Source organism: Neovison vison, chromosome 8 (genome assembly GCF_020171115.1).
Source record: "Neovison vison isolate M4711 chromosome 8, ASM_NN_V1, whole genome shotgun sequence".
Lineage (NCBI taxonomy): Eukaryota > Metazoa > Chordata > Mammalia > Carnivora > Mustelidae > Neogale > Neogale vison.
In genome coordinates, this window is record NC_058098.1 from 119,784,221 (window position 1) to 119,924,221 (window position 140,001).

The following is a 140,001-nucleotide window of genomic DNA, read 5'->3' on the forward strand; positions in this document are numbered from 1 at the left end:
CCATTCGTCCATTGAAGGGCATCTTGGCTCTTTCCATATTTTGGCTATTGTGGACATCGCTGCTATGAACATTAAAAGTGAGATATTGAGGGACCAACTATTATTGTTATCTATTTTTCCCTTCAATTTGTCTGTATTTGCTTCAGGTATTTGGGGAGTGAGTCTGTTGTTAGGTGCATATGTGTTTATATTTGTCTTAGTAAGCTATCCTTATCTGTAATAACAACTTTTGTTCTGAAGTCTCTTTTCTGATATTAATATAGCCATAATAGCTATTTCAGTTACTCTTTGCATAAGATACTTTTCCATCCTTATACTTTCAACTTATTTATATCTTTGAATCTAAACTGTGTCCCTTGGGGTGCCTGGCTCACTCACTCAGAAGAGCATGTGACTCTTGATCTCAAGGTTGTGAGTTCAAGCCTCACGTGGGGTGTAGAGATTACTTAAATTAAGAAACTTAAAAAAAGCAAAGTGTGTCTCTTGTAGGCAACATACAGTGGGTTTTTAAAAATCTTTTCTGCATTTATGTCTGCCACTGTGCTATTTTTTTGTACACATCTAAGCCCTTTGGTTAGCCTGTTCCTTCATTTCTACGTCCTTTTGTATTAAACAGATATCTTTTGGTATACCTTAATTTCTTTGTCACATATTTTACTATATATTTTGTAGTTATTTCCAAAGCCATGACCCTGGTGGCTGCCAGGCTGCTGGTTTCCACTGTGATAGTGAGCTGCTGGTTTTCATGAATATTGCATGGGGAGAGGGAGATGAGAATAGGACAAGTTAAAATGTTCGCTGTTCTTACTAAATGTTAGCAATTTTTCTAATATAATTTGCCCATTGAATTTCTGCAAGTCTTTGGTTAATTTTCAGAGCTCTGAAAAAGTTGATTCTGAACATTTGCTAGTGCTATTATTGCCTTTATGGGAGGAGAGAGTTTTAGAGGTCTTTACCATTTTCACTGATACCTCTGTTATATCCTTGTTTTCATGTAAAGTTAATTTTAATTTGTATTTTCATATAAAAGCTTACTTTAATTTGCACATAATCAAATATGTCTATGCCGTATTTTGTTAATTCTGGGTGTCCACTTTCATTAGTGGAGTCTCTTCGATCTTACAATGCAGTCTCCTAGGTTAATATTTATAGATATAGTTAAATACCAGGTATATTAATACCAGATATACTATATATGTATATGTGTATAAATATATATGATACTTATAAACAATATGCATCATATTTGTACAGATACACATACATATATATTAAATTTATAGATATAATAATATATAATGATATAATGGGTTGTTTTGATAGGTTCTTTCATATTAAACCACCCTTACTATTAAATCTGCTTTATTATAATATATCCTTCTTTAGGTCCTTGACAAATCCCATTTGCTAATATTTCACTTAGACTCTGTACTTATTTAAGTTATTAAGAATTTTGCTCCTAATTAAAGCGTAAGAATTAAGTGATATTAGAATATGGTGTTCCTTCTTTGTTGTCAAAATTCTTTCTAGTGTCTGAAATAGTTAAATAGGAATTACCTATCCTTAAGTTATATAAAATCCCCATTTCTAGGCCAGGTGACCTTTCTAATGGAAACTCACTCATCAGTTTATTTCTTCTCTCGTAATTGAGAGAAGTCAAGATTTCCATTTTCTTTTAAATCAATTTTAATATGTTTTACCTGGAATTAATGCATTGACTCAAATTTTCAATTTTGTTAGTATACAATTCAAGCACGTGATCAAGGCATGTGTCTCGTTTTCATTTTTAATCTTGTCTATTTTTATACTCTCTTTTCTCCCTTAATAAGCTTGAAAGAGGTGTATTTATTTTATTGGTTTTCTTAAAAAAACAGATTTTAGATTTATTTATTCTTTCTATTTTTAAAATTTCCATTTCATCAATTTCACAGAGGAAATTAAAAAAGAAATGACTTACTACCAACATACCAATGAGAAATGTAACACTCCATACAAAAACAATACAAGACACTACACAAGCAGCACTTAATTATTCACTAAAAAATAAAATGAAACCAAGCACTCATCTTAAACTTGAAGAACCATGAAATAAATCAATCAGGAAAAAAGAACCAATAAACCAAAAAGTTAAAAATCAAAGAGATTTTTCAAAACCCCAAGTCTTCCTTGATTATTTATTTTATCTTTATCTACAAGGTGAAGACCAACTTCTTAGCTTAAAGCATGGCACCTGAAGCCATTTACGATTTGCTCCCTGTTTGCCTTTTAGCCCCATCCTTTGGCACTCCCCAACATACTTCGTGCTCCAACAATACCACATTGCTTGTAGTTCCTAAAATACATGACATTCTCTTTCTTGCCTTCATTTTATTGCACGTACCAGTCAGTCCCTGGAATGAATGTCCCATCTTCGTCCACCTGGCAAAATCCTTTCTGTCTTTCAAAACTCAGCTTTATGGCACCTCTGCAGGAAGTTTCTTTGACTTCTTCACCAGAAGGACTAAATTTTTCTTTCTTCAATTACATCTCCTTTCTATACCCCCCACATATATAAAGAGATATAGATATCTATATAGATATATAGATATATGCATGTGTGTATATTTGAGTGTGTGTATATATTTTTTCATGTAAATATTTCATATATATGTTTCTTTCTTTGATTCTAGGACATTATTCTCCCTGAATGCTCGTGCTGAATTTCTTCACTCATCTTCTGCATGAATTTCATCAAGGTGGCTTAGTCTTCTTCATTCTTTTCTAGTGGACCCATGCATTCTCATGACCTTAGTTTATACCCCTGGATTGATAATTCTTCAATCACTAGCCCTAGCCTGGATCATCTGAGACCAAAGCTAACACTGTTAATTAGGAACTTACTAGCTGTCCCATAGGCATCTCCACTCCAACTGCATGATTTTCCTTCTGTATTCTCTTTGAGAATGGTATAAAGAGTTCCCAAGTCACTCAGTCTGTAAACGGTACCATCTCTGTCTTGTTCTCATTCACTGCTCATGTCACCAGAGCTTGTTCGTGCCTCTGAAATGCCTTTCAAATCTGTCTCCTTGTCTTCATTACTACAGCTATGGCCCTACGTCCATTCTCATCATCTTTTTCTTAGACTACAGTAATAACATTCTAATTGCTTTCTCAGCAGCCAGCCTCGTTCACGCTAATGTATTCTTCGCTTGGTTTTAGTTCTTATTTTAGTTCTAAAACATAAATCTGGTTATGTTTCTCTACTAAAAAAAAAAAATCTTGGTTAATTCCCTACTACCTAAAGGACGAATGACAAGCTCCTAGGCACTGCACATTAGACCCTCCACAGTCTAAGTTTGTATCTTATCAAGTTCATGTCCAGTTTTTCCTCACTATGCACCCCACACTTCATGCACATGGGATTGTCCACTTCTTAAGACAACCTTATTCACTGATATATTTTACTATTTAATACCTGTCCCTACCCACTTTTTTGTAAACTCCATGAAATCAGAGGCCATCTTATTTACTATTGATCCTCTCAGCTCCCCAAACCATTTCTGGTATGTTGGAGGTGAATGAACACACCCGCACTTCTCTACCTTTGCTGTTCCCTTTACATTCCCTCCCCTCATTTTCTCAGTGGTGAATGTCTCTTCACCTACCTTCAAGGCCTAGTTCAAATACCAATGTCTCCATCAAGCCTAGCCTGCATGCATCTGTGCCCAACTCAAAATGAATGACTTTCCTTCTCTATGCTCACTCCTAAATTACTTTCTCCAAAATGCCAGTTTAGCATTATTTAAGTCGGTGTCTCCTGTTTCACTAGATTTGAACTCTGAGTGGGGAGGGGAATGAATCTCACTCATGTGCAGTTTGGAACATTGACCTGCACATTGAATAGATAAGTAATTCAATAAACGAGCTGAAAGAAGATGGATTCAGACTTCTGCCTTTGGATGATGTGGTCTTGTCCCCAATTCACACAGGGATCCTCCTCCATAGAGCATCTCTTCTGACTGTCTCTCTTGTTTACGTACTGTTCTCTTTCACTGAAGCATCAAATCACAGTGTCAGAACTGGAAGGGGAACCTGAAGCCCCAGCATTGAAGTGACCTGTCCAAGGTCACACAATAAAGGTGAGAGCCAAGGCCAGGATCAGATCATCTCTCTTTTAAGCTAGTATCTTTCCCACTTTCCATCATTTCCAACCAGTTGCCTCCCTAATGGGAGACAAGGCAAAGTGTCAGGGAATGACAGGCAATACTCAAGCCAAGGGTAAGTAATGGCATGAAGTGTGTATGTGTGTGTATGTGTTTCTTACCACCTTTTTAATCTACCCTCAGCCCACTGTGTAGTGGCACTGAGCTCAGAGAAGTGAGCAGAGAAGTCCCTGATATTGACAGGAGCTGTGAGGAAAGAAGTCATCACTCCTGACTCTTCCCAAATCACTCACCTTCTAGAAGATGCCCCAAACTCACCCAACATCCACTCTGACATGCTGTATCACGCCAAGGTCAAAAGTAAGCCCTGAACAAGAAACCAAAAGCTTTGTAATGTCACTGTCACAAGGAACTTAGATCCCCAAACAGCATGGAAGACAACGAACCTGTGTCCATCTACTCCATCAGTCTGGCAGACAGTAAAATGGCAGGCTCTGACCTCTGCCCTTCCATCTAGGACCTAGACAGACAGCGAAGAATAGCTCAAAGGGGTGTCAAGTACAGCCTCCTCCAATATCAAATTAAGAAAAAAAAAAAAGAAAACCTACATTACCCTCAATAGACATGGTTTTATTGTAATTGCTTGAAATTTGAATAGCGTGCCATAACCATCCCCATAAATTGGACTTCTTTAGATTTATTAAGCTATTTATTGAATGGTGGGTAATAAACATTCAGGATTAACAGCTCTGCAACTGCTCTGAGCCCGTTACATACAGAGTTGCTAAACTCCCATAAAATAATTATGAATCAGTTACCATGCTGACAAACCATAATTGTCAAAAGTTCAATGCAGACTCAGGGCCTTATTTAAAAGTTTGTTCTTGTTTGCAGTTTTGAATCTCATCTTCCTGGCTCCTAACCTTCTCTTTCTCTCCATTTTCCCCACTCCCTCTGTCTTTTTCCCATTCCCTCTTCTACCATCCCTCCTCCTTCCTTTCATGTATACTAGCTGAAGGTAGTGTGGCATGAAGGAAAGAGCAGAGAGGTGGGCTCAGAAACATCTGGACTCAAGATAGGGTGCTGCTACCTGCAGCCTGGGACCCTGGACAAGTCACTTCTCTTGGCTTTTATCTCTTCGCATGTCATTTAGATAATGGAGGCTTACCTCGAGCATCCAGGATGTGAGGCTTTGGTAACTGTTGGCTTCCTTTGCTTCTCCTTCTACCCTAACCCGGTTCATCCCAGGCATGACTGCCAGGCTGGTTCCCTGGTAGCGCCACCCTCCCCTCTCCCTGCCCCCCCATGGTTCCTCCTACAATACAGCTCAGCGGGGCTGCCAAGACCTTCCATAATTTGATCCCCTTCCTTCTGACGTAATCACCAACTCCATCACTTTACTGGGACCCTAGTATTATCAGGATTTTAATTCAAATCCAATAAAAGTAATTTTTAAAATTGTGACACAGACATATATAACAAAATATGCCATTTTAATAATTTCTTAGGTGTACAATTCAGTGACATTAAGTACATTCATATGATTGTACAATGTTTACTACCCTCCTTTCCAGAACTCTGTTCATCTTGCAAACCTGAAACTCTCCATCCCCAAACATTGACTGCCCCCCTCCTCCAAGCCCCAGTAACCTCCATTCTTCTTTCTGTCTCTATGAATTTGACTACCCCAGGTGTCTCCTATCAGTGGAAGAATATAGTATTTGCCCTTTTGTGACTGGAACATTTCAGTTAGCATAATGTCTAAGGCTCATTCATGTAATATGAGTCAGAACTTCCTTCCTTTGAAAGGCTGAAGAATATTTCATTTTACATATAGAACACATTTTGTATTTTTACTTATACACTGATAGACAGTTGGGTTGCTTCCATTTTTTGACTATTGTGCCTGATGCTGCTATAAACATGGGTATACGAATACCTGTTTGAGGGATGCCTGGGTGGCTCAGTCGGTTAAGCATCTGCCTTTGGCGTGGGTTGTGATCCTGGGGTCCTAAGATCAAGCCCTGCTTTGGACTCCCTGCTCAGTAGGGAGCCTGCTTCTCCCTTTTTCTCTGCCCTTCCCCTGCTTATACTTTCTCTGTTGCTCTGCTCTCTTTCTCTCAAATAAATAAATAAATAAAATCTTAAAAACAAAACAAAACAAATAGCTGTTTGAGACCCTGCTTTTAATTCTTTCAGATATATGCCTGGAATGGGATTACTGGATCATATGGTAATTTTATATTTAATTTTTTGAGGAAATGCCATACTGCTTTTCCATAGTGGCCAAAAATATTTTTTAAATATCTTTTCATCAGTTTTAAGGATAACATACATTTTTGATAATATACATTTTTATGAACAATTTACAAAATACAGAAATTACTATAAAAGAAAATAGAAGTTACTCATAAATCACCATTCAGAGATAAGCAATACATACATTTTGAAATAATTCTGTCTAATCTTTGTTCCCTGTAACTTTACCCTCAGGGGCTTACTGATTTGATTTGTGTTTCTCAAACAGAATTACTTAGCACTATCTATGCAATGATAACTTTTTCTTTTACTCCACACTATGTTTTGAGCATTTACCAGTGTTGTTAGTTGTTGTTGTGCATGTGTGCATGTGTGTGTGTGTCTCTGTGTGTGTGAATGTGTGAATATTCCATCATATTAATATTCCATTATTTATAGGGCATAGCTAAATTAGATCAATAAAAGCATCTACTAAAATTTATTCTTGTATAAAATTTTTAGCTTTATTAAGTTATAATTGACATATAAGATTGTGAAAGTTTAAGATTTACATAGTGTTGAAATGATACACTTATCTATTGTGAAATAATTACCACTGTAGCATTAGTTAACACTTTAATCAACTCCCATAATTATCATTTCATTTTTGTGGTGAGTATTTAAGATCTACCCTCCTAGGAACTTTCAAGCGTATAATACAGAATTGTTAACTATAATCACCATGTTGTATATTAGATCCCCAAAACTTATTTGGCTTATAACTTTATAACTGACACTTTGTACCCTTTGACCAATATTTCTCCATTTCTTCCAGCCCCCAGCCCTTGCTAGCAACCATTATAGTCTCTTTTTCAATGAGTTCAGCTTTTTTAGAGTCCACATTTGTACTTCACTGACTTATTTCATTTTCCTTAATGGCCTCAAGTTCCATCCATTTTGTCACAAATGGTGGAATTTTCTTCTTTCCCATGGTAAAGTAATATTCTATTTTATATGTGTGTGTGTGTATGTATGTATATACATATTTTTTTACAAAATACAGAAATTATTTGTAAATATAATTAATATATTAAAAATAATTATAATAATTATATATATAAATAATTATAATTATTTACAAAATACAGAAATTATACATACACACAAAAGATATATGCATATATTTAACATCATCTTTATCCTTTTATCCATTAATAGGAATTTGGGATGTTTCAATATCTTGGCTACTGTGAATAATGGGGCAGTGAACATGGGAAAGCAGATAACTCTTCAAGATCTTGATTTCATTTCTTTTAGATCGATATCCAGAAATGGGACCTCTGGATCATATGGTAATTCTCTTTATAACTTTTCAAGGAACCTCCATACTCTTTTCCATAGTGGCTGAACCAATTTCCATTCTCATGAATGGTACACATTTCCCACATCCTCACCAACACTTATCTCTTGTGTTTTTTATGATTTTAATGATAGTCATTATGTGTTTTTAATGATAGTCATTCTAACACGTGTGACAGGATATCTCATTGTGGTTTGGATTTTCTTTCCCTGATGATTAGTGATATAGTACATCTTTTCATGTACCTGTAAGATGTTTTCTTTGGAAAAATGTCTGCTCAGTACATCTGTCCCTTTTTAAATTGGATTGTTTAGTTTTTTTTACTATTAAGTTGTATAAGTTCTTTATATATTTTGGATATTAACCCTTATCGGATATGTGATTTGCAAGTATTTTTTTCCTATTTGGAAGGCTGCCTTTTTATTTTATTGTTTCTTTTGTTGCATAGGAGTTTTTAGTTTGATATAGTTCCATTTATTAATTTTTTTCTTTTGTTGTTTGCATTTTAGGTGTCATAGTCACAACCAAAAAAAATCGTTGTTAAGTCCAATGTCAAGGATCTTTCCCCCTATATTTTCTGCTAGGAGTTTTATGGTATCAATTCTCATGTTTAAATCTTTAATTCTATTTCTAGTTTTTGTGAATGGGGTTACCAATTTCATTCTGCATGTAGTTATTCAATTTTCCCAACACCATTTATTGAAGAGACTATCCTTTCCCCATTAAACATTCTTGGTTCCCTTGTCAAATATTAGTTGATGATATTTGCATGGTTTTATTTCTGGGCTCTGGGTTCCATTGGTCTCTGTGTCTAATTTTATACCAGGACCATACTGTTTTGATTTCTATAGCTCTGTAATATGGTTTGAAATCAGGAAGTGTGATGTCTCCATCTTTGGTCTTCTTTCTTAGGATTTCTTTGGTAATTAGGTGTCTTGTTTTTCCCTACAAATTTCAGGATTATTTTTTCTATTTCTATGAAAAATGTCAGTGGAATTTTGGCAGGAACTGCATTGAATGTATAGATGGTTTTGGATAGTATGAACATTTTAACAATATTAACTCTTCTAAGCCATAAATGCAGGATATCTTTCCATTTATTTTCTTCTTCCCCAATTTCTTTCATCAAAGTCCTAACAGTTTTCAGTATACATATCTTACCTCCTTGTTTAAATTTATTCTTAAGTATTTTGTTGTTTTCTTGATGCTATTGTGTGAGAATGACATTGGAATTTTTTATTTCTTTTTTAGATATTTTGTTGTTAGTATAAAAATTCAACTGATTTCTATATGTTGATTTTGTATCCTGCAATTTTAGTGAATTCATTTATTCTAATACTTTTTGGGTTCAGTCTTTAGAATTTTTTACATAAGGTCCTATCCCCTGCAAAGATAATTTTATATATTTTCCGGTTGGATGTATTTTATTTCTTTTTCTTGTCTGATTGCTCTGCCTGGGATTTCAGTGCTATGTTGATTAGGAGTGGTGAGTGTGCACCCTTGTCTTGCTCATCACCTTAGATGAAAATCTCTCAACATTTTACCATTGAGTATGATGTTAGCTGTGGGGTTATCATATACAGCCTTTATTATTTTGAGATATGTTCCTTCTACACTCAGTTTGTGAGGGAAGAGTTTTTAACATGAAATGATGTTGTAGTTGTCAAATGCTTTTTCTGCATCTATGGAGATTATCATGTGATTTTTATCACTTATTCTCTTAATGTGGTGTATCATATTTATTGATTTACATATGTTGAAACATCCTTGTATCCCAGGGATAAATTCTACTTTATCATGATATCTGATCCTCTTAATGTGCTGTTAAATTCAGTTAGCTAATATTTTGTTGAGAATTTTCACATTTATATTCATGGGGGATATTTTCCTGTAGTTCTTTTCTTTTTCTGTTCTTTTTTTTTCCTTTCCTTTTCTTTTCTTTTCTCCCCCCCCCACCCCACCCCGCCTTTTGTATGTCCTAATGTGTCTGGCTTTGATATCAAGCTGATGCTGGCCTTGTGAAATTAGTTTGAAGTTTCTCTTCCTCTTCAGTCTTAAAGAACTGGAGAATCAACAACAAATCAAACCAACTCCACACATAAGAAGGGAAATAATCAAGATTAGAGCTGAGGTCAATGAGGTAGAAACCAGAGATACAGTAGAACATATCAATGAAATTAGAAGCTGATTTTTTGAAAGAATCAATAAGATCAATAAACCATTGGCCACACTAATCCAAAAGAAAAGAGAGAAAGCCCAAATTCATAAAATTATTAATGAAAAGGGAGAGATCACAACTAACACTAAGGAAGTAGAAACAATCATCAGAAGTTATTATCAACATGGGCGCCTGGGTGGCTCAGTGGGTTAAGCCGCTGCCTTCGGCTCAGGTCATGATCTCAGAGTCCTGGGATCGAGTCCCACATGGGGCTCTCTGCTCAGCAGGGAGCCTGCTTCCTTCTCTCTCTGCCTGCCTCTCCGTCTACTTGTGATTTCTCTCTGTCAAATAAATAAACAAAATCTTTAAAAAAAAATAAAAAAAAAAGTTATTATCAACAGTTATATGCCAATAAGCTAAGCAACCTAGATGAAATGGATGCATTCCTGGAAAACTATAAACTCCCAAAATTGAACCAGGAAGAAATTGACAACTTTAATAGACCAATATCTAGTAACAAGATTGAAGCGGTGATCAAAAGCATCCCCCAAAACAAGAGCCCAGGACCTGATGGATTCCCTGGGAATTCTACCAAACTTTCAAAGAAGAAATAGCCCCTATACTCCTGAAGCTGTTTCAAAAAATTGAAGCAGAAGGAAAACTTCCAGACTCTTTCTATGAAGCCAGCATTACCCTGATGCCCAGACCAGGCAAAGACCCTACCAAAAAGGAGAATTTCAGACCAATATCACTGATGAATATGGATGCTAAGATTCTCAACAAGATCCTAGCCAACAGGATCCAACAGCACATTAAAAAGATTATCCACCATGACCAGGTGGGATTCATCCCTGAGGTACAAGGATGGTTCAACATTCGCAAATCAATCAATGTGATACAACAAATTAATATGAGAAGAGAGAAGAACCACATGGTCCTCTCAATCGATGCAGAAAAAGCATTTGACAAAATCCAGCATCCGTTCCTGATTAAAATGCTTCAAAGTATAGGGATAGAGGGAACATTCCTGAACTTCATCAAATCTATCTATGAAAGACCCACAGCAAATATCATCCTCAATGGGAAAAAGCTTGCAGCCTTCCCATTGAGATCAGGAACACCACAAGGATGCCCACTCTCACCACTCTTGTTCAACATAGTATTAGAAGTCCTAGCAACAGCAATCAGGCAACAAAGAGAAATAAAAGGTATCCAAATTGGCAAGGAAGAAGTCACACTCTCTCTCTTTGCAGATGACATGATTCTTTACATGGAAAACCCAAAAGACTCCACCCCCAAACTACTAGAACTCATACAGCAATTCAGCAACGTGGCAGGATACAAAGTTTTTTGAAAGTTAGAGGAGGACTGGCAATATTTCTTCTCAATGTTTGTTAGAATACACCAGTGAAATAATCTAGTCCTGAGCTTTTCCCTGTTGAGAGGTTTTTAAATTACTGCTTACATCTCCTTAGTCGTTATTGGTCTGTACAGATTTTCTACTTCTTCATGGTTCCCTCTTGGTAGATTGTATGCTTCTGGGAGTGTACCCATTTCTTTTAGGTTATCCAATATATGGGTATATAATTGGTCATAATAATCTCTTATGATTCTTTGTATTTTTGTGGTATCAGTTATAATGTCTCTTCTTTCATTTTTTATTCTATTTATGTGAGCTTCCTCTTTTTTTTGTAGTCTAGCTAAACCTGTGTCAATTTTGCTTTTTTTTTTTTTTTAAACTAACTTTTAGTTTAGTTGGTCTTTTTTTTTTCCTGGTTTCTATTTCTTTTCTTTTCTTTCTTTCTTTTTTTCTTTTTTTTTTTTTTCCTGCTCTAATCTTTGTTATTTTCTTCCTTCTGCTAACTTTGGGCTTAGTTTGTTCTTGTTATAATTCTTTGAGGTGTAAAGTTAGGTTGTTTATTTTATGTAATATTGTTTTGATGAATTGACCCCTCCATCATTACATAATGACTTTCTTTATCTTCTGTTATCATTTTTGGCTTAATGTCTATTTTGTCTGATAAAAATATAGCTAGCTACACCTACTCTCTTCTAATTTCCATCTGAATGGAATGTTTATTTCCATCCTCCCACTTTGAGCCTATGTGTGTCCTTAAAGCTAAAGTGAGTCCCTTGTGGACAGCATATATTTAATCTATTTGTTTTTTAATCCATTCAACCACTCTGCCTTTTTATTGGAGAATTTAACCCATTTACATTTAGATTAATTATTGATTGATAATGATTTAATAATGCTATCTTATTAATTGTTTTCTCATTTTTTATAGTTCCCTTGTTCCTTTCTTCCTCTGTTGCTGCTTTCTTTTATGAGTTGATGATTTTCCATAGTAGTATGCTTTGATTCCCTTCTTTTTAATCTTTGGTGAATATTGTGTTTTTTGTTTTGCGGTTACCATGAGCTTACATAAAACACCTTATAGACACAACAGTCTGGTTACATTGATAATGACTTTACCTCAACCCCATTAAAAACACTACATTTTTGATGTCATAATTTACCTCTTTTTATGCTGTGTATCCATTAACAAATTGTTGTAGATATAGATATTTTTAGTACTCCTATCCTTTAACCTTTATGCCAGAGTTAAGCAGTAAATACAGCACTGTTGTTACAGTATTAGGGTATTCTGAATTTGACTATGTACTCACCTTTATTAGTGTGTTTTATATTTTCATAAGTTTTCATGTGACTGATTAGTGTTCTTTTCATTTTGGCTTGAAGAACGCTTTTCAGCATTTCTTGTAGTGGTGATGAATTCCATCCTTTTGTTGTTGTTGTTGTTGTCATTGCTGTCTTGGCAAGCCTTAATTCTCCTTCATTCCTAAGGATAACTTTGCCAGATAGAATTTTTTGGTTGGCAGGTGTTGTTTTTTTTTTTTTTTTTCTCTCAGAACTTTGAATATATTATCCCACTCTTTCCTAGTCTGTATGACTCCTAGTGAGAAATCCACTGATAGCCTAATGGGACTTCCTTTGGAAGTTGCAAGCTTTTTTTTTTTTTTTTCCTCTCTCTCTCTCTCTTCTTGCTCTAAGATTCTCTCTTTGTCCTTGATTTTTGGTGGTTTTATTATAAAGTGGCTTGGAGAGGACCTCTTTAAGTTGATTTTGTTTGGTGACTTCGTAAATTTGGATATCTCTCCCCAGATTTGGAAAGTTTTCAGCCATCATTTCTATAAATAAGCTTTCTGTCTATTCCTCCCTCTCTTCTTTTTATAGAACTCCAACAATTTGCAAATTGGTTCATCTGAAGGTGTCCTACATATCATAGAGACCTGTATTACTCTTTTTCATTCTTTTTCCTTGGTCCCCCTTGGACTGGATAATTGCAAAGTCCTTGTCTTCTAGCTCACAGATTCTTTATTGGGCTTGATCCATTCTTCTGTTGGTGCTTTCTATCGTACTTTCACAACATCCATTATATTCTTTTGCTCCAGAATTTCTGTTTGGTCCTCTTCTGTGATTTCCATCTTTTTGCTAAACTTCTCATTTTGTTTGTTTATTATTTTCCTGATATTGTTGAATTGTCTTTCTTTGTTTCTTATAGATCATTGACTTTCTTTCTTTTTTTTTTTTTTTAGATCATTGACTTTCTTAGTATTAGCTCTTTTGAATTCTTTATCAGTTAAATCACAAATCTCTATGTCTTAAGCTAGGTTACTGAAATATTATTTTGATCTTTTGGTAGAATCACATATCCTTGAGTTTTCATGTTCCTTGAAATTTTGCATTGCTGCTTTCACATTTGAAGTAGTTTTCACTTCCTCCAGTCTTCACTAACTGTGCTTTCCAGTATATCTAAACATTTCCTTTCTCTCTTTCTTTCTTTCTTTCTTTCTTCCCTCCCTTCTTCCCTCCCTCTCTTCCTCTCTCCCTTCTTTCTCTCTTTCTTTCTTCCTCTCCTCTCCTCTCCACTCCTCTCTTCGCTTTTATTTTCTCCAGTAGAGTGTCCTGGAGCTTCTCTTCTGGAAACTTGGACTCCCACAAAGACTGTCTTGTCAGTGGATGATTATCTGAGAGAGTGTTTACCAGGTTTCCAGGAGTTCCCAAACAGCAACTGAGAGGGACTGGAGCCAGTTCATGGTCCACTGAATGTATCACAGCCAGGACCAATATCTGCATGCATATTACCTAATGTATAATGCACCTGTGGGCAAGACTCTTCCTAGATTTCTTTGTGTATGTGCTGGGTCCCATAGTTCCACAAAGCTATCTTTGTCCCTGGATGGATGCTGAATTATTTTTGTCTGGAGGGGGAACAAAAATGAGAGACGTCTATTCTACCATGATGCAAAACAATGTTCTCTTTCACAGACTTTCCACTTAAGGGATTATACACATATGAACAACCCAAACACCTGGGATCATCACAAAGAAGATAATCTGACAGTTGGAAAGGGATTAACTACAAGTTAACCAGTGCTATATCTTAAGTATCTATATATTCCTGTTCCAAGGTCCCAACTAGATTAAAAAACACATTTTTTAGACAATGTACAGAAATTAAACATTGCACATCGGGAAATCTGCAAGCTTCCAACCAGCACCCAAATTCAGTCTTGCAATGTTTTACCATATCTTATAAAATGAGATAAAACCAAATATTATAAAATAAAAAAGAAATGATTGAAAATGTAAAAGTATAGTTTCTCTCCAAAAAGTTTAAATCAATAGATCACAGCTTTTTGAGCTGTCATGCTTACACTCAGTTCCTCACTCTTTTTTTTAACAGAAAAAATTCTTGATATGAAAACTTCAAGAAGCTTCATTCTCACATAAAATTTTGAATCCAAGAGAAATTCCTTTCATCTTATAGTCCATAGCAAATTTTATCCCAGTATCAACTAGGAAAAACCACACCTGTAAATTACACAGGTCTCTGAGGGGTCAAGATCAAACTGTTTGAAGGTCATGCTGTGATCAATCTGATTAATTGAGGTGGGATTTTTTTTTTTTTACCTAAATGGTAGATCAGCCTCAAAAAGAAATACATCTTTACTGTTTACATAAGTATTTCTCATAAATAAGGTGCATCTGTTTTCATGATCTTGTTTGCATATTAAGATTAATCTCTTGACACATTTCACTTTTGATAGTGAATTTCTTAAGAAAGGGTGTTTTATTTACTTATAATTCTTTGTCTGGACTTGTAGCTTGGAAAACATAAGCTCTGTATCTATTAACAAGAAATGAGGAAGTGGTGAACAGGGTAGAGAAGGGAAGGTCCAGATTATAGTATTTGATGACATATCCCAGAGGCAAAAATGCTCCTGTAGGGGAAAGGTTGGCAGAGGTCATGAAATCCTGTGAGGTCAGAACTGGAAAGTGCTTCTGGATCCTGGGGGCCAGGGTTTCTCAGATATATTCCCTTCAGGCCCTTCTGAGGTGCTTCAGGGGCCTCGCACAAGGGGTGAAACTTGTTTGGAAGCCCAAATACATAAATTCTACAGTTCCATGAGAAGAGCCTGTGTGTGTGTGTGTGTGTGTGTGTTAAAACTGACTACTCTGCATACCTAATACAAGTGAAATCGTATTGTATTTGTTTGTTTGGTTTTAAACATTTTATTTATTTATTTGACAGAGAGAGACACAGCAAGAGAGGGAGCACAAGCAGGGGGAGTGAGAGAGGGGAAACAGGCTTTCCTCAGAGCAGGGAGCCCAATGCAGGCTTCAATCCCAGGACCCCAGGACCCCAAGACCCGGGATCATGACCTGAGCCAAAGGCAGATACCTAATGACTGAGCTACCCAGGTGCCCCTGTATTTGTTGTTTTATGACTGGCTTATTTCATTTAGCATAATGTCTCTAAAAGGTTCATCTATGTTGTAGCCTATATCAGAATTTACTTCATTTTGAAGACTAAAGAATACTCTGTTGTGTGTATATACCACATTTTTAAGATCCATTCATTCATTATTGGACATTTGTGTTATTTCCTTCTTTGGCTCTAGTGGATAAGATGCTGTGAACAGATATCTATCTGAGTCCTTGGTTTCATTTCTTTTGGATCTCCACCCAGAGGTAGAATCCCTAGATCATGTGATAATTCTGTATTTAATTTTTTTTTTTTTAGTGTGAATACTTTTATTTTTTTTATTTTTTTTACAATATTTTTTCCAATTTATTTATTTTCAGAAAAACATTATTCATTATTTTTTCACCATACCCAGTGCTCCATGCAAGCTGTGCCCTCTATAATACCCACCACCTGGTACCCCAACATCCCACCCCCCTGCCACTTCAAACCCCTCAGATTGTTTTTCAGAGTCCATAGTCTCTCATGGTTCACCTCCCCTTCCAATTTACCCAAAAGCACATACCCTCCCCAATGTCCATAACCCTACCCCCCTTCTCCCAACCCCCCTCCCCCCAGCAACCCACAGTTTGTTTCGTGAGATTAAGAGTCACTTATGGTTTGTCTCCCTCCCTATCCCATCTTGTTTCATGGATTCTTCTCCTACCCACTTAAGCCCCCATGTTGCATCACCACTTCCTCATATCAGAGAGATCATATGATAGTTGTCTTTCTCTGCTTGACTTATTTTGAAAAGCATGATACGCTCTAGTTCCATCCATGTTGTTGCAAATGGCAAGATTTCGTTTCTTTTGATGGCTGCATAGTATTCCATTGTGTATATATACCACATCTTCTTGATCCATTCATCTGTTGATGGACATCTAGGTTCTTTCCATAGTTTGGCTATTGTGGACATTGCTGCTATAAACATTCGGGTGCACGTGCCCCTTTGGATCACTATGTTTGTATCTTTAGGGTAAATTCCCAGTAGTGTAATTGCTGGGTCATAGGGCAGTTCTATTTTCAACATTTTGAGGAACCTCCATGCTGTTTTCAGAGTGGTTGCACCAGCTTGCATTCCCACCAACAGTGTAGGAGGGTTCCCCTTTCTCCGCATCCTCGCCAGCATCTGTCATTTCCTGACTTGTTGATTTTAGCCATTCTGACTGGTGTGAGGTGATATCTCATTGTGGATTTGATTTGTATTTCCCTGATGCCGAGTGATATGGAGCACTTTTTCATGTGTCTGTTGGCCATCTGGATGTCTTCTTTGCAGAAATGTCTGTTCATGTCCTCTGCCCATTTCTTGATTGGATTATTTGTTCTTTGGGTGTTGAGTTTGTTAAGTTCTTTATAGATTTTGGACACTAGTCCTTTATCTGATATGTCGTTTGCAAATATCTTCTCCCATGGTGTTGGGAAAATTGGACAGCCACGTGCAGAAAAATGAAATTGGACCATTTCCTTACACCACACACAAAAATAGACTCAAAATGGATTAAGGACCTCAATGTGAGAAAGGAATCCATCAAAATCCTTGAGGAGAACACAGGCAGCAACCTCTTTGACCTCAGCCACAACAACATCTTCCTAGGAACATCGCCAAAGGCAAGGGAAGCAAGGGCAAAAATGAACTTTTGGGATTTCATCAAGATCAAAAGCTTTTGCACAGCAAAGGAAACAGTTAACAAAATCAAAAGACGGGCACCTGGGTGGCTCAGTGGGTTAGGCCGCTGCCTTCGGCTCAGGTCATGATCTCAGGGTCCTGGAATTGAGGCCCGCATCGGGCTCTCTGCTCAGCAGGGAGCCTGCTTCCTCCTCTCTCTCTGCCTGCCTCTCTGCCTGCTTGTGATCTCGCTCTGTCAAATAAATAAATAAAATCTTTAAAAAAAAAAATCAAAAGACAACTGTATTTAATTTTTTGAGGAACGGCTTTCTACAGTGTCTTCTGTACTGTTTTCCATGGTGGCTGCACCATTTTCCATTCCCACCAGCAGTGTATAAGGCTTCTGATTTTTCCAAACCATTGCCAATGCATGTTGTGTTCCTTTTTTATATATAATAGTAATTGGAATGCGTATGAAGTGGTATCTCATTGTGGTTTTGATTTCCATTTCCCTGAAAACTAATGATGTTGAGTATCTTTTCTTATGCTTATTAGCCATTAATATATCTTCTTTGGAGAAATAGCTATTCAAGTCTTTTGCCCACTTTTTAAACAGAGCAATTCATTTTTTAAAAAATTATTGACTTTTATTTATTTGGGCTTCCAATTAAAATTTGAAAAAACAATTACAATTTTTTTGAAGAAAAAGTATATTCAGAATGACTAATCTATTCCATCTTCCCTTGCACAGGCCAGGGGTCTTCAGGTGGGTTCATATGTCAACTTTCAGAGTTGTGCTTTGCCTTACACACTTCTGTAAAGACCATCTCTCCAAAGAAGGTCACATTCTGAGGTACTGGGGGTAACGACTCCAACATATGTTATCCTGGGACAGATAATTCAACTCACAGCACATTCCAAAAGCTATAGCAGAATGTTGGTCTTCGTTCAGACGGAGGTCACTCCAGGCTCATTATTAACCTCTCTGGGGCTCAAATTCTCCTCTGCAATGGGCAAGACAAGATGATCTTCAGATCATCTTCTGGGTCTAAAATCTCTCTTCCCGTTCATCAATACCTACCTATTTATTTGGTGTCCATTCCCCAGATGCCTTGCTCTCTACTAAGGATTCTCTCAATAATGGGTTAAACATTTGAAAAACACCTGAAACCAGTGAAATGACACCTCCCCCAAAGGTCCCAGGCTTACAGTGTTGCCAAGTGAACTGGGAGACCTCAGGCCCTGAAGCCTCAATCCAGTCTGTCTCAAGGATGTCATCAAAGGCTCTTAGTTTCATTTTGAGAAAGAATTCAAAAACAGACATAGCATAGTGAGTGAGAAGTAGAAGCCAGAAAGTTTATTTCAGTGAAAGCACGCTCTTGAGATGTGAGAGTGGGTGAGGGGAGTGGGGAGAGAGAGAGAAAGGGGGCGGGGCGGGGTGCTATGTGCACCAGGGTTCAGGGTTCTATCTAGTCTCTATAAAGTATTGACATCTGTTCACAGAGGGTGGAATATTCATTGCTTGCTGCAGGGATTTCTTAGAAGCAGGATTTCATGCCTTTTCTTCCTTATTTGGTCAAGGGTTTCCTGTCATGGCACCCACCATCTTGGGCCTGTCTGGTTTGATCTGGCATCCTGTGTCTTTGTTTTTGTGGGCTTCCAGAACAGGTTTCTAACTTCCCCAATAGCCAGCCATGAATTCCTCTTTGCTGGCCTCCAGGTATCCTGGCAGTGGGCCATCAGAAGGCGGGTATATTCTGAGGACAGATGGGACATACCAGGACCCATCCAAGCCCCATTTCCATCATCTTGGGACTCCACATACCCCTCAGGGCTACTCAAGCTTCCCATCTCCTCACACAACTGTAATACCTGCCTTTCACCTCAGCCCTGGTACCCAAGTCACAGCAGCCCCTTCAGTCTCACCAGGAGAGCTGCTCATGCAGAACTACAAATACTCTCTTTGGTGACAGAATTATCCAGTGACAGCAGGGAAACACACCCACACAGCAGGCAGCCTGCAGCTGACAAGTCTCCCCCAAAACACCCAAGAGCCAAGCTCGCAAGTGCTTATTAGCACCAGTGTCTGCTTTGCTAACTCTCCTCACACAGACAACTTGAGCCCTGGGGAAGTGAGATGGACAGGACCATGGCAGCCTGTGGGAAAAGCTGGTGGGAAACACTGGCATGTGCCTTCCCCGCCGTGGGAGCACATGATCCATTTTCTTTTTCCTTTTCTTTCTCCACCCACAGCTCCTCATGGGGGAAAAAAAAAATGTAAACTTTAGAAACATGTAAAGAAGGCATGAATATAATCTGCCACAGTCTTACCATACAGAGATATTGTGATATCTTGGCGTTTTTGCTTCCATTTTTGAACCATTGTAAAACATAGTTGAAATCATATAGAGCATACGAAGTCCCAGTTTTTATTCATTTGATAGTCCCATAGCATTTTGCTAACATTGGTTATTAGTCAGCTTTATAATGAATATCACTTGGGAGATCGGCAGCCCCACTGATGAAGCAGAAATTCAGTGCGTGTGAGTTCTTCGGCCCCATTGGTGGTGTCTTTCACGTTGACTTTAGGATTTCTTCCTGGGTGGGGGAGGGGGCTCTTGTTTACCATTACAACCCTCCCTGCAGATGTCAAGCCCTCCTGCCAGGCCACCGATTAAAGAAAAACTGGGCAAGGCATTTGTTGGTACTTCAGTGAGAAAGGGGGGGGGGCAGTTGGAGAATTGAGCAAGTCTGGGTCCAAGTATGGGGCAACCGCCCCCACTCCCCACCTGCCTCCCCAGGAACAGCACCAGAGTTTTCTCAGTATCTCAGCTACCACCACGAGCGGCATGAATTGGGGACAAGCCTTGTCCTAAGAGTCCTGTGGGGTCATGGATGCGAGAGACAGCTCAGGTGGGCAAAGACCAGCTCACACAAACTTCATTGCCCCGGCTGCTGCCCATCCATTGCATTTAGTGCTTAGTGACTCTACAAGGTCCTTCTTGATCCGCTCCATTGCAAGGACCATTTAATGGAGGCCTAGATATGTTAATGACTTGCCTAAATTAAGTAAGGAGTCAAACTGGGATTCTAATCCCAATCTGGAGGGTTTTACACCACAACCATTGTTGCCTCTTGAGGCCACTGAGAAGGCTCCCTTCCTCATGCACACTAATAAGATATTCATTTCTACTGAAAATCTTCTCTCAGAAAATAGACCCCAAGTATGGCTGGTATAGTGGGTGAAGTGGTGTGACAGGTAGATCCTGGCTTGGGACTGGGACAGGCCGTCTCCCGACTCCACTGACAGCTGCCTGCTGGCACGTTGAGAGCCGGTGGTTCTGCCAAGTAGGGAGACTCCAGGCATTGTTCTGAACTGTCCTTGACTGAAGAAGAGTCACCCCATTCAAGGGCATGCCGCCTCCCCCAAGACAGCCTGCATCCAGTTACTAGTCCATGTGGGTGATATAAAAGGCTTGCCTTCATCCCTTAAAATGGAACAATTCTGAAGGTCCACCCAGAGTCTAGACCAGCCAGGGGGGGTCCGCTGAGACCTTTGTTGCAACAGCCAATATCCAGGTCCTTTTGCCTAGCACCTCCCTCTTCCTTCGTTGCCCTACAGGCACTGATCCAGCAACACTCCCCAGTAAAGCTTCTGCACATGAATCTTCTTCTCAGAGTCTGTTTCACAAGGAACTTGCCCTAAGACTTTAGAGAACTAATCGTTTGCATGCTATGAATGAAGGGGATACAGAAATACAGTTTCCTTCCACAGCTCCTGAAAACTAACTTACTCCCCTAATACACTGAGGGAAGAGGGTCTTCTCTGCAAGAGAGGGCTGGGGTAGGGGATGAAGCCCTCTGAGATACAGCAGGCTGGGTGGGATGGCCTAGCTGGGGCCTTTCGGCAGATGGAGGGTGGGGTGCGAGCACTGAGCAATTAGAAATGACCCCACCCATGAAGGAGGCAGGAGAGAGGGACCCAGCAGGTGGGAAAGAGATTAAACCCATGGTTCTCCATTAGGCTACACATCCCAACTGCTCAAGGATCTTTTTAGATATATTCCCTACCAGGAGCGACCTCACTCCGCCCCAAGTGTCCGACTTGGCTGATCTGGAGGAGGGTATTGTTTTAAAAATCTCCCCAGGTGATTCTCATGCACAGTCAGGATTGAGACTCATCTGGCGAACAGAGGTGGGCAGTGGTGGCCTCTGAAATCTACAAGTTGACTCTGACCACTGGTAGAAGCGCCCTGACTTACCAGTAGGTTCCCCTCCAGGGCTCCTGGCATGCTCACAGAAGGCAGCCCTACCTCCTGACCCTGTGAAGGCTCGACGACCCTCTGACAGCACCAGCGTCCACGCGGGGTGGGGGCTGCCTTTTCTAAGCAGTGGGCCAGCGGCAACCAGGGCTACGGCAGAGATCTGTCCTCAGAGCAGTTTCCTGGGATGCCTGTTAATCCGCGGATTCTCACATCCCACCCCAAACCTCGCAGTGGAAATCTCTCCATTCTGGAACAACCTCCTCCCCCAGTGAATCTTCTGTATCTAAGTTTGAGAACCGCTGCTGAGAGCTCCCTGCCCAAGAGAGCCTTCTCTCAAATTTCATATCCCAGTTCAAGGTGTGAAATTTTGTTTTCGGTGCAGATAAGGAAGCCTCCCAACTCCTTCCCAGCGTGCGCTTGGGTGGGAGTCAGCTCAGGTTCCCCCGGTGAGCCGAGCCGATCAAGGAGCAGAATGGGAGAATCCTCTTTCCCAGATTCTTTCTGGTTAGTTTTTTTTTTTTCCTTTTAGCATCAATGGTAAACATCGCTACATCACTTGTGAGTCGTCCCAAATATTTTTTTTTTACATTGTGCAATTGAATTGACAGTTTTGCATAATAAAAGGTTAACATGATGAGCAAACAAGAAATGAATGAAGCTTGATTGTTCAGATGCAGAATTTGCAACAATAAGAATTTGTACTTATCTTCATGCTCCGTCCATTGTCCAATGATTGTCCTCTCTAGATGGAAGTATGGCTCTAGGAGGGATAAAAATAGATATTAATAGGCTTGTACACAACCTCCTTATCGCCTTATCAAGGCAGCATCGCCTTATCAAGGAGGCATGACTATTTCTCTGACCTCCTGTCTCGGCATTCTGTGATCATAACTGGCATGTCTTGATTCCTCATCTGCGGGAGTGCTTGGCGGTTTTAACTTCCTCATTTCATTACTTTGCAATGGTGCCAGCATCCATATTAATGAAATTATTTTGATTATCTTTCATAGATAGTGTGTCAGTGGGCAGTTAGCAGCCCCGTCAAGGACTCCACGAGGATCCTGGGCGGCTTCAGGCCCCAGGATCTCCCCCTTCCTCCTTTCTCTAAGGCCCCTGCCTAATTTCCTCTTTCCTTCTGGGGATTCATTTATCTGCCCTGTTGTAGTATTTTTTGTCACACCCAAGACTGGCCTAGATGGAGACAGTCTCTTTGAGACATCCCCTTCTTTTGGTCTCCCCAACTGAGCTTAATTAGTTTTCTTGTTCACTATCTTGGGGGACAGGTGGAGAAGCCCAGAAGTCCACAGGAAGAAGCTCTACTGGTTTAACTGGTTCTCCAAGAACATTTTCTTGAGGATCCCAGGGTCTCTCCCATCGAGAGGGACAGGAGACCCCTTTTCAAGGCAACTGACTCAAAACAAAGAGCCCGATGGGAAGTTGGTGATTTAGATCCGGTTGAGTCTTGGTCCCTGCAAGAACTTACTGGTAGGTCCTTTGTTCTGGGCACACCTACTCTTCTCAAGGTCTGTCACCCCAGAGAGCAGTCACAGACTTTCCTGGGCAAGGGGAAGATTTCTCCACCCATTTACTAAATGCCCTTCCCCTGTCTTCAAGCCATTCAGCATTAACTTTGCACGCATTATTTGCGCTTGTCCCCACTCCATCTCATTTTAATTTCCTTTCGGGAAGAAGGATGGGTTTTCTACAGGACCTCAGCTTAGCTAAAGAATGAAAGTAAGCAATACGGCTTATTCCAGCCCTCCCTTGCTCCCCCACATGCACTGGCTTGCCTAAGCCTTCTTGCCTCAAATTCCTGAGAACTTGTTTACTGGAGGTGCAATCAAAGAAGGAAGCAGCCATGACCTATGTCCTGTCCCCTCGCTATGTGTTGTCCCAGGACTGTCCTGCTCTGTGCCTCCTCCTTGGGCTGCAGTGACAGTGACCACCCTCGGACTGTGCTTTCCCAGCCCTGGGTGTCCACCCCAGGAACACACCCCGAGGGATGCTAGAGCATTGAAAGGGGCAGAGCAAGCGCCCAGCAATGACGCAGAGGCCCATCTCCCAGGGTGCTGCCGTCCCGCTCCTTCAGCACAAGCGCAGGCCCTCTGCAGCACGGCAGAAGGCAGGAGAGGGGGTGGTTTTTTCCAGCGTGCCCATGAGTAAGGATTCTCCATCGGCAGCAGAGCTCGGCTCTCCTTGGCCAGATGCATCTGTCTCTTTCTGTTCGGCAACATGCGGCCACACACACGTATCCTACCGGTCTCTATTGTTCTCTTCAGGCACTACTTAGAGTACGCAGGCAGGCTGACTTGCTATTAAGACAGAACTTGACCAAACACATGGGAATGACTTCCTTTCCCCTCTCTGGACCTTCTCTTTGTCCAAGCTGGCTTTCCCTTTCTGGCCTGGGTTAACACCTTTGTCCTGCCCACACGTGTCTGTGGTTTCCAGCCAAGAAGCCCCAGCTCTCTTCTCGCCTGGCTTTCCTCAACGTCTGCCAACCACATACTATGTCTGGTTTTACTTACTGGTAGCTGCCACTTACTGAGTTGTTCCTGGGTACCAAGCTTCGCATGAAGCAACTGAATTTTTGCTTTGCATGAAGCAAAAGCCTTTGCTTTTTTCCATGCTCATGATGGTTGCCGAGTTAGAGTCTATTGCTGTCACCATTTGGGGGTTGCGGAAACAGACTTGGGGTTAAGTAGCTTGTCCAAAATTCCACCATAAGTAAGTGGTTGGGCCCAGACAGTACGATTTGGAAGCTTGAGTGTGTATGATGCTTCTCTTGAAGATGAGTGTGTATGATGATTCTCTCGAAGGGAATGCTGGATCTGTCACCTACTGCTCAGAGCCTGAGAAACTGACTAGGGCAGGTCATAATCCACCCAGAATACAGTCCATAGTCCAGCAAACTCGAGCTAGGTGAGCCTCTGGCCCCTTCATACTTTTTTGGCACTAACAAAAACCAACTCTCGGGGTGGCTGGGTGGCTCAGTTGGTAAGCGACTGCCTTCGTCTCGGGTCATGATCCCAGAGTCCCAGGATCGAGTCCCTAGGCAGGCTCCCTGTTTGGTGGGGAGTCTGCTTCTCCCTCTGACACTACCCCCTCTCATGTTCTAACTCTCTCTTTTTCTCAAAGAAAATAAATAAATAAATAAACCTTAAAAAAAAACACTCAACTCACTTTCTTGACTTGGTTTTTTCCATACACAGAGGAATGTAAAAATAATGAAATCAGTCAGATGATCCTTTAACTACATGGCAAGCATTCTGAGTACCTGTCTGCCTTGACACAACAGTCCCCTGTCCTATTTTGCAGAGACATTTGATTTAATCCCCTGAATCAACACTGGGGACAGTTTATCTTAGGGACATCCTGGAGGATGGTTATGGGAAAGGGGTGCAAAGGGGGCTGTGGGGTACTGGTAGTGACCCATCTCTTCATCCAGGTCCTGGGAACCTGGATTTCATGGAGTGAAACAGTCATCAAGCCGTCCCCTGGAGTTTGCACTTTCTCACCACCCTGACCCCTGCCCGGACCACCTCCACCACTCTCCTCTCTTGGTAAGGTTCTCGTCCATCTGTCCCTCCTTAGGGGCCTCCCGTGACTCCTCAGTCAAGATTAGGTGTCCCTGCTTTAGGTGCTCATAGACGTGCACCCCCCCCCGCACCTCCCCCCACAAGCTCTGATCACAAGAAAAATCCTCCACTGCTTCTGTCACAGCTGGCTTCTTGTGTGTCTCTCTTGCTAGACTCCAGGCAGCCGGGCTTTGCTGTGTCTCCCGGCCCTGGCACAGGTGGTTGTCATGAAGGAATCTGTAAAGGAATGATGGCGGGGGAGGGAGGGAAGCAGGCAGAGAGCGAGACTAGAGGGGCAGAGGGAAGAAAGTGAGACAAAGGAGAAGCAGCAGCAGGGAGGGAAAGAGCGGGTGTCTTGGGGTGTGGCTAGAGGTGGGCAAGGGGGAGCCCTCGGGAGCGTGTACTTGAACGGATGAACGGATAAAGACCCTCCTGCAGAAGAAGGCACCCTGAAGGCAGACTCAGCGGGGCCGAGACCGGCTCCGGGACTGCAGCCTGGGTTCACAAAGGGAGGGTGGAGACCCGAAGTCCAGCCTGGCTCGGGGCTTCTCTGGGCTCAGAGGAAGTGACACACTAGAGTAATCCGCCAGGTCTGCAGGACACTGAGAGCTGGGGCTGTCAGCTACTGGGGGTGCAGACGGCAGCCTCAGAGATGGCCGTGACGCTGGCCGAGGAGGGGTAGGTGACCGCAGGCGGGGTATGAGCGGCCACAGCGGGGTCTGAGCTTTGGACGTGATAGCAGAGGCCTGGTTGGGCCATCACACACCCCGAAGGCAGGCCTGACTTGGTGGAAGAGGAGGACCAGAGGCCTGCATCTCGGGGCAGATGCAAACTGCCCAGGCTCGGGGCACGCCACACTGCCCCTTCTGACCTGGAGGAAGACCAGCCAGAAAATTAGGAGAGAGGTCCCCCAGTTTACAGCCCCAGGCTGGATTTCTCTGGAACACACACACCCCTGAGAGTTGGCTTCTATAGAGCATATATGAATGAGGAGAGAGAACACCAAAGACCCAGTGAACCCCCAAAAGAAAACAGACCCTTGGATTGGAAACGAGTCCTTCCAGAGGCCCCCACTTCATCCACAGTGACTTGTGTGACTCCTGGCACCAAGAACACACCTTTGGGAGACAGTCCCTCCGACTTTTTAAAAAGATTTTTATTTATTTGTCAGAAAGAGCATAAGCAGGGGGAGGAGAAGGAGGCTCCTGGATGAGCAGGGTGCCGGATGTGGGGCTCCATCCCAGGACCCTCAGATCATGCCCTGAGCCGAAGGCAGACACTTAACCAACCCAGGCATCCTGAGACAGTTCCCCCTTTTACCTCAGTAATAAAATTTCCCCCTTTTAACTCAGTACCACCAAATCTTGCTCTGGAGCAACAGTTCCTGTTCTAAGGAGAAAAAAAAAAAAATGATGACATAGGAGAAGACAAAATCATCATCAGTAAACAGAAAAACTCTCCGTGAGTTTTCTTTAGGGACTCTCAAGACACACAGACGTCTCAAGACACAAGGACATAGGACCTTCTAAAACATTTTCACACCATGATTTTCTGAAACTCTGGCTTTCGAATGTTTTGGATTGCCTGCCTTATTAGTAGAATCACACACCACCAAGAGAGGTCTATTTATTCATTAATTATATCCACACAACAGTGTGTTTATTGCTGACTGTATTTACAGTGAAAGTTCCAGCAGCATGTGTCCCCTGGTGTGCAGGAGTTCCAGTAAATAAATAGGAGGGCAGACCAGGCAAGCCTCATAACCCTCCTACCACACAGTCAACCACGACTCGAAGGCGAAGGGACTGGCCCAAGTCAGACAGCGAGGAACTGGGGAAGAGGAGTAAGAGCCCCCTTCCAATGGCTGAGGGACCCCTCCTCTCCACCTGGCGGCCTCCCTGGGGCCCCGTCTCAGCCACACTTGGCACGCGCTGCAATTCTTCCTTCCGCGTTCCAGATCCATGTTTTCCCCATATCTCAGCGAGGATGGATCCAGTTACATCAGTTCCTGGTGATTTCCACATTTTTCTTCTTGCTTTCCCTATTTTATCATTCTCACCTGGAACACAGGGTGAGCCCTGCTGTTGGAGGGGGGGAGGGCAGGGCAGGGGTGCGGTGTTCTCCTCTCTTTCTCCCAGATCCATTAAGTGGGGCGAGGATGTGGACCTTGCCCCCCACCAGGGGGGCTCCCCAAGCCCAGGGGTTAATGTGTTCCTCGACCTGTTTGCTGAAAGTAGATGTTCTCTCCAGCAGAAGGCCCCTGTGATGTGATTTACTTGGAGGGGCTCCTCTTGATACGCAGCACCTGGCCACTGCCCTTCCCTGACTGAGAAGGCTCTGAGAAGGCGTCTGTAGAAGCACACATTCCCCGTTCCTGATTCCCAGTGTAAACACTTGGAAACAATGAAAAAAAACCACAGCGCAGGCAACCAAGACATCAGCCACTCCGCTAGGGGCTCCCGGAAGTGAGCCGAGACTAGGAGGGGACTGGAAGACGGTTGCAATGGCACACAGTACCCTCCCTCTGGAGGCCCCGAGCTCTAGTCCAAGAGTCATTGTTTAACCAAGGTGGGACACTCTCCGATGAGCACATATAAGGAGGAGCCTACTGCGGGAAGAAACCCGGACTCCGGACTCTACCAACATTGCCGGTCTGCATGTTCCCTGGAGACGCGACCCTCGTCTACCACGGCCACTTTCCCTCCTACAAAGCTGCTGCTGCTGAGTGTGGGGGTACCTGGCCAGCCATCCCCTGGCTCCCGCGGGAATACCGCTGACATCAGATACACCCGTTAGGAAGCAGGTAGGATGTGCGCGGTGACCTCTCTGGGCTTTGGACCAAAGTAGTGGTCCAAACTTCAGTGAGCAAATGAATTCCCCCAAAGAGCGTCTTAATTATGTAGATTCTACGTCTCCCCACCAGAGAGGTGTCTGCGGAAGCTCCAAAAACCCAGGACTTCTGGCCCAGAGGGTCCAAGGTTAGGCTTGAAGGAAAGCTAAAGCATAGGATGAGTTGCCTCTATAAGAGAAGATCATTCACGCTTGGCCTATGTCCCCTCACAGAGAGTCATCTTAGCTTTTGTGCTCTAAGTCCCAACCTCAAGGGCTACGCTGACCATAAGGGACACCCCGATGGAAGGAATCCTGTCTCCTTGTTCACCCATGTTCAATTTCTGACACGTAGTACATGTTTCATATTTGCTGAAGGAAGGAAAGGGGCTCAGGGCTTGCCTTTTGTTTTCAAATGACCTAGCTTCAAAATTACGGGAACAAAGTTGAGAAATCTGGGTTAACCACAACACTGATCACCACGTCAGAGATCAAGGCGGCTCCACTGACCCTAGAGCTGTGGACGGTCGATGCCTGTGCCTCTTGGGCTGCTCAGGCCAGGTCCTCCTGGAGAAGCGATTCTGTGCTGAGGGAGATAGCTCTCGCTGTTTGGCTTGAACCCAAGCTAACCAGACTAGAGTAAGTGCAGACATTTTCCCTCTGTGGTTACAGTGGGGCTATGACCTGTCCTGGGATAGAAATCAAACTTCGCTGACCCCCAGGTGGCATAAACAGAGTGATTCAGCCGATCTTCTTGAATGGTTCCAACTGTCCCACTCACCTGTCCCAGCTAGAACGAAACCCTTTCTTTCTTTTCTTCCTTCTCTCCATTTTCTTTCTTTTCTATTTTTGCTGGGTGATAGCTTCAGGAGGACTCCATATTCACCAGATGAGAGTCGAACCCCCCCACAGGTGTTTGTGCCTCCTACAGTCTCCTCCCTCTGATGCAGATTCTCCTAGGAAGGTTCTGAAAAGGGCCAAAACAGAGAAACTGGCCAAACTGAGCAGGCCTGTGCTTCCCATCCCCGAAGCCAGGCTTCAGGCCCTGACCATCCTGGGTTCCAGCTGGCTTCTGTCTTGGTCCTCGAGTTCTCAGGGGACTCTTCTCTACCATGCACTGCTTTTTGCTTTGCACAAACCATTTTGAAGAAAGAATTCTGTGATCTAATGGAAAGACTGCGCGTGCCCACCAGTCTGCAAAGCTGGTTCCCCCAATAAGCAACCAGGAGAACATGGCTAGACCTGATTTCGTCATTTTAATAATTAAGTTAGTTGAACAAGGTGATCCTAAAGGGGGTCTTCCAGCTCCTTGGGAGCGGAGCCCTTCCTGCTGAAAGGCAGCTGCGGGTCATCTGGTCCTGCTCAGAGGCCATCTAATTAGCTGATAAACAAATGCCAGTTTTTAAGAGTTGGTATAGGGGTGTGGCAATGAACGTTGGTTCCACGGCGGTCGCCTCTGCTGGAGTCGTAGGGAGGATGCTCCGTGTCCTATACCGAGTGTGGAGTGACGCGGGAGGGGCTGCCTCTCGGCCCCTGCGCTCTGGGATTCACATTCTCACTCTGCTCAACAGCCACAAGGGACCTTTAAAACTGAGAGTGGCCAGGACCTTTGGTTCATTTCTCTCTGAAACGATGGTCCCTTGGGCGATACTCTGCCTTCCGATCCCCGGTTGGGTCAGCCCTGCTGGCCAGCCTCCCATGGCTGTCGATCAGGCCTGACCAGGATCTTCTGCAGCTCCAAGATTGGAGCCGAACCCCCCAAGGTCCGTCTCCATCGGGAGTAACCACACACCTGCTTCAGGAGACGCAGCCAGTGACCCCCATCTGGATCACTGCTGGGCACAGGGGAGGTCCTAGGACCATTTCCTTGGTTCTCCTCACCAAACATCACGTCTTGTCCCCAGTCTAATTCTTACCCAGAAGTGGCTTCCAACCAGTAACCCACATTGTTATGTTCCATCTCCCAAATGCCCAGCATCCTCTTAAGTTCTAAAGAAACTTTTAGATGGCCTTTCCTTGCGGAGAAACTCTGGGCAGAGGCCTTCAGGACTGGGCTGGCTCCCAGGACTCTGGACTACCGGCCACCACGGGTACATCCCTTCAACTCCGAGGCCATTCTGAGCCCTGCTGTCTGCCTGATACTGTCTACAAACACTGTGTTCTTCTTGGAACCAAGTCACTTTCTCCAGATGGGTACAGACCTTCCCCCCACCCCCCCCACCCCACCCCAACTCCCTTGGGGCCTCGTCTGTTCTGACACCTAGCCCAGGGGCAGGCGGAGGCTTCCTGGGACAGCATCTCCTCCTGGCTCAAACCGAGGGTCTGCAGGCACCGTCCCTCACCCTCCTGGCCTGCCCTTCCCCTTCCCACCAGGGCCTTTTCATACCCCTAGCAGGCAGGCTCCTAGACCCTTTGCTCCCCTTTCTCCAGTCTGCTCTGCCTATTGAAGCCCTCTTCACATGCTCTGGCCTTCTTGGCTTTTTTTTAAGGGTGGAATGAGAAAGAATGAAGGAAGGGGCATGGGAAATCTCAGAGGCCTGAACCCCCCTCCGCCTGCTTCTCTCTGCCTCACTCACCTTCTCACACACACATGCATTTTCTTTCGTGGTGCTCTTCGACATACTTAATCCAGAAGATACTCTCAAAAGATTTTCGTTTCCCACTGAGCCCATGCCTTGTCCCTGTCCCCATAAGCATGACCCCATCTAACTGGGTCTGAAATCCACTTGATTTCAGAAAAGGCTCTGAGCAAGCAACTTGGCCTGGGCCTTGGGAGACACCATTGTCCTAAGTCCTGGAGCTGGCTTGGCCAAAGGAGTCTCTCCCTTAGAATGCTTGGCTGCTGGTGCTACTGACCCTCTCTCCTCCCCTGCCATCCCCACACCACGGTGGGGAGTAGCCACGGGCAGAGCCAGCACCAGGCTCCCAGTCCCACACTCTGCCCTATCGCCTCTGTGGCCTCCCCAGGCCTGAGATGCCCAGAAATGCCAGGTGCACACGGGGATGCCCAAGCTCCAACTGCTGGCACCCCTGGGCTGTGGCCGGAGCCGTGCCCTGGATCTCACCCTATGGACCAGTTGTCATAGGAGGGGATTTCAGAGCAGTCCTGGGACAGGAAGGTTGTCTCTGCCATTGGACACCTGAATGCTCACATCTGAGAGGTAAGAGAGCCAGAGATGTTCGGGCTCTGATTCTATACCACAAGATGCTGGGCTTGCATGAGAACGACCTTCCCTAGCAGGTTTTGGCCTTCCTGCTCTCCTGTTCTTCCTCAGGATCTCCATCTCCACCGACCCACTGGCTGTCTGTCTCCATCTCCACCGACTCACCGGCTGTCTGTATTTCTGTCTCCCTGCCCCTCTCCATCAGGGTGCTCTGTCCCTTCCCTGTCTCTGTCTCCTCTGTTTTCGAAGGAATTGATTATCTAAATGTGGTAACAACTTCCAAAGAATCTTAAAAAAGAGAAAAGGCCCTAAACCCGCAGGGCCTGCCTGGTTACTGCTCTGGTTCCTGCCTTTGGGAGGTGAGCCGTCTGGAGCCTGGGCTACCCAGGGAGAATGGGTCAGAAATAGCAGCTCGTAAGACCTGGATTAAAGATAACAGGCTCCAGTGTCCTAAAGCCCCCTAATTTGCTTAAGAAGGAGCTGGAATTAGCTAAGTAGAAAGTATATTTTCTCTTGATGGGTGGGGGAAAAAGAAAAAAAAAAAAAAAACCCGTGCCTTAAAATCCAAGATCATACCAAATGATCTAGAACCCAGAAAGAACGTTCCATCTTGTCCTCAGAATACATCACCAGTCTACTCAGGAACTTTCTAGGCTTCCTCTGTGATTAAATGACACCTACTGGAGAACTTTGGGGATGGGAAGTATATACTTTCCATGCAAAGGCAAAGTCCATTTTTTTTTTTAATGTTTGCACACGATGAACCCAATTTAACTGAAAGGAATAATATATTCAGTGGGCTGCTATTTCATTTTCTGCCCAGCAATATCCATTAGGGTACATAACCCACATTCTCTGTTCCAGAAACAGAACATTACATAACATTACAGCTCCTAGAAAGTCCAGCCTTCTCGGAGTTCCAAAGGGTAAGGGGAGGGGGGTGGCGTGCCTGCAGCTCACAACCTCAGTGGAGTGGCACTGACTCCCCCTGCCTGGCGAGGATTGTTTGTTACTCCCCGGGGGCTTCTGCGAGGGACCCATTAGCTGAGGTCTCCGAGCTCCCTGAGACCGTAGGCCCCAGGAGAAGCTGCGTCCACTTGGTGCAAGCACCAGGGAGTGAGGGGATGGGGCTGCACTGTCTCTGGGCCACAGAGGGTGGTTTTGGCTTCCTGCCTCTCCCACACCAGGCCCCGCATCTCCCAGGCTGTAAGCCCTGGGGCCGAACCCAGAGTCCCTGGAAGGCAAGGCGTGGTTCTGTTCTTCATACTTACTTCTTTGCTGGTTCCAGGTCTGGGTGCTTTCCAAATCTGAAGCCATGCTAGAACCTTCTTCCATTTCTCTGGCTCCTATGGCCCTTGTGGGTGAGAGGTGACCTCCGACCCCTCTCAGCCCTAATGACACAGAAAAGAAGACACCCCTTAGCAGGGACAGTGACCTGCTTGGCCTATAGCCAGACCATCTGCCACGAAGCTGGGAGTTGGACAGGAGTCTCCTCCAAGTGCTGGCCAGACTTCTCTGACCATAAGCCTCAGTTTCTCCTTCTGCATAGTGAGCCCACAGAGTCTTCCGCTGAGGCCTGCCTTTCTCGGGCCCATACACCACCACACTCATGGCTTTCAGGCCTCAATGGCCGGAAACTCACTGAGCTGATTCTGAAGTGGGGGGGGTGGTGGGGAGGCACGGGCCTAGATGTTAGGTTCTTCTCTAAACCCTAACATTCATGTCCATGTTGACCTTTATGCCACTCATACGAGGTCTCCTTTAGAAATAATCCTATGCCTTCCCAACTCATAGTCAAATTGTGTACGTTCAAAATTCGCTTTTCCTCTTTTTCCATTTACCTCTCCCCTTTCCCTCCTTCTCTTCCCCTCTCTGTTTTCCACTGCCTTCATCTCTCCCTTTCCGCCTCCTCCTCCTCTCTCCTTCCTCCCCCTCTGCCTCTCCATACTCCGTCTACCTCCCCCTCCTTTCCCCCTTCTCCCTCTCCAAAGCCCTGCGGTGTGCCTGGGTGTCAGGTAGCTGAAAGTGGTCTGCACGGGGCTTTTTTCCGCTAGAGAGCCGTTAAGTGGCTTATTTTCTCCACTCGGGTGGCTAAATTATTCTCAATGTGTTAAACAGTGTAATTAAACACATACACACGCGAGTGCGCCGGGCCCCTTCCCCCACCCCCCTTCCTTGCTCCTTGTCAGCACAGAGAGTGTCAGCCCCCGCCTTCAAGCTCTGTTAGTTTTAATTTGAGTTGTGGAATTAGTAATGGGTTTTGCTGGAACACTGTTGTGGGAAATAGATCGCTCCTCGTGCAGGGTTTGGGCACCATTTCAAATGAGTATTTGTTAAGAGGAAAACCATCCCTTGTCATGTTCTGCTACATTACATCAGATTTATTTCCATTGTTCTGAAAAACACCAGCCAGGAGAGAGCTGCGTGCATCACTCCCAGGCAGGGAACAATTGAACTCGGGCTTCCTGTTTCGTAGCTGATTGAAAACAAAATGCAAACAGCATCGGCCTTTGTTGTTGGGACTTGCTAAGCTCCTGCTGGAGGCACAGACCGCCAGCGCAGGCTCTGCACCTGTCACTGTGAAGCCCATGAGCTGCTGGCCGGTGACAGCGTGGTTTAGTGGCAAAGCTTGGATGTGGAGGAAAAGCGGTGGAGAGAAGCCCAGCAGGTCAAAGTTAAAAGGATCCATCCAATGCAAGGAGTCTTCTGCACCCCACCCCCTTTAAGAGCATTCAACCTCAACTTGACCATCGCCACTGAAGAGTGCCCATGGCCATTCAAGCCACCGTCAGATCTTTTCTTTGGCACTATCCAGTGAGGCAACCACTGGCATGTGTAGATACCCATGCTTAAATGCAAATTAATTAAAATAAAATGAAATTCAAAATTCAGTTCCTTAGTTGCACTCGCTGTATTTCCAGTGCTCAATAGCCATGTGTGCTAGGCTCTTGGGAACAACTCTGCAGATCAGGAGAAGTGCAGGAAGCAACTGACCAGTGGCTGGCATGCCCGTCCCTGGTTACAGGGCACTGGCCCCCGGGGCACAGGTTCAGGACTAGGGCAGTGGGAGATCCTGACAGGCTGATCATCAGGAGACCTACCACATAGCTTCGCTTATGTCCCATTCAAGCCCTTTATAAGAATCATGCTTGATACCTACCTCGTGCTCTGAGGCTGGTTCATTACTACCTCCAGCCCGTTTTATTTGTAGGGAAAGGAGGCTCGGATAGTAAGAGCATCACTAAAGATCACTCAACCCCAAAGCAGCATCTGAAGTCAAGCTTAAGTTTATAGTTTCAAGCTGATTCTCCATGCTCTTGACCACCATCCTATGATGTCTTTTTTTTTTTTTTTTAATTTTTAAAGGGACAAGGCAGAGCCCAGTTTTCTGAACAGGAACATGACCCTGGGAAGTCAGAGAAGCAGCAGGCGGGATCCTGATCATGGGACCAGGATGGTTAAATCCCTGCTTTCTCTGGAGGGCTGGAAATAGGACTTCTGGGCTGGGTCTGACAGTCACTATTAGGTCCGTTGGTCTGTCTTTCTCCCAGGAAACATTTTTAGATTTCCAATTTCCCAGAAAGTGAACTCTAGGTTCCTTATATGTTTAGCTGATGGCATTTTTGTGCCATTGAAAAAAAATCCCCACTTTTTCCCAGCAGATAAAACCACCCACCAGGAAACCTTACTCACACGCAAAGGGCTCTGTCCTGGCCAGGTGCCCTGGGCTACCCTAACACCCTGCTTTGGCTACCACAGATGTGCTGCTTGCAATGTGGCCCCGGAACTGAATACTAGTGGACTGGATGTCCAGCAGGCTCAGGAGCAGCTTTATGAGGGAGTGGGGGAGGTGGCAGGCAGCTACAGTGGTCTATACAACAGCACCTTCCTGGAGGGACAGCAGCTCAGAGCGGAGACATCTCACCACGTTGTCCCTTTACAACAGGAAGCCAAGTAAGCCGTACAAAATCTTTTCAAAATGAAACTGAGCCAAGGCAAATCCCACTCACTGTTTACTTGCATGGTTAACTTTTAAATGAGAAGACAGATTCGCAGTTTCCTTGGGTAACTTCCATCCTCTCGGTTTTGAGGTCCTTTAGAATTTTAATTCTGCCATCTGCTTGGATAATTGTTCTTCCTTTATATCATTAAAAATGATGAAAAAGTTAAGAAGTAGCTTCATTTTCATTTCAACGTCTTCATCCAGGATCAAGATAAAAATGTTAAACGGGACAGGACAAGGGCTGGAGTTCTGTGGCTATTACAGCACAGTGATCTTGAGATAATCCAAAATCATTCATCCACAATGTCTGGCTCGGACTCTGAATTCTGTATACTCTTCCTGAACTATATACAACACTAGATTTCTATCCTACCATAACATAGGATACAACCTACCCAGTCTTGCAGTCTCATCCTGTTTCACCATCTTATATAGAGAGAATAAAGGTAAATTATATCAAATACTTTTTTAAAAATCAAGGTATGTTCTATACATATCTCAATACATAGGACCACATAGATGTGGGATTCTTCTGTTCCTCTAAAGTCAGAACTTTTTTCTGGAAGGGAAAAAAGAAAAAGAGAAGGAAAGTGAAGTAATTGGTTTTGATAAGACTATATTTGCTTCTGGAAACCCAACCATTATTTCCTAAGTGTTCAGAGTTCAAAGTGTTTCTTTGCAAGTCCATTTCAGAATCCTACTTCTTAAAAATCTTATTATAAAGCTATAAACAATTTTTAAGGCAATGCTTCAGGGGAATGATCATGTTAATTACAAATAAACTTCTCTTTTAAAAAGAGCATCTCTCCTGAAGTTTCTTAAATTAAGTTCCCAAAAGAATTAACATTTGGCTCAATTTATAAAATTTAGACTTCCAAGCAAACAGTCATAACACATTCCTATCTGTATAAAGTAAGGAATATCTGTGTTCATCCAAAGACACTGAGTTCAAAGGAAGTAAAAAGGTAAGCCACCAACTAGGAGAAGATATGTGCAACACATAGGACCAACAAAAGATGACTATCCACAATAAATAAAGAGTTCCCACAAATCAATAAGAAAAAGACAATGCAGTAGATAAATGGGCATAAGATACAGATATTCATCTCACACAAGAGGGATGATGAACAACAAGTAAACATATAGAAAGATGCTCAATCTTACTGGTAATCAGGGAAACAAATTGCAGCTGCAAGGAGTTGGCATTTTACTCCTACCATGTGGGTACAAATAAGATGATGGCCGATACCAAGTCCTAGTGCGAAGATAGAGAGATGGGAATTCTTACATTGCAGGTGAGATTATAAATTGGTACAATGTTGGAAAATAATTTGGTATATTTAGTGAAGTTGAACATATGCATAGACTCAACCCAGAAATTCCACTCAGTGGTCGTACCACCTCACATACACACCAATACCTATAAAAGTTTCAATTGTTCCATCTCCCTACCAACACTTAGTATGGTCAGCATTTAAAATTTTAGCCTTTCTAATGGGTGAGTGGCGATTATCTCATTGCAGTAACAATTTGCATTCTACTGGTGACTTAACATGTAAAGCATTTTTTCATGTTGGTAATTGCCTGTTTTTGTTTTCTGGTAAAGTGTTCATATCTTTTGACCATTTTTAATGAGTTCTTTTTCTCTGATTGATTTAAAAGAGTTCTTTATGTATTCTGGATATAAGTCATTTCCCTGATCTTTGTGTTACATGTATTTTCTCCTGGTCTGTGATTTGCATTTTTGTTTTCTTAATGGTGTCTTTCCTGTTTTGGATGAAGTCTAATTGATCCCCTTATATTTTTCCTTGTAAGGCTCATATTCTTGCATTCTGTAAAAGATACATTTTCTTACCCCTAACTTTGCATTTTTTTCCTGTTTTCCTCTATGCAAGTATTTTCTTCTAAAAGTTATAATTTTAAGTTTTATTTTTAGATTTGTGATCATTTCAACTTGATTTCTGTATATGGTATGAAGTGAGAGTCCATTTTTTTGTTTTGTTTTGTTTTGTACCTTTTTCCATATGGAATTGATCGGCATTATTTTTTTAAAGGTGTTTCTATCTCCATTGAATCACCTTGGAAAGTTTGTCAAAAATGTACTGACCATTTATGTTGCGGTCTGTTTCTGGATTCTCTACTGTGCACTATTGATCTAATTGTATATCTTTTTACCAATAGAAGTCAGGTTGGCTAGGTCCTCTAATACTTTCTTTTCTTTTTTTTTTTTTAAGTAGACTCCACACCCAGCCCACTGCAGGGCCTGTATCCATGACTCTGAGATCAAGATCTGAGCCAAGATTAGGAGTCAACATTTAACCAACTGAGGCACCCAGGAGCCCCAACATTTTCTTAAAAACAAACAAACAAACAAAACCCACTTCTTTGGTTGTTCTAGGTCCCTTGTACTTAAGTATAAATTTTAGAATAAGTTTGTCAATTTCTTTAACAACAAAAAGGCATTCTACAATTTTAGGTGCAATGGTATTGAATCTGTAGATACATTTGGAAAGAATTGCCATCTTGGTAATACTGAAAATTCCAATTAATTTAGGTCTTTAGCTTTTCTCAGCAAAGATTTGTAGTTTTTGACGTAGAGAGCATGGATGTTTTTAATTAGACATTTTCCCCCAAGTATTTGTAATAGAATGCTATTGTTTTCCTATTATTTGCTGCTAGTGTATAACATTATAAGTGATTTTCTTATATTAATCTTGTATCTTTCTAGATATAAACATATAAAATAATTCTAGAATTATTTTCTTATTGAGCTGTCTACGACCTCCAGTACAATGTTAAATAAAAGTGAAGACACTAAAAAAAAAAAACTGACAATGGGCATTCGTGCCATAAATATGATTATAAGTGGGAAAAAATACCTTCCCATCACTAAGAATTATTTTAGCTGTCGATTTTTTTTTTATAGATGCCTATCATTAGTTTGGAAATGTTGTTTACTTTTTCTATGTAACTCTCCTTTGAGAATTTTTAACCATAAATGTTGAATCTTGTCCAAATAAGTTTAATTATTGGCTTTGTAAAAAATCTTTTTAATATGGTTAATTATAACTGATGATTTTTTTCATGTTAAACCAAAACTTACATTCCTAAAATAAACCCCACTTAACCTTGATGTTACTGTTCTTTCTTTTCTTTATTACATTGTTGGATTTGATTTGCTGAAATTTGGTGAAGGATCTTTGCTGTCTCTATTCATGAGGGATAGTGATCCATAATTTTTCTTCCTGTGGTGTGGATTCTTTCATGAGATTTTGTTATTAATGTTATGTTGAATTGATGAAATAAGTTCAGCAGTGCTTCCCTTCTCCTCCAATTTCTGAAGAAGCTTGTGTAAGACTGGTGCTCTTTTGACCTGGAAAGAATAAGAGAATTTGCCAGTGAAACCCCAAGGGCCTGGGGGTTTCTTTTGGAGAGAGCTTTTACTAACAAATTCAATTCTTTGATTAGATACAGAATTATTCAGATTTTCTACTTCTTCTTGTGTCAACTTTGATACATGGTATTTTTTAAGAAATTCATCCATTTCATGTCACAGCAAAATTTTTTTTTTAATTTTTAAATTTTTTTTATAAACATATAATGTATTTTTAGCACCAGTGGTACAGGTCTGTGAATCGCCAGGTTTATCACTTCACAGCACTCACCATAGCACATACCCTCCCCAATGTCCATAACCCCACCATCCTTTCTCAACCCCCCTCCCCCCAGCAACCCTCAGTTTGTTTTGTGAGATTAAGAGTCTCTTATGATTTGTCTCCTTCCTGGTCCCATCTACAGCAATTCTTTTTGACATTAGTTTCTTCACAATAGCCTCTTATGAACACTTTAATATTTATAAGATTTATGATGATGATGATATTGATGATTTGTGTTCACACTCTTTTGTCCTCGACTTAACCCAATTCTGGATTTGTCTGTTTTGTTGATCTTCTCAAAGGAGCAGTTTTTGCTTTGCTACTTTTCTCTACAGTTTTCTCTGTTATGATTGTCTTCTTTTGTCTATATTATTTACTTCCTCCTACTTGTGTTGGGTTTTCTTATTTCCCATTAGATCATCTTGGACTCAGGAATTATTTAAAAAATATGTTTAATTCTAGGTATTTGGGGGTTTCCTAACTATCCTTCTAGGAATATTAACTTCTTTTTTTTAAAATTTATTTATTTGACAGAGAGAGAGAGAGAGAGATCATAAGCAGGCAGAGAGGCAGGCAGAGAGAGGAGGAAGCAGGCTCACTGCTGAGCAGAGAGCCCGATGTGGGGCTCGATCCCAGGACCTTGAGATCATGACCTGAACCGAAGGCAGGGGCTTAACCCACTGAGCCACCCAGGTGCCCCGGAATATTAACTTCTAATCTTTGTTTTGTTGTGGTTAGAGAATATTCTGTATGATTCAGTTCTTGGAAATAAATGGTTTTATGGCCCTGTGTATTGTCTGTTTGGGTGACTATATCTCATACATCTGAAAAGAATGTATACACTGTAGTTTTTAGATATAATACAGTATATGTACCAGTTATATCAAAGTGATTGACAGTGTCATTCAGATATTTTATGTTTTCACTGACTTTTAAAATTTTTGTCTCATTGGCCTGCAAATTACTGAAACGTGTGCTAAACTCTCCTACTATAATTGTGGAATTATTTCTCTCTCATTTTAATTCTGTTAAGTTTTGGTTCACCTATTTTCTCTTTTCTTTTTTTTTAGGTGCCTACACTATAATGATTTTGTTTTCTGATAAAATTTTATCAATATTAAATGGCCCACTTTATGCCTGGCAGTACTGTTAGTTATGAAGTCTATTTTTTAAAGACTTTATTTATTTATTTGACAGATCATAAGTAGGCAGAGAGGCAGGCGGGGGGGTGGGGGTGGGGAAGCAGGCTGAGCAGAGAATCCCATGTTGGGCTCGATTCTAGGACCCTGAGATCATGACCTGAGCCCAAGGCAGAGGTTTAACCCACTGAGTCACCCGGGTGCCTCATGAAGTTTATTTGATCAGTCTATTAATATTCACCCAGCCTGCTTTTGCTTACTGTTTGTATGGCATATTTCTTTTCAGCCATTTATTGTCATTATTGTCAAGTTATCTCTGCCTTTATTTAGAGTATCTCTTAAAGGCAGCATATAGTTGAGTTTCACTATTTTATCTCCTTTGTAAATCTCTGCCTTTTAATTGAATTTAACATGTAATTATTGATATAGTTAGAGTTATGTCTATTTCTTGTATATTTATCCACTGTTCCCCCTTCATTGACTTCGCTTGATTATGTGAATATGTTTTAGTATCCCATTTTAACTTCTCTATTGTCTTTGGGGCTATATCACTTTTTATTATTTTGTTAGTAGCTGTCTAGAGATTATAATACACATACTCAATCTTCCTAATTCTATTGTACTACTTGATGTAAAATACAGAACAGTTGCAGCCATATAGCTTCCTTTAATTCCCTGCTACTCTTCCTTATGTTATAGTTGTCGTATGAATTATATCTGCGTACTTTGAAATCTCTCCAGACAATGTTATAATTTTTGCTTTAAACACACATATGTGTTTAAAAGAATTTAAGAGGAAAAAAAAACAGTCTTGTGTATTTTTCATATATTTACTGTATACTGTTCCTGCAAATTCAGTTTTCCCTGTTATTCTTGCCCTCCAAATTGAAGAACTTCCTTTATCATTTTTTCTGAAGCATGTCTTTGGATGATGAATTCTGTTAAATTTTGTTCTTCTGAAATGTCTTTATTTCACTACTATTCCTGAAATATATTTCCACTGGATACAGAATTCTGGTTTGGTATGTCTTTCTTTCAACAATTTTATTATTTTTTAAGGGCTTATTTATTTTAGAGAGAGAGGGAGAGAGAGGATCCTTAAGCAGATTCCCCGCTGAACCCAAAGCTCGATCACGTGCCCTGAGATCATGACCTGAGCTGAAGTCAAGAGTTGGACACCCAACCAACTGAGCCACCCAGAGGCCCTACTTTCAGCAATTTTAAAGTTTTCCCACTGCTTTCTGTTCTTCATGTCTTTTGGTGACAAATCTGTAGTCCTTCACATCATTGTTCTCTTTGATTTCACATGTCATTTTTCTCTAGCTTCTTCAAGATTTTTTTCCTTATCTTTGGTTTTTCAACATCTTGATTATGATGTGCCAGTCATGTTTTTCTTGACTTTTCAAGCTTCTTGAATTCATAAATTTGTCACCAAATTTGGGAAGTAATTGGCCATTTCTAAAATACTTTTTCTGCTTTAATGTCTTGATCCTCATCTTCTTGGTTCTGCAACTACATGTAAGTCACACCTTTTGGTATTATATCATGTGTCCACCTATGGCTCTTTTCTTTTCTTTTGGATCCTTTCTTATTCTTTCCTCTTTTTTCACTTATTCTTTCCTCTGTCATCTTCACTCTGCTCTTAGGCCCATCCAGTGAATTTTTGTTTTAAGTTTTGTATTTTGCAACTCTAAAGTTCTCTTTTTTTTTTAATAACTCCCATCTCTCCATTGAGACTATCCTCTCATTCATTTCAAGTGTGTTTCCTTTATTTTATAATAGCTTCCTTAAAATTTTTTTTTCAGATAATTTCTACATCTAGATCATTGCAAAGCTGGCACCTGTCAATTGTGTTTTCTCCTGAGAATAGATCATTGTGTCACAGTTCTTTAATTTTGAGTAGTTTGTGATTCTATCCTGGGCAAAGTGAGTGTTACATAGAATCTGTGTTCTAGTATATCCTCTGGAGAACATTGATTTTAAAAAAAAAGCAGGAATCATTATGATTAAGTTCAGATAATGCATTCAAGTACACCTTCTGTAAGGTGCTAAGTGCTTAAAAAATTTTCTCAGGATCATGTGTCTAAGAGGCAGAATGAGGACTTGAGTTGGGATCTTCTAAAGCCATTTAACATTGGGGCTTTTCTTTCTTTCTTTCTTTCTTTCTTTCTTTCTTTCTTTCTTTCTTTTCCCTAGAGTCATTTAACTTCTGTGCATCTTTCCAATATGTTAATAAGAATTTTTCATTAAAGGACTTGCTGGTTATATATGTGTGTGAAACCCTGAAAGAAAACTTTTTTTTTTTTTTTTAAATTGAGGCCTTCTTGGACGCTTTTGTGAATCTCCATGAAGACTATTTGATGTGAAATATTTTCCAAGCCATTTGACCTCATAATCTGTTATTTATGGAGGCTTCTGCTCCACAGAACATACTTGAAAATAGCTGATTTGCAGCATTCATCCCACCAACACTTGTAAGAATTTTATAGAATACCTACTATATGCTGGGCCTGACACTAGGTGTTACCAGACCAAAGATATTATCGTCTAAGTATCCAAGACCTTTCTGCCATTCGGGAGCCTTCATCATCTTTCCATGAATTTCAATAATGTTTACATACTCAGCACTGTTGGGTCATTTTCATTTGTGTTTACTGACATACTTTGCCTTCTTCCTGAGGTCCTTATTGATATGCCCCCGTTCCTTTTTTTTTTTTAAAGGTTTTTATCCACATTTTCATCATTTTTAAATTTTTTTTATTATGTTCAGTTAGCCAGCATATAGTATATGTCATAAGTTTTTGTTGTAGTAGTCAATGATTCATCAGTTAACCACTCCTTTTTGATTGCACGCTGCCTAAAATATGCACCCAGTGCTAGGGGAGTTATTGGAACAGCCAGGGGTTAGTCACTACTATGACTGAATTGTGTTCCCCCCACCAAATTAATATTTTGAAGCCCTAATCCCCAATGTGACTCTTACAGGAGAGAGTTTCAGAAAGGAGGTGATTAAGGTTAAATAAGGTCATAAGGTAAAGTTCAAATCCAGCAACAAGACTGTGGTCTTATAAGAAGAGAAAGATATCTCTCTCCCTCTTCCTTCTTCCCTCTTTCTCTTTCTTTCTCTTTCTCTTCCATAGGAGGACACATCAAAACGGTAAGGCAGAGAGTCCTCCCCAGAACCTGGCCATGCTGGTCTCCTGATCTTGAACTTTCATCCCCCAAAACGGTGAGGAGATACATGTCTGTTGCCTAAGCCCTCACTCTGGTATTTTTTTGTGGGCTGAACAGTCTAAGACAGTCACCCAGCTCAGCAGAGGACATGAGGAAGGACTGAATCAAACTCACTTTATAGACATTGTGGGGAGCAGGACAAGTTTCACAATAAAGTGCATTTCTTGCCTCCTTCTCATCCTAGTTCTGGGGCTTGATGCATCAGCTCACACCATTTCTCACATTAGGGACTTTACATAAGTCCCTTTACAAAACTTTACAAAAGTTACATAAAAACTTTGCAAAAAAACTTCACAAAAAGTTTACATAAACCCTTTTGCCATTTTTTAACTCCTCTTTTGCCATTTTTCTTGCCAGATTCAAGACATACCCCAGTAGTAAGACAGCTTTTTATCCTAAGTATCAGGAAGGTCTAATCTCTCTCCCTCTCTCTCTTTTTTTAACCTAAGCAGTTGAGTCTTCTCTTGCCTTTGTTTACCTTTCACAGTGAAGCAAGACAGAAAAGAAAAAAAAAAAGTCAAAAAGCCCTCCCTAAAATAACAGACAGGAGAGTTGGTTGGCCTTTTCTGCTGCACACAAAAGTGAAATGTCAAGTTCTGTAGACACTTCTGCCTGAGAAAGTGAGTCTACAGGCTGTTTCCTGGCAAAGCCATAAACAATTCAAGGGGCAGCAGGGTGAACATGGTAGGTGTGAGGTCAGTGCGTGGAGTGGGGAGGCTCCCTCCCCTTCCTGTCTACCTTCTCTTTTCCCCATCAAGATTCTCTTCTCTCTCAGAGCAGTGGACCACCCCCTCCACCAACAGACACCCAGACCTGCCACCTGTCCCCAGAGTCTTTACTTTCCTTCCCAGGCTGTCAGTTAGCAAGTACAGAGCAGTAGCAGAGCTGAGGACATAGGTGTGATGTCTCATCCCTGGCCCTCACCCCTGTAGGCCCATCTGAGTCATTCCTAAGAACAAGCCCTCATCTTAGAAGGTGTAGGGCGTTCTGCACAGTCCTTTCACAATCAAAATGATAATATTGCTAATAACCATTACTTAGTGACACTCTCTGTGTACTAGTCATTGTGCTAAGTACTTGACAAGCATGGTTTCATCTGAGTCTTAAAAGAGTTCTACAACATGCACATTATTGTCATCATTTCACAAATGAGGAAAGTGGATATTATATGCGGACTCCTAACTGTCCACTACCCAATGATGAGCAGTGAGGGCCCTACAGATGGCCTGGAAACTGACTCCCAAAGGTAAATAAAGCCTTTGCAAGATTCTGAAGAAAAGGTCAAGCCAAATTCTTCACTCTCACTTGTATATGCAGACTCCGTCTTACATCCCACAATTGTGTTATTAAGAGTAACTACTCTTTGGAGAACAGTGTGGAGATTCCTCAAGAAATTAAAAATAGAGCTTTCCTACGACCCTGCAATTGCACTCCTGGGTATTTACCCCAAAGATACAGATGTCGTGAAAAGAAGGGCCATCTGTACCCCAATGTTTATAGCAGCAATGGCCACAGTCGCCAAACTATGGAAAGAACCAAGATGCCCTTCAACGGATGAATGGATAAGGAAGATGTGGTCCATATACACTATGGAGTATTATGCCTCCATCAGAAAGGACGAATATCCAACTTTTGTAGCAACATGGACGGGACTGGAAGAGATTATGCTGAGTGAAATCAGTCAAGCAGAGAGAGTCAATTATCATATGGTTTCACTCATTTGTGGAGCATAACCAATAGCATGGAGGACAAGGGGCGTTAGAGAGTAGTAGGGAATTTGGGTAAATTGGAAGGGGAGGTGAACCATGAGAGACTATGGACTCTGAAAAACAGTCTGAGGGGTTTGAAGTGGCGGGGGGGGTGGGAGGTTGGGGGTACCAGGTGGTGGGTATTATAGAGGGCACAGCTTGCATGGAGCACTGGGTGTGGTGAAAAAATAATGAATACTGTTTTTCTGAAAATAAATAAATTGGGGAAAAAAAAAAAGAGCAATCTTAAGAAATCTTAAAAAAAAAAAAAAAAAAAAAAAAAGAGTAACTACGATTTGGTTTCCCTAAACTAAAATTATCTCATTGCTGGAATTTATCATACACTCTAATTCAATATTTTACTGAAAGGTAGGTGGCTCGGCAATGCTATATTGGTTCCACTGTCCTTGAGCATGTGTGGAGTTGGGAGACCCATAATTTTCACAACTCTCCATTATCAGGTGTCATTGCCTTTTTCTTGAATTGGCAATCAATGTCTATTACTGTTTTTTGCTCTTGAATGATACCTTACTGTTATTTTGGTTTTCTATATAATTTGTTGTGGGCTCTCTTCTTAACCCTATAGTGAGTGGTAAGGTACATTGACATATTTTCACTGTTATTTTCCAAGAGCTAGATTAAAGAAATGCATACAACATATTGGGCTAAACCAAATGAAATGGCCTATATTCAAACATTTTTACTTTAGACAAAGCCATATGAAATGGACTATATTCAATAAATTTTTGTCCGAAAAGATGACAGTCTCATATGGTCCAACCTAATATGAATTATTCAAATTTCAAGTTATTCAAATTCAAATATAAATTATTTTTACCTCATTCATTAGACATTTGTGTGTGTGATTCCCTCCAAATATGTGTGTACAGTGACACTTTATAGATGATATTCTATGAATCTGTATTATCTAAATAATTCACAACATACTGTAAGAACATTGCTAAGTCTTAGTTCTTAACTGTAAGAACATTGCTAAGTCATTTTAAGTTTGCATGTTTTTCTTCTGATCCAAGATCTTGATTGGAAGTTCAATTTCTTTCTTCATGAGTTATTCATTTATGTCCCTCTTTAGTTCTTTGTCATCACCTGATTCCTTTTTCGCAGTGCAGTGGGAAGACTTCAGGGTCTTCTGTGCAATAGTCTGAGAAGCTTGACATGTACTACTTTAAGGGCTAAAGAAGCTTTTTAAGTCCAACAGTCAATAAGGATTCAGATGCAAGTCAGCTTCCCTCACAGATGGAGGATGTGATATACATTTTTGTGAATGGCATCAGTTACACACTTATGGCTTCCTGAACAAGAAATCCCAGACTTCCCTGACATCTCTTTAGGGAAATTAGGATGCTGACTTTTATTGAGTGTCCATTGTATGCCAGCCATTCTTCTCATTTAATACCACAACAGACCCTGTGAGGTTGATACCATTAATCTGTACAGATGGAGAAGTAGGTTCACAGGCTTGAATACTACTGCATATTATGGACCAGTAGGTAGGTGGTGAGAGCCAAAGGCAAACTTTAAAACTCATTTGTTCACCATACTGCCTTTTCTTTTTCCTATCCCACATCTCCTTCCCCTGCCCCCATATTTGATTCATCATGGAATCCTATTAGTTCTACCTGTAAAATGACACTAGGATCTGTTTTCCAACATTTTCACTACTAATGGCCTAACACTATCTCTACCATGAACACATGTAGCAGCATCCTAATGTTCTCCCTGTCTCAGTCCCTACCTATTCCCTTCATGTGGCCTCTGACTTGCTCCATAATCTTTTACACAGATCTGATCATGACTGACCTCTTCAACAACCCTGTAGTGCTTGCAGGGCATAAAACATGTCACAGTCAAGCTTTCCAAACTACTTTCCTGGCCATTTCTGCCAATATTGCTTATCCCCAGCTTCTACCTCACTGCCCCTCCAGATTGACACCCTCATTCTCTCTAACACCTATGACCTTTCCAATCCAATTCCTGGGCCTCCACACTGTTGCTACTAAGGGAACCTGGACAGATTTATAATAATTTATACATATACACCCACCACTTCTCCACCTGGCATAGTCTTCTTCCTTCAAGGCCCCCTTCAAATGTCCCTGCCTGTGGGAGAGTCATCCCAGACTTTCCCTGGCAGTTCATAGCTCCTCCCATTTATATCCACAAGACTTTGTACACATTTTTAATTAGACAGTTTCTGCTGAATGATAGCAAATTGTCAAAATGTCTGAACTATCTTTTCCACTTGATAATGAACCCCTTAGGGATAAAGATCATGTCGTATTTATCTTTGGATTGCCAGCATTCAGAAAAGTGCCTGTCACAAGGTCAGCACTCAATAAATGTTCATTAATGTACAAATACCCCCCATAGTCTCTCATGCATATAACAGCATACTGAGCAGCTCTCTGGTACAGCAGATTGAGACTTGAACTGGGAGAAAGAATGCTTGAATTCTAGTCGGGGCTCACCCACCCAATTGGCTCTGTCACTGGGGACAGAAGTGTTTTGGGTCTCAGTACTGTCACTTGTAAAAAGGGGCGGGAGACATCTGAGTGCCCTTCCAAGACTCACATCTCATGATGCAAAGGACTTGACAATTTATTCCTAAAAAATACCTCTCTCTCTCTTGCCAGAAGGAGAAGGCCTTACCTATCATCTAAGGAGAGTCATGGCACACAACCAAGAGCCTCTAGCCAAGACCCCTGTCATCAAATTCAATGGCCAGGACTTCACCTTCCTGCGAGATCGTTGCCTAAGCAGAGGCCTACCATTTGAGGATGAGACATTCCCTGCAGAGCCTTCTTCCATAGGTCTACATCTTCTCCAGGGAAAAGACATCTCCAGCCTGAGGTGGGTGCGGCCAAAGGTGAGTGAGCCCCTCCAGAACACATTCAGCACCACCGAGCTGCATCCCATGGTACTTCTCACTGAAAGAAGGATGGCCCAAACCAAATGGGAAGGAGAATGAGATTTATCAGGTCCCTCAGCTACAGTATTGTATCCTCAGGGGGACGGAAGGACCCTGTACCAGGAAACAAGACCCTTGCATTCTAACCCATTTCTATCACTGAGCACATCACTGTATTGCATGCTTCATGTTCTCATCTGTAAAATGGGAAACCATGGATAGGAAGATTGTAATAGTTGGTCTCATCTCCATAATTGAGCCCGTTTGTCTCCATCACTCCTTATTCTCTTATCAATGTCCTTATTTTTTTCTTTTTCCCTGTTGGAACTTAAAGGCAAGATATCATATCCATCACTTGTACAATAGGATTAATTTAAATAATTGCCTCACCTCTCTCATTTAATTTGTATTTTCAATCTTGCAAAGGCTTGATCACTTATAAAAGAATTCAGATATCAGCTATACAATTAGGGAGATATTTCAGGGCAACATTCAAAACCCCCTCTTCCCCTAGTACAGCAGATGGCTGCTAACTCACCTCTGTAGTGAGATGAGCCCTCTGGGTTTTTCTAAACAATATTCAGGGCATGAATCCCCAAGAAAATTTCTCAGCCCACTTAACATTCTTATAATCTCATCAGGGGCTACATTGATGCAAAGGACCCAGGTGAGGACCACTCTGGGGGCTTTAATGCCCAACTCTGCTGTTCTTGCTTCCAAAAGCAGCCAGCAGGATGTAGAACAAGAGAAAATAATATAATGTCTAGTAAGCTAATAATTACAATATCAGCAAGTGCTACCAAGCACTGATTAAATTCCAAGCACTCTACTTTCAGTAAACCCAGGTTAGGTTATACAGAAAGGGCATTTTCTGATGATATACAATAAGACATTGAACTCTGGAGTTGTCAAGTCTTGCCCTAACCTGAGACAGATTTGAGTTTCGGGGAGGGGAGGGTGTGTGGGGATCAGGTAGCGATCAGCATTAAATGGTGGTACATCAGGCTTCCAGGATCTATCTCACCAGGAGAGGCATGAAGTTCCCAGCAACGATTCTCTTCTTCTGGCCTTCCCCTCCTACAGAGAGCTGAACAGAGAACTCTATTTAAAGTTTGGAAGGGTTATATTTTTTCCCTTTGTTATTTTTAGGAGCTGAGATTCTTTTAGAAAGTTTTTTTTCCCCCAAGGTGCTGAGTAATAGATGTGAGATCATATTTATAGTGTTAAAGAATTTATAACATTTCTATGTTGAAATGGAAGGGTTTCAGAGGAAGAGTTGGAAGTTTCTTATTATATGATTCTAGCAGCATCTCAAATTTTGTATTTTGGGGGCAAGGAGAAATTGAGGCAAACGGAAGTGAGTTGACTTCCTGAGAATCCTGCCAGGGACCTGAAATAGGGGCATACAGAGGCAGCTATGTCTTACTTCCATTCTTCTTTTCAGCAGAAAGCTGAGACAAATGCCTTCCTGTCCCTCGTCACAACATTTACATTTCTATTTCCCTGAGTTTTTCATGTGTCTTCTCTTGCTTTGTCTCTTTTGTTCTTTCTCTGTTTCATTAAGAAAAACACAGATTTAGACAGGTGATGCAACTTGCATAAGATGGCAGTTAGTGAGGGAAGGACCTGGGATTTAAATTAAGATTCTTCATTCCACACGGTGCACTTTTCTTCACAGGGGATTGTGTGCCCAATAGGACTCTGTTAGGATTTGCATGAATGAATAAGTGTGTGAGTGGATGAAGGAATGACTCTATCTACAGGTCCTTGATGTGGGTTTCAAGCTCCATATGTGCAATTGAGAATCCGTAGGTTGACTTATTTAACAAGTAGGATGGTAGAAGAGAAGGCCAATGAACTCACCCTTTCAAGATGGTGACACCCTCAACTGCCAAAACTTATAGTTGTTCCTGGAAGGAGCCTTGGAAGAGGAGCCATGGCCAGTGTGGCTCAATTCTAGTTGTAAAAGCCAGTACTTACACACTGCTGACTATATGGCAGGCCTGGCTTTAGAGGATTTGACTCATTGAATCCTCACAGTGATGTTATAAGGAGGTACAATTATTAACCCCATTTTATGGATGTGAAATAGAAACAGACTTAAGTGACATGCCCAAAGTGGTATAGCTGGGATTTGAACCCTGGGCTCTGTCTCCAAGACCTGTCCTTCTATCACCACACTATCCTGTTTTCCATCAGGCCTCATCATAAGCTCATGTTGTGTTCTGGGCTCCTGTTTGCCACAAATATTTTGTGCATCAGTAGACTCCTCGCTTGTCTGGTAACCAAGAATCAATGTCCGTGTCGTGTCCTACTTTCCATTTTTTAGGTGAGAAAGAATGGGGGTAAAAATGAAATGTTGTATGCGTACCTCATATGGTTATTTTAAGGAATGAAGACAATACTCAGAAGAGTGTCTAGCACATTGTAAACACTTACCAAACACTAGCTATTGTTACTACAAATAATTTGGGAAGGATGGCATAGGGAAGCAGCCTCAGGGGCTGTCCTTTTGGATCCCTTGGGTTTTCACACTACAGTCAGCTTCAGCCCTCAAATAGTTTCAACAAACACTTTAAGGGGAGAAATGTAGGTCAGATGAAACCATTTGAGAACCTAGGGGAGCCTGGCAGGGAGTGTGGAGAATGACTTTCTCTTCGTGTTCTGCTAACTCTTACTACTTTCAGAGGTTGCCTCCCAATCTAGAGTTTGCCCAGTCAGTGTCCAGAGGTCTGCCTGGCACTCCTTTAAGTTCAACAATGTAATGACTGAGATGGTACCAAGGCTTCTGAGGCCATCTTCACATCCTCAGCTTTTCCAGAAAATAGGGACCTTCCATCCTCTAGGCAATTGTTAAGCCATCATGGATATCATTGAAATTGAGTACTCACTTGGGCTTGGTAGATTCACTAGTAGCCCAATAGTCAGGGGCATAAAACTAGACTCAGTTTTTTATGCCTTATACAAAAAAAGTTGTTTGATGTCCCATAATGTCCTCTCCCTCTTTTTTTCTCTCTGTCTCTGTCTTTCCTTCCATCCTTCCCTCCCTCCAAGAGTCAACCTAATCCATTTTGCTGCTGGAATTTTGAAATAGAAGTTCCTTCATATCCTGCTTCATTCAGCTTCTCTTTGTTTAAGAAATTTCCAACCCACCCCTCACACTGTCTCCACTGGCAAGTGATCAGGTTCTGGAACAGCCTGGGGCCCTGTGCTGAGCCAATGGCACTGATGAGACTCAACTCCTCATCAGCCTCAGCACTGCCTGTAACCCCCCATGTCAGCAAGAGACAATGCTGAGAATTAGACTTGTACATGGGGTATCTATTTGTTAATTTCCCTGAATGAAAGTTGACATTAGAGTGACTTCCTTTTAGAATTTTAATTTCATAAATAATAACAAATCCCATTTATCAAGTATACACATACATTAAGTATTAATCTAAGCACTTTACATATGACATTTCATTTAATTACCATCATAGTACTGTAAGGGAGCTAATATTATTATCCTTATTCAATAGATGATCACTCTCCAGTAGAACTTCCATGATGGCAGAGTCTTTTGATGCCATTCAATACAGTAACCACTAGTTTATGTAGCTATTGGCTACTTAGAATGTGGCTAGTGCAACTGAGGGATTGAAGATTAAATTGAATTTAAAGCTAGTCACATATGACTTGTGGCTCCCATATTAGACAGCACAGAATTATGGGTATAGATCTTCACAGCAGAGTCACCAACACATATCAGACTGAGAGGCTGCAGTTTCATTTTTGCCCCCATTCTTTGATGACAAACATTTCACTTCTCAACTGAAGAAGGATCTGTGGGCCCAAAACACGTTCTCTGATGGGTGCTTAGAGCTCCAAACCCAACCCCATTATGGTTTCTGGCTCGTGGCCACCCCAGAATGAAGTATTGCCTACCCAGGTAACAACTTTTCAACTTTTAAGTAGCCCGAGTGGAGTTTCTAAAAGGATCATTCACTAGAAATGATTCACCTTGGGACCAAAATGAGTTCTTCAGAAAAGGAAGAGATTAACAAAATAGGCATATGAGTGTAGGTTACAAAGGCAGCAGGTAACCGAAAGTGACAAAGTGATCATGCCCGAGCCAAATGTCGTTGAGCCAAAGAACTTTGACACCAATAAAACAAAGCTCTCTAGCAAAAGTAGAAAAGGAGTAACACTGCCATCTGGCCCAGCCTGAACTATGGCCACTCTCTGAAAGATACAGTTAGGCTGTTTCTGAGTGCCAAGATGATAAACCTGGTGTTCCCTCATCCAGGAGGCAGCACACCCTCCGGGACTGTGCATTAGCAGCCTCTGATGAATGCAAGAATCGCTCCAAAGTATACCAAGGGAGGTTGTAGGAAAGGCATGTCCAGAAGCGATCACAGGAGACTGCCTGGTCAGGTACCACCTAAGAGAGTATTTTCTAAGATTCTAGGCGTTCTTGCCTTACATGTGCTTCTGATATACCTGATATAACACAGACTGCCCCAAAAAGTTTGCCTTGAGAAAGGACTTCTCAATGTGGAAGTTTCTAAGATTACTTGTATGACTGTTTCTGATGCCTTCTGTAATAATCAAGGTTCTCCAAAGGAACAGTAATAATAAGATTTGTGCATGTGTGTGTGTGTGTATCCATCTATTATATAAGAAATACCTAGACTTAGCCCATTGATGTTTTTACTGTGAGGAACTGACCCACGTGGTTATGGGGGCTGAGAAGTTCCACACGTCTGCCTAACCTGGAGACCCAATCAAGCCAGTGGTGTAGTTTAGTCTGACTGGGGGCTGATGGTGTCATTCCCTGTCCAAGAGCAGGAAAAGACTAATGTTCCATCTTGCAGTCAGGCAGAGAAGGGACAAATTCTCCCTTCCTCTCCCTTTCGTTTTATTGTGGTCCTCAGTGAATTGGGCGGGTGCTCGTGGGCACTGGGGATCACAACCTGCTTTCCTTAATTCTGATTCAAATAAATGCTAATCTCATCTGGAAACACAGACACACTTAGAAACAATGTTTAGCTGAGTATCTGGGGACCCCATGATCCAGTCAGGTCATAAAAGTAACCATTGCTACTGCTTTCCATACAAGTGATGTCTCAGAGCCCCCAAAGAGCCCATCTCACAGAATCGGAAAACCCTGACAGGGAGAAGCCCCTGTCTGCTGGTGAGGTCAGTAGGGAAGAGCTAGGCGCTGTGGAGCCCCATTGCCTGCTTCACAGCTCATTCCTATGGCTTCTGGAACAAAGTGCTCAGCTTCCCTGAACCTGTCCCTGGCCCTTGGTGGGGCCTCTGAATCCTTGGTGTTGCTGTGTAGGACCTGAACCCAACCCCCCCCCCCCCGACCCACTGAATCCCGGCTGTGGGAGACAGCACCCAGCAGTCTGCCTGTCTGTGAAGGTCCCAGGAGACTGAGTCACGCTCAGGGAGGACACTGCTTCTTGTCAATCTTGTCACACTTCACTGCCCTGGTGTGCTCGTCCCCCCTGGTGACACCCACAGAGCACAGCCATCTCTCTCTCCATTTTTTTAAGTTTGAATTTAAATTCCAGCTAGTTAACCTGGTGTGATATTAGCTTTGGGTGTACGATTTAAGGACTCAACACTTCCAGACCACATCCTGTGGCGGTCCTCACAGCAGGTGTCCTCCTTCATCACCATCACCTGCTTCACCCATCGCTCCATCCCCTCCCCCGGGGACTATCAGTTTGTTCTCGATAGTGAAGGGTCTGCTTCTTGGTTCGCCTTTCTCTCTCTCTCTCTCTCTCTTTTTTTTCTCTCCTTTTTTCCCTCTGACTTATTTTGCTTAACATAATATTCTCCAGCTCCATCCATGTTTCTGCAGATGGCAGGATTTCATTCTTTTTGATGGCTGAGTAATATTGTGAGATAGATACATCTCTCTCGCATCTCTACCCGTTCATCTTTACCTATTCTCTCAGCAAGTCAGCCCAGAGATGAAAATGCTTTTGGGTGGGTATAATTTCCATCTCTTTCTATTTCTCTTCTTTTAAGATTTTATTTATTTATTTGACAGAGAACGAGAGATCACAAGTAGGCAGAGAGGCAGGCAGAGAGAGAGAGAAGGAAACAGGCTCCCCGCTGAGCAGAAAGCCCAATGCGGGGCTCGATCCCAGGACCCTGAGACCATGACCTAAGCCAAAGGCAGAGGCTTAACCCACTGAGCCACCAAGGCGCCCCCCTACTTTTCTTTTTCTTTTATTTTTTTTTTTAGGATTTTAGTTATTTACAGAGAGAGAGAGAGAGACGAGCGAGCAAGAGAGGGAATATAAGCAGGGGCAGAGGGAGAGGGAGAACCAGGCTTCCCACCAAGCAGGGAGCCTGATGTGGGGCTCAATCACAGGATCCTGAGATCATAACCTGAGCCAAAGGCAGACACTTAACTGACTGAGCCACCCAGGTGCTCCCTTACTTCTCTTAAAAAAAAAAAAAAAAAAAAGTTGTATTCATTTGAGAGAGAAAGAGAGAGCATGAGCAGAGGAAGGGGCAGAGGGAGAGAGACAAATAAACCCCTCGCTGAGCAGGGAGCCTGATGAGGGGCTCCATACAAGATCCCGAGATCACGACCTGAACCGAAGTCAGATGCTCAACCCACTGAGCCACCTCGAGTCTCCATTTTGCACACTGAGCTCTTGTTAGATCACCCAACACCCCTCTAAAGCCCAGGCTGGGGAAGAAACAGTCCCCTCAGAGGACAGGAGACACAAATGAAGATCTTGTACCCAACTTTGATGCAGATGATTCCAGGGTTTGTCCCTAGACTTGCTATTGAATATTGATTTGCAATAATTGCCACTTCATTTTCACAGCATTAGGATGTCTTTTTGCCCCTGATTAGTTACACTTTTTTAATTTAAATTTTTATCATTTTAGTGAGTCAGAGAAAGTTGTGGTGCATTTCTTAGAAGGATATAAGTTATTTCTCCTTTAGCCCGTGTAAATGCTACTTTATATTAATAAATATCCTGATATGAAACCATCCTGGTATCCTAAATCAGTAGTGTGTGTGTGTAGGTGTGTTGTGCTTTCGCTGTCTCAGGCTATGCTGGCTTCTTAAAATAAATGGTGGCAATGACTTTCTTTTTGCCTTCTTTCTTATATTGAAAATTTAAGTGACATAGGAATTGTCTATTCCCTGAAAGTTTGAGAGAATTCTGTAGGAAATCATACGCCTTTAGAAGCCTTTACAGAGCTGTTAGGGGTATATTCTTTATCGTCTGAAAATACTATCACAAGGTTATTGATTATTTTTTCAGTTTATTTACAAACTGGACTCGTTTCTGATCGTGTTCCTTTTAGTCAGAAAATCATCACTATTTTAAAATTCATTCATATAGAATTTTACATCATGTTTTTATATTGCTAAAACCTCATTTGTATTTCTAATTTTAGTTGGGTTTCTTTATCATCTTTGCCAAAGGTGGGGTCTATGTAAACCTTCTCCCCCAAATGGAATGAGTTATTTGCTTTCTTAATCTTGCTGTTTTTCTATATTAGAATTTGCTAATTGTCTCTTTTATCATTTTTTCTGCCTATATTTGAGTCCCTTTTCATCTTTCTAACATCTATGAATTGACTGTTTAATTCATGTTTTTATTCTATCATGTTTAATAATGAATGCATTTGCGGCTCTGGGTTTGCCTCTGAGTATGGCCTTTTTAATTTTGCAAATATTACAGAAGAAGGGAATCAATATTTATTGACCATGTACCTTGTCTGATGTTCTGCTAAGTATTCACATCCTTGCTCATTTGTAAAATGGAAAGACTCCTGTTTTGCAAGGCTAATGGGAGACGGTGGGTGTATAAAGCCCCCGGACCCCAGCAAGGCAACCAGTGCCTCGATCGCTGTACCCCTCGCGTCTCCATTTTGCACATGAGGAAACTGAGTCTCAGCAAAGTCAAGGGAGTTGTTCAAGGTCACTCAGAGAGAATGAGCGGCAGGATGCCACACCAGGTCTGTGTGAATGCCTCTCAGCACACCCATTCCCCCTCCGCAGTCCCTGACCGGAAACCAGTAACAAACAGCAGAGGAGAGATGGGACTATGGGCAGGTCAGGGAAGCTGAGCAAAGCTGTCTTTGCTCCCAGCCCCAAGCCCAGTGGCCTCTGCCTCTCTAATTCCCACCAGTGGAGAATCTTAAGCGTCTGCTCCCTGACAGCTAACCCCAGAGAGACTTTCACTTCCTTTTTGCAGGAGAAAGGGTGGGGACAGCTAGTAGAAGCGCCCCGAATTGTTTGGAACTGGGCAAGTTGCTCCCTCTCTGGCCCTGCTGTAGTCTGCCCCGCTAATTTGTGTTGGGGGAGTCCCCGCGTCTGCCCAGGCATCGGTATTCTCCGGGGGAGGGCTTGGAGCCCAGATGTAGGTAGATTGTGGGCACCTAGGCATCTCCACCTGGGGAGGGTCTGGGCATGAGTGCATTTCTCCTGGCTCCCCCAAGAGGCCAGCTTTTTGTACAGAAGGCAGTGGGAGCATGTTCAGGGTGGGGCAAGCTGGGCTGAGGTGTTTGCAGACATGCACACCTTTGTTTGCCTTTTGGCGTCCCCACCAGGAAACTGGCAGTTTATAAAGGGCTGGCAGGTGTCTCAAGGCACAGGGCTCTGCACATTCACGGCTGTTGAGGAAATAAATCCATTTCCACTTTATGGCCCTGTTTTCTGGGGACTTATTTGTCAATGTGAGAAGAAATGATACAGGAACAATTACCAGAGTATGCAAACGCAAAATTATGCAGTGGAAATGCAAGAAGAGCCCCAGGCACAGAGAGGGCGCTGAAGGTAATCCTGCAGACTTCCAGGGAAAGCTGGGGAGTGCCTGGGGACCCTGGGCCCAAGCAAGTCCCTTCAGGAGCTCTCACAGTCCTTATGTCTGCTGAGAGTTCCCGCAGATTCTCCCCAGACATGGTAGCCCTGCAGATCCCTCTGGGCAAACCCCTTTCTAAGGCTGCCAGGGTCTCTGAGTGTCAGAATTCAGGACACGACTGGGCGCGGTGTAACAGCATCCAAGACCAGGGATCCGGGGTCTTCCAGAATCAGTCTCTGAATTAGCCAGGGAGTAGGCGAGGGTCTGAGTAACACGTCTTATATCTATCCTGTAGAGCACGTGGCTAGACTTGAAAGCCTATACTGGATCCCAGAAAGCCTATACTGACTTCTGAGAGGGGGCATTCCACAAGGAAAGTTTTATTATGCTTATAAAAGTGTCCTGTAATAAATATATCTCTTTTGGGGGGGTTATTTATAACCTGTTACTAAAACACTGCTTGTTGGAACTGGGAGGGCTCTTTGATGTAAGGATCCCAAGTTCTTATTTATGTTCCTCTCCTCATGCATTTTGCTTATTGCATGTCTTGCCTGTCTAGTCAGTTACATGTGCCACCCCTTTGACACCTGCCTTGCTGATAGCAATCAAACCAGAAGAATGAGGGAAACTTTCCTAACTCAGATTTTAGGCACCTATTTAAGAATTAACCTCTACCCCTCAAAGACAAAGTGAGTGATGTCTTAGGTACCCCCTGGAGACACAGAGGAATGAAAGATGATCATGGCTTTTCTCCCTCTTGCCTAAGGATATATTAAACGGGAAATCAGAGCCTCACTTCATCCTGGAAGGTGCAAGCAGATTTGACATCCAACAAGGAGATGCTGGTAAGGACTCAACAGCTTTCCTCCGGGCCCTGGAATAAGCAGGCTGCCTGAAGTCAGCCTCCAAGTAGGGAGAGACAAAGGGTGGTGCCTACCCAGACCCCAGAGTTCTACCCCAGATTCTGAGGAGGCAAGAGCATCATCCTTGGTGCTGCTGTGGATGGACTGTTCACTCTGGCAACAACATATCCTAAAACTTCAGCTCTGGGCATCTCTGGCAAAATGAGAATCAGAGGCAGGTTGGCCCACCAGCCCTGCGGAAGCCTGGCTGGGTCTCTGTTCACGTCCCTCATCATTGCCATATCCATCCCTCGAATCCCCTTTACCTTCATTCCAGCCATGCCAACCTCCATCATCCCCACACCACTAAACCCCATCACCACCAGCTCCTTCTCTATCTTGTTTGGATCTGGCCCTAGTGAGACCTTCCCCAGTTCTCACCACTTGGATAGGAAAAAAAAAAAAGCATTATTCAGAAGGAGGCATATGGAGACCTGTAGAATGTGTGGGGTGGGGCTTCAGTAGAACTCTCATGGCTTACATTCCCTTGCAGGAGATTGCTGGTTCCTGGCAGCGCTGGGCTCCTTGACTCTGAACCAGCAGCATCTGCAGAAGATCCTGATGGACCAAAGCTTTTCACACCAGTATGCAGGGATCTTCCGTTTCCGGGTATGTGCACTGCTGGGATGCTCCTTAGGTGGATGAATTCTCTGAAAGCACAGGGAGGCGAGCATCTTGAACACCCTTGTGGTCTGCTAGCTTAAGATGGAAGAGTCACCTATGTGTTAATTACTTTGTCTCTCTCTATTAAAGGACTTGAGCTCAACATCTGGCAGCACATAGGAAGCATGAGAGTAAAAAATAAATGTTTTCATGTAAATAAATAGAAATGGCAGAAACAATTAGCAAAAAAAAAAAAAAGTCATTAATCAAGAACCCTGTACATCATTGAGCCTTTGTCTCTGTTGATCCCTGTGCCGTACATATTTTGCTATTTGGATTACAGGAGCTTTAGAATCAGATGCAACATCTGGTAGAATAAGTTTTCCTTCATTATTCTTTCCTCAAAAATATCTTGGTAATTCTTGCACATTTATTTTTCCATGAGAATATTAAAATCGTTGTGTCTAATTAAAAAGAGACGCCACTGTGATGCAGAGTGGAGCAGCGCTAAATTTATGTATTAATTTGGAAACATCACATTTTTATTATTTTAATTATTCCTTCCCAGAAACGTGGTCTATCTTTCTATCTATTTAGAACCTCAATAAAATGTTTTTAAGCCCTTCAATAAAATGTTATAGTTATGTTTCCATATTGGTGTGACAGCCTTCTCATTAAATATATACCCAAATATTTTACAATTTTGTAGCTAGTATGAATGAGATCTTCCCCCTTCATTTCTAACTAGATGTTGCTGACAAGAGGAAAGTCACTCCTTATTATATATTAAATGATATATAATATATAATGTTTAATATTTATCATATATAAATATATAATATTTATCATTTATCATAATATATCATTTAAAATTATATATTAAATGATATAACCACCTTACCAAGTTCCTTGATTAGTTTCATTTTTTCTGTGTTTTTTTAATTAACTGATATTCTCTGCAAATAAAGATAATTTTGTCTCTATTTTTAATATTTCTAGAACTCTCTTTGCTCTGTTGTATTAGTTAGAGGGTCACAATCTTAAATAAGAATGACAAGAGCAAAGTCCTATGTTCTCCTGATTTTAGTGATGTTCTCTCCTGCAGTGCCATTTTTTTTGATGCACTGTGGGATTCAATTTGATAAAATTTTTATTAGAATTTTCACATCAATTTCATATATAGAATTGTTTTCTAGTTATTTTGACTATGTTGGAGTTAGGCTGGCTTTTTACACTGTGTCCATTGACTTTTACATACCTCGATCTGAGATAATTTGAACAATTGGTTGTTAATCATTGCTTATCTGTTCTTTCAAAGTAAAACAGACAATAGTTAAATCATCTGGAACTACCTGTATTAATTGTAAGATAATATACTTTTGGTTTTTGTTAAGTTTTGGTAGTAGAGTTTTAGATTATTTAAATTATGATCAGAGAATATATTCATAAAATCTCTACATTTGGGGGACTTATTAAGGTTTTACTTATGTCAATTCTTTTTTTTTTTTTTAAGATTTTTTTATTTATGTCAATTCTATAACAGTTTTTGCAAATGCTTCATGGACATATGAGAATATCTGATGGGCAAAAGTTTTACATGTGGAATCAAGCTTTCCAATTTGCAGATTGTTGTTTCTGCAATTAACTTTTTTTTTTTATCTTGGCTTATTTTTTTTTTGTCTGCTTGATTTAATCAAGTCCTAAAAGAAGTGAATTGAAGTTCTTCCCCAAAGCTATACCTTGGAGGGTTCCTCTTATGTTTTCAGATGTTTAGGCTTTAAACTTTTCCTATTCTATTCTGTGATGCCTAAAGGTTTCTGTTCTCGCTGTCCTGTGGTTGGAGTAAAGTCCACAGCTATCCCTCTTTTTTGTATTTAATGTATTGGGCTTTGAATTCCTTTTTATCTGATATCCGCATTGCTACTTCAGCTTCCTGTCATTTATGTTTTCCTGTTACATCTTTGTTCACCCTCAATTTCACTGTCACCATGTTTCTTATACAAAGCATATTTAAACCTCACTGCCCACCATCACTACCTTCATTCCCTTTTAAGATTTTTGTTCTAATTTCATCCTCGTTAAGTAAGTAGTTCCTTGAATGATTTCTTCCAGTCACATAGGTGTTTTTTGTTTGCGCTTACTTATGAATAATATGCCAGTTGGGTTTGGGATTCTTGGATCCCATTCCCTTTCCTCAAATATCTGTAAACTCTTCCTTTGTCTCCTACTTCCAATGTTGCAAAAGAAAAATCCAATGCTAATCTACGCTCTTGGCTTTGTTTGCAACATGCTTTTTCAAACTGCGAGTTTAGGAGAGGTACTCTCTCTCCTTGGTGTTCAGAAATTTCTCTGGAATTTGTCCCAGTGTTAGCCTTTTTAAAATTAATCTTGTCTGGAATTCAGTGAGCCCATTCTGAAGACCTACCTCCTTTCCTGCTCAACTAAACATCCCTTCATTATCTCTGGGTGTCCTCCTTTATTTTGATCTCTCTTCCTGAAGTTCAACTATTTGCATACTAGAGCTTCTAACAAGTTCCCAGGGGATGCTGATCCTGGTGGTCCTAGGAACTAAACAAGGAGTAAGCTAAAAGATACAAGGTTTACTGTCGGAGCTCACTTCAGCCTGCAAGTATTGGTAGTAACACATGGTTAGGAGAAACTGAGGCCCAGACAGAACTCTCTCTGCCCTTCTGAATGGTGAGAAATTTCCACAGTTCTCCAGAAAAAGCTGAGGTGTTGACTTCTATACATCTGTTCTCATCACTCTGAGCTTGGGTACTACACTCTGGAAAGAATCCAATGCCCCCCAAAATAATAAAAATTTAAATTTAAATTAAAAAAAAAAAGTCCAATGCCCAGGCAGCATGGCTGCTTTGCCCAAAACACTTCTGGCATCCCTCAGACGTGTGGGTGCTGACAAAATGGCACCAGCATGCCTCTTTGAGGGTCCAGACATTATTCGTACGCCAGCCCTCCTCACCTAACGGGGTGAACCAGGAAATGCACATCGGTGGCCTCATTCTCGACCCGTTCTGGGAACAAGATCTTATCTGGTGCTCCCTTTGTATAAGGATAGCAAATTTGGTCAGCATTACTCATGTGGGAATACCGGGGTGGAGGGGACTTCTCAGTGAAAACCAGCCAGAGGAGCTCATTCAAGTCAGAACTTACCTACTCCTGATTGTCTGCGCTGCACCAGGCACTATCCTAGGTGCTGAACAAAGAAGCTATGGAAAAATAGTTTCTCCGTTCAAAGCTGGATCTCACGTTCACCATCTCATCTGACCCCAGTCACAGCCCTAGGAGGAGGTTCTTTATCACCATTTGACAGATGAGAAACTGAGAACACAGAGAAACTGAGACTCAGAGAATTCAGTGTCTTACATAATATCCAGTTGTTCAGATAACTAAAGGGAAAACCAGGACTCAAGCACAGTTCCGGTGATTGGCCACTGTCTGCTACAATTTGCTATCCAGATCACACTGTTTTTCCAGTACCCCACTTCTAGCTTTCCTTGGCATCTCAAACATGTTTCCTGGTCTCCCTCCTGGTAACACCCCTGTTGGCTCTTAACCTCACCTCTCTACACAATTGACTGCATTAGGGACCCAAATCACAGCTGTGCCAGAACCAGCTGCAGCGTACTGAGCTCATTAATGGCCACAAAAACATCTTTGCTTGGTCTCCACTGACATCTCTGTCTCTGTCTCCAACTCTACTTAGAAAGTGCGTCCTCAGCTGGATGCAGTGGCCCAGCATCTGGGATATCCAGCTGTGGAAAAGGCCGTGCGGATGGCTTCCCGTCACTCTCCAACAGATGAGAGATCACATCCACCCAGCTTTACTCTGAGCCCACCTGTCAGAGACTTGCCTTCATCAGGGCTCAGACCTGAAGCTAGAAAGCCAGCTGCTTATCCGGCACAGGGGAGACCAATGAAGAAACTCCAAAAGGCTGGCTTTGTTAAGAATTTTCCTCATTTGGTGATGTCCCCCGGTGAACCATTAAGAGTTGAACACTGAAGATTAAAGCGGTCTGTGTTGGAGAGGAGCATCTGGTTCATTTGCACTCTTAGTGGTAGCAGTGCCACTCAGTTTCATTTCTGCTGCTCTGATGGCTGGGCCAGCTTCACATGAGCTGAAGAGGGCCAGAGCGAACCTGTCACTGCTCAGTCCTCCTGAGCAATCCTCATCATCCAGCCTTCAGGCCCTTGCCCACACTGTCCCTACCATCTGGGATGCCTTTCCTACCTCCTTGCCACCTGTTTAAGTCCTGCCTCCTCCTTCGAGGCTTTGGCTCCCGATAGGCTCTCCTCTCCCCTGTGATGACACTCTGTATCTACCAGTCTCCTTATGATTCAGCATCTGTTCCGTCTATTGCCATTGTGTGCCCAAGGTATACCTGGAAAGTCTCCCGTGTGTCTGAAGCTCCGAGAGGACTTGCCAAAGTGAGGCCAGAATTAGCAGCAAAGCATAACTAAAACCCAAGTCTCTCTCCATGCAGCCTGTATTTTCCTTGACTCACTTGATCTGTGACTCATCTGTCCAGGGCAGTTGACATGCCTGGCTCCTGTCCACTGACCTGGGCCAGGACTTTGTTTTGGATAGAGTTTGTTGTGACACTGATGAGGTCATGTCATGACAGTGGTTATCATTTGGCATGGGTTGGGGGTCCAGAAGCTCCCTTCGGCCCTGGTTCCACTAAGGCATATATTTCATCTCTCTTCCAGTTCTGGCAGTGTGGCCAGTGGGTGGAAGTGGTGGTTGATGATCGCCTGCCTGTTCTGAAAAAGGAGTACCTCTTTGTGCGTCCTCGCAGCAACAACCAAGAGTTCTGGCCCTGCCTGCTGGAGAAAGCTTATGCCAAGTAAGTATAGCCCACCCCTCTGACCAGGGCCTCAGTGCTGCCTTGCCTGCTCTGCTGCTGGCCCTGATGGATGCGGCATAGCAGCTCGCCCTCGGATTTTTGGCAACTCTGCATGCATGTGATGCCCTGGGAGCATCAGAGCCATTGCCACCGGGCTGGGCATCCCCCATAAAAAAATCACTGCCTGCAAGGCTGTGTTGGGGCCAAGGGAGGAACCCAGAGACACATAGCAAGGGGTGGACAGGGCAGGACTGAACAGAGGTATGTACTAGTAATAATGTTTTTGCAAGGGTTGGGATAAGAGCCCAGGTATCGCTGATGGTCAAAATCTGAGGGAAGGACAGAGAGAGAGAACATTCTTGAGTTTCTGACTCACAGAGAGTCAGGCTGAGATTGTATAGAGGATGGGGCATTGAGTGAGGCCTTGAAGGTTGAAGGTTTGATGGAATTTCAGTTGAAGGTTTGATAGAATTTCAAGCCTTGGAGGTTGGATAGAATTTCAGTAAGAAGAAAGGGGATGTGTTGGAGAGTGCTTCCCAACCATGGGATTGATTCAAGCAAAGACCTAGGGGCAAGACAGCTCAAAGTGAGGCCGGGCAGTTGGGGGCCGGTATGACTACTATGAGATGGTATCTGTGCTGGGGGGTGGGTAGGCAGTGCAGGTGTCGCTGGTTGTTCTATGGTCCAAGTGCCATGATGCAAGGACCATCTTCTAGTGTTAACAAGCTCAAGGTCACCCCAATTCATATGTTTTATTTAGACTCTTTGAGTTGCATGTATTCAGAAGATGTGTACTGAGTATTTAACCACAGGTCAGGCATCGTGCTTGGCACGGGGACAAAGATTCTGAGACTGGCTTAAGTAGGTGTGAGCAAGAGTATGTGTTAGGTGGAAATGGTCAATGTCACAGAGAACTGTGCAGGACACATCAGAGCTAAAAGTCAATGCTAAGAGACAAAGGGACCATCCCTTTCAGGAGAAAATGAATTAATGGAGTATCACCAAATCAGGTTCTCTAAAGATCATCATCACCAACCAAATTTTACAGGACGGGAAGCCAAGACTCTTGGTAGTCACGTGATGGTGATCGCTAGCCTGAATCTGCTCTGGTTTTCAGTGATTTGCCCAGGGACATGATTTAGTAAGACTGAAGACCCTGCTGGGTCCAGTCCTGGGCCCGAAGGATGTTAAAAACCCCGCCGACCATGCTAGCACTCCAGTTCCTGTCCTTCTAGAGATCATGATCTGAACAGCCATGTATCTCGAGAGCTTTTTTTTTTTTTTTTTTTGCTTTCTGTCTGTTGAGCCTATTTGTAGAAAACTAAAGCTATTGCTCATTTCCAGTGTCAAGAAGAGCTGTTCATTAGCATTTGAGAAGGAAGCCTAGCTAGCAGTCCAGGTTGTTGGACCGATCCATATGTTCAGGGAGGTTAATTTGCTTCTAAGCTACTTACCCAAACACTGCCATTTCTTTCCAGTATGGATTCAGCTCTCACTACTTCAGGGCTTCGTTTTTTTTTTTTTTCCTTCTGTGAAAAAGGGAGCGTGCCAGTTCACTTGGAGAATTAGAAACCTCGTGGAATGAAATGATGACTTTGACCCCATTTTGTTAACAGTCGACCTAAAGCCATCATTCAGCTTGAAAAGAAAATGGGAAACTGGACCCGGAATCCACATTCCACCGCCTAAAGAAATCTAGTGGAGGCTAAAATGTTTCAAACTAGTAAGCTGTTTAAAAGCTTTCCCCTCTATCCGAAGAATGGAACCATAGAATGAAGGAGTGAGTGCAACGGAATGAGAGCTCTCAGGGCTGGAAGGGGGCTCTGTCAGCCTCAAGTCCTGCCTCCTCCTTTGAAAGATGAAGAAACTGATATGCAGAGCAACCCAAGGTCACATGGTGTTTGAGACCAAGCTGGGATGAGAACCGTTCCCCTCGCCCCAGGTTTTTCCATCATCCCTTAATGCTGTCAGTTTTATGTTAAAAAGATTTGTGTTTTTGCTTCTTTGGAACTCAGAGTCAGGCACAAACATGGAGAACCCATCCATCCCCATGGAGATGAGCAGCCTCTCCACCCACGAATGTAAGCCAATGAACACATGCATCCCAAACTTTCAACTCTCCTGGCAACTGGGAAGTCTGGAAATGAATTGGTTGGGTCTGTCAGATCTACATCAGCAGGTTTTCACACACCCCTCCTCCAGAGGACTAACATAGGAGATCGCAGGACAACATCTGTCAGGTTGCGTATCACCCTGCGCAGAATCTGGGCAAATAAGAATCCCAGCATTTTAGCGTCCTTTCGGATTCTGATGTAGATGTCTGAATTCTTCCCTCTTTCCTCGCAGAGCTGGGCAGATAGATACTTCCCCCAAATGAGGCCACAGCCCAGAGATGAGAACAAGGCATCTCCGAATTCCTGGGCTCGGGTGACAAGGTATAGTGACAGGTGTGGTGAACACAGTTGTCTCTATCTTTCCTTCCCTTTCTGTTTCCTGTCAGCAAAGGGGACTAAGAATAGCTGCCATGTTCCTGAAGCATCAGCAGGATTTGTGAGCTCATGTTTGTGAAGCAGAGAGATAGCTCCTTGTCAAATACCCAGCTGCTGCTGAGACAGGTTTGTGGGCATTGTGGAGAGATGGCGAGAGAGAGGCTGCTGGCCTTCCCCGTGCATTGGGTCTCTCTGTGCCAACTGTGGGGTGCTGTGAATCCAGGACCTCAGACGGGGCCCCCAGACACTGAGGCAGTGGGCCTGAAGTTGCCGAGCCAGGTTCTGGCTCTTTTCTGGAATGGCTCCAGGGCCGCCCTCTTGAAATCTAGGGAGGGCCCCTGAGTGCCTCACCAAGAAGGGGCTCTTACAATTGGGGAGGTCATGCTGGTGGGCTCCGGAATGGGTTCCAGAACCCCAGTCTTTGTGAACTTCCAGGACCCTCGGCAATGCCCCTCCTACTCTAGGATGAGAGCCAGAATAACCTGTGGGAAATCAGGAATCAGACATTCAGACCCAATTGGGCATGAACATGCCCAAAGGCAGGCTTTGCCTTTGACTAAGTAAATACCCCAGAGATAAGAGTCGGTCAGGGCATAACCCTGGGTCAGGGAGAGGGAAAGACAGGAAGATAAGATTTAGAACCAGTTTTGTTTTGTTTTTTGGTTAAAGATTTTTATTTATTTTTTATTTGACAGAGATCACAAGTAGGCAGAGAATCAGGCAGAGAGAGAGAGAGACAGGAGGAAGCAGGCTCCCTGCTAAGCAGAGAGCCCCATGTGGGGCTCCGTCCCAGGACTCTGGGATCATGACCCAAGCCAAAGGCAGAGGCTTTAACTCACTAAGCCACCCAGGCACCCCTAGAACCAGTTTTAAAAACAAGTTGAGATCTACCTGTCACATGGCAGTTTCTGCAGAATGGCCTTTTGTGTATCCTTAGTTTCCTGTTATAAAGGACTTGTAAGCATTAGTGGCATTTGTGCCTGGGTGGTTGTCCTGCTTTCAGTGGCTATTTGACTTATATTTGCTGACGTGAATTTATGTGAATGCTGGGCGGTGCCCAGGAGGAGAAAGTGGCAGGGGTGGGACTATGAGAGAAAGGACTGAGGGGCCCCAGGAGCCTACCCGGTCCACCTCGCTGTTCTCAGGGGAAAGACCCAGAAGGGAGGGTTGTGGGCCGCCTAGAGGAGCCACAGGGAAGAACTAGGGCCCAGAGCCCCACGGGAATTGCATTACCAGAAAGCAAGCCCTGGTCAGAGCTTCCCTACTGCCCCTGGCCTGTGGCTGGGGCCAGATGAGAAGGTCACAGGTGAGAAGTATGAGTGACTGGGGCAGTGGTGGGGAGGACTCCCGCTGGGCAGGATTGACACCAGGGGGCAGAGTCTTCTCCCTGTCTGGCCTCAGATTCAGATCTTCATGGGTTTCCCCTGTCTGAATCTTGGGGTTCCCTCGGAGCCTTTCCAGTTGACCCCGCTGACAGGAACTTAAAAACAAATCTGCTGTTGTCTGGCCCTGCGTCAGTGGTCAGCATAGCCTCTCTCCCGGGAGCACCCTCACAAGGCCCCTGTCTGCCATGCTCTTCCGGCTCCAGGGATTCTTCCTGCCTGGAATGCCCGCCCCACTGGCATTACCCTTATAAACTCAGCTCAGACCTGTGCCCCTCCGAGAGCCCCCCAGACTGACGGGCAGTTCCTCTCCACTCCAAGAGGACCCACAAGCTTTCAGAGCAAATAGATCCTCAAGGGATGCAAAGAAACTGGAGGAGTTATTCTAAGGAGAGTGTCCCTGTGGCAGGGTGCCGTTGGGAAGGAGCAACTAGTGCAGGCAGGAGCAGGGGGAGCGTCGATCTGCTGTGCCCAACAGGGACAGCCACGAGCCCACCCACTGCGAGCCACACGCGCCAGGACCAGCATACCCGTCACAACCGCCCGTGGAGGTGGACTCTCCAGTGCCCCTACCCTTGCTGGCCAAGGGAGCCATAGAACATCTCAGCCTCCCGCCTATGACTGGGAGCTCATGAGAGGGGAAACAGGCTGCTGAACCCAAGCAGTTTGGCTCTTGAATCTGGGATCTCTCGGCCTCCCTAATGAGTGACTGCGGCTGTTCAGGTTTGGGGGAGAACGGAGAGGAGGGGAGATGGGACAATAAGCCTGGGAAGGAGCAGAAACCCCACACAAGAGTGGGAAGAGGTGCGGTAGAGGACACAGATGAGGTTCCACGTGGCTTGCTTGGACCATGTGTTAGGTAAGACTTGTCCTCCCCTTCGTTACCTTCAGGACAGTCGCCTGGCCTCCCTGACCGTCCTGGGATGAGGAGGTCAGTTCTGAGAGCAGGAGATCTGGATCCCGCCTTGCACTGCAGAACGGAGGCTGCTCGTGGCCACGGTGGGCACCAGGCTGTTGGCTGAGCTCCTGGAGGGGAGGTCTTGCCTACCTTTGAACACTCCGTGCCTAGCACGGGACCCCTCACACAGCGAGGACTTGTCACTATTGTGAAGCAGAACAGGAAACAGAGGATATTCATTATCCTAATATCCGATGTCTATTAAGGGCTTGCCACGTGAAAGTAATTTGTCCAAGGTCAGGCATGGAGAGGTTGGGATTCGATCTCTGGCCTGAGGCTCCAGCACCTGCACTCCTGACCCCTGCATGATACTGCTGCTTATGGGGCTGTCCAGCCCCGGGAGACCAGGGGAAGGACAGCGGCAGAACCTTCATCCAGGCGAATAGATGGCAGGTGGCCATGGTCCGGAGCTGGACTGGGCGATCCTTCACTGGACGATACGCAGCGGTCAGGTGTGCAAGCTCCCTTCCTGGAGCGTCTCACCAAAGGCCTTAGAGGGGCTGACATGACTTCCCTCTTCTAGGTTCCATGGGTCCTATGCCAACCTGCACTACGGCTTCCTCCCTGACGCCCTGGTGGACCTCACGGGAGGAGTGGTCACTAACATCGACCTGAACTTTCCTTCTGACCTGGTGATGATGGTGAAGACAGCGGCCAAGGCAGGCTCCCTGATTACCTGCGCCACGCTGGCCGAGGTGAGCAGACTCGACTCCTCATCCAGGAGTATCTAACCACCAGCCAGTTCAGCTAGTAAGACATGGTCAAGCGGGCTCCATGGGGCGCTGGCACTGTGCCTGATGCCATCCTCACAGCAGCCCTCCCTCTAAGACAGGGGCTGCAGAATTCACTTACAGAAGAGGAGATGGGCTCAGAGAGGCTGAGGAAAACTCTCAGCCTCACACAGCCAGTAAGTAGCTGAGCTGGCTTCGAATGCTTATGGCCTGACCCTGCGGCCTTTGCCTAGCACAGCCGTGTGACCAGGCATAATGGGGTCTGGAGGGACTGGGCAGCCCTTTGATTCTCACTGGCTCCAAGGGTGGCATCCCAAGGTCAGTATGTCCTATTCTGAAAAGCTAGGATGACCCTCCAAATTATTTTGGAGTCTATTCTGAGACGGCCAGCTCCCTATCCATGAGAATATTTCCTGCACTCTCTAAACATGTGGGCTTTGGGTCACACACCCCAATCTGAAACACCCCCCAAAAACTAGCATGCAGTTTAGTTTCTCACAGCGTATGGGTGCTGGGTGTTCCGGGCTCCTACAAGACACCCAGCAGTCGTGTTTTGTGCCGCGTGTCATTAAGCACGAGGGACTAGAGGAGGAAGCAGTCCACATTGGCCTCGGGACTCTGGGGTTCTGTCAGAAACGGGGTAATCTCCGGAGGTATGACATGCCTGCGGCCTCAACCACCCAGCAGCCTGCAAACTCGGTCCCTGTAGAAAAGACTCCCAAGAGCCTGTGCCTTTCCAGTGCCACAGTTTAGCTGCTGATTGAACTGTGCTTCTCTGTTCCTCTGAGGAACCTGTGAATGTGTAATGCTTGGTCTGCTTTCCTCCTCTGAAGCCGACAGGTGTGGCCAGGAGCCTGACGAATGGCCTGGTGAGTCAACACGCGTACACCGTGACTGGAGCCGAGCGGGTAAGTCTCCCGTGGGGAGTGTCTGGCTTTCTTATTCCTCAAAACAGGAGTCAGCATCCCATGCCTTCAGCAAGCCCCCACCTGGCCTCATTCCTTCCACTCATCCAGAAATTCTGGTGCCCAGCATCTTCCTGCCCCAGGGACCCACCAGAGCGCTTGCGGTCTTGTGCTGATCACAGACGGGCTGAGTGTCCCACTAGACTGTGGGGTTAGCCCAGAAAGAAAGAAGAAAGAACCACCCAGACGACTAGGGCAAGCCCTGGAAGGGTTTATGTACCAGCTAAACTGCTACCACGGAGGCCCTCCAAAAAACAGGGGCTTAAATAAGATAAAGTTCATTCCTATCTCAGAGAAGCAGGTAAACCCAGAGCTGATAGCTGTTAGGTGACTCCGCCGTCGGCAACGTGGGTTCTCCCCGTGAGCCCAGGGCAGCTGCTCCGAGGATGGCCATCTTCTATCCAGGGAAAGCAAAAGAAGCCAGGGGATGCTTGTAGATTCACATAGAAGGCACCCACCCATCAGAAAACACACACACCATGTCGTCTCAGACCCCATTACTCCGAACTTAGTCACGGGCCACACGGAGGCCCAAGGGAGTCTGGGAAACATCCTGTCTAGACTTTATTCCCATGGAAGAGGGGAGGACAGCTGTTGGCGGACAGTGCTCCTCCTTGATGCAGGCATGAACCTGGGGTAGACAAAAGCGTATGTGATTACTGTGTGCAGTATCATTTGGTCCTGAAAACATGACCGAGGTCCAGCCTCCTCCTTTCCTAAGTGAGAAGCCGAAGCCTGAGAGGGGAAGGTCAGGGTCAACACAGCTACTTAAAAATGCTGGGCCTGGACACCAACTGTGTGGTAACCGTGCTTTCTGGCCTTGAGACAATATCCCACACAGGTTCTCTGTCTCTATTTCCCACCACTCTTGAGGTCTAATCATGTTCTTGAGGCCCTGAGAGGCCATCCCAAGCTCCAGGGTACACTTTCCACAGATGTTTATGCCCACAGAATGCCGAGCGATCGGGCACTGTTTCTGGCATGGGTTCTCATCTTTGCCTTCCCTCTGTATCAGTCTGTCTCCCGTTTAATGACCCCAGGACACTTGTTCTGTCGTTTTGTGTCTTGGTGAGTTTTCCACAAAATAGAGACACTATCTTCTGTCTCCTGTTTTTCTCCTTAAGGAAATGCATCACAAAATGCTTTCCTCTACACAGTACCTGGGAGACAGGAGGCACCTAATAAATGCTCATGGGATTATGGATGAGTGCGCTTGCCTGAGTGGGTAAACATGTCCCTCTGTGGCCTGTGAAGATGACGTCACTGAACCTCTGCGTCCATCACAGAATGGATGGGAGGCGCTCAGAACACATTTCCTGTGAGCAAGGAAGAGATCACCCTGATCAAGCAAGGAAGACCCCAGTCACAGTGGCCCCAGATTCTCCTCCTCCAAATGCTCCCAAGCCCGTCTCAGAATTCTCCATGGGCGCAGCCAGTGCCATCATTTCTCCAGGCCCCACAGGGACATGCCGCTTCCCACTAGTCCCGTCCCAGATGTGCAAAGTCCAGGCTAGGGATGACAGATTGGCTTCCTTGTGTGTCAGCCTTGATCCATTGACAATGTTGTTTGGATGACTGTGTCGATGAGACTCTGGCACTGCTTCCAGATTTGGGGAAAGAGCTGTGATCGATGCGTGATCTGTGCTGGAACAAAGGAGCCATGGCACCGGTGTGATGTCTCCGCCCTTCCTGGGAAAGGCCCTTTATATAATGAGACAGCCCTTGGTTTTAATCTGCCATGAGCCCTGAAACCACTTCTCCTAGGACTAATCATTCACAACTGCGGGACTAGCGTTTAAGGGAATACATCGGAGGAAATAATCATCCTGAACTAGATAACCTGCATCAACTCTTCCCTGGGGGGACCCTTTCTGAGAGCGTGGCCAGGGCCAGGGGTACAGTGAGTGCCCAGGAGAGGTGAAGCAAGAGTGAGTTCTCAAAGGTTGTCATGACCTTGGCCTTGAGTGTGACCCCTGAACCTCTCTGCCAAGGCCCAGGAACTGGACTTGGTTGAAGATTTCTCCTCCCAAACGAGGAGGTCACAACTGACCTCAAGTGCTAAGATTAAACCAGCCCATAAATGCAGTGTGTTTCTTTTTTTTTTTTTTAATTTTTTATTTTTTATAAACATATATTTTTATCCCCAGGGGTACAGGTCTGTGAATCGCCAGGTTTACACACTTCACAGCACTCACCAAAGCACATACCCTCCCCAATGTCCATAACCCCACCCCCCTTCTCCTAACCCCTCTCCCCCCAGCAACCCACAGTTTGTTTTGTGAGATTAAGAGTCACTTATGGTTTGTCTCCCTCCCAGTCCCATCTTGTTTCATTTATTCTTCTCCTACCCACTTAAGCCCCCATGTTGCATCACCATTTCCTCATATCAGGGAGATCATATGGTAGTTGTCTTTCTCCGCTTGACTTATTTCGTTAAGCATGATACGCTCTAGTTCCATCCATGTTGTCGCAAATGGCAAGATTTCATTTCTTTTGATGGCTGCATAGTATTCCATTGTGTATATATGCCACATCTTCTTGATCCATTCATCTGTTGATGGACATCTAGGTTCTTTCCATAGTTTGGCTATTGTGGACATTGCTGCTATAAACATTCGGGTGCACGTGCCCCTTCTGATCACTACGTTTGTATCTTTAGGGTAAATACCCAGTAGTGCAATTGCTGGGTCATAGGGCAGTTCTATTTTCAACATTTTGAGGAACCTCCATGCTGTTTTCCAGAGTGGTTGCACCAGCTTGCATTCCCACCAACAGTGTAGGAGGGTTCCCCTTTCTCCACATCCTCACCAGCATCTGTCATTTCCTGACTTGTTGATTTTAGCCATTCTGACTGGTGTGAGGTGATATCTCATTGTGGTTTTGATTTGTATTTCCCTGATGCCGAGTGATATGGAGCACTTTTTCATGTGTCTGTTGGCCATCTGGATGTCTTCTTTGCAGAAATGTCTGTTCATGTCCTCTGCCCATTTCTTGATTGGATTATTTGTTCTTGGGGTGTTGAGTTTGCTACGTTCTTTATAGATTTTAGACACTAGTCCTTTATCTGATATGTCGTTTGCAAATATCTTCTCCCATTCTGTAAGTTGTCTTTTGGTTTTGTTAACTGTTTCCTTTGCTGTGCAAAAGCTTTTGATCTTGATTAAATCCCAATAGTTCATTTTTGCCCTTGTTTCCCTTGCCTTTGGCGATGTTCCTAGGAAGATGTTGCTGCGGCTGAGGTCGAAGAGGTTGCTGCCTGTGTTCTCCTCAAGGATTTTGATGGATTCCTTTCTCACACTGAGGTCCTTCATCCATTTTGAGTCTATTTTTGTGTGTGGTGTAAGGAAATGGTCCAATTTCATTGTTCTGCACGTGGCTGTCCAATTTTCCCAGCACCATTTATTGAAGAGGCTGTCTTTTTTCCATTGGACATTCTTTCCTGCTTTGTCGAAGATTAGTTGACCATAGAGTTGAGGGTCTATTTCTGGGCTCTCTATTCTGATCCATTGATCTATATGTCTGTTTTTGTGCCAGTACCATGCTGTCTTGATGATGACAGCTTTGTAATAGAGCTTGAAGTCCGGAATTGTGATGCCACCAACTTTGGCTTTCTTTTTCAATATCCCTTTGGCTGTTCGAGGTCTTTTCTTGTTCCATATGAATTTTAGAATTATTTGTTCCATTTCTTTGAAAAAGATGGATGGTACTTTGATAGGAATTGCATTAAATGTGTAGATTGCCTTAGGTAGCATAGACATTTTCACAATATTTATTCTTCCAATCCAGAAGCATGGAACATTTTTCCATTTATTTGTGTCTTCCTCAATTTCTTTCATGAGTACTTTATAGTTTTCTGAGTATAGATTCTTAGTCTCTTTGGTTAGGTTTATTCCTAGGTATCTTATGGTTTGGGGTGCAATTGTAAATGGGATTGACTCCTTAATTTCTTGCAGTGTGTTTCTTAATCTGCTCATCCTCCTCTGGGCAGGACACAGACAGGAAGATAAATGAAATTGGCATATTTTATTATGCACCTAGCGTGGGCGGTGACTCCCCTGGGCAAGGGGGTAAGGGTTTATCTGCATGCCTCATTGAGCCCTGCTTTCAGCTCCTTCATTTGCTGGCCGTTCTTCTCCCCTATGCCCATCTCAGCCCCGACTATGGTGGGCACTAAGGGTGGCTCATTAAGCTTTTTGGGCCACTGGGCAACCATTTCTCACATCCCTGCTCCGTGGGCTCCACCAGGCACTGAGAGTTAATAAATACACTGGGTGCGAGACCTGGAGTGCCTGGGGGTGGGGAACCCTGGTCTGTGTCAGGAGCCCCACCCAATCCCATGCAGCTTTAAAAGCCAAAGCACCTCCCCTATAGGGCCAGCCAGATGGAAGTGGATGGAAGAGAGCCTTATCCAAGCCAAGTTCTCTGGGCCCATCTGACCGCGTTGTTCCTACATGGTATTGCCCTACTGGTCACGACACGGGCCTTGGCCTGGTGGCCCAGGGGTCAGATGCAGAGGTCAGGGTTGTGGCCACACCCGAGAGTGGTCTGGGCCCTGGAGCAGCTGTAACCTTTCTCTGCTCCCATCTCCAAATTCAGTGCCTGGCATGGGATGAGAACTCTTCTTCTGCCACTTACACTGTGGCCTTGGGAAGGTTGCTTAATCTCTCTGGTGCTCAGTTTCCTCCTGTGCAAGTTAAGGGTTCTATAAACATCCACTGGCAGTTTGAAGGACAGAAGGTGCTCCGGCGACGCTGGGCTCCGAGCCCCACCTCCATATGCGGGGTCCTCCTCCATGTGGTGAGACTGCCCTCGGGGCTGTCTCCACTGCCTCTGGCCTGGAACCACGGAGCAAGTGGGCCCCTTCTCTGGCCCCTGCAAGGAAATTGACCTCCACGGATGACCTCAGTACCCATCAGCGTCCAGCTACAATTCACAACCATGCTTTAATTCCTCTCACCAGGCTGAGGGCTCCTGGATCTGGGAATGTGGGTTCAAAGGATTGAGTTCATTTTGTTGTAACTTATCAACGGTCCTGGACTTTGGCCTCCTGGTCTAAAGGAGTCAGCCTCCATATTGGGGAACTGGTGCTGATGGTGCCTGGGGAAGGAAGGAAAGTTCAGGTCATCAAGATGCCTGCCTACTAATAGTGGCAGGGTGACAGGAGGCCTGGGGCAGTGCCAGGGTGCAGGTGTGGGAGGGCTAACCTCGGCTGTCTTGAATCAGCCTCCTCCGTATCCTTGCTCAGGATCACACGGTAGGAGACCCTGGCATAGCTCCCAGTGTGCCGTGGGCAGGAGAGCAGCTGCATCTGTGGAACAGAGATGCTGGTGGCGGGGGGCGGGAAACAAAGCCTGCAGGAGGTTGGGGACCCATCAAGGTCTCCCCTCTGCAGCCCGCAGCAACATCCTGTGCTATGCATCTGCTATTACATCTCAGCCCACCCACGTTCCAGGAGGTCTTGTCCGGAATGATGAAGCTGTGTCTGCCCTTCGAGGTGCTGAGCAGAAGGAGGGGCCGTTTTCTCCTCCCTCATTCCAACTCCGTGCAGGCAGCACAGAGACATTGATTTTTTTTTTCCTTTCAATTTTTTTTCTGGCTGCAGCCAAATGAGGTCAGAAGTTAAATTAGTCCTTGGAGGTAAAAAGCAGCTGCATTCATATCCCCTCTTTCTGCTGACTTTTGCTGGAGAGCATTGACAGGTTCTTTTTCTGTTCTTTGCAGATTCAGACCTGGAGGAGCTGGGAAGATCTTATCCGCCTGTGGAACCCCTGGGGCCACACTGAATGGAGAGGACGCTGGAGTGATGAGTATGGCTTCCGAAAACCTCTCTCCAGCCTTCCCGAGGGCCTGGTGTGCCGAGAGCCCCTGCCCCAGGAGGGCGGTCTTTGTCTCACCTGCTGCGGATCTCACTGTCCATTTCACACCTATGTGTGGCTGTCAGTCCACCTGTCATTCCCATGATGCCATTCACCAGGCATCTATTAGATCCCTACTGTGGGCTCCCTGCACTAAGTATGCTGTGTTAGGGGTGCTGTGGGATATGTACAGATGACGAGACCAGGTGTCTAGCCCCCCAGAAGGTTACAGTTTAACCACTGTGAACCTATGTTTTTTTAAAGCGTTGGGGAAGGAGTAGGTCATATGTTAAGTCCTATTTGGCAGAGAGAGATGGAGAGAAGGAGCCTCATCCCATAAGGGATCCCATGGGATTTTTAACCTGATGACACCATCAGGAAAAGACTTCATTCTCAGGGGAGTTGGGGAACTGAGGCAAAGTTCTGGCCGCCTGGGTTGTCCGTCCTCCCTACTGATCTGGACTCTGATGTATAACCCGTGTCTGGACTCACACCTTGCTCGCGTAGGAGGAGTGAACGGAGCTGAGTGAGTGTCAGAGGCCCCTTGGCCATATGCCACACGGCTGCGCTCTGCCCCAGTTGGCCAGTGGGGACACAGCTGTGTGATCAGTGGTTCCCTGGAGCCAGGCTAACATTTTCCAGCTGCCAAGAAGACTGATCCCTGGTCCCCATCCTTTGCTAAGGATGAGATGGCTATCCCTAGAGGGCCAGCTGGGGACAGGTTACCTGCTCCTTGGGCAGCCAGCAGGGCAGGTAGAGGCAATGGTGGAAAGAGAATAAGACTTGAAAAGAAATGCCGAGCATTCAGAGAGGTGAGCAACACCCAACAGCAGTGAAAGTCAATACAGGGAGAAGCAAGTTCTGGAAGACAAATGCAGAGTTGGCCAGCGTCCCTGCCCTACTTTCAGGATGCCCCGAAGCTGACCTGATGCCACAAGTCAGGCTATGGCAGGGTCCACTCTGATCGTCTTTGAGCCCCAACAGCTGGCATGTGCCTGCTCAACGTGGACACTCGTCAAATGGAACATGAACATACATTGAAGCTGGGGGTAGAAAGGGGGAGCAGGCAGAAGAAGGGGGGCAAGCAACATGAATTCATAGAATGAACCTGGTGGGAGCTCAGATGCCCCCTGGAGAACAGAGCAGCTGAATCCCCTCCTCAGAAGGGGAATGAAATTATAACACCATGAACCATGAACAGTGTTGCATTTTCACTCACTGTTCCCCCTTCTCCTTTTATCTTGCCTCTATGCCTCCTTCCATCCTTTGCCTCTTCCAAAGCAAATCTTAGCAACTTCTGGCCTTTGCCAGTTTTCTTTCTCAGTCACCACCCCAAGCTGCCAGTATGGCCCAGGGGGCGATGTGATTAACAGAATCCCTGACTCAGGGCTGGTTGCTGGGGTTGGAGACTGGAAGGGCGAATGTCAATGACACATTTGCCTGGGGCGGAAGATGAGGCAACAGATTCAACCTCACCTCCTGTGTTAAATGTCTCGTGACTGGTGAAGGCAACAGGGCACCAGGCATTAGGGAAGAGTTTCCCATGGGCTGACATGTTCAGGGAAAGCTTCACAGGTAGAATCGAACTTGAGTTCAAGCAGGAAAAAGTAACGTATCACCAGGTGGGTGGGGATGTACAGACCACTGTGCTGAGCCAGGAAGGCTTACGGTGTGTTCAGGGCCAGCAGAGGAACCCAGGAGAGAAGTGCTGGGAGCTGGGACCAGAGAGCCCAATGGCAGCTTGGGAAGTTGGGTTTCTACCCCATTGGGCACGGGATTTCTGAAGGCCCTTCAAGAGGGCGAGACCCATGCAGAGCAGGGAATGGGGAAGCGGGCCAGGCCATGTTAGCTCTGAGGGTCACATACCTCGCTGTGCTTGGGTTCACCAGGTCCCCCCAGAAGCGGAGCCATTAGAAAGTGACAGGTGATCAGATGATCACCGTCTCCCTGCTTTCCAAGGAATGGAGAGGGATGGAGAGAGCCGGATGGCCTAATCTCAGCCATAATTGAAATTTCAGACGCACACACTTAAAGGCAAACTTGCATGAATCAATGGCATATTGATTTACACTACATTTATTTTCCCTTACACACTGCAGAAAATGTAATTATCACTTAATTATAAAATTGCCATTTTACAATAACACATCTGACTGGCTCAGCCTACGGTCCAAAGCGTGGGTGGTGGTCCCTTCCTTCCTCTCCCGGCACAGAGCTGACCCAGGTCCTCCAAGAAAGACACAAGCCACTTCTAGAGAGAGATCGGTGACACATTGTGCCTCTGGGGGATGTTGCTTATGAGCCTGTCTCTGTTATGGGGAGCAGGTTGAAGAAGGGACAGCTGCTCCCTTCTGCCTGTGAGGGCCTCCTCCTCTACCACACACCCTAGGACTAGCTTCTGGAATACATTACCCTAGTGAACTGGGCAACTTTCTTCATTAGGCACGCTGAGAACTATTGCATGCCTGAGTGTCAAGGCAGTGGGTTCACTCCTGTGATGACGTAATGGTGAGAGCGCGTCACTGAGTTCATGGAGCTCAGAGTCCGGGGAGGGATGGCGAGAAATAAAGAAGCACCAGAAACACGGGGTACCAAGTGTTGAGGCAGGAGGGGTATGGCTGCCATGTGCATTCAGAGGAAGGGCAAGGACTCTTAAGGTAGTTTGGGAGTACCATGGGGGCACAAGCAGGGTTTCCAACAGAGATGGCTTTTAGGAGGAAAGCTGAGTGACATCCTCAGGTTACAGGGCTGAAAGGAGGAAGAACATCCCAGGCAGAGGGAGCCTCACCACGAAGGCCAGGGCAGACCAGGACAGGTATTTCCAAGGAGATGAAGATATTCATGTTCTGAGTGCAGAATTTCAGTGTGGGGTGTGTGGGGAAGTGGGGAGCTCCTCGGGGATAGCTGGAGAGGGAGGCAGAGGCCAAGGATCTGTTTTGGGAGCTTGAACTTCATCCTGAGAGGACAAGGGAACCCCTGATGTGTTTTAAGCGGGGAGATGTCAGAATCTGATTTCTGTTCTAGAAAGATCATTTGGATGGCCATGTGGAGAGCAGATAGGGAAATGGGCAGGACTGCATGGTGGGAGACTGGTGGGAAGTCCAAAAAGGGGATGAGGGTTCGTGAACCGGGAGAGTAGCGGGAGGGATGGAAGTAAGCGGATGGCTTTGAGAGGGATTTCAAAGGTGGAATTGTAAATCACCATGGCTTGGCGGTTGCTTGCCTGTGGCGGGCTGAAGGGAGGAGTGGCTTCTCGCGGTCCCGCTCTGGCACCGGGAGAAGGCAGAGGGCAGTTTGGGATAGGCTGGTTTCCAGGTCAGTACGGGCTCTGGTGGAGACGTGGCTTGGCCCATAGCATGTATCCATCTAACGCTCAGGAAAGAGAATCTGGCTGGAGACCATTTAGAAGCCACCAGCACACAGACAATGACAGATTCTGTCACTAGGTAGAATGACACCCTCCCCCTGCACCCTAAGAACTCGTGGAGGACAAGCCTCCTGCTGGGGCACGTTTTGCCGAGATGCAGTCCTTCAGGAGCTCTCAACCCTGTGTCTGTGTCTCCACGCTCAGGTCTCTGGAATGGCAGAAAATCCCGGACCAACAAAGAAGACAGCTGCATGAGAATAAGGAAGATGGCGAGTTTTGGTATTTTTCTTTTAAGACCACATTTTAAAGCTTTACCTATTGCCCACACCCTCAATCTCTATCCCTTTTCCTAAACCTTGGTGGGAATAGGGATTAGCTTTGCAGAGACCTAGGTAGAAGGAGACTATTTCTTTTTTTCCACCAAGACACACAAGCATTGGATGGGAAATTATTTGTGTGCTTTCTCTCTGTGTGAAAGGGATTTCATTTCTGAAATATTGGAACTTCCAGGAAATGTGAATGGTAAAGGGAATATTGGCCCCCAAGCTTTGAAATCAATAGTTTCCCGGAAACCAGGATGCCTGATTATTACATCTGTGTGTTAGGACCCACAATGTCCCCCTGGAGCTCCACAGTTTTCCAAAAGAGCAATTCGGTCTTAATCTCCCAGCCCTGACTCTAGAGCTCTGGGTGAGACATCTGTGTCCTCGCCCAGCAGCTATGGAGGACCAGATTTTTTAAAAAAACACATTCTCAGCCATGTGCTCATATCTTAAAGGATAATAAGGACATTTCCCTGAGAGGTTACATTGGTTTATTTAGTAACATATTCAAATGGATTTAGCATGTGTGAAAAGGAGACTGGGTCTACAGAATCAAGAAGCAGAGAGAGAAATGTAAATTAGAAAGGAAAAATATTGCCAATATCTCTACTTTGATCACAGTAGAAGGGGGAATTTTATTTTTTTTCCTTTTTTTTTTGCCATTTTTAAAAATTTAAATTACCCAATAAAGCACATCACTAGTTTCAGGTGTTGTGTCCAACAATTTGTCAGTTGTGGATAACGGGTTGAGCACTGGGTACCAATACAAGGTGGGATTTTAGATGTTGAGACCATTTTATTCTGATAAGGATCTCAACAATGAATTTGGTGGAGGGTCAGAGGAAACAGTAGTTTTCCTGGCACCACATGGGATGGAGAGCAGAGAGAGCCAGCAGCCATCCTTCACAGCCATGAGAGGGACTTGCAGAACTCGGAATTTTATTCAGTCTTGTCCTCCCGACCATAGGAGGGAGAAGTATCCTTGACAGTGAGTGATGCAGGCTGAGGCTCTGGTCTTTGGGTTGGACGGGGTAAGTCCACGAATATTGGAACTGACAGACAAAGGTGGACTGGAGAGAAGGGCACCCCCCACCCTAGGGACAAAACCAGTAAAATGATGTTTATAATCTGCTTATAACAGGATGTCGTGTCAAGATTTCCGAGACAACTTCTCCTGCCTGCATATATGTAACCGATTTCCAGTCAGTCTAAACCAAGGAAACGTGCCTCATGAAAGATGGTTCCAGATGATGTTCAAGAACAGTGCGACTCCAGGAAATACCACAGGTAGTTATGGTGTTGGCAATTCTTTTGACAGATGGAAGCAGTCAGCCCTAGCCTTGCCCTGGCTTCAAGTCTCAGTGGCCTTTGATTCTAGACCATCAGCCTGAATTTGAGAGAAATCTTCCAGTCTAAAGGGACAGTAGTTGTTCTCCAAGGGAAACAGTTGCTGGTGGGCTAAGTGGGAGAATCTCACATGGGCCTCCGCTTCCCTGTCATGCCCTCCCACCATCCTACTCACCTACACCAGCCTCCCAGGAGGAGGACAGGCTCACTGCTCTTCAGTAATTACCTAGGACTGGGGAGCTATGGAAAGAACACTAGACAAAAGTCAGGGCTTAGGTTAAACCATCCCTTTGCCCCATAAAGCACCATCCAGACATAAGAGAATGTTCCTGCTCCATGTTGGTGGGTGTATCCTGCTGCCGCACCCTGAGATCCCAGAGGTGGGCACCTCAGAGCCTGGACTTGGGTTCCCCTGAGATGAATTTTGTTGAGTGTGACCTTGGGAGGGTCACATGTTCTCCCCGCACCTCCTGCACCCCATTTGCCACACAGATGAATGAACTAGTGCCCCATGAACGTGAACCTGAGTATTCTTACACATCCTTGAGAGGGGAAGCTATGCAAACAAGTTTGTGTGTGTGTGTGTGTGTGTGTGTGTGTGTGTGAGAGAGAGAGAGAGAGTATGCATGTGTTTGCACCTAGACATGACCATTCCCTCTCCTTGGCACCTCCTGCCTGTTGAGAATGGCTTGCTTGAATGACCCCCAGGTGTCCCTCTTTTCAACTCCAGGATCTTCACCTTGTTGGTCAGAGAACCTTGGCACCAGGAGGCCATGGGTGGACTCTAAGGAACTTCCCAGTCACACTTGGGCAACTGACTGACCTTCCAGGTCTTCAACTGACTGTGGGGCCAAAGTTCCCTTCCCTGGATATAGCACATATCAATGAACTACGCAAAATGATACACTGGGGCTGTTCTTAGATATTCTTTGCATGGAAAAGAGGGAAGGGAGCCAGCAAGCAAATACCCACTGGGCACTGCTAGGTACCCATGAATGCATCATCTTGTTCAACCCTCACAAGGAGGAGCCTCTGTGCTTCCCCATTCCCCTCTCAGAGCTTTCCAACCTGCGACCCTGCTGATATGCATTCATTCCTCTCTATCTTGACTTGTCTTCATTCCTCCATGTATTTGAATCTACCTTAATTAGTCACCTTAATTCTGTCTCTTGCTCTGGCTCTGAGGAGCACACCTGGGTAGGAGAGTACCGTGAGTGGCCATCCCTCTGCCTGTTTGTTTCTGTCTTCATTGGTGCTTGGGGATTAGCATTTTGGGGATCTGATGGTTATCACCAATGCACAAGCTCATACATACCTGAGAATTCTAACATTCCACTTATGACAAAAATAGCCCTCAACTTTACAGTTAAGGAAATATTGTCACCAAGTGGGGAACATACTTCCCCCCCTTGCTGTTAAGAGGAGGAGACAGAGGCTCACAAAATGAAGAAGCTTGTGCAACAACTGGTAACTGTGGGGACTGGGACCCAAAGCCTTAGGTCTCCAAATCCAGATTTCCTGATGATTTGGTTCAGATTTCCTGAACCAGCATGGCCCTGGTCTAGCAATGGCCCTGGTCTAGGAGTCTTAAAGAAGCCAAATTGAGCTCCAGTGACAGCTCTTTCTCATGCAGAAGGACTTTCGAGGGACACGCAGTCCATCTTCTCTGTGCCAGAGGGCATGGAAAGCAACAATACCATCATGTCCATCAACACCATCCCGCAAAATTTAAAGGCAAAAGACAAATTTCCACTAAGCCTCAGTGTGTTCAAGGTAAGGCGGCCTGCACCAGGGCTTACCTTTTCAGACAGTTGTGCATTCCTTGGGCAGAGAGAGCAGCTGACCAGTCTGGGGGATTTCACTGAACTACCTCAGAGATCAAACCCAAAGGGCCCTAGAGTTCGCCTGGTTCAACTCTAAAATTACAGGAAAACCTGGGCCTAACAGGAGATCAGTCTTGACCAGGCTTACAATGGGACACGCCTCCTTCCGGTGTCACTTAGCATTTCCTGGTATGCTGCAGGCTCAGATGCTTGTCAGTCAAAAAGTAGTCCGGTCCAAGACCAGCTGTTGTAACAATGCAGATTCCTGGGACCATCCCAAACCTTCTGAATCTGAACAGAGTCTGAAAATCCACCTTGTAACAAGTTCCCTGGGTGCTGTTTATATGCAGGAAAGTTTGACAGTCATTGACTAAGCTTTGGGAGGAGTTTAAGCAAAAAAAAAAAAAAAAAAAAAAGAATCCTGGCTATAAAACCAGAAGGCATGTTTTTCTCTTGTATTTAAACCAAAATCCAGTCATTGCTTGGTGGTTGGCTTGCAAGCATCTGCTTAGCCATTCATCCAAGTTCAGGTTTTCCTCCCCGCCTTGCCTCCCCTCCCCCTGTGCCACTCCCAACAAGCTTCACAGTTCCTGGGGGACCATCCTTCCACCCACAAGTCTTCACACACACCCCTGTGAGGAGCTCATCAGGGAGTTTGATTTATAAAATATTACTTAAAAGTGTTGCAAAAGAAAATCTGATACCTCTGCTCCCATCTCCTTTACCAGTTAATTTAATGCATCCCAAAGATAAAGTGAATGGTTCTTAAATCATATAGTCCGCACCCTCTCTGGACTAAGGTAACTAAGATCCCACAACCATCAGATGCTGGGGTTCCCTGTCTTTATGGTGGGACTGAAGGAACTGAGGCTTAGCAAGTAGAGGGACAAGGTCTCAGTTAATGGCAGAGCTGGGGATTGGGCACCAGCTGCCCCCAAGCCTTCAGTCAAACATAGCCATCACCTCTGTGGCTGGGGCTCTGAATTTAGCATCTCTGGGAATAATCTCCATTCCTGTTCACTGAGCTGAAGGCAACAGTCAGAACCCCAGGTCAGCCCATGTGTGCTGGGCAGGGCTCCTGGGTGCTCTGCTCACGCTGGAGCAGTCTTGAGTCCTGGCTGTAGTTCACACCAGTTAGAAGGCTTCACAGTGACACCATGTTTCAGAGTTTGATGTGTGTTCACATTCATTGCCTCAAAAACCATTTTTATAGATGTGGAAGTCAAAGCTGAGAGAGAGTAAGCGACCCACCCAAGATACAGTGAGGAGGTGATGGGAAAGTACTTGATACCGGAACCCCTGGTCCCAGGTTCCAGCCTTTCAGCGGGGCTCAGACACTTGCTTTCCTCATGATGCTCACAGCTTAAAGGAAAACAATGATTCCAGCTCTCGAAGGAGTAGAGCTCTTTGGGTTCTCTTCTAACCATGCTTCTTCTTCCCAGTTTCGTGAAATGAATGGGAAAGAAATGGTTGGGGTTTGGCACAGTACTTGGGTGTCTAAAACCTGCTAAGGCCACCAAAGAACACTGAAAGATGCAGCAGTGGATGGTTGTCATTGTCCTCACCACCAGGCACCTGAACACTCTTCCACTTGGGGGAAGGCAGGGCCTCATTTCCCACCACAGCAACCAAAGAGGCCAAATATTTTCTCTCCCCAGACCCTGGATGCAAAGGGGTAGACATGCGAGCCAGGCTTGTCCAATTAGGTGTTCCTCTCATGCCCACCTCCCCCATCCTCAGAATCTTGGTCATTCTGGGTTTGGACTCTTGAGGTGGGACCAGCCAAAGGATTATCCATAGCAAATCTTGGGGCCCAGCAGCATCCATGCAGGGAGATCCTGGGCATAGCTGTCCACCCTGCTTTCCACCTGCTTTCCCAGCTGCATTCTCTAGACTTATCATAAATGACTTTTGCTCATTCCACCCTGGTTGGTTTCCTTTGCTTCCAGCCAAGAATCCCAAGTGACTCAGGTGCATTCTGAGAGGACTCTCATTCTCAGGGTCTCTTCTGAGAAGAACAAAAGAAAGGGGAAGGGGAGGAATTGAGCCATCTGGTCTACCCAGCCAAAACTGAATAGTTCTCTCATGATGAGAGAGTAGCAAGAGAGGGTAGTCCTCTGCTCTCTCCTGATGAGGACCACTGCCCTCTTCTGATGAGAGACAGAAGCCCAGAGAGGGAAAGAGGGCTGCCTCAGTGCACAACTAGGGATGCTGGTCCCATTGCCATCTATGAGTCTGGTGCCCCAGAGCTGGGCATCACAACAGGCTTGTGTTAACTGATTTTCCTGAAATCTTTAGAGTTCAGGAACCTGGCACAATTGTAATCCTACTTATTTGCTGCCAAGCCCATTTGTCTACTCTTCAGCCTGAGATGCATTTCTCAGCTGTGCTCTTTGCTAAAAAGACACTCAGACCTGTGGTCTCCTTGGGCTCCCTGGAGGTCCCAGTGGAGCTTTCAGGATCCTGATTGAGTTAAACACAAAAGAACTGTCCAGACTATAGCAACTCAAGAGACACTTGGGTTTCTTTCACAGTTTAGCTGAGAAACACGCTCTGTGCATGCCAGCCACCAGACTCTCAGAAGTCCGCAGGGCTCCGCTGGTGTTTGTGGGTACATACTGCTTGCATGACCGCTATGTACAGCGCTCTGGTCCTGGCGTGGTCCCGTGACTACCAACTCCTATGGGAGCACCATTCTTTCATCATAACAAACACGGGTAGTGTACCAATAGATGGGGAAAAAAGACAAGGGCGGACAAGCCAATTCATCTTCACCCCAAACCTCCCCCCTCCAAGGCTGGAACTTTCCACCTCCCTTCCGGCTCACTCTTCATCTCCAGAAAATTCTGCCTGGGCAAATCAAGCGTTTTGTGCACATGGTTGTTGGGGGACTGGGGGGTAGGATCAGTAGGAGAAAAGAACCGAAACCCACACCAACAGTGGATGACAGCGTTGGGCCATGGGTCTTAGTCATCAAGGAAGCAAAGCAGCTTGCTTTCTTCCCACCTCCACTCCTTACACTGCTGGGAATGTTTCCACGTCCATAAAACGGGGTCCCAGGGTCTGCTTTCGGGGTTACAGGGAAGCACCTTACACATGGCAAGGTGGCTTAACAATGGGCCTGCATCTCAGTATTTCCTTCTGCCACATGGAAAGACAGAATGTAGGTATTTCCCTACTCAGACACACACGTACGTTCCCTACAAACTCCGCGAGGCCTAGAACAAATTCCCGCCATGTTTTACAGGGGCGTGGCGGAATAAAAGAAGTTTCCTCGCATTGGAGCTCCTGATGCTGGGAAACTGACATCTGATCTCGTGTCTGTCTTACCCCCACCCTATCGACATCTCCCTCTTCCCTTGATTTTATCGCTGTTGCCCTAAAGAGTAGCCACACGTGACTGAGCCAACAAAGGGAGACTCTCCCCCTCCATTTCCTTCCCCCTTGAGCTCCCTACAGCCTACAACAGGTTAGGTGTTCTCTTCGCATCTCTGCACCTGGATTGAGTAATGCTCCCATTCCGTGGGGTGTGCTGGGAACAGGTTGACCGTAGGAAGAAGGAATGCAGGGTCCGGAGCTGGGCTGCTGGAATCTGCTTACCTTTGTGTTTTGGTTTAGGCTCCTGAACCTGCCTTTCATTTTCTTCCCCGCAGGTCGACCCCCAGGTATGACTCAGCGCCTTCTTGCACCTGTGTTCCTGTGTGTTGGTAAACCTCCACGCCCCTTCCGACATCCATATCTTCAGCACATTTCTTGCTATTCCGTGGCTGCAAATTTAGTCTTGGTCTGTCTGTAACCAATACAGACTTAGAATCTCCAAACAGATCAACCATGAGGGACATATTTTTGCTGTCCTGGTCGAAAAGTTGGACCCTTCGAGCTGTTCTTTGGTTTGAAATCTAAGAGGGGCTGCAACCAAGAAACCATCCTCGAGAATTTGGCCTCTGATAGATAAGACCGATGCAGGCAGTTCTTTCCTCTTTAAGAAACAGAGCTAATGGCATCTTGGGGGGACGTTAGCCTCCTATTCCTGGTGAACCCCCGAATCTACCACAAACAGGGTGAGTCCTCTGCAAGTGTACCTGCAGGCCATAGCTAGCTTCTCTTACAACCAAATTGCCACCTCTCCTGAGCTGGTTTTCTCGACATTGGTACAGGGTGATTTAAGAGTAAGGATGAAGGACAGATGTAGCTCCAGGCACACAGACCAGTTAAATGGATGTGGGCTCTGCCAGGCTATGGCTGCCAGGTGAAGTGTGTGTGCCTGGGGACCAAGGATGTAGCCGTAGCCAACAGGTGGTACCCATAGCATGCTTCTGGTCCAGGGAAGTTCCTCTAGGCCTTTCCAGGGGTGCCCCAACAGGTAGACAGAGGCCAGGACAGGGGTTCTCTAAGCAGGAATTCAGAAGCCCAGGAAGAAACTGGGTAGCAAGGCAGCCACTGACACCGGTGGCCCTGCCACAGAGCTGGGTTCAGGATCTGATCTTTATTTCCAGCACCCGGGTCATGGGAATAGAACTTCTTGAAGGGCTCCGAGGGAGGCACCCGGGTATAAGGAATCAATCTCCAGAGCTAGAGGAAGGCGTGGGAGTTTGACCCAGGAAAAGGCACAAGCCCCATCCCTAGAACTACAGGGTCAAGTCGGTGTGCAAATAGGCCTGCAGTAATTGGATGCTGGGTCTCTGTGCGCTAGACCAAGGGCCTCCTGTCACGCCACATACTCACACTTTTGCCTGCCACTGAGCAAGCCTGCTCTGGGGGATAGGGAGCCCGGACAAGGCTTCAGAAGTTCAATGGAGAGAGGAGGGCAGGAGAGCAGGGAAGCAGGGGAATTCTGGATTGTAGGAGGCCCACACTCTTCTGTACATAGTGCCTCCCCACGTGCACATGCATGTGCTTACACACACACGTACTCAGAGCCACAGGACAGTGCTGGCTTTCTGGAGAAGAATCATTCCCATCGTTGCTTTTGCCAGAAGGGCTCACACAACTCAGACTCCAAACCTGCTGGGGCCACTGTTAGCATCAGCAAAATCCCCTTGGAGGCTGCACGCAGCCCTTGCTGCCTACGCGGGACAGTGACGGGTCTCCTGTCTCATCTTGTAGACCCCTGTTCCCACCCCCTGAAAAAAAACTACCCCTTTCTCCCTGTTGCTCCCCAAGGCAGAGCTCACAAATAATCATTTCACGCTGCGTAACCACTCTAAATGGAATCCCCGTGCTCGATTGTATTGGGGAAAATTTATTTAGTAAGGGGTTTTTATTATGTAATATGTATGTGACATCTGGTAATGGGAACTGCATTATATTTATTGTTTTGTCTCTAAGAAAATATTGAAAGAAAAGGAAAATGATCAGAGCCTATTATTCTCCAACGAGAAGGAATTCCAGAGCTCTGCTGGGAAGACAAAATGGAGAGAAAGAAGGAGTCCAGCTCTGCAGAGCTACATAGTCCAAAGGGTCCTATAGAAGGTTCAGGAGAGAAGGGACATCAGGGGTTCCAGAAGTAATTCAGTTTGGGGACAATTTCCTTGGTTTCCACGGAAGTCTTTATAAGCAGAGAGAGAAACCCCCAAACCCAGGATTCTGTGGGATTTAATGAGATAAAACCACGTACCATATTTTTTCTGCATTCATTGTGGTGTTAACATCTATATTAAATACTAGTCTGAATTTTGTGGCATTCCAAAAATCCAGGTAAGCAGTGTCTCCCTTTTATGGGAGGGCCTGTAATGCAGTTTTGGTGAATGGAGAGAGGTCTGGAAGGTGGTGGGTCTCTCTTGCGGTCTGGGTCCATACAACCCATGGGGCTTTCTAACCATCTTCATGTTTTCCTCCAGTTCCAGCACTACCAGAAGTTGCCACCCACCTTCTTTTCTAAATTCAGAAATGCTATCGAGGGCATAAGTTCCAAAAACAGGGGCAGCCTCACTAAGCGCTACAGTCTGAGCCCTGGGACCTACGTGGCGGTCACTTCTGCCCACAGTGAAACCGTTGAGTTTTTGCTCCGAATCTTCCTGAAAATGCCAGATGGTAACAGGTACAGAAACTCTGGGATTCTAAATGTTTGATTTCATTTAATTTTATAAAAACCCATGGCATCATCTTGGGAAGCAGGTACTGTGTCAGCAGGAGACATGGCACGGGCCTCGTTTGCAAGACACTCACCATGAAGGGTGGCGAGAAAGTCTGACCCAACAAGGAGACCATGAACAGGATAGGGCCATTGCTCGGCCGAAGTGCAGAGTTACATGGGAGGACAGAGGAGAGGGACCCACCTCGGGCAAGAGGGACTGAGGAATGCCTCTTGGAGACAATGGCATTTGAGCTAGTCCCTGATAGAAAATGTAGTCTGATGTTTAAAGGAAAAGGTAGTGCAGGTAGAAGAAAAAAAGCATGAGCAGAAGCAGGGATGGGGGTGAGCCTGTTGAACCTGTTGAACCTGTTGAAGTATAGGCAACATCAGCCACATGCACTGGAAGGTTGTCCGTAGCGGTCATGGCAGTTGTCTGAAATGTGACCAGAGCGGGGGCGGGGTGCATCCAGGAGACAGTGAAATACGGGCCTGAAAGACAGAGTCCAGTGGTGGAGAGTGTTTAGTGCTAAGTCAGTGGTCAAGACTGGGGTCAGCAAGCACACATCCTGCTGGGCACCTTAGCCCCTGCTAGGCATGAGGCAGACATCTCTGCAGTCACGGCCATCTTTTCAACTGAGCAGGGACGGTGCCTCAGTCCAGTCTGCCAGATAGCCACTGCTCCACTGAAGTTGGAACAGAAGACCGAGCTTATCTGCCGTCTCGGCAGTGGGGGTCACTGTCCGTGTGTATCCGGTTGTCCAAAGAACCGTTTGCTAAACGGTTTGCAGACCCGGTGATGGCCAGTCAAAACACTGGACACGTCGTGATGGTGCTAAGCTGTGTGCTGTCATGGCTGCCCCCTTCACATCCCTCTGTGCTGAGGCCCCTTCCCTCAGATCCTTGGTGTAAATGTCCAATGCCACCCTAGGTTGTCTTCCACTGCAGACTTCCTTTAAATAGGGAATCATTCATCCGTGTCCCACTGTTTCCCTGCTTTTCTAGGAACCTGGACAGCAATTTCAACCTTACGGCACTAAAGGTGGGTATGTGAAGGTTTGGCTGGAAGGCTTCATTGACTGTATCCTATCCCCAAGAACTTCTGTCTCCTTCTTACCTCACTGACCAATGAAAACAGAGACACCATAATGAGCTAAGGAGGCTCCAAGGGGCAGGGCAGAGTGGAAAAGACCGAGCCTCCAAGGTCAAGCTGGAAACTTCTTTCCACAGTCATCTTCTTTCCACAAGTTTTGGTGTTCTCATTCCCCTACAAGTTTTATCTGACTGCTGGAGGAAGCCTCTGTCTCAGATCCAGGTGTGGGGAATGGCTCTCGTGCCTTCGTTGCACTAGACAGATAGCTTCTTTCCCCATAAATTTGATACTGACTATTTTTCCTTTGATCCAGGCGAGTCTTCCGAAAAATAGCTCCCAAGAAAGCATCTTCCACAAATACGCTCAACAGGTACAGTACCTAGCACGGGGACGAGGGATGGAGGGACCCCGGGTCCTTATCAGGATACAGAGAAGAAAAGTGACTTGATGGGTCATTTTATCAGCCTCTCTCCCTGAATGTCTCCAGAACCGATCTGGCTTCCAAACACTGGAGAGAAGTGGCACTGTAGCTGGGTGACATCTGGGCTGGAAAGCAGACCTTGGTGAGGGTGGGGCTCATGCCGGGGGTGGTGGTATTTTGAAATCTTTAAACAAGTAATTGTCAGTACCCCCTGAAATCTTTCCTTCTGCTCTGCCACCTTCCTTGGCATCATTCTTCCCAGGAGCTAGCCAGCTCCAGAAAGCACCAACGGTGTTTTTCCTGCCAAGCCACCTATGTGCACAGAGGATTTTCTTAATGGTTTAATAAACCGTTATAAAGAACTCCTTGACGTGCCAGGATAAAAACAGCTGCCAAGGGCTCTGCATGATGGGCCTTTTGCCATTAATAGTCATGTTGGTTTGGGAAGAGCAAAGTGCTAGAGAGATGTAGCCATGTGTATGCTGCCAGTCTTGTGCCAGGCAGAGGCCAAGGACAGGAAGGATGCCAGTCATTCAGAGGGCTAACGGGCTAACTAGGAGGCAGCTTAAAAGGGAATTATTCAGGAAGCCTGAGCCCAGAGGGAAAAACAAGGAGAAATGAAGAATGTGCCTGTCGTGAGGGGAATATGTTTCAAGGAACCGCTCAGTATGGACCTCCTTGACATTAATATGGGGCCCAGGATTCAGGTCCACTTCTGGACTGATTCAGAAGACACTTCACTTGATGCAAGACAAGGTCTGCCCAGATGATCATCCCCAGTCTGTGAGCTCCCAAAGCCGGGATGGCATCATATGCACTCCTTGTCCCCAATATCTGTCATTGTCCTTGGCCCGGAGAAGGTGCTCAGTCAGTCTGCGTTGAATTAAGACAGATTAGCTTCCCCAGAGCAGATGTCCAAACTAAGTTTACTGCCCAAGGCAATCAGCAGGACCTAATTACGATACCTGAGACCAGGCTTCCTTCGGGGGCAGATGGCAAAGTCCTTGGCATGTTTCAGGCACCTGCACATCTGAAATAAATAATATAATTTGTCATATGACAAATGGTACAGATTCCCTCTAATCAGGGTTTTTCTGAACAACTACCAAATGTCTCTTCATAGAGGGTAACTGGTAGCCCAGATGGGGCCTTTGTAGGAATTAAAATAAAAGTCACAGGCAGCTTTGCACCAAGGTGCACAGCTCAGAATTGGAATAGACTGGACCGCACCCCTTTTCACCCCCTGGCTGAGCACCCTTGAACAGGGCCCAGCTGGCATCATTCTGCACAATCTGTGAACTACCCTCAAAGGAAAGTTGAAAGCAAATGCTGGTGTATGCACCCACTCAGTCCTGTCTCCCGATCTCTTGTATCTGTTTAGCCTTAAGGGAATGCGATGAGGTGCTACCACTGCCATCAGTTACCTTCATCAGCCATGACAGTGGGACGGTCCTATAACCCAGGGTCTGCCTGGGAGAAAGGAAGGACATGTTCAACCTCTGAGCCGAGTCATGCCTGTCTATCCATTTTTCCAAATGGCAAACGTGCCAAATATCTAGGACGTTCCCAGTTCCATGCTAAGCTTTGGGAACACAAAGTGTCAGTCCTCAGGGATCTTATGTTGACGTGGTGGAGAGAGATGTGCAATTCTTTGGGTAGTTGCTTAAGGCAGTCTTCATCTCCATTCCTATCCTCATCTCCTCAGACATTTTGGTCCAGGTCAGGTGTCCTAGGATGGAGAGACATGCAGAAGGAAGGAGACATGGTCCATGTCCCAAAGCTACTTGTATTCTAGGAGGAGTCTCCACATAAGTCAGAGTTCCTTGCCCGCTGCTCTGCAGGTTGGATGCCATGATTCTTTTGAGGAAAAAACTCTGTCAATAGTGGACACACAATGCTGGCTTTCCTGACATAACCCAGCCAGTGGGATGTCAGAGGGACGACCTGAGGGCCAATTTCAAACACTGGCCACATGTTCTTCTCAGGGACGTTCCAAGGGGTCTTCCCCAGAGGACAGGCTGAGGGACTGCTTTTGCTTTCAGTGAGGTGGTGAGGCCAACCCTGGGGACAGCGTGTCTGTGGGTCTATGCGATGTGTGTTCTCCGAAGAACCCAACAAGACCCAGACCCAGCCCCGCTCTGCTAAGCCACCTGCTGAGGGACCTCACTCTGGCTCCTTCTCCCATGCGGAGCCCTCCCGGAGTGCGGATGGCACATCGCCCCTTCAGCTCTCACCAGCCTGTGTGGGAGAAACGGCTGTGCGCTGCACAGCTCGGCTTCTCTGTGGGATCATCGTGGAGGGCGCTTCCCCACCAGACTGCTCCGTGTCCCTAGGAGAAAACTGAATGCAATGCACAACTTCAGAAGATCAGACTGGGAAAAGTTTCTCTCCCCTCAGCCTCCATTGCTTCCCCTTTCTTTCTTTCTTTCTTTTTTTAAGATTTTATTTATTTATTTGACAGAGATCACAAGGAGGCAGAGAGGCAGGTAGGCAGAGAGAGAGGAGGAAGCAGGCTCCTTACCAAGCAGAAAGCCTGATGCAGGGCTTGATCCCAGAACTCTGGGATCATGACCTGAGCCAAAGGCAGAAGCTTTAACCCACTGAGCCACCCAGGCACCCCTACTTCCTATTTCTAATCCAAGGAGACCCTTGTCTTCCTCTTTGCCTCAGGGGCTAGGAAGGCTCATGAGGAGTAATGTTCTCAGAGCAGCTCCTGTGCGCCAAGATTCCCGGCACTTTCATCTCCTCTGCGCACGCACGCCCGCACATGCCCGTGCTCACACTCACACACGGATCTCTATTTTCTCTCCATCCTCCGTCCTATTTTCTCTCGATCCTTTTCTGGAAGCAGACGGGAAAACACGCCTGCGGGGCTGAGTGGATTCCTTCAACAACCCTTGTCCTGAGAGGCTCCCAAGTGCCAGGTGTGGTGGGGAGGGGGCAACTGCTGCTTTCAGTCCAATAACGAAGGAAGAGAGAAAGGCGAGGCGACCCACAGGTGGTATCGAATGTCGGGGCAATGAGCACGGCCGACATTCATGACCCAGAGCAACTGGGAAAGGCTTCATGGCAGGCTTGATGGGCACGGGGTTGGGAACTGAGGGCTTGCAAGTCTGAATGCTTCTCTAGCGTCAGGCAGGTGTGCCGCTCGGCTCCTGGGCACTGAGGGGGCTCCTGTCTTCCTCTCTCGTTTGGATCAGGAACTGAACCTGGATGCCGCCCAGCTTCAGAACCTTCTCAACCAGGAGCTCCTGACAGGTAAGGTCAGACCCCACCAGCCCCCTGTCCCCACCCTCCTCCTACTGCTGAACCAGTCCAGTGTCCCCCCTGCCCCCAACATTTCCATCCTTCCTGTTCCCCAGGAACTCCGGGGCACACGTTCTCTCTGGATGAGTGCCGGAGCATCGTGGCTCTGATGGACGTATCCTTTGCTGTACCCCCTCCCCTGTTCTGGCAGCTCTAAGGGTCCCTCTGCTCTTTGGGCTGCCCTGGAGGGGGTCTCATTAGGACATTAGGAACGCTTTTCGCTTTGCAGAGTTTTCTCTTCTTCAGCTCTAAGGGCTTGGCTGGCAGAAGAGCCTGGGTTCCTGCCGATTCTGTGCTAACTCACTGCCTCTCCCAAACAACCACAGCAACAGTGTCAATGGTTAGCACTTATCAAGCGTCGTCGCATGCCAAGACTAGATCCATCACACGGGGAGAGAGAGAGGAGTCTGGAGAGCCTCGCCAGCCTGTTTAGTAATCCCACAGCCTGGCCGAAGTTGTGCCTGGTTTTGAAGAGCTTACAGCCCCCCAATCTGTGTTCTAACCTCATTCCGCAGGGCCTCCCAGCAGCACCAGTGGGGGCCGATTTCCTCCCACCCCTCCCCTTACCCTGGGGGAGTCTTCCTAAAATCCCTTGTTCAATGAGCCCCAATTCAGTAAAGAGAACAACCCCCAGAGCTTAGAGAAAACGCCTTGGTCTACACAGAATCCCGTTAGCGCGGCCGTGCCACGGTTATAGTCACAGCTGTCCATGGGCACCAGCAGCTGGGCTGGGGATCAAACCCAGGGCTCCCGATTTCGGTCCCGACGGCCATCTCCCAGGAGCCATTTGTCCCCTGGCCGCCCCTGAGAGCCTGGCTCCCAGCTGCACCCTGGGACCTTCCCCTCAGTGGGCCTACTCGGCCTCCCTGGAGTGAGACGGATCCCGGCTCCTTCACTCTTAACAAGACCCGATCGGGAATGGGGGGCCGCCGTTGTTGAACAAGAGCCCTTCTTGCTGAAATTTTAAATCAAGCTCTGTGTCTGCTGGCCCTGGTCTGGAGTCACCTGGAGACACTGCCTGTCCCCCACAAATGAAGCAGGAGGGCCCTGCGGCCCTGCACAGCCCAGGGCAGCTCACCCTGGGAGACGTGGTATCTGCCAGAGCCCTGCAAAGCAGACAGGTCTGCTCTGCTCTCCCTCTGCCCACCCACTGCTCCCCTCCAGCAACTTAGAGAGAGATGCTTTTCCTGGCATTAGCTCTGTATAAACCCATCCCCCTGCTACGGGGTGACCAGGGCTGGCTCTAACGGGTTCCCTCCACTCATCTGTACCCTCATGCTGCTTCGGGGGCTGCAGGGACCCCCGTATGCTCCTCCGCGTTCCCCCCTTCCTGGGGCCCCCTCCAGCCAGTGCAGGCTGTGTTCGGGGGTCTCTCTTCCTTTGGTGCACGTGATGCTGGCCTCCTTTTCTCAGGGCTTCTTTCTCCTTCCAATTTGTCCATTTTCCTCTGCAAAATGAAGCTAAGCCAGGCCCCTGCAGACATAGAGAGGGCCCACTGGGGTGGGGCCACACCCAGGGGACAGCAGGCTGATGGCTGACCTGATGGCGCTACTAGCTGATGAAGGGACTTCTCCTGGCGCCATGGGCGGGGCCCTGCTCACCGCTGTGCACTGGCGAGATGCACGTCCGCTCTTAACTCCTTGCCAGCTGAAGGTGAACGGGCGGCTTGAGCAAGAGGAGTTTGCAAGGCTGTGGGGCCGGCTCGTCCACTGCCAGGTACCGGCATGTTCTCTTTGTGTCCCGTTCAGCAAGTATCAACGGGGTACCCGACCTGCAGGGGTTTGGGGGGTGCGAAGGAAGAGCTACCCAGCCCTGCCCTCAGGAGGCCTCGCATTTTGTTCGGGGAGACTGCATGCCCCACTAGAAGACACGAGGCGATGCCTGAGCAAGTGGCAGGGTGAAGGGTGCTCTAGGAGGTGGAAGGAGAGAGGGTGACCATGGGTGGCAGCTAAGACCGCCCGCCAGAATTCCTTCCCCCAGTCCCCCGCTCCCAGCTCCCTCTCCCCGAGACATTCCCCCAGGGCACCCGTTCGTCTCATTCCCTTCCTGTCCACCGGCCAGACTCAACAAGATCACGCATGTGGCCTGTGGCCTCAGTGTGGCTTCCCTGTTGTTCTCAGGACAAGGTCTAAGCTCATCAGAGCTGTCCCTGGAGTTGGGACCCTGCCTTGGTGTCCAGGAGGCGCCCTTGGACTCCTCCCACTCACTCCTTCCGCCCCAGCTGGGAGGCTCAGAGTCCGGCCAGGACCGACCCCCTTAACTGTCCAGCCTCAGGAATTTCTTCATGGGGAGGCTCTCCTGCCCCCAGGCCCAGTTATAACCCCCTGAACCCACAATAATAAGGTGTTCTTGTGGGGCATTTCAGGAATTATCCCCTAGTCCCTGACTTGGGGGACTCACAGGCACTGTAATGGCTGATATGTCCCCCCATCCCCCATTAGACTGCAGAGCAGGAACACCCTCATGTTCCTCTGCTTCCCCCAGTGCCTTTCTTTGTGCCTCGTACAAAGCAGGCACTCAAAAATGCCCAGCCAGCGAATGACCAAACTAATGAATTACTAATGAGTGAGTGATTCCCAATTGAAGTCTTTCCATATACTCACCAAAAGCCAAATCAGGCCAGAAAATGTTCTTGGGCTACTATTTCACAGTAATTGCTGCCCGCAGGGGCCTGGGTCGCACCCCTGCTGGGGATATTTTGCCTTGAAACAGCTCCTGTGGGGCGGCTGAGCAGAGACCCAGACAGGGAGCCCAAGTGCAGTCGTGGGGCGGCTGCACGCTTCCTCCCCACAAGTCACCTGCCGAGCTTCTGTTTCTTGCCCCGGATGTGCAGGGCAGATCAGGGCTTGGGTAAGAAGCAGGGAGAGGTTGGAAAGTCCAAGGTGCATGAAGTCACTTCCCTACGGTTGCACAGCTGATAGTCAATGCTTATTTAAACTGAGTGTTTTTGTTGCAAATTCTGTGCTTTTAACCACCACTGTATGCAAAGTCTTGAGAGAGCTCTACACCTCCCAGATGCAGCAAGCGGCCACGTGTCCCGAGCCCAGTGTGGGGGATGGGGAAGTACAGAAAGGGGGTTGGGAGAGAGGCCCACAGCTCCACAGCGGGCAGCCAGTGTGGTCGGCTTTACCAGGCAGTGCCCACTACTGCCTCCCTGGGTCCTTAGATGAGCTGCTTTGAGCTGGGTCCCCCCAAAGTTTATTGAAACGGTCTCCAGGAATGGGAAAGGGATTTCCAGGATCTCTCCCCAGGACGTCCTCTTTAAGGTGGGTGAGAGCACTCATTTGGACTTCTTACTTCCTTTCTTGAATCAGAGAGTTTTCCAGAACATCCAGAGTCACTCCGGAGTTTTCCTGAGTTTGGATTTGTGGAAGGCTGTAAGGGATGCAGGTAAAGCAGGGGCCCCTCGGAGCTATCATGACTGGGGCCGTGGTGATGGCGGGCTGTGTGTGGGAGAGAGAGCACACCCCTTGCATGCCATATGCAAGGCTGCTGCAGGGGGGCTGAGGGTCAAGAGCGAACAGAGCTCCTGTGCCCCCCCTCCCGGCTTACACCAGCCTCTGCGGGCCTCCGGGCTCATGACTCAACCCTTGTCCTCCCCAACCTGAGTTCTCGTGTGCCGGTCAATTTCCCCAATTGCCTTTTGTCTCCAAACAGCTCTAACTGTGCCAAAATGACCCCACATATTTGATGACTCCACATAATTGACCCCTCCCAGAGCTTGAGCTCAAGGCCTTCGAGACTCTTCCATCTCAACCTCTGGGCTGTCGGGGTTAAAGCCCTATGAGCAAGTGGATACGCTGTCCTCCCAGAGGTTGGAGCTAAGTGAAATCTGTCTGCTTCAAGAAGGCCAGAGCTTTCAGTCCGAGCTTTCAATCCTCAGATGATGACAAGGATACAGCATAGGGTGCCTAAGAGCTTCAGGGTTCAGGGAGAACTTGCACTCCTGTCTTCTCTCTTGATCGTCTCCACTGCCCTGTGATTAGGAGTCGTGATCTGCCCTGTCCCAGTGGGGGAAATGGATCACAAAAAGTTTAAGTCAAAAAATTGCTGCCTTCCTTGAGAAAATGTAAGCTCAGATTCCCCCAGGTAAATGCTGGAAGGAGAGACTCCACGGCTCTCCCTCCCGCGGGGCCTGAGCCTGGAGAGCAGGGAGAAACATCTCCCTGCCTTAGCACCTGTCCTCCCCTTAATTCTTCCTGCCCAAGAGCAGTGGTTCTCAAACTTGAGTGAGCACCGGAACCCCCTGGAAGCTTGTTCAAGCACAGCTTGCAAAAACACCTCATCCCTCATCCAAAACGTCTGATCCAGGAGGGCTTGGGTAGGGCTCAAGAATCTGTAGTTCTGAGAGGCTTCTACATGAGGCCGAAGCTCTTTGTCTGGGGACAACACTTGGAGAATGCCTGGATAGCTACAGAAAAAAATGAAATTTTATAAGAGACCACACTGATGACTCCAGAATAAGAAAAGGCAGACAGATAGAAATGGCTGGGATCCAACTAAAACGTCTTCAGGGACCAAGCAGATAACTGAACGGGGCTGCAGAGGTACCGTAAGAAAAGAGGGTAATTTCTGCATATGGTGAGCTGGGGAGCGCAATGTCTAATGGCGTTCAAATTCCTATTTTATTAATGCTGGAGAACAGGCCGTCAGGCTCACCCCATTGATGGATGGTTTGGCTTGCAAGGTTCTCCTGTCCCCCGAAAGCTTATAGGCACGGCCGTTTGCCAGTTTGCTGCTGTCTGCAATGGGGTCGGTGCCTCCCAGAGCCCATAATTAGACACACAAGACAACCAGGCCCAAAAAGAGCAAGATGCCTGTGTCTCACCCACCTGTGGCCACCCTCTGACCGTGGTCTCCTCCCGGAGGACCAGCCTCTTTCCTGCTCCGCCAACTTAGGACGGAATTTCGCACTTCCATGGACCACACTTTCTTACACTAGGAGGGTTCACACCTGAGACCCATAGGCAGTCATGGGGTCGGGGAACAAGGTGGTTTCACAAGGTCACCGATCGAGAGAGAGGCCTGATGGAGGCGGGGCTGGGAGCAAACTCCTGCTGTCCCGGAAGCTGCCTGTTCACATGGGAATTATCTGATGATGGTGAAGGACAAAGTGTCCTCAGAGCAGTCTGTGTCTTGAGTCTCTGGAGTTGGTCTCTGGCCAAACTCCAGAACAATGTCACCGGGGCCCAGCAGCCAAGAAGGGGGCAACTGGAGAATTAGTAAAAACACGAACTGAAATGAACTGGCCTCTGAGCCACACAGAATAGGAAATACTGGAGGAAGGCCACCACCCCGGGTGGCTTCTTAGACTTTGCATGTGAGAGGACGGGACCTGCTCCAGCCTCCTGCCGCTCACTAACCTACCCCACGGTCCAGGCTTCCTTGCAGGGATCTCAGTCAGCAACGAGCTGCTGGACCTCATGACCCTCCGGTACGGAGACAACAGCGGCAGGGTCAGCTTCCCTAGCCTGGTCTGCCTCCTGTTGCGACTTGAAGCCATGGCAAGTAAGTGTCACCTGGGCGACATCCTGGAGACCATCATCGTGACCAAGAAACATTGTAGAGGATCAGGAATGCACCCCTGCCCCAGGCCTAGGCCAGGCCTCAGTAACAGAGCGAGCTGGAGTCTTGCATGAGGAGCCCTGCGTAATGGTAGACCCCGCGACGCAGAGCCAACATTAGCCTGCGTAATGGTAGACCCCGTCTGCGTCCCCTGCGTCCCTTCTGTACTCTTTCTGTCCAGGACAGTCCCCGATCCCAGGCTCTCATTTCCTCACCACCCTATTTAGTGCCTATTTCAGGAGCGAGGTTCATTTAACTCACTGCGTCCCCTCTCCATGTCGTTTATAGCTTAAACCTACACTAGAGTCTTGCAATGAGTGCCGTCTCTGCTGAAGGAATTCACGCACACGTGATAGATGGGGGTGGAGGGGGGAGGGGACTTCCTCAAAGCTCCAGAAATTTTACCATGTAGGTCAGATATTTGGACAGTTCTCAGCAGCCACCCCGCCCTTTATTTTTCAAGAAAATCCTATATGAAGCCCCAAGCCATAATATAGCTCAAGAGTTGTGTTTGGGGTAGAAGTGGCATCTGGCCTCATCCTAATCTTTACCCCATCGCTGGCATGGCGCACCACTGTAAATCCCACAGCTCTGAGCCAGGCAGTTAAGGAAGACTGAGAGACCAGAGCCCTGGGAGCATAAGAGAGACGGTGAAGCATAAACCTCCAGAGAATTCTCTGTTGGACAAGGGAGGTTCTCCAGAGGGTGCCCGTAGAATACTTTATAAGACAGGCCCACACATCCCCTCAGCCATGTGTGGAAGGGTGAAGAGTTCAAGGGCATGAGAAGAGGGACAGGCATGTGTGGGCTGGAGCGGTCACAGAGAGCTGTCCCTCAGAGGCGGAGCTGGCTGGGAAGAGACAAGGAGGGAGAGAAAGTGCTTTACATGGAGTCGCCATATTTGCCTTTATCTCCCTTGACCTATCCTGATTCCTCTCCTCCTCTTTAGAGACTTTCCAGAACCTCTCCAAGGATGGGAAAGGACTGTACCTGACAGAAATGGAGGTGAGGTGCCTTCCCTTCCCAGACACGGGGCACAGTCCCAGGCCACCTCTCCTCTCCTGATTCCAGGGGGCATTTTTCTCCCTGAGGATATTGGCTGGTCTGTCAGAGGCCAGCCAAGCTGCCGGCCCGGCTGCCTCCAATTACTGCCTTTATATATTACGGGCTGCCAAGCCTGCTTTAGGATCTTGGCAGACAGATTTTATTTTTTTCCAATAGCTTAATAAAGCAGAGGATTATGTGGGCGTCATAAATCCAAGAGGGAACTGAGGAACACCTGCTGAGCTCACTGTGCATTAAACTTACTCCCCGTGAGCTTTAGAGAGAGCCTCCTGGCCTAGCCAGCTGGTCGACCTCAGCTATCCCTCTCACTGCCTAGCTCCTCAGGGAGTAGCAAAAGATAGGTTGCGATGGGGGCTTGGGACTCCCTGCTGGGTTGGAATTAGCTGGAAAGTTTTGATGAGACTAGACTGAGGTCTTTCAAGGAAGGGGGTACCATTTGCCCTGCTCTGTATTAAGCAAACAAGTTTTAAGCTATGTCATAATGATGATGTTTATTTCTCAGTGGATGAACCTGGTCATGTACAACTGAAGTGAGGAGTAGAGAAGACCCCAGAGTCCAGGTAAGCCATGGCAGCTCTAGAATCGTTTCCTTCTAGCACAACTCCTTGTCTGCTCTAGGAACTGCACACAAGACTCTTGCCTTGGGAGGGGCTTGCCTAGAGATTACAGAGCCCTCATCTGTGTGAGCCAAGGCTCAACTGCTCAGGGCCTCTGAATTTCAAGGCCAATGGTGCAGGCTTCATCCAAACCATGGATGGAATGACCATGGGACACTGATGAAAGAGTGTGGCCCGAAAGTCATGAGTGAGGGATTTAGAACTCTTATTTATTAATTCATTTATTTTTTTTAATTAAACTATGATTGACATTTAATAATGTATTCATTTTAGGTTTACAATATAATGATCGGATATATGTATATATTATGGAGTGATTACCACAAAAGGCTTAGGAAACATCCATCACACACAGTTACACATTTTTTCCCTTGGTGAGGAGAACTTTTGTAATTTACTCTCTCAGTAACTTTCAAATACGTATACAATACAGTATTGTTAACTATAGCCATAGTTCGGTCTATTCTATCCCCAGGACTTAATTATCTTATAACTGGAAGTTTGTACCTTTGGACCATCTTCCCCGCCTTTGATCCACCATCCCTCCCTCTACTCCTGGCAACCATCAGTCTGTTCTCTGTATCTCTGAGTTTTGTTTGTTTTTAGATTCACATAGAAGTAAGATCATACAGTATTTTTCTTTCTCTGATTTACTTCACTTTACTTAATGCCCTCAGGGGCCCTCCATGTTGTCACAAATGGCAAGGATGTCCTTTTCTATGGCTTAGTAATATTCCTTCATATATAAAATACGTTTCCATTATCCATCCGTTTACTGAAGGACACGTAGGTTCTTTCCTTGTCTTGGCTGTTGTAATGCACATATCTTTTTGAGTCAGTGCTTTTGTTTCTTTCAATAAATACCCAGGAGTAGTTTCTGGATCATATGGTAGTTCTACTGTTAATATTTTGAGGAAACTCCATATTACTTTCCAGAGTGGCTGCACCAGTTTACATTACCAGCAACAGTGCACAAAGGGTCCCTTTACTTCACCTCCTCACCAACACATGCTATCTCTTGTCTTTTCTAAAATGGCCATTCTAACAGGTGTGAGGTGGTATCTCATGGTGGCTTGGATTTGTACTTCCCTGATGACTAATGATGTTCCACACCTTTTCATATACCTATGAGCCATCTGTATGCATTCTTCAGAAAAAATGCCTATCAGTCTTAGTTGATTATTTTTCTTTTGTCACTTCTGCTTTAGGTGTCAAATCCAAAAATCATTGCCACGATCCATGTCAAGGAGCTTACCCCTAAAGTTTTCTTCTAAGAGTTTTATAGTTTCAGGTCTTACATTCAAGTCTTGAATCCTTTTGTAGTTGATTTTTGTATATGGTGTAAAAGAGCAGGCCAGTTTCATTCTAGAATTTTTTATTTGAATTTCCAAAGAGGAAAGGCAATCACTCATCACAGGAAAGGCTAATGTGTGGAACAACAGAAATGACCAGAGCCTGGAGAGAGAAGAGCTGGGTCCAGCCTCGGCTCTACCATTGCCTCACTTTGCAGCTGTGCACACATCTGTAGCCGTCAGCATCTATAAATCTAGCGTGAGTGTACTGAAAAGTTAATGCCCATGTCGCATTTCTTCTACATGTTTATGTTCAGGGAATAGACCCGAGAGATACATAGCCCATACCCCATGCTACTGTAACAGAAGCCCCAACAGTCTGCTGGAATCTTCCAGGACTGGGGTGCTCAATATTTTGTGCTCCTCATGGTTGGACATTTCTGGGTGTTAGGTATTATTTTATCAAGAGGCAACAATCTACTTCCCTCGAACTTTCCACCCATGTATCAAGCTCTACTCTGGACCATTGCAGAAAAAAGACTGGACAAGCCAGACCTTCACATCCTTGCAGATAGCTCTGCTGCCTCACTGAGGCCTCTCTTTTTACTTATTCCTGATGATTCTCATCTGAAACCTACTGGTGACCATGTCTATATGCCAATGTCCCTTTGAAATACATAGTTCTCCTAGGCAGCCGTCCTGTGATCAACATATTTGGGTACTCTATAATTTTTATAAACAGCATTTCTTTAATCTCCCAACTCTGTCAAGAGACAATCTCTCCATAAAGAAATATTTTAGCATAACTATGTCCTTGATGCTTCTTAACGAACACAAGTTAACATAACTTGCAGAGATCAAAGTTATTTAGACTTACCTGTATTTTCATGAATTCCCCTTTCATTTCTTTCTAAAATTAGGGCATGTGAATATTTCCCATTTTCGGTCTGCCTAATTCCTAATTTCTAATGTCAGGAATGATTCTTCAGTTGTATCTTCGAGCTAATTCAAGATGCAGGACCTAAAGTTTGAACTTTTGAAATAACTGGACTTTTTCTCGTTATTTTTCATCCTACACAGGGTCCCAAGTCCCTCTTAACCAATCTTTCTGTACTTCCTGTTCTGAACATTATGTAAGAAGAAAGTATAATATAAGATGTATGGTTATGTGTGCTTCAGTCTCTTTCATTAATGTCTATCATCATCCGTAAGAGTGTTCCCTTGTCTTCCTCATTAATCATGGTCCTCTGACATCATACTCTTAAAGTAGATCTAGTCACTCTTGGCAGATGGGTTGCTGTGCAGAACTGGAGGCAGGAGGGTGAAGAAGTTCTGCCTCCAAATCTACAAACTCTCTTTCATCTATAACCATCTCCCACCTTCCTCCTGTTATGTTAGAGGGCATATGTCTCTGAGGATGTTCTGGATCTCATTACCTCCCCCCTTCACAAGGACCCAATAGAATGAATTCTCTCCTCTGTGTTCTGAATATTAAATCAATCTCTCTCTCTCTCATTCCTGGAGTCATCCACTTCCCACTGAAACATGCTTATCTCTTAAATTTCTTCCATCTCCTATTCCCTTCCAGCCACAACGCTATCTCCTCCCTTTACAGCCAAACTTCATAAAAGAGCTCATTGTCTCCACATCCTCACCTCCCACGTTCCCTTCAAACTACTTCAATTTAGATTTTTCAGACACCGTCTCTCTCCCTGACTTTGCACTGGCTCCCTATCTGATTTTCCTATATCCACCCACTTCACTCGAGTCAATTTCCTGCAGTCTAAGCACACTTTTTAAAATTCATATCCAGGGGCGCCTGGGTGACTCAGTGGGTTAAAGCCTCTGCCTTTGGCTCAGGTCATGATCCCAGAGTCCTGGGATCTAGCCCCACATCGGGTTCTCTGCTCAGTGGGGAGCCTGATTCCTCCTCTCTCTTTGCCTGCCTCTCTGCCTACTTGTGATCTCTATCTGTCAAATAAATAAATAAAATAAAATAAAATTCACATCCAATCATTGCCCTCCTGAGGTTAAAACCCTTCAATGTCTTCCTGTTGCTATTTGGGAAAAGTCTAAAGTCATGAATGTGGCATGTACCATCTGCCTACTGCCCACTTACCTAACCATACCTTGTATCTCTCCTCCTTCCTGTGCTCTATTCCCACCACACCAGCATTTCCTTTATTCCCTCCAATGTTTCATTCTTTCCCCAACCTTGGGTCCTTTGCCTCTACTGTCTGCTCAGTCCTGGGTTTAGTTACATAAGTCCTGATCCTTTGTGTCTTAACCTCATTGGGTTCTCATATTACTTACTCACTGTCACACTGGCCAGATCATAACATTCAGAATTCTTCATTGTTATTGTTGCCCACTCCTTATATTTTCTTAAGGTCTTATGAAATGTAATTCGCCCATCATAATGGGTTACCCATTTGAGATACAGAGTTCACTGGTTTTCAGTATAGTCACACAGCCGTGCAACGATCACCACAATATAATTTTAGAACATTTTTTGTCACCACACAAAGAAACCCATGCCCAATAGTAGTCACTTCCTATGTTAGCCCCATCCCTCTAGTCCTGGGAAGCCACTAATTGGCTTTCTGAATCCATAAATCAGCCGATTCTGGACAGGTTACGTAATTGGACTCATGCAATATTCAGTCTTTTGTAATCAGTTTCTTTCATCTGTGGTAGTACCTATCAAGACTTCATTTCTTTTTAATGCCAAATGACATTTCATTTTGTAAATATATCATCTTTTATTCATCTGTTCATCCATTGATGGACGCTCATTTAGGTTGTTTCTGCTTTCCACCTTTTGGGGATAGTTCTGCAATGAATGTTTGTATACAGGCTTTTGCATGGTTGTGTGTTTTCATTTCACTTGTACGTATACCTAAGAGTAGAACTGTGGGGTCATTTGGTAACTCTATGTTAACATTTTCAGGGACTACTTTCCAGAGCCACTGCACCATTTTGCATTTCCACCAGCAATGAATGAGAGTTCTGACTTGTCCACATCCTTGCCAACACTTACTATTGTCTGACATTTTTATTAGAGCCATCCTAGAGAGTGTGAAGTGATACCTCATTGTGGTTTGGTTTGCAGTTCCCTGCTCATGATGGCGAACATCTTTTCAGTGCTTACTGGCCATTTGTATATCTTCTTTGGAGAAATGTCTATTCTGGTTCTTTGTTCATTTTTAAATTGGTTTATTTAACTTTTTAAATTTTTTAATTGGTTCATTTAACTTTTTTGTTACCTACTTGTAAGAGTTCTTTATATATTTGTAAATATATATGTGTGTATATGTATATATATATATATATATATATAATATTCATTGTAGTTATAAGTCCCTTTTCACCTATGTGATTTGCAAACATTTTCTTCCATTCTACAAGTTGTCTGTTAAGTTTCTTGCTTATATCATTTATAGAATGCAAATTTTTAATTTTGTTGAAGCCCAATTTACCTATTTTTTCTTGTGTCACTTACACTTTTAGTGTTATATACAAGAAATCATTGCCTCATCCGAGATCATGAATAATCCTCTTGTGGTTTTCTCCTAAGAGTTTTATACTTTAGCTTTTCCACTAAGGTCTTTGATCCTTTCTGAGGGAATTTTTGTATGTGATGTGATATAGGAGTCCAGCTTCATTCTTTTGAAAATATATATCCAGTTACCCCAGCACCACTTGTTGAAAAGACTACTCTTTGCCCCATTTTATTCTTACCACCCTTTTCAAAAGTCCGTTTAGCATGATATAAGGATTTATTTCTGAATTTTCCATTCTGTTCCAGTGATCTGTATGTCTGTCCTTGTTTCAGTACCACACTGTGCTGATTAATATAGTTTTGTAGTAAGTCTTGAAATCAGAAAGTATGAGTCTTCCAGTGTGGTCTTCTTTTTCAAGACTGCTTTGGGGTGGCTCAGTGGGTGACTTTGGCTCAGGTCATGATCCCAGGGTCCTGGGATCAAGCCCCACATCAGGCTCTCTGCTCAGCAAGGAGCCTGCTTCCCCCCTCTCTCTCTGCCTGCCTCTCTACCTACTTGTGAATCTATCTCTCTTTCTCTCTCTGCCAAATAAATAAATTAATTAATTAAAAAAAAAAGACTGCTTTGGTAATTCTGGCTTCCTTGCATTTACACATGAATTTTAGGACAGGTTGACAAATTCTGCAGTGGAAAAAAAGGGTAGCTGGAATTTTGATAGAAATTACGTAAATCTGTAGATCATTTGGGGAATGTTGCCAACTTCACAATCTAAAGCTTTTTGATCCATGAACATGAGGTTTCTCTCCATTGTTTTAGATCTTCTTTAATTTCTTTCAGCAATGTTTTATTGTTTTCAGTGTAGGAGTCCTGTACTTTCTTTGTTAAATTTATTCCTACGTATCGTATTTTTGATGTTACTATAAATGATTTTATTTTTAGATTTTTCATTTCTAATGTATAGAAAGAAAACTGATTTTCATACATTGATCTCACATTCTGCCACCTTGCTGAACTCATTCATTAGTTCTAATGGTCTTTGGGAGGTTCCTTAGGATTTTATAACTACAAAGTCATGTCATCTGTGGAACTGCAAGTAGTTTTATTTCTTCCATTCCAATCTGGATGCCTTTTTAATTTTTCTTATCTCCTTTTCTTGGCTAGAACTTCTAGGACAATGACAACTAAAGGTGAAGGAAGCAGATACCCCTGTCTGCTTGGTCTCCCGACCTTGGGAGGAAACGGTCTTTTACCAATAAGTATGACGTTAGCTGTGGGATTTTCATAGATATTATTTGTCAAGCTGAGGAAGTTCCCCTCTATTTGTAGCTTGCTGATTCAACACACTTTTAATTACCTGCTTGATGTCTATATTCCCTGCTGGACTGTAAGCTTAGGTATGTCTTTGGTTGCTATCTCCTTACCATGTAGCAAAAAGCCTGGCATAAAGGAACCACTCAATAACAGTTTTCCAAATGACTGAGAGAAATTGCCCTTCCAGGTTCGTGTCTTCCTTTTTTTTGTTCTTGTCCTAATTTTTATAAATGTTGTCTTCAACCCAGTTCTTCCTGCTATCGACTATGTATGCAGTTTCTTGCCCATCAGGATTACTGGAAAGCAGATAATTAACATTATCTTGTTAAAATCTCTAATACATCATGACCTATATTTTTTTAATAAAAGGCTTATTGTTTGACCTGTTGATCCTCTCACCCTTTTGAAATCTGCTTTCTTGAGTCCAGGGCACACTTCTCTTTCCTTTTTTTTTTTCCTAAGATTTTATTTATTTATTTGAGAGAGCAAGAATAAGAAAGCGAGAGAAAGAGAGCAAGCAGGGGTGGGAGGTGGAGGGAGAGGGAGAAGCAGACTTGTGACTGAGCAGGGGAGCCCAATGCAGGGCTTGATCCTAGGACCCTGGGATCATGACCTGAGCTGAAGGCAGATGGTTGACCAACTGCGCCACACAGGCATCCCCCAGGGCACATTTCAATGCCCCCCAACATTCCCTTATTTTGCCACTACAAAGTCAAAGCTACATTCTTCTAGGATTTCCACCACTCCCATGTTAGCAAAGAGACTCTCATTATTGGCCAATATCCAACCCAGAGGAAAATTCCCTCTCCTTGTTCATCTGGCCCTCTGGGCAATGAAGCTGTCACTGGAACAAGTGAAGGCCTTGTCAGATGAGCTAAGTGAGCTTCTCTCCAGAGTTTGGGGTTGCTAAAGCCCCCTCATCAGTCGGCTTGGATCCACCAGGCAAGCTGGCATGTACTCCCATTGGGAGAACACTTCTGTTCCTCTCTCTCTCATCTTCAACCCATCTGTTCTGCTCTCACTTAGTGAAGTAGGATATAGAAGTATGCAACCAGAGAATTCCTCTTCCTCCCCTCCCATTGTACCTATTCATTGTGAAGGAAGCATGCACCCCCATTGTCGTATTGCTGGCCATGTTTATATTAAAATTGTTTTAAATATCAAGTTCATACTTCAAAAAATGCTAATGCTCAATGAATTGGTATATTGTCCTTAGAGAATTGAGGTTATGTTGATTTTTTTTTAAAGATTTTATTTATTTATTTGACAGAGAGAGATTACAAGTAGGCAGAGAGGCAGGCAGAGAGAGAGGAGGAAGCAGGCTCCCTGCTGAGCAGAGAGCCCGATGCGGGACTCGATCCCAGGACCCTGAGATCATGACCTGAGCCGAAGGCAGTGGCTTAACCCACTGAGCCACCCAGGCGCCCCGAGGTTATGTTGATCTTAATTGATTTCAAGTCTAGAGGGGTTTTTCCTTTTTTTAATTTTTTTTTAAAGATTTTATTTATTTATTTGAGAGAGAGACAGTGAGAGAGAGCATGAGCTAGGAGAAGGTCAAAGGGAGAAGCAGACTCCCCATGGAGCTGGGAGCCCGATGCAGGACTCGATCCTGAGACTCCAGGATCACGACCTGAGCCGAAGGCAGTCGTCCAACCAACTGAGCCACCCAGGCGTCCCTCCTTTTTTTTTTTAAATTTTATTTATTTATTTATTTGACAGACAAAGATCATGAGTAGGCAGAGAGGCAGGCAGAGAGAGGGGAGGAAGCAGGCTCCCCACTGAGCAGAAAGCCAGATGTGAGGCTGGATCCCAGGACCCTGGGATCCTGGCCTGAGCTGAAAGCAGAGGCTTAACCCACTGAGCCACCCAGGCGCCCCAATTCTAGAGGTTTAATGTACTGTAAGTCACACTCTGCTGAGAGTTTTTCTAGCTAATGTCATCTATATTCACGTTGATCTACTGTCAGTGTGGTAATAAAGTGTCTTATTCTAACAAAGTTATTATTTATAACAATTTGCCACTAATATGGACGTGAACTATCTTGAGGAATAGGCCACGTTCTCCCACTCTGCATGAAGGTGACGAATGAGTAGCAGTGGTCCTGATCTTTCTGATCTACCGACAACAGTTTTCTCCTATCCAAGTAAATTATCTCCCCCATCCTGCAGACCAGAGACATCCTTTTTGAGAGTTAGGAGCCTGGGTTTGCCTCTAGAGAGGTGAAACTCCCTACCTGCTTTGGCCAACATACAGGTGGTGATTACTGTAGAACCCAGGGTGTCCAGCCTTCCAGATCTGGCTTTGGAAGAGAATGGTATCCAGCTAGAAAAAGTGTCTTCAGTACTCCAAGGGCATAAACCAAGAAGGAGGAAGAGTTGATATCCAGGAAACAAGATCCAGCACTGGACCCTTCACTAGCTAGGGAAGTCCTGTAGAAAGAGAAAGGAAGACCAATGGGACCAGGAAGAGAGGTCTTTGGGGGAAAATGGAACCAGTAGTTTATCTGATTGCTTCATCATGGGTAAAATGTGCTCAGAAGGATTTTTAAAATTTTGCTGGAGAGTTTTGGAAGAATTATTAGGATAATGACATAGACTAAGCAGATTTTTTGTAAGATTTTATTTATTTATTTGACAGAGAGAGAGAGAGAGATCTCAAGTAGGCAGAGAGGGAGGCAGAGAGAGAGAGAGAGGAGGAAGCAGACTCCCTGCTGAGCAGGGAGCCCAATGCAGGGCTCGATCCCAGGACCCTGAGATCATGACCTGAGCCAAAGTCAGAGGCTTAACCCACTGAGCCACCGCACCCCATAAGCAGATTTTTTAAATGAGATAATTATTAACACCTGGAAGAACAAAGATTTATAGAAGAAAAAAGGACAAGTGATCCTAGAGTATTTTTTCACTCAGCAGTGAACAATACATATGTAATTGTAATAAAATAAGAATTGAATATTGATTTAACCAAAAGATGTGACATAAATATATTGGAGAAAGGAGGGGAGAAGTGTAGGTATGGAATGGGTTAGGAGCACACCAGCCCAACCTTCCAGTATAAGTAGTCAGGCATTTGACATTGACAAGTCTAGGGAGAAACCTGCAGGCCTATCCTTGGAAATACGAGGTACGCATCAAAGAAAAGAGTCTGGAGAGTCTGGAGAGTCAGAATTTAGGGCACGAATGGGATAGGTGACTGCTGTTTTTTCTTCCTGTCTTGTTATACTATTGGAGTTTTAAAATTATATATAGGAGGCTGGACTTTTATGAAAATAAATAAGCAAACCTAGTAAATAGACTGAGACAGGCATTTAAGACTCAAGAAAAGAGAAGGGGATAGAGAAGAAGAATCAAGTCTTTCTCATGTGGCTGGGAAAGTTAGGTGATTACAGTTGCAGAAAAAAGTCCATAGAAGAACATCGCTTTAGTCCAAGAGATGTGCACTTGAGAAAAGCCATTCTTCCATAGGAATCCACAGCCAGCAGACCAGCCCTCTGCTGGAACAGAGGCTAGAGCTGTTGTCATTCCAGCTTCTCCTGGTCTCAGTCCTTCCAACCTGCTCAGGGGCTCAGAAGAAGATCTCCCAAACTTACCCACCACTCTGCTACAGGCACTCAGGTGCTCAGGGGGCTGCCGTCTTGAACTAAGGGGGGAGTAAGTGCACAGATGCCTCCAAGGAATTTTGGAGAAGGAGGTGGAGATATTCCTGTCCACTGGGTGGCCTTAGGTATGTTGGAACGGGTCCACCTTCACCAGCACGGGGTCCCTGTGCTCCGTCTGTTATCTGCTGGTCCCAGACAGCATCTATGGGAACAGGTTCAGCCCTCTGTGGTCACTCCAAGAAGGGAAAAGCTTCTTTACTCTCCCCTGGCCTTCTGCATTTGAACATCTGTGCCTTTCTCTAGGACCAGCTCCCAGTGATCACTCAAGAATCTGGCTCTCCTTGCAACGGGTGGTGAACTCCCATGCGTGCGATACCTGCCTGTGTGTGATACCTCCCATGCGTGTGAAACCTGCCCGCCTGAAACGTAGTCAAGGCTGTCTTCGAGGAACCTGGGCCTGGTCCTCAGCTGAGTCAGGCTGTAGTCAGCCCGAAGCCTCACAGCAGGTCCTCTGACCACTTCAGGACACCAGCCTGGGATGCCCTGGAAGATGAAGCAGGAGATGTTCCACGGTGGGAAAGAAGGGGAGCAGCTTCCTCATGACCCCCTCCCTCCAGTCCAATTCATTTCTAGGAAAAGCCAGAATGAGGCAGTCTGCCCACCCACAGGGTGCTGGGGGTGATCAGGGAGCCGTCTGCTGGGTGTCGCAAAATAATCCTACTTCTCCCTGTCTGTATCCTGATTGTTTCACAGCCAAATGGCAAAATAAAACACAATTCCCATAAAGGTCTTGGACTCTGTGACAAGTAGGATCATAATTCTGAATTTAAAAAAAAAAAAAAAAAAAGGAAGAAGTTTGGGGAAGGAGAAATCCAGTCAGCAAGGCAGGTATCTCCCTCCCTCTTTATCCATAAAGGTCTCTCCAGAACAGCATGGCCCCCTCCAGGGTAGAAGAGTTCCCAGAGAGTGACCAAGCCAGACCACACTCAGGAGACTCTGTGGTTTGAGAATGCATTCCAGAACTGTTCCCCAGTGCGGGGATCCTTACAAATATACGTGGGTCAGGGGGACAGGAGGGTGGAGACTTTCTGAGCAGACCCAATCAGAAGGCGGACAGAATTGGGGAGGGGTACGCCATTGCAGACTCCTGCGCTCAGGGTCGAGGTCAACATTTGGAAAGTGGACACATCCTGGCACAAAGACCAGAGGCAGCCCACTAACCTGTGTCCCAGGGGACTGCTGCAAAGGGTTTATGATCAGTTCAGCAACTCCAGCAGGGACTACATACATGGCAAAGCGTGGGTCAGGTCATTTGGCCTCCGGGCCCTCTGCTTAGTGACCCAGGATGGCCAGCCACGGTGCTCAGCATGGACTTAGGAGGCAGACAGAGCTAATGCTTGAGGACTCGAGTCCTGGGCAGTCAGCCTGGTCCCTCATGTAAGATTTTCTGCATGCAAAACCCTGGTGTCAACAGATAAACACAGACTCTGTTAAAAAAAAAAAAAAAAAAAAAGTGGGGTGGGGGGAATTGGTTCCCAAAGGAACGAATGAGCCCCCTGTGGCAGGACTTCACCGGGACATCCAGGTGGAAAACCCAACAGACCTGCGTGCTTTGCTGCCCCAACTGTGAGTCACCCTGGACTTCTTACGGAAGGAAACTGCAGACGGAGGCTTGGCGGCCAGCAGCCCAGGGGCGGCCATGACCCCTCAGCCCAGGCACCGCCAGAGTGGTGTCCCCAGGACACAGAGCCGTTTCCTCCCTCATGGGGTTCGGCTCAAGAACCAGTCTTTAATTTTCTCTTTAAACTAACAGGATAGAAGGGGAGAATTTACTTAATTGATTAATTGGAAAGCTGACTCTCGTGGCCACACCAGGGCTGGAGGGCTTGCATGGCCCTGGGGGTCTGGCTTCTCTGCACGGAGCTGTGGGGGGAGGGAGTTTGTCCCCATCTCCCCAGTAGAGGGGAAGGGTCTGGATCCTTAACCCTGGTACAGAGCCAACCAGTTAGCTTGTCCCCAGGCTGCACCTTCTCAGGTCTCCCCACATCCTTCAGCCAAGGTCAAGAAAGTCCCCCCACAAAAGAGGGCTGAAGACATTCTGGAAATGTGGCAGTGCGCACAGAGCTCAGCTGGTGCCAGACAGAGGGACAGGGAGGAGCGGGAGCCGTCACGGAGCCAGTGCGGTGGCCTCCGACTCCCAGGCCTGCACAGCTGCAGCCACTCCTCGGGGGACACAGGGTGGCCAGGCTGTCCTCGCCATTCCATAACTGAGATCCTCGAAGCCCCAAGAAGAGGTAGCTGCCCCATTACAGGTAGCAGATGCTAGACTTGAACACTCATCCCTGCACTTCGTGGCTGGGGAGCCTGGGCTGCGGGAGAGCACAGGCCTGCTCCTTGGCACTGGGGCTCAGCCCGGTGAGGGGGAAGCTCTGACATGGGGTGCACACACACATGCGTACACACACACACACACACACACACACCCACACACACACCCGCGTGGGGGCGATGTCAGTCTTGCTTCCATCTAGAGCTGAAATGGGCCCTTTGCCGACTTGCTTCTTGCCACCTCCAGGCCCCAGGGGGACAGAGGCAGGATTTATGGTGGGAACTCACAGGGGCTCATCAGGCCCGTGCTCTCCCTCCTCGCCGCCTGCTCCCTCCCCGCTGCTCCCTCAAAGGCCCTGAGTTCCTCCGATAGAATCCTTGGAGAAACTCACAGAGGCAGCTCAGTTCAGTGGGGAGTTCTTGACCTCGAATGGTCAACTCACCTATGTTCGATATTAAGAATGGAGATAATAGGGGCGCCTGGGTAACTCAGTGGGTTAAGCATCTGCCTTCCGCTCGAGTCATGATCCCAGCATCCTGGGATCGAGCCCGGCATCCGGCGAGCAGGGGGCCTGTTTCTCCCTCTCCCTCTCTCTCTCGGTCTCTCATGAATAAATAAAATCTTTAAAAAAAATGGAGATAATATAACTTCACTAGAATGAAGCATTTTAAACTTTCCATTCCAGAGAGCAGCCGGCTGGGGGGAGGAGAGGGAATAAGAAAGGGGGCAGGGCCTGGAATACGGGGAGGTTACCTGGGAAGAACAGAGCGTAACAGGTGGCATCAGGCAGGAAGACAAGAACCATTCTGTTTCTGTTTTAACAGGATTTAACACAGGGACCAGGAGGAGCAAAGGCCAGAGAAGGTGGCCAGTGACTGCCAGGTTCATCACGAACTTTCAGGGCACCCCGAGGGGCTGCTGCCCCTCCCCTACCCAGACACTGGAGGCAACCGCAGCCCTACGGTGCTCCCAATTCCCGAAGCCTGTGTACCTGCCTTTCCTGCCAGACGCAGAGGAATAAAACTTCAGTCCCTCCTCTCCCTTCCCAGTGTCACGTAAGTGCATCTCACTGGAGGGACTGTAAGTGTCTCGGGAACTCTCAGGTTTCCAGCCCCTTCCAGACAGGAGAGGAGACAGAAGTGGGTGTAAGGAGGGCCAGGTGCCAACAGAAGAGAGAAATGGAAGGAGGAAAGAAAGACCAGCAGATGATATGGAGAGCCCGGAGAAGGAAGATGCCCGGAGTGGGGCTGACAGGGCTTGGCCAGGAGCAACAGAGACAGACGGGTAAGATGGGAGACACAGAGGACGAGACCTAAATCAGGAGATCAGAACAGGACGACCACCGGGGCCCGTGGGTGTGGACTGGTGTGCTGGCGATGGAGCCCAGTCATCGGAAGCCCACTGCCGGCGGAAAGGACTTGCCCCACACGGATCAGGGTTAGGCCTGTAAACTCTCAAACTTCAGTGTGCATTAAAAATCACCTGGAGTAACTTTTTTTAAAGATATTATTTTTAAAAGTATTTTATTTATTTATTTGACAAAGGGAGAGAGAGCACAAGCAAGGGCAGTAGCAGGCAGAGGAAGAGGACATGGGGCTCCATCCCAGGACCCTGAGATGGTAACCTGAGTAGAAGGCAGATGCTTAACTGAGTGAGTCACCCAGGCGTCCCAAAAAGATTTACCTGAGAGAGAGGGAGAGAGAGAGTGCAAACAAGGGTAGGGGCAGAGGGTGAGGGAGGAACTCAAGCAGACTCTACCCTGAGCACAGAGCCCGACGCAGGGCTTGATCCCACGACCCCGAGATCACAACAGAAGCCGGACACTTAACCAACTGTGCCGCCCAGACGCCTCACCTGGAATGACTTTTTTTTTTTTTTAAGCGTCAGAGATTCTGATCCAGGAAGTCTGGGGCTAGACCTGGGAATCTGCCTTTATTGAAAGCTCCCCGAACGATGCCTGTAGTCCTTGGGAAACATCTCAGATGTCACCGCTGTTGTGCCTCTACGGAATGGTGCGTGCTCTTGGCCCCAGCCGCCGCGGTAGCCCTAAGACGCCTCACGAATCCCAGCTTCAAAGCCCCACCTGCACACACACACCCGCCACACTCTGCACCCCGGGCACCTCCTGGAGTCCTTCCTGCCCCGTCCCGGCTGCCTCCTCCCGTTCCTCCCCACTCCCAGAGAACTGATGTCCCGGGTTATTTTTACCTCCAAACAAGCTAATTAAGCAATAATCCTAGAAGAATCCATCACTCTGACAAGGCTGTTGATTAACCATCCCCCAGCCAAGCCAGAAGTGCTTCATTTCCCAGCGGGACGGGCCATAACGGCACAGCAGCCCTGGGCGGCAGCCGAGCAGCTGAGGGACGCATCTGAGAAGACAGAGGCAGGTGGGTCCTTGGGAAGGACTTTGCAGCCTGGAGAAGCTCACAGGAGAGGCAGGGGGACTGGTCTGACGCCCCACAGGCTGGGACATCTCAAACAAGGTCCCACGCCATTCTTTCAAGTGCCCCCAGAGAGTGCCTCGGGTTGTGAGCAATTCTGGACCACGGGAGAAGAGCCGGTGGGAAGGGGGCTGGACCCCAAGACGTAATTCTCCAGCTTTAGATCCATGTCAAGTACAGAGCTGCTGCTGAGAGCAGAGACAGGCAGAACGATGAAATCACTATCTTCGACAGATCATTTCATGCCCAGACCATATATCTTTCTCTTTTCCACACTTAGACTCTTATTGTAAACACCCCCTCTCTATTCCCCTAAAAGACTTTCTTCAGTACTGGGAAAAGAGGCTCTGACCGCCCAGGAGGTGATGAAACACTGCCCCCTGGCGGTCACAGTGATGCTGCAGCGTGGAAGCATCCACCTTCCAAAGGCTCTTTCCCAACCAACCAGCCCGGCTGGAGCAGGGCTCACCTGAGTGAGCTGCCATCTCTGTGGCATTGTCCCATCGTTCGTCCGGCTCCATCGTTGTCTGAATCACGGTCTTCTTTAGGCCTGTTTTGCATCAGGAGTAGATGATGTTGGCAAACAGTCTGAACCAAGGGGAAGGAAACAGAACCCCGGCTGGGACACCCTTCTTTGGTCACTGACATGCCAGGTCATCTTACCTCTTTAAGGGTATCCAATTCTGTTCAGCCACAAGAAGGGAGAAAGAAAGAGAGAGAGACAGAGAGAGAGAGAGAGAGAGAGAGAAGGGAAGAAAGAAAAGGAAGGAGGGAAAGAGGAAGGAAGGATGGATGGAAGAAAGAGAAAACAGCATCTAGTAAGTGCTCAGTAAATGCTAAAGAGAGTGAGCCTATGCAGAGACAGGGAGCATGGTGGAGGGGACAGAGCCCTGGACAAGGACTCCAGAGTGTGAGACTACCTGTCCGGCCTCCAGCCAGCAGTGCGTGCGTGTGTGTGTGTGTGTGCTTCAAGGAACAGCCTTCTCTTTCTGGGCCCCCTTCTCTAAAATGAAGGGGCTGAAGCTGGAGGTCTCTAAGGTCCCTTCCACACCACAGACTCGAGGAGCCGTTTCCTAAGGATTCCAATCCGCCATCATCATTCAGGGGCAGCACGTAACCAGGAGAAAGGCCCCAGCAGCAGCAGTTCTTCATGAGATCCACTCTCTGGAGAAATAAACCCAACAGTGCTCTCCTCCATCGACCTGAGAGTCGCTGCTCCTCTAACAACTTTGTGAGCGTGGACATTCCAAAGCCCCTTCACTCACCCTGCATAGGCCATTGGCCTTGGTATCGTCCTGGGGGAGGGCGGTGGGATGGTGACACCTAGTGACCATCTCCAGGAATCACAGCCCTGGTCTGCGTTCCGCACATGCCAAGTCCTCTACTTCCCACCTCTAAATGGGCAGTAGTGACCCCCAGCATGAGTAGAGCAGTGTTCTGGAACTGTCTCTCCATTTGACTTCAGTCAGGAGTTTGGTCTTTACATTCTTCTTCCAAGTGCCTTGTCCTCTGCGATCCCAAGATCCCATGGTTTATGGCTTCTAGGCAGGGATCCCAGGCTCTCCTGCAAAGGGAAGGACATCCCCATTGGGAGGGCACAGCCCAGAGTTCACCACTGGAGCTCCACCCGTATGGTCATGCCCAATCCTGCCACACACACCCACCTCCACCCAGCCACGAGACAAGATGGCACAACCAGGCTGCAGAAGCTCTGTGCTGAGGACAGCTCCCTCCTGACTGCCAGCTGCCAAAGTGGGGGGAAGTAACACAACCAGCCAGAAGGGAAGCTTTGTTGAGCTAACTTTCTGCTGGGGGTTGGGGGCAGTTCAGCTGGCTTTGCTCACTTTGGGTGCAAGAATCTGGCCCTATCAGTGGGGTCCATAGGGGTCATGTGTCCCCAAAGAATGATACAAATGGGTTCTTTTTAACACCTTCCTCCCTACACTTAGTCCACAAACCACAAAGAGTGGGAAGCAGGTTGTGTGCAGAGACACCCCACAGGTCATCCCATTGGGGCATGACTGTGTCACCCCATTGGGGCATGGCTGAGGACAACGACTCTGAGCTCGTTGGGTCTTTCCTGAGTCCCATAACATTTTGGTCCTGGAAGAGATAGGTTCCCTGCCTCCTGGGTCATGGCCCTTATCATCCATTTTTGGTCCTTGATTTATTTGTTTTTCTCAAAGTATAATCTTTGAGTGATGCATGATTTCCACGGAAGACTTTGGTTTTTCTTCTGATATGCAAACCACAAAAAAAGCTAGACGATGCTGACCCTTTACTCCTCGTAGCTTCCCCCATGCCGTCCCCAGGAAGTATAACGTGGTAGCACTCTGCCGTCCTTAGAAGAAGGATATCTTTTGCTCACGTGGGCGATGCAATTTCTTGGGTTATCATGGCTTCTGGTGGTGTGTGGTAATTTTCCCTTGCCCCGTGAAAATGCTTTGTTGGAGATGGAGAGTCGGTGAACGTCAGTGTACAACACGTACCACTGGACTAGTCAGGGTCCCGTCAGGAGACAAGAATCACACCAGCTGTTTGAACAGAAACAACTTAATACAGAGAATTAGTAGCTAGTAGTTAACCACTACTAACTGGGACCACAGAGGACTCTAAGAAAGACAGGTGCCCCTCCAGGACACAGGGACGGTACCCAAAGAAGGAACAAAGCAGTTGGATGAGATTCAGACCACGTCGGAGAGAGTGCAGCCCACTGGGTGGTGGAGAAGTTCACTGGGGCACCAGCCGGGGCGATGTGGAGCGTGGGGGGGGGGGGGAGCTGCTGGGTGCCGGGAAAGCTCCATGGAGAGTTTTGAGCAAGACTCTAAGCCCCTCCTGGGTCTGCGAGCCCGGATGCCACCTGCAGTCACCCTGGAGGGAGAGGGGTCAGTAGGGGGAGCTCTTGCTCTGGTCCCTTGCAGTGGGCCTCTACCACCCTCTTCTGGCCACGCCTGGCATTGCAGCAGCTGACGAAGGAAACACCTTTACAGAATCCAGTTACCAAGCAGGGCCAAGATAAGGAGTTCAGCACCTGCTCTGTGCCAGGCCCTAGGGAATTTCATAGACTCTCAAGCATAGCTCCTTGAAATAGATATTAGCTCTCTTATTTTAATGTTGAGAAAGCACTAAGAGCTAGGAGTTATCTGAGAAGGCTAAGCCGCTAGCCTCTGGTGGGAGCTGGGGTTTAACCTGATGTGTGGGGGGAGGGCGGGGGGGGGGCTCTGGAGTCTGTGTTTCTCCCACATAAACACGGCCTCTTCCTGTAAGGGATAACGGACCGTAAGGTCCTGTTCTCCTCCTCCATGAGCTCACACCACAGCCATTGTTTCTTGGACTGCCTCCCTAGCGAGGCAGGTGCCCAATGGACACTCCAAAGCAGAGAACCCCAGACTAGAGACATGGAGAGGGCTAGTGAGGACGGAGCCTTCCAGACCTACCTCCGCACTTTCCAATTTAATAGACTGGGGGACGCCGGACTCTACATCCAACAAACTCCGCGGAGGTCAGATGCGGTCCGAGAGAGAAGCACCGTCTCCACCAGGCAGGACGGGGCAAGGAGGAGTCTCCTGGCCTCTGATGGGGGAGGGGCCTTCGTGCCAACAAGCTCCTCGCAGCCCCCGCACCCCGGGGAGAGGTCACTATTGATACCTGGTTTCTGAAATGAAAATCAAATAGGGCGCCCGGATCCGTGGCCTGGGTGACGCAATTGTCAACGCTGTAACCCAGACGGAGCGGATTTGTTCGTCAGCTGGACGAGTGAAGGCTGGGCTCTGGTCCCCTTTGTCCCCTTTGTCTAGATGGGAGGTGTTTCAAGCCAGAGGTAATCCCCTCTGGCTCAGGAATAGGACCACCCGCTTCGGAGCACCTGTCCCGTGCCAGACCCTCTGCACCTCCATCTCCGGTCCTTACGCCTGGCTGGGAGGAGTGGTCCCCCAGTTGTAAGCTGAGAAACCGGGGGTCCCGCCCAAGCCCACGCGGACACAAGAGGCAGAGCTGAGAGTCAGCCCCCGGGGTGTCACTCCAGACCGGGCTCTTTCCACGGGCCCACGTGGTCTCGGGAGAAGAGGCAGTTCTGGGTCCGGGTGCTGCAGGGGATTGGGGAGCCAGGCCAGTCCTGGAGGGGGGTGAGTGTTTGCTGCCCCGGGAGGGCTGGTTCAGTGTCACCTGCAGGAGGCCAGGAAGCGCCCCAGTGGGGAGAAGGGGGCGTACCCAGACATCCTGGTGGTGAGAGATGTGGAGAGGAAGCTGGGGACGAGGCTCCTTAGGGAACAGTAACTCAGTTCAGCAGAAGGTGGGGCCCATGGCTGTTACAACATCTGGTCAGCCCTCCCCAGTCACTGTAGAAATGGTCACCTGTCGACTCACCTCCAGGAAGGGGAACAATTCAGACCCATCTCAGGGGCCAGCCTGTTGAATCCACAAAAGGGTGAAAACAGCTTAAAACCTTCCACGGTCACGCTGCCCCACCAGCGGGATGCATGGAAGTGGCTATGCACTGACTGAGGCCTGTGACTGCAAGGAGGACTAGCGTCGGTGCCTCGGGGGTGCCCCCTCCCCTCTCCCCATCCTGTCCGCCTCCCCTCTCTTACCCCTTCCCCACCCGCTCAGCCTGCTCAGAAGCTCCCCCTCCGCAGCCTTCTCTCCAGCCACAGCCCTCAGCAGGAAGCCCTGGGGCCCCGTATGGACCAGACAGCGCAGGCCCAGACTCCTGCCACCTCTTGTCTGTGCAACCTGACCCTCGCTCTCCGGGCCCGGCTGCCCTCTTCCGGGAACAGGCGCTCACAAGCACCACCTCTGGTCCAAACCCAGAATGTCGGACACGGACACGGAAGGGGAACCCTCGAGTCAGCAGTGCACCCTGAGAGAGGACAACACGTCAGTGTAGGCTTGTCCACGGAGGGTGGGCGTGCCTGGGGGCAGCGGTGTGTGGGAAGGGAACTCTCTGTACTTTCCCTTCAGTTTTCCTCTGAACCTAAACCTGCTCAAAAAGCTAAAGTCTGCTTGAAGGGGGGTGGGGGGAACTTCCCCTTAAGGCTGTGGTACGAATGAAGTAAGACAGTGACGTCGGAGAGCAAGGCCCGTGGGGCCCACAGTGAGGCCCACGGTAGCTGGGCGGGGGGGGGGGGTCGCCTCAAGCCTGTGCAGGCCAGGCAGACCCTCAGACTCACTTATGTCACCCTCTCATCTCCCTTGGGAGACCGCTGGGGCCCGGGGACAGGTGTAGGCATTGAGACCCAGACTGGGCCAAGTGACCTTGTTAATAAATCAGGAAACAGGACAGCAAGGGCAGCCCGGGGCTAAACATAATAATAGGCCTGGGTCTAGGATTTGTAAGATCAGTTAGTTCCTTCCTCCTTCTCACCAGAAAAAAAAGGTTTTTCATGGCCAAATGAAAGAACAGGAAAGGACCTGGCAATCTGGCAAAGGCATAGATCTGGCTGGCAACACCCTTGCTCTAAAGTCTTCACTTGCTCCCTAGTGCCTTTGCCTGGCACACTGGTCTCCCCTCCACCTGCTTGACCCTGTGGCCACTCGGGGTACCATTCCGGGGGTGGAAAGAGAACAGGCAGGTTTGGGGAGACCCAAGTCTGAGACCCAGCTCTGGTAGCTCTGTGACCTTGAGAACATCTGTCTTCCTCTCTGTGCCTCAGTTTCCCTGGATTCTTTCCTTCTTTCTTTCAAGGAACACACTACTGAGTGCTGACTCTCATTCAGACAACCTCCAAGGTCTTTTCTTGTGATGTTATTTTCCAGACGATGCAGTTCAGATGCTCTGGGAGAGATACCGCACACAGAGAGACAATGCATAAATGGGAAAATTAAAAGGTTTCCTTAATCACGGTTCCCAGAGATGTGCATTTCCTCCCAGACTGTGCCTTTGAATCTACATTTCTGTGCCCACCTTTTGTACACGGGACGCTTGCTTGGGAAATGCACGGCTGACTTTGAAGATTGTAGGGCTGTGTGACCTCGTGCTCAGTATCTGTCCAGGGCTGATCGAGGACAAAAGGAGATGCTTCCCGGCCACAGCTCTTGATCCCCCCAAGTCTCTCTCATGGTAGGACCAGTCCTCCCTACCAGACCCCCGCCCCTGGCCCAGACCCCGTGAGAGCATCAGGAGTCTCTCTGGGGAAAGCACATGGGGCCCAAACAAACATGAAACAAACAAACATGAATGGTGCCGGTCCTAGCGCTGCCATTTCCTTGCTGTGTGACCTTGGAAAGTTACTTAACATCTCTGAAATCACTGCCTTCTCTTTGGTAGAGACACTAAATCTTCACCCGTCAGGATTGTAGTAAGGATTAAGTAAAAGAACATGAGTGATGTCCATAAACAGCAGCTACACTTTATTCGATGTGAGACGTTATGTGTCTTGTCTTCAGAGGAGATGCTCGTGGAAAGCGTTATAGTGTGCAGGGGAGAGCCCTACATCCGACAGCCCTCCGCTGCCTCACCATTTCATCCTCCTGGATCATTGTCATTTCCTTCCCTGTGACCACCAGGGGGCAGCATGGGGTCGTGGAACCTTAGGCTGAGTGTGCACGGGCAAGCGTCCTTGACAATGGTCACCACAGGACTGTTGATTGACCTCTTACATGCTGGGTGCATGGGGAGCAGTAGGGACACGTGGAGGGCCATGGCTGTCTGCCTTATGCAGAGAAGGGACAGTGGGCGCAGGTGGGAGGGTCTGCAGTGGGGGCCGAGCTGGTGGCAAACCCAATCTCCCCAGCAGCTGCCCGGCCAGTGTCCTCCATGCCAGGGGCCTGCCGGTGTTCCAGGAGCCCACTTGGCAGATTGTGAGAGAGGGAAGGGAGGAGAAGCTGGGGCCCTGACCCCAGAAGCTGCCCTGTGTGCAGAGCTCAGTTTCCTCTCCGTCAAGACCCCGAAGCCCCGAGGCCCAGCCTGGACCCTGTGGGGGATGCTGAGAACCCCGGGAAAGCAACGTCCTCTTGTCTCTGCCCCATCCAACAGGACCTCTTCCTATCCCCAAGTAATCTTGGCCCCCCGCAGCCACAAGGGTTTGTGGGAAACTTCCTCCCAATCCCTAGCTAATCCTCCTTTGACTGAAGTCCTTTAGCAATTACATTTGGGCCGAGAGGCCTCTAATCCCTTCATCCCCAAATGTCCCGGGAAGGCACATGTGCGGACGTGTGTCCCGCTGGGGCCTGGTGGTCAGTGGGTCCAGGCCAGAGCTTGCCTGGGACCACCAGTGTGTCCCCCAATGCAGTCTACCTTCTTTCCTCCCTCCTGGGGCCCAGTGAGAGCAGGCTGAGAAGAAGCCCCAGGCATGTACCTGGGGTGTCTGGACAGGCGGCGGGCCAGCTGCCCAGAAGCCGGGCCCCGCCTCCGCGCTGAGCGACCGTCAGGGAGATGCTCTTGTTTGAAGTTAGGCCCTCGGTGTCCTCCTCTCGGGCATGGGACTGGAAATAGTCCTGCCTCTTAGGGATACTTATGAGGACTTACTAAGGTCATTTATGCAATGAGCTTAAAGCAGAGCCTGGAGCCCAACAGACAATCAGAACCGGTTAGCTCCGCTTAACCTGGAGTGCCCGCCTGTCACCCCAAGTCGACACGTGCTTTTAGTACCGTTCCAGGAAGGCCCCCTGCAAAACTGTGACTAGAGGTGGACGGGCTAATGCTAACACTTCTACGGACATGCAGAAGAACTTGCCTAGCCAAACCAATTTTGAACAAGAAAAGCAAAGTCAGAGAAAATGCACGATCAGTTTCAAGGCTTCCTAGACTTAACCACGAAGCTACGGCGCTGGGAAACAGGATATCCTGTTGAATGCACGGGGAGAAAACAATTGAATATCCATATATGGGGGAAAAAGAACAAACCTCCAGCCGTATCTCCCCCCCACCACCGTATGCAAAAATCCCCTCAAAATGGATCAGAGACCTAAGCATAAAACAGAACTGTAAGACTTCTGGAAGGCACGTACAAGAAAACCTTGTGACTTTGCTCTGGGGAGGCAGCACCCGGGACCCCTCTGCAGTGTAGCTGCCGCAGCCAGAGCCACGTGTGTGGGCTCCTACCTCCCTGATTACTTCCTGGTTGTCGGTTATTTGAATTTAAAAGTGAAGGTGTCACCCTTGTACCTGGGCCCCGTTGTGTTTCTCCAGTTTGCCGTGCCATCCTGGTTCCTCCTGAAGTTCTCTCCCCCGCAGTGCTCGGCTTTGGGTCAGCTGCAAGCAAGGGACTGAAGCCAGAGGGAGAACTGCTCCCTGGGGACCTGAAGGATCCCACCGGTCCCCAGCCAGGCAGGTGGCTCTCAGGGCCTTCTCTCCTGCCCTTGGCCCATTTCCCACACACTGAGTGAGTGTGCAGTCCAGGTGGGAGAAAAAAATAAATAAAATGAGCAAACCCACGATTTTTTCCACACTTTTCTCTCCATTCCCTCTCTCTGCTTTTCTACCTGTCTCTCTGTCATGCTAGAGAGGCATGAGTCGACCACAGAGAGTCCTGGGATAGTAGCTATTAAACCAAGGGTCTGCGTGTCTGTGCACACGTATGTGTGTCTGCGTGTGTGGGTGCACACGTATCCGTGTGTGTTTATACAGAAGAGGTGTGCAAGAAGCAGAGGCAGAGAGAGACAAATAGGAATGTGAAGTTTCTTTTCAAGGGAAAGAGGCAGAAATTACATCCGTTCAAAAATACCCTGCCCCTCTCACAGATAAATATAGCGACATAAGTAGATGTGTCACCAAATGCAACTTTCAAAACGATCCAGAACGGGCCACTCGAAGAGACTGTCCCTGCTGGCTCTGTCCCCTGGCTCTCCCGGCCCCTGGGCCTCGGGCCCCCATCCACCCAGGGCTTCCTGGGGGGAGGGACACCTGTGCCTGGCCTCACCGCAGCCTTCTGGCAAAGGGGAGTAGCAGGAGCAGTGTGCCCCTTTCCAAAGGGCTGCTGGCCAGAGGGGCTGGGCTGCCAGAGGTCTCCCCCACGACAAAGCTCTTGAGAGGCTACTTCTTTCTGTTGCAGGCGAACGGAGGCTCAGAGCAGGAAAGAAGCCCCCAGCGGCCTGGGCACCAGGTTCCGTGACTAGAGCAGGTAATTGGAGCTAAGATCATGTGACTTGGACCCCCGGGTGCCGTCAAGATCATTGGGCCTCCGGTGAAACAGAGGCACCTGTGAGCAAGACGGACTCCCACACTTGACAAAGGGGAGGTACAAGGCCCACGGAACTGCACCCCAGTGGAGACTCGGCTCCCCTGAGACCCACATGCAAAAGACCCTTCCAGCAGCCCTGGGGTAGGTATTGTCTTCCTGTTTTTCCAATGGGGAAACTGAGGACAGGCGCCACGGAGTGATTTACCCCAGGTCCCGTGGTCGGCCATAGTAGCTGGGCTTTGCTCCTCCGAGGGGGTCAGGGAGGGCCTCCATGCTTTGTGGATGCCCCACATGAAAGAAGTCAGAAGCCGGGCTTGTTTCCCCTCCAGCTGGCACCCGGGTCTGAATCCTGTGGGAACACAGAGTCTCGAGTCCTCTAGGAGAAAGGCACTGGAAGCTGTGTCTCTGGTCTAACCGCGTCTCACCTCCTGGCTTAGCCTGGAGCCCCCTCCAGGGCCCAAACCTCCCTCCCGCCCACCCGGCTGTATGCCCTGGCACCCCCCTGACCTAGCCCAGCAAGGGCCCCTGTGGATCCTGGGCTCCAGGCTCCTAGCAAGCATTTCTTAGCATCTTTGGAACCCCGGGAGACAGACCTGGGTTCAAACGCCACCTCCGCCCCTTCCAGCTCTGTGGCTGGGGACAAGCAGTGCTTTGTAGATTTGTTTTTTAGGGCTCCTAAAATGACCACACACTTCGTGCCTTCAACGACACAGGTGGATCGCCTTACGGTTCTAGAGGAAAGGTGTCAACATCAGCCTCACTGGGCTAAGATCGGGGTGTCTGCAGGGCTGTGTCCCTCTGGCTCTAGGGGACGGTCCATTTCCATGTCTTCTCCAGCTTTTAGAGGCTGCCCATGTTCTCTGGTGGCCGGGCACCACTGGGACCTCTGCTTCCCTCCCCGGGCCTCTTCCCCTGACTCTGGCTTCCTGCCTCCCTCTTGTAAAGATGCTGGTGAGGCCATGGGGTCCGTCTGTATAATCCGGGATAATCTGCCTATCCTGAAATCCTTCATCTCGGATGCAAAGCACCTTTTGCTAAGTATGGGAAAACGTTTGCAGGTTTCATGGATTCGGACCTGGACCTCTTTGGGGGAAGGGAGCATTATTCCATCTTCTGCACCCGTTTCTTCATTTGCAAAACAGGGTGATGATCTGTACCTCGCAGGTCTGCTGAAGGGCCAAAAGTGTTGCAAAGTGGAAAATGAGGCCACAAAAGCGTGGCCTCTGCCCTTCTCGCTGCCTGTGCCGGCTTTCTGTGGGACTCCCCGTGCCCATCCCCAGGCCTGGCTCTCAGTGGGGGCTCAGAGAATCCCTGTTGCAATGAACCAGCCGTCGCAAGGGATGGCTCCAACCTCCCTGGCACTGGGCAGGGCACCTTGCGGAGGGAAAGGCTTCAGGCAGCCGGAGGAGGAACATGGAACGGGATGTTCAGGGACACCAATTCCAAATGGTTTTTGTGGGAAGCTGAACTGAAAACCATTCCATCTGCTCTCACGTCGACTGCTGTCCCAGGTTGGCTCAGCTGAGACCCCTTCCGGCCCCCAAGCACCTCTCCCTGGGGGCCGAGTGAGGCTCTCCTTAAGGGAGTGGGCTAGCCCAAGGGCTCTGTCCCCACTCACTGCGTGGGCCTGGGCGGGCAATGGCTCCGGGTGACAGGACCTGGAGCCCAGATGAAAGTCCCCGTCTTCTAGGAAGGCAGTCAGAGCACGGAGGGGGCTGTGTCCTTCCCGGCGGAGGTGTGAGGCAGGGAGTGGGGGCAGATGCCGGGGAAGCCCTCCTAGCATTCCCTCCAGCAGGAGGCTGCTCCCCCAGGACAAATGAAACCCATCTTTATCCAATACTCTCATTCCTGAAACATCTTTCAGCATGCCCTCTCATAAATGCATATTTATTGACATATAACATATTATATGACATAAATTCCTGTACAAATGGCCCATGCACATCCAAACTTTCAGGAGGTAGAAACAGAGATAAATAAAAGGCTGTAAATACACATAATAGAAAAGCAACATTTCGATCCCACATCCTAGAACAAACGAACAAACAGGTGGACACGTGCACTCCAGAGACCGCCGGCGGCAGAAACGACGCTCATGCGCGTTGTTGTTCTTTCTTCTTGAATCTTGTCTACTCGAGTGTCAGATGCAGAGAGCACATCCTCTCCCAGGCAGGCCTGGTATCTTGCTTCTCCACCTGGACTATAGAGCTGCCAAAGATAGGACATTTATGCTTTAGATAGTGCAGAGTGCATGGTACACAGCTGGTGCATAATAAAACCATCCAGTAAATATTTTCTGAACAGTTGCTTTGAGCCCAGCTTTGAGGCAGGTACAGGGGGTTCAAAGAGCAGGACAGGGTCCGCCCCTCATGGAGGGAGCCCAATAGAGTAGTCGTTGTCTGAACCAGGCTGGGGGCGGCTAGGCCATTTGAAGCAGATGAGCAAAGGCGTGAACGGCAGTGAGCAGGGGAGGTGTGTGTGCAAAGGCCCAAAGGCCTTCAGGAGCCTGGTGTGCCGGGGGGCTGACTCTGGGCAGCGGGTTCCATGGCTGGAACCCATGAGGGAATGAAGGGAATGGTGAGTGAAGAGGCTAGCAGCTGGCAGAAGGTGGGCTCTGGGGCTTCTAGGTGGGAAGAGTGTGTGGTCTGTCCTGCCTTTGTGGCTTTCCCACCTGGGGCCCACTTAAAGCACCCTTTCTGCCATGCATGGTCAGTCCAAGAGGAAGAGGACCAGAGGGATGGTGCGGAGGCTTCTGCAACCACATAGGAAAGGAGAAGTTCAGCTCTCTGTCCTTACCATGCAGAGGCAGGTGTGGACCCAGGTGAAACCCAGAGGATCTGGAGGTCTGGGCTTTATTCAGAGGCTGGCCCACAGGCTCAACAAAGCCTCCACTCACTGCCCTGGGAGGCCACCAGGGCTTTGCATGGCTCTAGTAGGGGTTCCTCTCATTGGAAAGCCTGCTTCAGGGCCAGGGAGCCCTGCCGTCTACCCTCTGGTGAGTCCTTGGCTCCAGACCCCTTCCCTGCTCCTCAAGGTTGGGGGCTTATGTTCTTTCTGTTTACCTCAGACCCCTGGGCGGTCTCCCAGAGCCGGGGGAGGGGGAGAAGTTCCGACCTGAGCTGGTCATGTCTGTTTGGGGCCAGGGAGCTTTAAATGCTTAATGGGAACACACCTCACAGGCCGGTGACAGGGGTCGGGGGGGAAGGTGTGCAGACACTGGAGCCCTAGAGTTGGGGATGGGGGACATGCCTAGGGGAAAGATGCGTAAAGAGGGAGTCAAGGGCCTCCACAATCCTCCCTGACACGCTACGTGGCCTTGGGCCTGGAGAGCTTGTGTGACCACTGCCGCAGGCCCCAGACCACAGGGTTTCAGACCTTAGAGTGGGGAGGTGTGGCCGGAAGTGGACATAAGGCACCAGACTGAGCCTCACTCCGGAGGCTGGGGGGAGTTGAGAGAAAGGTCATTTATTCTTTACTCCCAGGTCTCAGGGCAGGGTCTGGAGGAGCGTGGAGAGGGCCAGAGAGATGGCCGGGAGGAGCCTGCCAGGGCAGTCCCAATAAGCAGCTGACTCCGTGTCTCAAGGAGTCGCTGAGAGCAGAATTTCAGACATCTGCAGGTGGCCCCGAATGGATGGCTCGAGAAGGAGGTCTTGTACGAGAGCAATTTGGAGCCAGGGTCAGCATGATCCACAGGAGGGAGGGGCCCATGCCGGACACCTCTGAACTCTAAAGCGCCCCCCTCGGGGTGAGGGGGAGTCACCTTGGGATTCAGCATTTCGGGCCCTGGCTCCGGATGGTGCTGGGACAAGGAGGGAGACCCTCCAGCACCAGCCCCAGAAGAGCGTTGTTCCAGCACGGCCCGGGCGCCTGAGGCACGGAGCGCTGCCGGCTGGAGATCTGTGGTCCCCTCACTGAGAGACTCGGGGGCGGCGGGCGGGGTGCAGAGGGCAGGAGCTGTTGCACACCCGAGGGTTCTCGAAACGCTCATGGGTGGGAGCCACCGGAGGATCAGGCCAGGCCAGGCCAGACGAGACAGGGTGATTTCTGGCCAAGACGCCCAGGGACCCAGCTTCCAACATCTTATCTGGTCACCGGGGAGCGAGCAGCCCTCTGGGATTCCTTCCGGCTCTGCCATTCTCCACGCCAGCTTCTCCAGGCCCTGCCCGAGCCACAGCCCGTCAGAGAGTGGGTCACCCTCCAGGCGGTCCGGCACCCCCCATGGGTTTTCCCAGAAGCTGCTAACAACCTGCAGCTTCCTTCCTGAGAAGTAGGGGAGGCGGGCTAAGCCCTGTTCCCCTACCTCACCAGCCACAGCCCTGGGAAGGAAGCACCACGCCGCCCTCCACTCCTGTGGCCTCCATGGCCGGCCTGTGAATGAGTCTGAAAACAAAACATCAGAGGAGAGAAAAGCCTCTCAACCCAAAACAGCCCTCTGAAACTCCACCAGCTGTCTAACCCCACATCCCTGCAGCAGGAATGTTCTGGTATTTTGACAGAGCAGAGAGAGCCACCTGATGGATCCTTCTGGAGTCTCCCTCCTGGGAAGAGAGCTTGCATTGTGTGCGTGAGGACACGAGGGCAGGAGGGAATGTTCCAGTCCCCGGACAGTGGGTAACGATCTGCAGCCCTCGGACAGATGGACTGAACACTGTGGACCTCCCAGCGCCGTGTTCCCTGGGGGAGAGACAGATTAAGGGACAGGCTCAGGACCCGATCGAGGTGTGAGGATCAGAATGCAGCGAGAAGTTGGAGAAATGGTTCCCCGTGCTGGTCACCAGGGTTTCCAGCACCACGTTAAGCACTACGGGCCCAGCTGGGCCGGAAGAAAATACCTGCCTCCCTCCCCACCTTCGTGGGGCCCGTGGGCAGAATTCAAGGATTCGGGGAACTTGGATGGGAAAGGTTTTTGCATCTTTATGTTCATGAGCTCAGCCAAAATGTAGCTTTCCCTGCTCTTGCGAGGGTTCGCCAGGGACCTCGGGTGTTTTCGCAGGTCTCTAATTTGTCTGTGTTGGAAATCACGAAGGCAGCCCGCTTGCTGGAGGTCGCTGAAAGGGCTGTCTCAGCTCCTCCCCTCTCCAGAGTGACCGTGGTTGTTGGACCTGTCACTAGAGCTTGCTGATGTAAGACGGTAGCACAAATCTGAGGTTTTTAAAAAATATTTTGATAATCGCATTTCAGTGTAATTGGTTTCCTTTGTAATCTGATGTGTTCTCTTCCATGCATTTAAACATCTGACTCTGGAGATCAGTTCATCAGCTTCACCAGACCACCTCGAGAAAGAAGGGAAGGATCCACTTCCCCCCGGGGAACCTGGCATAAGCCTCCCACCCAGCCAGCCAGTGTTCAGGGCTGGTGAATGCACATGGGCGTGTGAGTGTTTTGAGGGTGCAGAGCCCTCTGTTCAGACAGGGGAAACGCAGGCCATTCCTCGAGGGCGGAGCCAGCTGCGCAGGTCGGATTTGGGAGGGAGGTGTAGAGAGTTGCCCGACCCTCCCATCCACACCTCCCCAGTCAGGTGCCCTTCCTTTCCTTTCGCTCTTCCAGAAAGCTCCTTGGATGTCCTGAGTTTCCACAGAGCACACCTGCAAACCATTGACCTCATGCAGCCTTTCTCTGGGGGCCTGAAGAACATGATCGAGGTATTGTCTTGTGGGGGGCGCGCCGACCTCACACTGCCCGGCCCGAGGGAGGTCCTGACTAAAGGCAGGTCTGGGCTGCAGTCAGGGGATGTCATTTACACAAACTCAAGGTGAGGCCTCTGCGTGTGTGTGTGTGTGTGTGTGTGTGTAAGAAACAGGAGAGAGAGAGGATCCTACCACAGGGCGCTCTGTCACTTATAGGTTGTGAGGTTGCAGTTTTCACATGGTAATCAATAAAAATAATCCCACTTTTTTCTTTAAAAATATTTTATTTATTTGAGAGAGAGAGAGAGAGAGCAGGAGCAGGAGAGAGGGAGGAACTTGGCAGGGAGCCCGATGCAGGACTCGAGCCCACAACACTGGGATCATGACTTGAGCCAAAGGCAGACGCTTAACTGCCTAAGCCAGTCAGGTGCCCCAATAACCCCCAGTTTAAAAGGTGGTTTGGGAGATTAAAGGAAGCAATGCATGCTAAGAGTTGAGCTGGCTCCATAAATTCCCACTGTTATGCTTTCTCTGGGGAAGAGGTCTGTACCTGCCCTGGCCTCCTCCAGCCACGGCCACAGCCATGGCCATGGCCTCCCTCCTGTCCTCTGCCTTTGAGGCAGCTTCCTGACAGCGAGGAGCTTGGAGCTGGTTTTTACCATCCAGACCTGAAACCCTTCATTCTTCCCCTCCTTGCAAGCCTGTCTCTTGGCCTCCCCGGTGTTTTGGCAGTGGCCAACCTCAGCCAGACAGCACACACTGGAGTCACTCTCTTATCATCTAATAATTAGCCTGACATGTAGAACAGTCCCCCGGGGCTCTGGGATGACGGTGCCTGCTTTCATATGCAAAGATGCTATAATTTTGCGTCTGCGCCTGGCAAGGTGCAAACAGAGAGGAAAAGTGACAGAGGCTGTGTGTGTCCTGTGCTCGGCATGTTATGCAGGGGCAGGTTATTGGGGAGATAACGAAGCATCATCTTCAGGGCCCCTCCATCGCAGTCCCTTGTTTTCCGCGAAATTTGCAAGAGTAGCGCATGCGTGCATGTCCTTCATAAAGACGCGCTTCAAAATTGTATACAAGTCAGGCTCCACATAACCTAACCCACCCCTGGGTGGTCTCCTGGGTCTTCCCTGCCTGGAAGTGGACCCCCTCCTATTGTTGCCTGTTTGGGACAGGCAAATAGATTTGGGGGTGCAAGTCCCAGGCCGCATTGCGCTTTGGGCTAAGGAATCTGATGGTTCGTTGAGCGGAAGGGCACGCCCTCCTCAGGGAAGCAGAGCTCCTCCCTCGCTCTGCCAGCTGCGGGCCAGGAGGCTTGGCGCCGCCCCGGAAGCTCCAAGCCTAGGAGTCCGGCTCTGTAGAAGGCAGCTAAGAAGCCTGCCCTGCCCACAGCGGGCGAGATGGGTAGAAAGAGCAACATGTACCTGTTATCTCTCAGAGGGTGGAGGTGTCCATGTCCTTGATGATTGCAGAAACACACAAGACATTCATTGAAGGATGGAAAGGCCAGAGGTAAATCCTTACCTCAGTCCCTGACAAATCACGGAATAGGTGCATAGCCTGTGTGTGCCTCACTCGACTAAGAAATAAAATGGGGAAATGTGTCATAGGTCCCTCGCCGTTACTAGCAGGAGCCCAGGGGCCAGGAGGGGAAAACAGTGATCTCCTGTTTCTGCAGCCTCAGACCTTCTGGAGTAGCGCCTGGAACAGATGACCGGGGAAGAGCAGGTGGGTTCAGGTAAGGACATGGAGGTGAGAGGTAAGAAGGGAAGGACAGCTCCTGCAGCCACAAGGCTGGGCTCTGTCATTACTTCTGTCCGCAGCCCAACATCCCATCTGGGCTCAGACCCCACAGCCCCCTGACACCTTCCCTTCTTTGTTTCTTTTTGTTCTCCACACCTAATCAGCTGTCAAAATCTAAATTCCCTACCCTCGATCTGCGTGCTATGTGGTCCCCTCCTCGCTAATCCTACAGGCCACCATTCATGTTTTATCTGGACAAGAGCTCTAAGGATCTAATGCAGGGCTTCCAAACAAATGGGCCATGGGTATGCTGAGAGTTCCATCTCCTCAGCCCTTGGGGTGCCCGACCACGCTGGGGGAGACACAGACCCTCCAGATCAGTACTTTGCAGCCATGGGAAATCTCATTTGTTAATGTCACTGTGCAATTCGAATGTCGTCATTTTTTTGTATGTTGCTTCCATGGGGGAAGCGTCCATCTCCCAGGGGCTCCCTTCTGCCTACTCAGACCCATGCTAGGCCCTGTGGTCAGAGTCAATGCAATGGGGTCCCACTTCAACAGCGCAGCTTGCCTTCAGCGCGGCCAACAAGATTCTGAACCATGTGAAAGTGACTGAAAGCTACAGGGCGGGCAAGAAGACCCAAGACCAGCTTGAAGAGATCAGTGGAGAAAGGCAACCTGGAAGGACTTCTGGAAAGGTCACAGCAGTTCACACCAGCTCCTTCAGCTGGGACCGTGGTTCTCAGACTCCACAGTGCACTGTGTCTGAGAAAAATGCAGATTGCAAGGCCTCCCCTGCCCCACGAGAATTTTCATTCTTCTATTTGCAACCAGCCCCAGAAGTCTGCATTTTCAGGAAGCACGCTGACTGCGCTCCAGGTGTCCCACAGACCTTACTGTGAGCAACGGTGCCCAGATGGTCTCCATAACTGCCCCATTTAACCCCGTCAGCTCCTATATGTGATAGTACCATGGCATGTGCTCAGGAATTTTTAGTAAAAAGCTGGGTTTCAGCCTCAAACCCCAAATCAAACATATCACTTTGGAAAAAAAAAATATATATATATATATATGAAGACGGGATCATTAAAATATGGAAAGCAGTTGAAAGAAAGACCATCTGGGCAAAAACCAAAGTTACTCATCCCTGAGAACATTATCTCAGAAAGGCAAACTGCCTGGAAAGGATTAAATGTAATCCCAAAGAAAAAGAAAGTCTTGCAGTTCTGGAAAGAAATGGTTTATCATCTGTAACTCAGGCAGCCCATTGGGTAGATGACACTGCAAAGTGCTCTCTGAAATGTGCCAGGACCCGAAGACGAGGAGTATGTGTGTGGCTGAATGCTGGCCAGGGCGACCTGCACACATTCCTTTAGGTTTCCAGAACGGAGAGAACTTTCTTCATGGCATCATTAGCTTCAGCACGGGGGAAGATTATCTTCATTATCTCAGTCAGCTCGGGAACGTGTCCCCTTACTCCGCTGGATGGTTCTACAGAGCGTCATGACTTTGTCTGATTCTCAGGTGGAGGCATCTGGGAACTTCTAAAGGCTTATAAGCCTGCCAGGAACTCATCGGGGAGGTGGTCCCGAGTGTTTGAAATTCAGACTGACTTGAAAACCTAGATTGCCTATTCACCATGATTTTGGAGAAAGATTTGGATTTTCCATTCCTGCTTCCTTCTCTGCCTCCTTGGCGCACCTCTAAACCCATTTTCTGCCTAGAGCATGGAGTAGAGTGGAAAACTCGGGAACTAGTCTGGGCTGCTGATAGGCGATGGGGACATCGAGACCCAGGAGCGACTGCCGGCTTCCTTCAACCGGAACAAGAGGTGTGGTCCTTCCTCTTTGCTGGAGGAAGACAAGGAGGTGGTTCTGGAAGGGGCAGCAGGCTGCATAGATGTGACTGGGCCTGCTTCAACAACACTGGACAGGTACCTGCGACACTTTCTGCAGAGGAAGTGTGGGGTTTCCTGGCTTGCCTCTCCCCGAGATCTCCGTGAACTAGGGATGAGGATTCAGGAGGAGGCTGAGAACCAGCGTGAGCAAGCGCTCAGAGAAGACGCCGGTTTTCAGCTCTTGTGTGAAGAGCTAAATTTAACTGAGATAAAATATCTGTCAAGGAAAGAAACAGAAAGGCTCAATTATATCCTCTCCGACATGCCCTGCATCCTCGTCTGGGCCAAATGCGGAATGGCCAAGTAAAAGGCATTGAGCTGGGGCCAAATGTGGCCATCGTAAATACCCTGTGGGCTGCAATCATAAACAGGAAACTTTATTTTACATGTGCAATTAGCGTTGTCCTTTTGTTACAAAATGTTTAATGTTCGGATTTCTCGCTGGGCTCTAGAGGGCAGGAACAGCAAGTGCGGCTGCGCCATCTGCTGCACCATGACTCCGACCTTCACGCTGTGATGCAGGCTTACGAGCCTCACCGGGCACACTCGTCGGAGCTCCCGTTGCCTGCCCAGGCTGCTCGCCGTGAGCCTGCCAGCCAGCCTTTTCCCTCACCTGTAACTGGCGAAAGGCAATTCCTCTTCCAACTCCTGGAGGTAAAGAAGTCTCAACCGGGACTTCTTGAAAAATTCACAGGACACAAGAAATTAAATATTAAAGATTTAATTAATGTAGCTTTTACAGGCTAATTTGTGTATTATTACCAGTGCTTCTATCAAAGAATTCTATCGGGATTAGCATTATAATCTAATCTGGTATTCTGCCTTGTGTTGTTACTGTAATTGTTCAAAGGGCTCTACAGGTGATCGCAATCAGATCTGAAGGTCAAGATCGTTTGACCACGTGGGAGCTCGGGGAGGGGCAGAGGGTGAGGCATTGGGGGGGTCAGTCCTGCGTGGGCTTAGAGCGCAGAGCCCAGCCTCGGGCTGAGTGGGCCATCGGCACACGTTTGCCGAATGGCTCACTGGCTGAGTGAACGGATAAGTTAAGGAATGAAAAGAGTTATGAACAGGAGCCAAGCAAAGAGGGGCCTGCACCTGAAGGCCATACGTGCTCTAGGTAAGGTGAGGTCAAGGGGCAGACCTAGAGCCGGCAGCAGGACAAGGTCAATGCTATTGGGAAGCCAGGGTGCGTTCAGAGAAGACGGGACAGGAAGGAGGCTGTGGCCACAGGTGGGGGGTGAGTGACTGTCCTGGCAGACAGGTCAGTAGGTGTCATGTCAAGGTCATACAGGGGATGCAGGGCCTCAGGAGCAAAACTTCAGACCCTGGCCAGGAGGAGTGGTAGAAGGAACAGAGCTCGGGCCATTTGTCAAAGTCCAGAGCACCCAGATGGTACCTAGACCAGGAACAGGAGGCAGGCCTTAGCCACGGCAAGACAGCCTGTTTTGGGCCTGACACCCAGGCCAGCAAGGGAGCCTAGCCAGGTGGGCTCCAGGGCCAATCCCCCGAGCCACTCAGCTTTCATTTCTCCCCTCCTTAGGAAAAAATCCACCCAGAGACCACCGCAGGGATGGGCCCACATGAAGGTGATCCAGTGGTCCTGGGGAAGGCGTCTGGGAGGCTAGGAAAACACGGAATCCAACAGCTCCCTGCAGAGAAGGTAAGCCAAATTTCCACATGTTATTTTAGGCTTTGATTTGAACATGTGCCCAGCTGTCCTGAGCCCTGAGTGCTTTAACTGATAATCAACCGGCCAGCAATGTATTTGTGAGACCGGCAAGGTAGCTAGCTTTGTGCTTCCCCAGTTAGGGGATTGGAGACGTGGAACAGTCATGGACAGATGAGTGTTCCTAAGCATGCGTACTGTGCTACCATCCACAGAGAAGGAGAAATAAGGCTGCGAGAGGGAAACCGCCAGAAAGTGCTACACATGAGCTTGCTTGGGGAGGACTTTCTGGAGGAGGTGCTTGGGCCTTGGGTCTGCACTGGCTGAAAACCCTGAGGCACAACGAGGTCGGCCAGCGCTAGGAGGTCCACTGAGCCAGGGCAGGCCAGTCCAGGAGGCCCCAGGATCTTTCCTAACACAACAGAGCTGCATTCCTTTCTCCTGCTAAATAGAGAGCTGACTTTGGCTTTAGGGTGAAGGTTTTAGTTAGTTGGGTTTGTTTTTGGGCTTTTTCTTTGTTTTGTCGGGGTGACAGAAGGAAGGAGAGGGGAGGAGATGACTTTTCTTCCTCTAGTAGTTGGATGAGTTCTGTGCTTAGGCGAGAAGACCCGGCCTGGGGCCATGCCAGGGAGCAGCGGGGCGAGGTAGCCGCTGGCTGTGCCTCTCCCCACAGGCCACCCCTGCGTGATGGTGGCACCAGCTCCCCGGGGCTCTACCTTGTTGCCACAACGTCAGTGACTAAAACTGACTCAGAGCTATGGTCTTAGAGTTCCTAGGTCAGAAGGCTGACTGGGTGTCGACAGGCCTGTGTTCCTATCTGGAGGCTCACAGGGAGAATCTGTTTTCTTATATTCTCCAGCTTCTAAGGGCCACCAACGTCCCCAGGCCAACAGGGGCCTGTCAGGTGTTTCTCACGTGGCACCAATCTGCCCTGCTCTTCTGAGGACCGTGGGAGCCCACGGGGCCCACGAAGATCATCTCTCTTACAGTCTCCTTGTCCTAAAGTCAGCTCGTGAGCATTCTGAACTCTGTCCACAAGGCTAATGCAAAATAGCGTGCCCCCCGGTTTCTGGGATTCAGACGTGGGCATCTCTGGAGGGCCACTGCCAAGGTTACAGGAGATCAATGTCTTTTATTTAACAATCTGCTGGTTGAACTTATAATTGTCAGCATCTGGAGATCTGGTGTGGAGGTTTCCGTTCCGTGCTCTTCTCCGGGCCTCCAATGCTAGGGCTGCTCCAGGGGGAGCAGGGGCTGCCTGAGGTCTTCAGGGCGAGGGACGGAGGGGAGCACTGAGTACTGGCCCCTGGCCAGCAGCTACCCCCTGGACACAGCATCCAAGGCTCCCCCCCCAGGCTGTGGGTCTCCGGGGAAACGCGTCACCTTCCTCGTCTTACCTCTGACTCCCTACAGTGCTCTCCTTACAAGAGCATTCCTCCCAGCACAGCTCCATCTCCAGCTTTCTGCCTTTTACATAAAAAGGCTAGAAGCAAGGGAAGCAACCTCATCAGCAGGGCTCTACGAGTAGATACATCAAAGGACGCCAAGCCCGTAAGGAGACCGGCCGGAGCCCCCGCTTACATCATCCTGCCACCCAGCGCTCCGCAACGGAGGGATCCACCCCGGTTTCCATGGAGATGTCATCTCCTCCCCATTCTCCAGGCCCCCGGAGAAGTGCATCCAGGAGGAATGACTACACCAGGCTGTGCCAGAGAAGGACAAACTCTCGTAACACAACCCTCTCAAGGTGAAAGGCTGACGCGTGAGAGAGCTCTGGAATAAGAGGAAGGAGGATGGGCACCAGATGCTTCCTGGAATCAGCCCTCTCCTGACCCACCCCAGTAGCAGCCTGGAGAGGCCCCAGACTCCTGTCCAAAGCCTGCACAAGGGTTCAGAGGCTGAGCTGGGGCCAGAACCCCAGCCCCCTCCATCCCATCCCCAACCCTGCACAGTACCCCTCCCCCTGAAGGAAGGCACTAGGGAGAGGGAATACCGTTTGTCCTGTTGGCTCAGACAAGCAGAGATGGTCCTGCCTCCTTGCCTCCACGTCTAGCTCTGGCTGGCCTAGCCCCATGGCTTCCAGGGACACATGTGCCGGGCTGGGCTTCGCGCTGGTTCCAGGGAGACGGGGTGGAGGGTTCTCCGCTAATGCCCCGATGCCGCCCATGGAGTGTGAGAGCCGTCAGGTGGCTTATTCAATGGGATGAGAAGAGATAAAAGCAAACTTCCTGAAGTCACTCACTGTGTGCCAGGCATTGCTTTAAGTGCTTTACAAATATTAATTCATTTTGTCCTCCTACCAAATCTAAGGGGGACGAGGGCAGATGATTATCCCCTAGTAAGTGGCAGAGTCAAGCTCTGAAGCCTGGGGTGGGGTTTCTGCTACTTAGGCTGACCCCACTGTCTACACTAAAGGTGACAGCTGAGGGGAAGGGCAGGGCAGGCCCACAGGAATGAGCCCGCCGTGGTCGGGTGGTGGAAACAGGATGCCAAGTGGGGTTTGTCCTCTTGTTCCTGAATTGCAGCCAAAGACCAAAGCTAAGGGTCAAAGCCACTAAGGATCCCATGTTCTCGGGTCAGAAGTCCCCCTGCAGTGGTGCCAGCTCCTCCCTCGGACTCAGGAAGAGAACTGTGTCCCACCAAACACCACGTGGTCTGCCCGTCCAACCTGCCAGGGTTCCAAACAGTGTAGGAAGAAGCCTGGAGGGGCGGGGAGCGGGGGAGGAAGGCTTCTGTGGGTGGGCGGAGCTAATGATAAGAGGTTCATCCCCTGCTCCCTGGTTAGGAGATTGTCAGAGATTCCCTGGATCCTTGAGTTTCTGCGTCAGGGCAAGGATGCTGGCCTGTTCCAAGGCTGGGATGATGTTGGCTAAGCAGCAGATCCAAAGCCATCTCTGACTGCTGCTGGAGCCATGCAAGGAAATGAGTCTTGGGGTGTGTTCTGGGAGCATGTGTCCCAACGATGTGATCTTCTCCTACTGTGGGGGAGCAGGAGGGTACGTGGCAGGTTCCTTCCCCCCCACCCCAGGATTAGTGCCTACATCTGTAGAGATTTCCAAAGGCGGAGTCCTCGTAACTTTCAAAGTTTCTAGTTTGTAATTCCTCCTTCTTGCCTTTCCTAATCCCTATCTCTAAGAAAGTTTCCCCATTGGTCTGTTTTTTTAATCACTCTAGGTTGGTTTGTGCTTTCTAGAATTTGTTGTGAATGTCATCATAGATCATGTACTTGATATGGGTTAGCTTCTTTCATTCCATGTGATTATTTTGAGATTGACCCATGTCCATTCCTTTTCCTTGCCGAGTAGTAGTCCCTCTTGTGGATATACTTTCTTTATCTATTCACTTGTTGATGGGCATTTATTACAAATAATGCTGCTATACGTATCTGTATACAAGTCTTTGTTGTGGATGTGTGTTTGAATTTTTCTTGGTAAGCACCTGAAAGTAAAATGGTTGAATCACATGGTAACCGTAGGTTTAACATCCTAAGAAATTGTCACTGTTTTCCAAAGTAGTTGTACTATCTTATATTCCTGCTACTAGTATCCCAGTTTCTCCATATTTTCACCAAAACTTGATAGGATCAGCCTTTTTCATTTCAGCCATTTGAACGGATGGCTAGTAGTTTCTTGGTATAGTGGTTTTCATTTCCATTTTAATGTAGTTGTTTTAATTTGCATATACCTAAGAGCTTATGATGTTGGACACATTTTCATGTGTTTGCCATCCATGTGTCTTCTTTGTTGAAGTGTCCAAGTCTCTTGCCCATTTTAAAATTAGGTTGTTTTCTTATTACTGGTTTCGAGGGTTCTTTTTCTATTCTGTATAGAAGTCCTTTATCAGATTTATGCTTTGCAAATGTTTTCTCCCAGTCTTTCGTTTGCCTTCTTAGTCTCTTAACAGTATTTGATTTTGATGCACACAAACATGTCAATTCATGGGTTATATTTTTAGTGTCCTATTAAAAAAATTTTTTTTGCCAAACCCAAATTTACAAAGATTTCCTCCTGTTTTCCTCTAGAAACATAACAGTTTTAGGTTTTACATTTAGTTCTGTGATCTATTTTGAGTTAATTTTCCCGTATGGATTGGATTTTGTTTTTTGCATGTGGATATCTGATTATTCCAACGGCATTGAAAAGTAGAGTCTTTATTCTGTATTTAATTTTGAATACTTTCTGTTGAATAAGTCTTGAAGTACTCCCATGCTCTTTACCATGACCCTCCACTGGCTGCTTTCAGAAAGATTGGGGAAAGGCAGAGGACCTTAGATCGGTAGTAAGAGGCATGAAACCTAGGTAATGTGCTGCCCTTCACAGAACCCCATGCTTATCCTGGACTCTTTTAATAAGAAAAGAGCCTTATGCCAGAGGAAGGACAGGAAACTAAATATCTAGACCAAAAAAAAAAAAAAATCCATGACCTTTGGAAGAAGATCAAAACAAAACCATTTGACATTGAAGAAAGGGTAGGAAACCTGTCTGTTTTCTGTCTAGTGTTGGTGAATGGCAAGAAAGCACTTAGTTCCAGGACCATGCACTGATACAAAACTGAGGTCTGCTGTCAGTGGGAGTGGGGTAAGGGGTGGGTTGACATAAGAAACCCTTCCCCACCCAGGATGTCCCACAAATACAGGCAAGGCTTGGTTTCCACAAATGAGAGATGCAGTAATAATAAGGGCCAAATGCTCACAGTGTCAAGGACAAAGGCATGATCAGAAATCTGGGAACCCCATCTGCTCCAACATGAGCCTCACACCCAACATTGAACAGTTACAGCATATAGCTGGGGAAGAATATAGAGTCTCCCTCTATGATTCAGGCATGCAGGACCCCCTGAAATATGGGCTGTCAGGAACACTGAGAAAAAGTTCAGAGCACACAGACACCCTACTAAATGCAAGGTAGCAGGCAGTCCACCACTGGAGGAATTTGAAATCTGTGTTGCAATGAGGTAAACTATAACAATTACAAAGCTAAAGCTCAGCACAACAGCTGGTTATACTTGGTTCAACCCCCGACACTGA

The 140,001-nt window shown here is 46.9% G+C and overlaps 1 protein-coding gene across 1 annotated transcript; it reads left to right on the plus strand.

The window, feature by feature from the left end:
- The first annotated feature begins 47,625 nt into the window (after window positions 1-47,625).
- Window positions 47,626-110,912, plus strand: CAPN13 (calpain 13). Its single transcript, XM_044262529.1, has 22 exons — window positions 47,626-47,823; window positions 57,463-57,541; window positions 58,092-58,207; window positions 62,930-63,066; window positions 68,419-68,590; window positions 69,460-69,534; window positions 75,313-75,398; window positions 79,018-79,092; window positions 80,278-80,423; window positions 82,117-82,256; window positions 85,960-85,971; window positions 88,147-88,346; window positions 89,385-89,421; window positions 89,786-89,842; window positions 93,094-93,151; window positions 93,256-93,314; window positions 94,847-94,915; window positions 96,514-96,589; window positions 98,579-98,707; window positions 99,714-99,769; window positions 100,332-100,389; window positions 110,451-110,912. Exons 1-21 carry the CDS (start codon window positions 47,626-47,628, stop codon window positions 100,356-100,358), a joined length of 2,004 nt encoding a protein of 667 aa, XP_044118464.1. The 3' UTR covers window positions 100,359-100,389; window positions 110,451-110,912.
- Window positions 110,913-140,001: the final 29,089 nt, after the last annotated feature.

Coding starts and splice junctions, on each gene's coding strand:
- CAPN13 (XM_044262529.1), top strand. CDS start 47,626: ATGGCACACAACCAAGAGCCTCTAGCCAAGACCCCTGTCATCAAATTC. Junction 58,208..62,929: donor CAGGGATCTTCCGTTTCCGG/GTATGTGCACTG, acceptor TCTCTCTTCCAG/TTCTGGCAGTGTGGCCAGTG. Junction 68,591..69,459: donor CCTGCGCCACGCTGGCCGAG/GTGAGCAGACTC, acceptor CCTCCTCTGAAG/CCGACAGGTGTGGCCAGGAG.